At 41.5% G+C, this 112,916-nt stretch overlaps 3 protein-coding genes across 5 annotated transcripts; all 3 read left to right on the top strand.

Annotated features, from left to right (window-relative positions):
* The first annotated feature begins 6,732 nt into the window (after positions 1-6,732).
* On the top strand, positions 6,733-17,840 carry LOC104251385 (C-terminal-binding protein 2). Its single transcript, XM_059825313.1, has 9 exons — positions 6,733-6,781; positions 7,494-7,648; positions 7,741-7,885; positions 10,400-10,606; positions 11,225-11,439; positions 12,219-12,349; positions 12,538-12,665; positions 13,223-13,343; positions 14,421-17,840. The coding sequence occupies exons 1-9, from the start codon at positions 6,733-6,735 to the stop codon at positions 14,590-14,592; spliced, it is 1,323 nt and encodes a 440-aa protein (XP_059681296.1). The 3' UTR covers positions 14,593-17,840.
* Positions 17,841-20,308: 2,468 nt separating this feature from the next.
* On the top strand, positions 20,309-85,383 carry KDM3B (lysine demethylase 3B). The gene is made up of 24 exons (XM_059825304.1): positions 20,309-20,479; positions 41,202-41,369; positions 43,769-43,882; positions 44,335-44,440; positions 45,891-46,015; positions 47,423-47,491; positions 48,418-48,996; positions 51,533-52,778; positions 53,148-53,349; positions 54,693-54,907; positions 55,967-56,119; positions 58,586-58,693; positions 61,949-62,076; positions 62,730-63,009; positions 64,025-64,281; positions 67,358-67,624; positions 75,137-75,308; positions 78,460-78,550; positions 78,638-78,768; positions 80,047-80,166; positions 80,665-80,804; positions 81,135-81,311; positions 81,867-82,001; positions 84,045-85,383. The coding sequence occupies exons 1-24, from the start codon at positions 20,309-20,311 to the stop codon at positions 84,123-84,125; spliced, it is 5,235 nt and encodes a 1,744-aa protein (XP_059681287.1). The 3' UTR covers positions 84,126-85,383.
* A 7,083-nt stretch (positions 85,384-92,466) lies between these two features.
* REEP2 (receptor accessory protein 2) lies at positions 92,467-103,580 on the top strand. 3 transcript variants are annotated; one of them, XM_059825333.1, is made up of 8 exons: positions 92,467-92,498; positions 92,901-92,973; positions 98,165-98,241; positions 99,669-99,789; positions 100,359-100,472; positions 100,848-100,989; positions 101,289-101,428; positions 103,427-103,580. In XM_059825333.1, exons 1-8 carry the CDS (start codon positions 92,467-92,469, stop codon positions 103,499-103,501), a joined length of 774 nt encoding a protein of 257 aa, XP_059681316.1. In that variant the 3' UTR covers positions 103,502-103,580. The 3 variants fall into 3 exon arrangements, with proteins under 3 accessions (XP_059681316.1, XP_059681315.1, XP_059681317.1); XM_059825332.1 differs by having other exon boundaries at positions 100,842-100,989; XM_059825334.1 differs by lacking the exons at positions 100,848-100,989; positions 101,289-101,428.
* The last annotated feature ends 9,336 nt before the right edge of the window (positions 103,581-112,916 follow it).

Here is a 112,916-nt window from a genome sequence, read left to right as displayed (position 1 = left end):
TTCTTTTGTGAATGTGATGAGTGGGTGGGGTCTTTTTGTTTGTTTTTTGATCATTGTAAACTTGTTGCATCCCTAGGGAGGAGTTCCACTGTTCAACTAATTGCTGGGGGGGGCGGGCATAAGTATTTGCTTGACGCTTGTTTGGAACCTGCCAGTTCCATTTGATACTCATACTCGTTCTTCATTCACTCTTCCCAAACAATTCAAGAGTCTATAGAACTCTGTCTACCCTGCCTCACTGTCTGTTCCAAACGTAATTAATTGTCTTAATCTCACTGCTTTTTGTACAGGGCTGCTCCACAGCTTTCCTCATTCTCAGTGCCTTCTGTAGTGTTGTGAGTGTGCACATGCACTTATAGGACGTGACTGGATAGCTTCACACCTATTCTTATGCTTGCTTTCTGCACTGTTGGCAAACTGACATTTGGGGGGACAGAGATGGGGGGAAGAATGGTTCTTCTGTCATCTTTTATCTGCTACAGAGCCTTCAGAGATTGCTGGAGGTAGCAAACCTCTGCCCACTGGCTTAATGGTCTTTGAGTCAGGATCTGTACTTGTAGAGAAATAGAGCTAGAGGGAACAGGTAGAGGTCCTCTGGTCTATCCTCCTCTCCCAAGGAAGACCAGAAGTTCCCCTGTTGTCAACCTGAGATACTCTCACTATGTAGAAACAACCATACTGGGTCAAACAAAAATCTTTCTAACTGACATGCTGTTTCTGAAGACACCTGTAAAATAGTTTTCATTCTCAGCACTTCCTTTATTATTTTTGTTTGTTAAACATATGCTGTTATTTGAATTCTCCTTAGTTTATGTGCACTCCCAACATCTCTGATAGCTTATGTTTTAAGCATTGACTGTAGTTCATCCTTATGGATGATGTTCAGCAGTGGATGCCTTGGGAAGTGTAAAAGACAGGGTATGTAATGATACTACCTTAAAATGCTGTTCAGCAGCTTGCCACTGAGTAATATTAATTACAAAGACCTTTACAGTAGTTTAATACAGGTCATGACTCCCTAGCTTGAGTACAGTGTCACGTGAAGCGGCTTCAGAAGGCTCACTAGAGTCAAGACAGGTGATCTTCTCTGCTTGTCCCTTATCTTAGTAAGGGTTGTTACTTTGAAAGAGAAAATAGATTAATTCTTGACAAATTACGTTGGAGATGAGTAGTAGTCTTATTGATTTCCACAAAAAACTTACATGCACCAGATTATTATTTTTTAAATTACAGGCAAATTCATTGGTTCATAATCCTTAGCCTATCTTCTTGTCTCTTTCCACATAAGCAAGTTTTGGCCTCTTGCATGCTCCTGATATCTGACTCACCCTTCATGAATCTGTCATTATTTCAACCAGTTCATGACATATCCTGAGATATTTAAGGGTCATCAGACCCAGTGAGCCTGAAAATACTGCATTTTTCTAAGCTCTTTCTATGCTTTTGTTTTCTATATCTTTGCCAAACATTCTTACCTTGTTATTGTTTAACTGCCCTAGTCACCAGCTCACATTTCTCGTTATCACCTTGTTGCCTTTTGCTCACCAAACCCCAGTGCACAGCAGGAGAAAGACACACAGATTTGTTAAAATGTACAGTGGTATATGTGAATGGAATTTAGGAGCTATTGAAGAAAAGTGCCATGTTAAAGTAGATCAATTGTATGGCTTGAATTTGTTCTTCAATAAACTGTACAGCACTTGCTTAGTGATGTTACTTCCCCTGTGCTTGTCCTAATTTATGTAGTGGATTCTCAGGGAGAGTAACTTTTTCTCCCTTACCTGGACTGATCCTGAAGTTAACATTCTAGGATGTGGTACAGGATCTGTTTAGTTGATTAAGATTTTTCTCTATGTTGGCTGGGAAGGAGGGCAAAAATAACTCATGATTTTGAGACTTTTAGAGAGGCAAAGCTGGATCTTGTGTTGAACCTGGCTGTAGTCAGCAAATGTGTATGTTTTCTTACATTGTGGTCAGGCATAGCAAGGGATGTGTCTCTTGATCAGACTCTCCCAGAGACTCCATGGAGTTTCCGGGGGACACAGTAAACAGTTAAGAGCTGCAAGGGAGGCAGGGGCAGACACTTTATTCAGTGCGGACCTTGCTGATTCTGTGGATTTAAATGTTCTCATTTTCTGAATTTACTCTTGCTTGTGCTTACTGTGCTTTTCTGAGGAAAGGTATGTGATCTGGGGTTTGTGGAAGGTACAGTCATGACATGCAAAGATGGGTCCCTGGGCATTAGGGGATGATGTGGGAGGCGGATATAAAAAGGGCTGTATTTTGCTCTACTGTTTCTATAGTGAATTGGCTTTGCGTGGCAAGGTTTTGATGGCGGGGGAGGGGGGGGCGGGGGCGGAGCTACAAGGGTGGCTTCTGTGAGAAGCTGCTAGAAGCTTTCCCTATGCTCAATAGAGCCAATGCCAGCCAGCTCCAAGATGGACCCACCGCTGGCCAAGGCCGAGCCCATCAGCGACGGTGGTAGTGCCTCTGGGACAACATATTTAAGAAAGGGGAAAAACAACTGTGCAATGGCAGCCGGAGAAGAGCGGCGTGAGAATATGAGAGAGAAACAACTCTGCAGACACCAAGGTCAGTGAAGAAGGAGGGGGATGGGGTGCTCCAGGTGCCGGAGCAGAGATTCTCCAGCAGCCCCTGGTGAAGACCATGGTGAGGCAGGCTGTCCCCCTGCAGCCCGTGGAGGTCCACGGTGGAGCAGATATCCACCTGCAGTCCGTGGAGGACCCCACACCAGCGCAGGTGGATGCCTGAAGGAGGCTGTGACCCTGTGGGAAACACGCGCTGGAGCAGTTCGTGAAGAACTGCAGCCTGTGGGAAGGACCCACACTGGAGAAGTTCGTGGAGAACTGTCTCCCATGGGAGGGACCCCACACTGAAGCAGGGGAAGACTGAGAGGAGGAAGGAGCAGCAGAAACAATGTGTGATGAATGGACCGCAACCCCCATTCCCCGTCCCCCTGCCTCACTCAGGGGGAGGAGGTAGAGAATTCGCGAGTGAAGTTGAGTCCAGGAAGAAGGGGGGGGTGGGGGGGAAGGTGTTTTTTAAGATTTGGTTTTATTTCTCATTATCCTACCCTGATTTGATTGGTAGTAATTTAAACTAATTTCCCCAAGTTGACTCTGTTTTCCCCCTGACAGTAATTGGTGAGTGATCTCCCTGTCCTTATCTCGACCCACAAGCCTTTTGTTATATTTTTCTCTCCCCTGTCCAGCTGAGGAAGGGGAGTGATAGAGCAGCTTTGGTGGGCACCTCGCATCCAGCCAGGGTCAACCCACCACATAAAGGCAGAAGTTGGAATGGCAGTGCCCAGAATAGCCCAAAGCAGAGGAGGCAAATGAATGATGGATATATATGATATACTGGTAGTCATCCATGTTAATTTTCTTCCCCAGCTCCATCATGGAGGTCACGGAACAGGGAGAAAGCTTGCTTGTTGGACAGGAGTTGGTTCACTGACTAGAAGACTACTTGTAGGCTAGGGGCTTGCTCTCTAGTTAGAAGACTGACTTGAGCAAGTACTGAATGGAGCAGAAATCTGCTCTTCCACAGGGGTCTATGGTGACAATCAGTGTGGCATGCTTCACTGCTTAGGGTTTCTGGAGCTGGCCATCACTACTGTGTGGGTTGGTGCAAGTGTTTTGGTCCTTCCTGAGATGTGGTGACTCTGTTTCCCTCTGCAGCCTTTCCCTGATCACCCAGATGCAGCCTGTGATGGCAGTTCCTCCAACTCACCACTCTTAATTTGTCTGGATGGATTTTACCTGTTGTACCCACATCAGTCTCCTCCCAACCCCAACTCTTTTGTGGTGTTTTTGTTGTTGGCAGTGGTGGTTTTGTTTTGTTTTTTTTCCACTGGTTTAAATAGTTATCAGAGACGAGGTCAATACAAACATGGAATGGATTTGATCAGAGGTCAGTTTGCAAAGTGGGTACGTTTATGGAGGAAGAAAAAATGCTCAGACCCTTTTCTGGCTCTAGGAAGCACAAGACTGAGCCTTTCCTCTTGTTTCTTTTGTCTCATGACTGTTTCACCATATGTCTAGTCTTAAGTCTCCTTGTCCCACCATGCATGATTTTGGCTTTCCTGTAACATCAAACTTAGCCGCTGGACTATTTGCTATGTGACAGTTCTTTCAAGTTGCTCCTGTTGTTCCACAGCACAGGCATGCATGTCCTATGCTCTCATCTCTGTCACCCATATCCAGAAGTGCAGCTTGCCTGTATTTGTTCAGCTGAGGGTTTGGTGATGTTAGTAGGCAACCGAGATCATCAGCTTTTCAGCATGTTCCTGAAATAGGCTTCTTTAAGAACTGATGGTGCAGCAGCAAGGCCTTGTGAATTCCAGGAGCTGGGCAGCGACTGGCATCTGCTGCACTTCAGTTTGGTGCATTCAGGCTTGTGTATACACTCAGTAAAGTTCTTCGTGCTCAGTTTCTTTTTTGAGGAAAAAAGGGTAGTGAAGGAGGTGACCGCATCTCCTCTTTCACCTCCAAACTCTAACTGGCATATATTAATGCTCTGCTAAGGGAAAAGCCAATAAATTTTGGATATCCAGAAGGCAGGCTGGAGTGAGGGAGGCTTGTCTGGTCTGCGTCCTCATTCACTTTGTCCCACCTCCCGAGGCTTGCTCCATTTGTGTAATGTCCTTTGCTGCCCCACCTATCTCACAATGATTGCAGCCTTTACTGCTTGGTCAGAAGGAAACTGTCTCTGTTTAGGGCAATCTGGGCAAACAAGACAGATTCTGGGACCCATGTCTAGAAATAACCAGCTCCAGCAATTTGTGGGCATTGGGTAACAGTGGTAATGGAGACTGTTGTGGGGGTAGCGGGTGAGCTAGAAAATTAGCCTGCTTTGATATTGTGCAGCTCGATCGTACATGAAGCATTTGTGGTGACTAGCTATGGGAGTTGAGCTGTGATGTCAGTCAGCACACACCTGGGGTCAAACCTTCCTCCAGGAAAAGCAGTCAGCATAATGCAGTCAGTGACAAGGTAAGTGCAGAATATTACTAGATGGGACACAGAGATGCTGCAAAGGGTATTGTAGTGCTGATCCACTCACAGGACCATGGGACAAGTGTGGGAGATACGGCTGCAAAGGTGGCAAGACAGAAGCTGAGCTGTTTTGAATGGCTCCCTGTTTTGTCTCATGCAGAGAGAGCTTCCTGGGAAGACCTGAAGGCATGTCCCAGGATCCACCTTCCAGGCAACGTAGGCTTTTGTAACCACCTTCCTGGTTGACTCCTTGCAGCCAAGACACTGTTCTCCGAATGGCAAACTTGCATCTCAAACATCTGCTGAGGACTGTTTTACTTTGGAGAAGACTTTAGTTCCCTTTTGCAAGAGGTACTGCAGAGGCAGAGCAGAGCCAGTCCCAAAAAGCCTGTATTCTCAGCTTTGGCTAGGCCTCCAGTGTCTCTTTTCTGCATGCACAAGGCTGTAATGAACAGTCCCCCTTTCTTTAGCCTGGGCCTATGCTGGGAATTCCCTGTCATCAAGTTTCTGAGAATTGGAGAGATCATGGATCTTTACAGACTGCACTGCCACTTCTCATTGTTGCTTTTCATTCTTGCCCTTCCAAAAGAGTTCATGTGCCTCCATGCCAGAAATGCTGAGATACCAGTGACCTCAAGATGCACATGAGAACATGTCACAGGCCCCCACTCAACTTACACAGGATGATCCACATGAGATGGTGGTGGAGGACTAAAGGAGCAGAACAAGCAACAGGGTAGTCTAACCGCACTCTCTTCTCAGGTGAAGGACTTGGGCTTCTGCCTCTAAAAGCACAACAAAGGCAGACAAAAAGATGCCCACAACACAGAGCAGGCTAGGTGCCATGTATCCTACGCTTGCCAGTCTGGTCATTGCTGAAGCCACGTTTTGAAGGAAGGCAGAAGCCGTGTAGTTTCTCCCACTTTTGTTAAGTGTTCTGGTTGTTCGTAAGGATCTTTGGGGTTGAAGACCACTGTGATCAATTTCCCTTGCAGCTGGAGTTCGGAGAAGCATCTCTCTGCAGTGGTAGTTCTCTCCCTGCCTAGCATTCGCGCACCCCGCAGGTCCCCGGAGGACTGGCTGACAGCCCCCACCTGCCGAGCGGCCTCGGCAAGCCTGAAGGCCAGGCCGGCTCAGGCCGCGCAGCCCCTCCCGGCGGGCCTAAGCCGCGCAGGTCCCGCCCGGCGCGGAGGGGCGGGGCGGCCGCCGCGCTCGGCCCTGCTCCGCACTCCGTCGCTGCTCGCCGGCCTTTGGAGGAGGGCGGCTCCCCGGCCGGGCCCGCGGGCCGCGGCGCCGGTTCCGGCCCGCAGGCGCACACCGCTCCCGCAGGTGGAGCCGGCTATGGCCAAGGAGAACTAGGGCCCGGCGACCCGCGGGAGGACCGAGAGGCCTCAGAGCGGCGGCGGCGCCCGGCTCGCCCCTGCCCCTCCCCGCCTTGCCCTGCCGCGCCGACAGCGGCCGGCGCACCGCAAAGGGTTGTGGGGCAGGCCGCAGCGGCGGGCGCGGGCCGGAAGCGGAAGCGAGCGGTGCCCCGAGCTGCGGCGCCTCTGAGGCGGCTGGGCCGCTCGGCGCGGGGCCGCGGCCCGCTCCTTCCGCTTCCTCCCGGGAGCCGGCGGCGGGCGCGTCTGAGCGGGCGGCGGGAGCCGGCGGCGGCGAGTGACGGCGTGTCCCTCCGCAGCGCTGAGGGGCGGCGCGGCCCAGCCCGGCCCGGCCCATGGACCGGCACAAAGTGAAGCGGCAGCGGCTGGACCGGATCTGCGAAGGTGAGGCGGGGCGGGCGCCCCTCGGCAGCGGCGGTGCCGCGTGGGGCCACGCCCGGCAGCGGCCCAGCGCCCGGGCGGCGGGGACCAGCGCCAGCTGCAGCGGGGAGCCCGGCCCGGCCGCTGCTTTCCCTGTCGAGCTGAGGTGCCCATCCGGCCGGCGGCGAACAGACCTGCCTGCAGCTTGTTCGGGCCGTGCTGCCTGCAGGTGGGCTTCCACCTAGTGCTTCTGCGGCACTCTGCCTGCGGCCCTGCTGCTGGGGGGGCCTCGGTGCCTCGTCCTTCTAGAAAGGGGTGGCTGCCAATGACTGTCAGAGACCCCGTACAAGTTCTTCTGCTCACTTAAGGAGGATATACACTTAGTATCTTGGTATGCTGAGGTGGGAGAGGGGGGCAGGTTAATGGGGGGTAGGCCTGAAGTGGCTTTATAACTAGTTTCGGGAGCCTAAAGTAAGATGGCATGCTTCCAAGCAGACCACCTCTATTATCTCTTTATTGATAAAACCTATTTCATTTTTCTTTATATAGTGGTGGCAGAGGTTTTTTTTCTAGCTTCATTTCCCTGTGTTTGTTTCCTGTGTATTTATTTTGCTTAGACTAATCCCTTCCTAAATACTATAGAACTCTAACAGAACTAGTGACTTGTTGGACTGGTAAATGAGGGTTCCAGAATTATTGTCTTTCACGTAATCACTCCTGCTGACTTTCTTAATAGGCATACGGCCTCCTATTGTGAATGGCCCAATGCCAGCACGGCCACTGGTTGCACTCCTGGATGGACGAGATTGCACTGTGGAGATGCCCATCTTGAAGGATGTTGCTACAGTGGCATTTTGTGATGCTCAGTCAACTCAGGAAATCCATGAAAAGGTGGGCAAGAAAATGTGCAAGTGTTCAGACATAGAGCTCTGCCTCTTAGAGTAACCAAAGCAGAGATTGATTTGGACTGGTTTTTGTTGTAGGTGCTGAATGAGGCAGTAGGAGCTCTGATGTATCACACTATTACCCTTTCTCGTCAGGATCTGGAGAAATTCAAAGCCCTCAGGGTCATTGTGCGTATTGGCAGTGGCTATGACAATGTTGACATCAAATCAGCTGCAGAATTAGGTATGATGACACTATTGGGGCTCTGTGTGATCAGAACTGAATGTGAAGTGGAACGATGCACATTTTTGTGTTTTACAGCTGAGTGCATTTAAAACCTTTTATGTAAAAAAATTTGGAGCTGCTTAGTATCAGGTATCTTTAGGAAGCTGACCAATATCAGAGCTGGTAGGTGGCTTGAAAGAAAGATTCTCAGTTCTCAGATTGCTCTGCTATAGATGTCAGTGTCTTTGCTATTGTTTGGGATTCAGAAACCTGAATACGGTGTCTGGGTAACTTTTGGTGAGGCAGCTTTTGGTTGCCTGTGGGGAAAGTATTGAGCAAACTGATGTCTGAAAGCAAACTGATGTCTGAAAGCAATCTGCAAATGCTGATGCAGGATAAACTCACTGTAAATGCTTGATTAGTGAGTTTTCATGTTAATTTTTTATATGCAGGTAGGTTCTGATTCAACACTTTATTATTGATCCCTTTAGAACCGTATGCATGTGAAGAGTCTCTGGATCAGGTGACAAAAAGCTACTATTTATTAAACATGGCAGTGAGACCGTTGGGCCTTGTAGTCTCCTAGGTGAGGTTGATTGTCTAAGTACCCTGCCCCTTCTTTTTTAGGTTTGTGTCAGTGATGTGAAACCTTTCTTAATGTAATGCAGATCGGATTAAGCTTAAATCAAACACAAGTATTTATATATAAAATTGAAATAGGCGTTACAGTTTCTGGATCAGTAAGAACAGATGAATTGCAAATAAATGAAGAGTGCATATTTGTTTAGTGCTGGAATTAGGCCTAAGGAGTCTTCTCATCTGAATGATTCAACTGAATAGTCTCAAGAGTTCCTGGCAAGGTCTTCGGCTCTCATCGAGCCGTTACATTTTTGGGCTGAGTTTGGAACGTAATCTATTCTTAGGGTTCTCTACTTAAAGTCACCATCCATATCTTCGATTCATTCAGATTCAAAGCTTTCCCTTTCTCCCCACTCCACACTTATTAACCAAAGGAGGAATGGGTCAAAGTTCTTTCGTCGCCAGACTGCTGCTTGCCACTTTTGCTTTGGAGCGATAGTATGATGACCCGTATGCATGGTCAGATTTGCTTTTTCATGGACAATTAATAATTATTTTCATCCTTAGCCAGGCCCTTTAATTCATTCTGAGGTAAGATACTGTTCCTTACGTGTTCTGAATCTTCAAATCAGACCAAAGGGCTGTTGTGTGTCTGTGTCTGCGTGCGTGTGCATTCGTGTTTTCTTACATTTAGGCATAATATTGCATGTAAACACAAATTTGTGTCTAGCTGTGTAAGAGATGAATGCATGTGGCTTGTCTGAAGTTGAATGAGATGGTAACCAGTGAGATTAAAAGAAGTTAGGTTTCCCTATCTCCCCTCCTCATGTCCTCCAAGTTGTCTGTGTGGCATTATGGCACTATTGCAAAGGATTCAATAAAGAAAAGGAGTCAGATATCTGGGATTGTGTGTGGCTATTGCTCTCATAGTTCCCTTGGGAGAGCATGGTCTTAGTTTAGTCGAATGTCTCCCCTGTAATAGGCTTACAAAAGAGTGATACATTGCTGAATTTCATGTGCCTTCAACCATTGCCTAGATTTTATTCCTAGTGTTTAGATAGGTGGTAGACTTTTGAGGAGGAAGTTTCCTCAGTTTGGCAAGTAGCTAGGGTTACGTTTGGGAAGAGATCGTTTTTTCACCCAGCTATTTTTATTTCTTGTCTGCTTTGTTGAAGGATAGAAGCAGTAAAGCGGTATTTTGCTACACCCACACCCCCCCCCCCTTTTTTTTTTTTTCAATAGACTGCTCAGGAATGACCACATTTTGCTACAGTATTCCATCTTTGCCTTTCCTGACCTAATTTGTGCTTCTGGGACTTTAACTCTTGTTTGCATTAGTAATTTACCTGATAGTTCTAACCAGGGGTTTTATGGTCCCTTGTGGTTGTATGTTATTCTAGCGTGGGAGTGTTATGTGTTGTTATTTTTAAGTGTAACTTCAAATGGATTTAGAGAGGCTGCTGTGGCTTCTCTCTGCGTTTAATGAGTTAGTTACTTATTGTTGCTCCTGGGGAAGCTGATGCTTGCAGTGAGCATCTGGACTGTGAGGCATGAAAGAGTTCAACCATCTGTCTTAATTCTTCTACAGTCTGCCAGTTAATCTGTCAGGAGTATGTCTGGAACAAGTGCATCTCTTTGGATGCAGATCTTCTATAACAGTCAGTTTCTTGCATCACTGGTATGACCCAGTTTTCTCATTTCAGCCTGTTTTTTTTTCTGGTGTGAGTGTATCGATCAAATGGATATTTATAAGGAAGGACTGGTATTTCCTTGGAGTTAAAAGGCGGACTGGTCGCATCTCTGTTGTAGAATGAGCTTCTGAAATGAATCCTGTGTTTCTTAGCAGTAGTTCTGGAGGACTTGAATTATCTTTCAGCACTTATGCCTGAAGAGCTCTATGTTTGTTTAGTGCTGTGATGCTAAAAATCTTACGTGACCTTTATGGCTTTGTAGGCATTGCAGTTTGCAACATCCCTTCCTCCTCAGTAGAGGAGACTGCTGACTCCACCCTCTGCCACATCTTGAACCTCTATCGCCGTGTTACTTGGCTACATCAGGCTATGCGGGAAGGGAATCGAGCCTCGAGCGTAGAACAAATTCGAGAGGTGGCTGGTGGCGCTGTGCGTATCCGTGGGGAGACTTTGGGCATCATTGGACTAGGTAAGTGATGGGAATTGTTAGATTGAAAAGTGAGCTGTGAAAGTTTTTGGGAACTTAAGAGTCACAGACTGAAAAAAGTGATAATTTTACAGCTGTTCATTGTGAAACACACTGACTCATAAGGAATGCTAGTGCCCTATTCTGTGATGCTGGATATCTTCAAGAGTTGGGTGTGTGTCATGGGATTGGGGATTTTTTTTCATATTCAAATGGCTAGAAGAACTGGAACATTCAGACAGCTCTTCTTGGTCACTGTTTCCCTGTGTGCTAGGCTCTGTATCAGTAACAAAGCCACCTGAAAGCTACCAATTCCTTCTCCCAAGTTCTTGTAATCAGATTATTACTGCCTCTGACTCAGGGTCCAGATTTGGTTTAAAAAACAGGGCTCTTTCTAGGCTAAGCTCTGGCTATTGCATGGGGAAGGACTAGAATTAGCCACATGGGATCAGCACTGAATAACCTCCTCTGGAACCCTGTGGCAATCCTAGGGGTTTCCAGGGCTGCAGTACCTTGGGCCCTGGCAGTAAACTCCAGTGTAGGCTCCCAGTCTACCTCAGTATCTTGTCTTTAAAGTTTGTTTTACCTTTCCTTGATGATTGTGGGTTTTCTTTTGTGAAGGCCGAGTTGGACAGGCAGTGGCTCTGCGAGCCAAGTCCTTTGGCTTCAACGTGATTTTCTATGATCCCTATCTGCCGGATGGAGTGGAGCGATCCTTGGGTTTACAACGAGTAGGAACCCTGCAGGATCTACTAATGCACAGCGATTGCATCACATTGCACTGCAGCCTGAATGAACATAACCATCACCTCATCAATGACTTCACTATTAAACAGGTGCAGCAGGAGCTTGATTTCCCCCACAGAGCACTGTGGAAATGAATGCAAACAGAAACTGCTGCTTTCACAGAGGCTGAGAGCGTGTGAATCCTGCTGCCTCTGTCGCGTGCCTTCTGCTGCCTTTGGAGGCTGGGAGCGTGTGGATCTGGGTGCCTGCGCTTTGTGCTGTATAGAATTTTATGTTAAAAGAATGGGATTGGCTCTTTTTGCCAAGTAATTTAATTTATAAAGAATGTTTTAGGTGATTCAATAATTTCAAATTACCTTTAAAATGCAAAATTGACTGTGCTGATTAGAGCCAGATGTGATGTGGCTGGGACTGTGTAAGTTTCTTTACGCAGCTCTGCCAAAGCCTCTCTGCCCAAGCCCACTGCAAAGTCAGTCTCGGGCTCTATTCCACTAGTCTATGATTGCTTCTTAGTGCTTTCATGAGAGACATCTGGACATTGTAGTCCGGTTTTGTATAGCTGGATACTTGATTCATGTCCTCTTTCTTTTTTAATATAGTAGGATGAATATGGAGTGCAGAACTTGAGAGTTCCACTTTTGCCCTTGTTGTTTTGTGGTTTTGTTTGTTCATTTTTAAAGCAAATTTCTCAAGCATTGCTTGCAGGCATTTCCCCTGTGGTTAGCTTTGCAGTGAGAGCACTCCTAGTGCGTCCAGACCTCATCTAATCACTGCAGGCTCCTGCTCATTTCCAGTAGACTTCCCAAGATTCACTTAGCTTCCATGAAAGGTCTCATTCTCAACCCACTTAATATTTTTCTTCTTCCAGATGCGCCAGGGCTGCTTCTTAGTGAACACAGCCCGGGGAGGGCTGGTAGATGAGAAAGCCTTAGCGCAAGCCTTGAAAGAGGGGAGAATCAGAGGAACAGCACTGGATGTGCATGAGTCTGAGCCTTTCAGGTAATGTTGCACCTGCATGTCTGCTGCTATGCTGTGACTCACCTATGCTGGATGATTCTTTCTTTTTTTTTTTTTTTTGTTTTTTGAGTTACAGTAGTACCCGAGAGGACAGATGGGGTTATCACTTCTGGAGAGAAAACATGTTTGTAGGGTTGTTTTGGTTTTTTTTTTTTTTTTCTTCCCCGCAGCTTTGCTCAGGGGCCCTTAAAAGATGCACCCAATGTGATCTGCACCCCTCACACTGCCTGGTACAGTGAGCAGGCTTCCATTGAATCCAGAGAAGATGCAGCTAAAGAGATCCGCAGAGCTATTACAGGTAATGAGGAAGACTGTGTGCTCTGCAGCTGCTACTGAATTAGTATTCTTTTGTTAGTTCACTGCAAGAATTATGCTGATTTTTTCTGAGAACTTAGACTCAGTAACTGGTTTCTGGAACTGGAGCATAACTTGATAATTGTCTCTTTGCCTTCTGAGAATCTTGTAACTAATGCTGGAGTGGCACTTTTCCTCCCTGGGAAAGCCTTGTACCTAGTACATCTTCCAAATCCTTTGCAATAATTCCTTTGACAGGTATACTGTACAGCTTTTTTCTGGAGTAGTACATATTGTCTCTTGGGGAAGGTGAGGCTTGGCAATTGCAGTTTGTGGCCAGTAATTTCCACAAGATCACAGAAATGGGAAGGAAGGATCAGTTTCTTGTCTTCTCCAGAGACCAGTTGTTCAGAGGAGAGTCTCCCCTGCCCAGTGTTACACTGTGGAGGTAGATGGAAAAGATGTTGTGCATTTTCTTTCTACTTTCCTTTGTAAATGCTTCAGTAAACAAGCCCCTCCTACTTGCGTCCTGTTTTTTTGTCATTCTTGGCACTCTTGCAGGTCACATACCTGATGCTTTGAGGAACTGTGTTAATAAGGAGTACTTGCTGTTAGCAGCTCAGTGGTCCAGTATTGATCCTGCAACTGTCCACCCAGAACTCAACGGAGCTGCAGCTTACAGGTGAGATATGTAGATTGTCCAAGTTACTGCTTCCAAGCATAGCTTCCTACTGAAGTAGGCCAACATCCCTCTTTGGGTTTGAGAACTGCTTGTACCTGCAAGCTGGTATGTTTCTGTTCCTATATACTCTGTATATGAACTCTTTCCAGAAACTTAACAGCAGCACTTCTGAAGCCGTACTAAGATTTCTTTCGTCATACTTAGTTCCAGCTGCATACTAGTTAAATTTTCCAAATCCTTGCAAGACCACCCAAGACCACCATATCTTAACATAAGAAAGCCTGCTGGGTGCCTGAAAAAAGGTCTGGATCTTTAATGTTTAGAAGTTGTGCATATCATTAGGGCTGTATAAACAAAGCACAGTTCTTATATGTAGACCAAATACGGACTATTAAAGAGATGTTGTCCAGTGGATTTGGGCACTGGCCTAAATAGGGTGTATTTCAGTTTATTTGTCTGTTACAGACCTGCCACCTGACATTCTGGGCAGGTTGCTTCCCTTCTGTTTTTCTCCCATCTGCAAAGTAGGAAATACATTCTCTTCCCATCTCTGAGAGATCTACAGAGGTTTGGATATATTTATGGAGAAGGCACAGGGAGGCAGAATGGAAATAATGGAAGAACGGTACATTAGCAACTTATGAGTATCGCTCTCCTATTTTTCATCTTATGTCTAGCTGTTTTGTTAGTTCAGCTCCTTACTTTTTCTATCTTAGAGCCCAGTGAAGGATAACTGGCAGCTTGCACTTCTCCTGTTGATGGGGAGGGAATTTCCAGACCTTGAGGGTACCTTCATACAGTGCCTCATGCTGTTTTCTACTGGACATAAACTTTGTATCTGTTTTCCAAATGCTTAGTGTGTGACCTGACACTATCTTTGCCTGTCTGAGAATAGGTGTCATTTGGTATTAGGATATAACTGCTACTCTTCGGCTCTGGAGACTTCCTGTGTTCTATCTCAGAGCATTTCTGTTAGAAAGAAGGATTTGTATTCAGCAGGTGCCTGAGGGCATGGCTCCTTTCCCCTTGCATAACTGTTGGATGAGCTTGTAATTTCTATGTTTCTGTTGGTTTCAGGTTTCCTCCGGGAGTAGTGGGAGTAGCCACGCCTGGGCTACCAGAACCACCAGTAGTGGAAGGGATTGTAGCTCATGGGATCCCTTCTGTTTCTCACTCTGCACCGCGTACCCCTTCCCCAGGAGAGACGAGCAAACTGGATGCAGACAGAGAGATTCCTGCTGACCAATAGCAGCATCTTTCCTCTCCTCTGGCAGCAGAAAAAAGTAGGAGGGTATCTCCTTCTAGGACCTTCTTTAACACCCTACAGAGACTGTTTCCTGTTCATACAGGACGGGAGAATGCATTTCATTACCGGCAAACTTTAGCTCTTGCCTTTATTTTGTAACCCTTTAATCTCTCAATGGATCTTTCTCCTTCTCTGGGGCAGGGCAGCAGTGACCTTGCCTCCCCTTGGAAATGCTTGGTTTAACCAATGATTTTTCCCATGTATCTGCCTCGGTTGTCTGTGACAGGGAACTGTCCTTGTGCACTTGAAAATAGAAGTGGAGCTGCCTGATCAGGGATGGCCCTCAGTGTTCCTAACACCAGACTTCAGTGCACACTTTTCAGTTGTGACTTGTAGCTTAAATTTAATTTGGCTGAACCTCGCTTAATGTAGCCATGGGGAATATTAGAAAAATACTAGTTCATTGAAGAAGTTGTGATTATTGTCTTTATTATGCCCTTGGTAGAATGCAGCCTAGGCTCAGCTCTGTGTGTTACTTCGCTTGTTTTAATTAAGGTTTCCTGTGAGAACAGACATAGCGCAGGTATTGCTAGATCTCGACTGTAAAAAGTTTTGTCTGTGCAGTACTAGGCCTGAAGTTAAAAGTAACAGTCTCAAAGCCAGCCTTGTAAATAATTTGGAAGGGATTAAAATGTCATCAAATGTGTTCTGGTGGCCACTGTGTTTGTGAGGCTTCAGAATAGTTCACGCTGGAGTCTGTGTAACTCGGAGAAGGCAAGAGAATGCAGAAATGGGAAAAACTTGCACTGGGAGACAGCTAGTAGCAATAACTTGCAGCTGCAGTTGCTGGTTCCTCACACACACGTACCTCACAGTCTAATGGCAGTGTTTATCCACAAGGTATCTATCATGTTAGAATTCTAAGCTTTGTGCTACAGATGGTTTTTTTGGCATAATTGCATCAACCAGAAGTAACATACCAGTGTGGGTGACGCTTGTCTCTGTGCTGATGGAGAAGGCAGCTTTTAACAGTTGACCAAATTACTCTACTTCAGCTCTGCTAGCATATATTGCATCTCCAATAGTGGGCAGGGCAGGACAGTGGTTTTTTACATGAATAAGCTTTGTGATACTAAAGGAGAAAGAACACTCTTAGCTTGTCACCTGAAGCCAAGGCAAGATTGTTGCTCTCGTCTTTTCCCATTTCCCAAATGATTGAATATGAATCGGGTCTTTGAGGGGTACGGAGTCTTCAGCAAAGCAGATTCCACAGAAGGTATTCCTTAATTTTAAATCTTCCTTTAATTTCATCTTGTTACATTTTAATTATAGCCTTTCCATGCACAAGATGTAACAATTCCTGATTGATTTGTTCATGTTGTGTGGGTATATTACAGTAGGTGCTATATGGGAGGCATACCTTATGTGTGGGTTTGTCTGCCTCCCTTGATTCTTCCCTCTGTTGTGTGTGACTGGAAGCTGAAGAGCTGGGAACAGACTGGAAATACACTTTGAGGTATGGACAAAAGCCTCTGTTTAGGCTGTTCACAGTTTGGGAAGCTGAGGAAACCTTTCGGAATCAGTAAGTTTTCAGATTTCTTCCTGGCTTTAACTTTTTCTCCAATACTGCCTTCATATAATGGCTTACTACTGATACAGTGAAGTGATTAATTCCTTTCTCCTCCACCCCCTTACTCCCCCCCCAGTAATTCAAGAGAGGAAAACAGGCAAGAAGTAAACTTCAGGTGTTTTCTTACAGATTTTACATGTTAACTGTTTAGCATTAGTGAGATGATATTAGTTCTTTAGTGCCGACTGTCTTTTTTGATAAGGTATTTGTCTCTGTGAAGGTTCTTGGCTTCTGTGTTTTCATGGATGATGCCGATTCTACTTAAAATTCATATACCTCCTTGGTTGCTCAGGTTTAGCAGATCAGAGTGGGACTGGTGGTAGGCACAAGTTACAGGAGAACTTTTCTGAACAAAAGCCTACAGCTCAGACGCGCTTTGATTGCCGCTGTACCTAAAATAACCAGCAGCACTTTCCTGAGGTCTCTAATCTCTAGGAAATCTAAATTTTACAAGCTGCTAGCTCAGAAAGCTGTTCTTCTGACAGGCAGGTGGGGAAAAGTTTTCAGGGACTGAGAGCTCATCTTCTGTCTATTACAACATCAGGGAAGCAGTCTGTCAGTAACTACTCTTTCCTTATTTGCTGCTGAAGATTCCTGCCCTGCTTAGAGGTTAAGGTCTGAGATTATTTTGTGGTAAGGGGCTTCTAGCTATGAGCTTTGTGAATACAGAGGATCAGAGTACGTTGACCTAGTCTCTTCTAGAGCACAATGCAAGATAGATTTATTTTTTTAAAAGAGGCAGCAATTTTTTTTTTTCTTCTTAACTGCAAGAATCTCTATAGAAGAGTCAAATAACGGAGCAGAGGAAGAGTAGAAAGATCTCATTTGGGGGACACTTGAGTTTCTCAATTCTTATTTTTGGTGCCTAGATATACTGGTGACTAGTAAGCGTAGGAATTAAATAATTGATGTCATAAGAAATATTTCCAGTTATGGGTACTGAGGAGTTGAAGCTGACAGCATTGATAGTGGCTCTGTTCTGTGCAACACTATGTAGGCTTGTGATTGGATATGAAAGTAATTTTCCCCTTGATTAAAGCCACAGTAGAAAATGTTGAGGTAAAAATGAACAGAACCCTTATCATGACCTCAAAGAAGGACTCTCTTTGTGCTTACAGGATTAGTCTGCTTGTATGCCATTTGTACCTCTGCTTATAGACTGAACCTATTGTCACCAGATGAAGGCTGTTCTGAACAGATAGCTCAAAGAAAAATTTACCAGTACTAAAGTACCCTGTGGTCTTCTCCATCCCCTGAGTGCCAAGTTCTTTGTTAGCACTCTGTCCTGTGTGATACACTGATTTGCAGCTCCCCCTCCCAAGCTTAGTGCAGTATACAGAGGTGGAAAGATTTTAATTTTTTTTTTAAATGCCTTCCTTCAGAACTAGCGCAGAGCTTTAATCCCAAAGAACAGAAGTCTCCCAGGGTGAGGCAGGAGTGCCCTAGCTGCGCTCATCTGCTCACAGGAGGTGCTCACGCTGTCCCAAGGTACATTCTGTTTGTCAGGGTCACTGCTGCTGACCAGCTTTTTTATAGAGGACTCAGAGTTTCAGAAATATATTTTTGTAGACAATGACTAAACTGTGAAACATTGAAATAAAGCATGTAAACAAAAAACTTACAGCACTGTCCTCTTTACAGATGTTTTTCTCACTTCAGTTCTCTCCTGACTCATTAGAAAATGTTTGATTACTTCTTGGATATATTTTAATAAAGTTCTACAAAGAACATGGCTGCTGTCTATGGAAGGGGTGGCCTTAGATACAATATTGAAGGGGAGGGTTGAAAACTTGTACAGGTAAATGTCTGCAACAGTCCCGCTTTTCTCAAATTAGGTAAGTTGGATCTTCCACACAATCACTCCCTGGATCAGCCACTCTGGCAAATGACTTTCTTTGGATTCTGGAGCAGTGACCATTAATCAAGGCTGTGAAGGTGGCAGACTGGAGAAGAAGCCATCTGCAATGTTAAGGGACAGCTTTGGGTGTAGCCTGGTGTTTACTTATGTGACTTCTCACAAGTTGAAATTGTGGTAACTGGTTTTGCAGCCTTTTAAGTGTGCAATTTAAATATACATGTGTAAACAGCAGTAGCTGTCTTCAGTCTTTTACAGTAAAATAGTATTTGAAATTAATACACAAAATTAGCCCATGAAACTAATTTTTTTCACATATAATAAAAGTCAATGCAACAGAATTAGCATAGAAAAATGGTTAGGTATTTCATAAATTGAAGTTAATTCATGTTTTATAGCTCCCTGTGTCAATCATTAATGAAAATTACAAAAACCCCTCCTATTCTTGGTGGATTATATCACTATTTGTCTAGCTGGTGTAGCGTGCCTTTGCACTATCCAGCACCATGCTCAGGAGATGGGATATCGGAAATGCTGGCCTGCTGTATCATGGCAATTTCAGTCTTTGAGCTGGTGGAATGGGAAGGGGACATAGGACCACTTGGACTCTTTCACATGGTGGTACTATTTCTAATACATAGCTGATGATTTTACTGTTTCAGTAAAGAAACTTAAGACATGAAGGCAAAGCCTGGGCTTCAGAGAATGTAGTACTGATCTTGGATTTACCACGGCAATTGCTTGGACACAAGACATAATGGATCTGCTGCCCTTCATTAATGTTTCATGTAGGTATTGGCTCCTGTACTTTTTTTTAAAAAAAAGGGAGGGTGGAGTTAGTATAACTAGTAGTGTGTAGTAAATAAAAACTCACAGGTGCTGTACTGCAGAGGAGGATAGAGCAGAGTTCTAATGCCACTGATGTTGGTTCTTAAATTCTTTGTAGTTGTTCAAAATACCAAAGGTGGACCCCGTTTCCAAATAAAAATCTTTTGGACCTTCTCTTGATGCAATCACCTGTCTTAGAATCTGTTCAGTATTTTATTTGCGTGCCACATCAGGACTAAAATCGCACCATAAAGACTACAGACAATGGGATGAAATGATGAAATACACTTCTGAGGACAGGCACATTGTACAAACTGGTATTGAGCATCACCTGTCACAATCATTTTGAATAAATGAAAGTGAAAGCAAGCAACTTGCCTTTGGTGCTGCTAATTCAGTGTCAAATGTGACTCTCCCAGTGTGAGGAAAAAGTACAGGCACAAGAAAACAACTTATTTCCACAAGAATATCCTTGTTCTGGTATGGAGTATACATCTGCTCCTCATTCCAATTTCTGTAAGTGTTACTGCGTCTTTACTGTACAAGAAGAACGGGATGTAAAGTTGCATGCTATTTCTCTAACAGTGCAGGATGCCGAAGTATTTTGTGCTTGTTCAAGTATGTTGAAAAGGAACAGGTTTAGGGCATTGCACTATTCTACATGAGAACTGTTCGAATGTATCAGCTAACCATGACAGCCACATCCCATTAACATAATGATTTTGTATCTTAATCACCCCCAAAATAAATGCCTTTTCAAAATCTGCCTCACTGAAAAGCAAAGCACCTAGACCTGTGATGCACTGCTGTTATTCTGGGGCCAACAGCATTTACTCATGCCAATCTGAAACATTCAAAACCACAACTCACATCCCACATCTCAAGCTGTTATTGTGCTGGTTTTTATGTGCATTTACCTTGAAATATAGGTAAGAAATCCTTCACTTTTGTTATAATTTCAGATTTTGAACTTGGCGTTAATGAAAGGCCCTGCCGCAGGAAGGCCTTCTGCTACAGCTCCTCCCCGCCGACCGGCTCCCCTGCCCCGCCGGCGGCCCCTCAGCTGCGCGACTGCTCCAGTTCCCCTCCGCGGCCGCCGCGGGCCGGAGGCCGCAGGGGCTTGTCCCTGGGCCACGGTCCTCCGGGCCCCGTCGCTGTCGAGACCCAAGGGCAGCGCCACACTCCCCCACTCGTCACGGCCTCACAGAGCACAGTGCGAGGCGGGGCGGCGCGGGGCATTGTGGGGCGAGGGGGGGGGAAGACGGTGCGAGCGAGGTGCATGCCGGGATCGGGGCGGGCGGTGCTCGGAGGCCCAGCGCGGGGCAGTCGCTTGATCGGTGTCTCGGGGCGTCGGCGGCGACCGGTGGGCTCGGGCCGGCGGCGGCGGCGGCTTCTGCCCGTCGGGGATGGCGGACGCGGCGGCCTCCCCCGTGGGGAAGCGGCTCCTGCTGCTGCTGGCGGCGGGGCCGGGCGAGAGCGAGGCGGTGGGGCCGGAGCCGGGGCCTGCGCTGCCCTCCCGGGCCTGGCGGAGCGGCACGGTGCGGGCCATGAGCGGAGCCGTGCCCCAGGACCTGGCGGTGAGGCCCCGGCGGCGGGGGGCTGGGGCGACGGGGGGCCGTGGGTGGGGACGCCGCGGGTCGGGCCGCCCGCGTGGGCCGCGGCCTGCCGCCGCCGGCGCGGGCCGCTGCCGGGCAGGGTTGGGGTGCGGGCGAGGCGCCGGGGCCGCGGGGCGCCGCCCCCCCCGGGGCGGGTCGTGGCAGCGCCGTGCTGGCGACCTGCGCTGTCTCCGCTGGGCCTGCCGGGACGCGCTGCGGGCCGAGGAGTGGGGGGCCTGGCCTGCGGCGACTGCGGTGGCGGAACGGCCCTGCGAGCTGCCGGGGCATGGGTCTCGTTGGGGCGGAGAGGGTCCAGCAGCCTCCGGTGCGATGGTTGGAAGTAACTTACGTGTGAGACAAATACGTCTGGGACGTTTCTGCTTTCTGATGCTGATACGTCTGTATGTAACTTCTAAGTGTTGTTGGGGTTTTTTTGTTGGTGTTTTTGTTTGGTTTTTTTTTTTTTAAGAAGACGTTAAGTATTCTTGATCAGCTTAAACGATGCCCCTTGTTTGAAGGTATAATTTTGAGTGGGGATTATTGATTTTATTCTGTTTTAGGTTTTGTTTTCAGCTGTAGGAATTTGTGCTCCGTGTAATGTGTTTAAACACTGTTTAGCATTTGTCTGGTTTATTTCTAGAATATCTCAGTGAGCTTGCACGTGTCAGTTCTGCAAGTATTCGCTCTAAGCGATAGCACGCTTTGGAGAGCTGAGGGCATGCTTCTGACAACTTTGGCTGTTAAAATGACCCATGTTAGGAGCAATGAGATTCTGTGTTCGTGAGGAGTTTTGTTAGTTCTCTTTATGATTAGCTTTCTAAAAATTTGTTGTTGTTACGATAAGTTTTTTGGGCTTCTTTGCAGAGTTCCAACTTTGAGAAGTTTCCTTGACTTCCTGCAGTGGTGCTGCTTTCTTTGGCCTTGTTTTAGAACTGCAACTAGAGCTGGCAGTAGGAAGCAGTATGTTGGTTCTCGCTTTGCAAACCCAGGTGGCCTGGCACCCTCTGTCTGCGGTTGAGAGCTGTGGTGATGCACTCTAGCTCCTCCATTATTTGTTTAAGGAGGAGGGAAAAAAAACCCCATGCAGAAAGGGGGTCTTCAAAAGGAAAATGGCCCAAGTGTCTGAGACTCCATCTGAAATATGGAAATGTATTGGGGCTAACTAAGACCTGATCTGGAGACCGACTCTTGTAGCAGACTGTATTTGACATGTGTATCATCACTACTCTTGCATTATGGAATCATCCATCCCAAATATGAGTATGATGTAATGAATTTTTGGTGTGCCTGATCTTATTACTATTTTGGTGGAAGAACTGGTCGAGTGTTCCTTTTTTTTTTTTTTTTGATGGATTTCTCTCCAATAAAAGGTAGTCACTTGTTTCCTTGTTAGTCATTGCTGTCCAACCATGTGACACCTGTTAGACTACCCTAACAAAGTAAAAACGAACTTCTGTGCTTGACAGCATGGGAAGAATAGGATTTTTTTTTTTTTGAGTGTGAATTCATTACCTTTGTTCAGCACTGCAGTTCTCATCCCAGTTCCTTTCATCAATAACTTTTCTCTTAGCACAGTTTCAGTGATGTAGCTGTCTCTAAACAGTATATTCTCCAAAGCCTCTGAAAAGGTTTTGCTTTTTTTCCCCTGTATAAATTTGGTTACAGAGAGTAGCTCTTAAATATTCTTACTTTGGTAAAATGTGGAATAATCTAATAATGGTTAGTCCACAAAAAATATATATAATGGTCATTCTTAGTTGTGCCATCTTCAGAGCACCTAGAAGAAATCCCGAGGGAAAAACTGTGCTGCTATTAGAAAACAGCTTTGCCTCTTCTGACTAGAAACAGATATTACCCTTTTTCTCAAAATGTCTATTAGGACAGAATCATAAAAGACCTGTCAAGCTTTAGCTCAGTATTGTCCTGATATTGTAAAAGGACAAGCTACATGTTAATGGCAGAATAGCTCAATGTGTCGTATGCGTGACAGTACTGCTTTTGCTTATGTGGAAAACAAAAGCTCCACGTAAGTGAGATGACTGTTTTAATGCATAGACAAGCTATACAAATACCGTGGAAGTTAGGAGGCCTAGGACACAAGGTGTTTGGAGTAGGACTGTTTTGGAATAATCCACGTATGCTTCTTATGGTAGAAAAAGGGTTGGGGTTGTTTTTTTTCCCTCTTTATGCATAGTAAGTCATGTCTCTCTCAAGTTTTTTTTATGTCTGAGTTTTTATCTATTTTCTACAGTAATCTACACATACAGTTGAATGTATTCTGAAGACGTTTTCACATCTACATGATATGTAGATTACAAAGCTTAACGAAAACATGTAGTATATTCATAAGGGATTTCATTGAATAAAGTTGATATTTAGAAATTATCTGAATTGTGGAATAAGCTTAATTTACTTCACAAGTATCAGAACTGTTTGAATTAACCTTAAATATCCGAGTATTGCAACTAGTTTTTCTAACTAGATCACACTGGAAAAGAGTATCTTCCTGTCTGGAGACTGTATGTAGCAGATGAGGGGTGCTGGAACCCTACAAGACTGGATTTAGATTTATGTGCTCTCAAGCAGTTTTCGGATGCTGCTTGAAAGTCATCTTGACAGTAGAGAAGAATGTGGGAAAATGTGCATATCCTGTCTGTTTGGGTTAGAGCGTGTGGGGAGGTTCTTGCCAGCTGTGCACATGTCTGCTGTGGAATTCAGTTCTTTCTGATTGGGACTGAATGGGGAGTTTGTAGAGGCTTTCAAACTGCCATAGATATGGAAAGAGGAGTTTTCAGACAGAGAGTTGAAACTGGGATTCCATGGAAGTGGTGGGAAAGTTCACAACAAGCTGGAGTTGTGTGAGTCTGGGCTATCCAGATTGCTGTCTGTGCCACTGTACTCGTCTTCATTTCCTTCTGTCCTGCAGAGGTGATCATATTCCTGGATCATTCTTCCTGTCAGCAAGACATTTGCGTGCTTTTGCATATTGTAAAGAGTATATGAGGAGAATGGACCACAGAAAGTGGTCTAGGCTTTGTGTCACTCCATAAGTAATGTCTCCTATTGCTGCTGTTGAAGGCAGAGTACTGGGCTGGATGGCTGTTCGTAAGACCAGTAGGCATATCTTTAATGCTTCTTCTTGTAAAAGAGATGTTTAAGAACAAACAGGATGTTGAACATTTCTTCAAATAAATTTTTACTTGCTTTGCAAGTAAAATACAGTTCTTGAAGGAGAGTTGACTGCAAAAGTAGTGGATGTACATTTTCTCCACTTTGTGATAATTTATCGGTGGCCTACTTACAAAGTACTATGAATGCTTGTTATGCCACAGGTTTGTTTTTTTTCTGATAGCCTTTCTGACTTCCCATGTGTGAAAGATAGACATCCACACTGAAAGATTTGCATTCATACGGTGAGCAATGTCTTCTGTGGCTCCACTGATTACTTTTCTCAGGGCTCAATAGGGTCATGAGGGATTCTATAACCATTTATACTACTGAAATGCAAGGAGCAGGGATGATAGGAGGGGGATGGAATACCTCTGCATTTGTAGCTTATGTAAATATAAGTTTACATGATTTGTTTTTTAAAAAAAAAAAAAGTCTTGACTTCTTTGGCAGTGTAACTGCAGTAGCGGAACTCAGTGTGACTTGCAAAATTCTCAAAAGGATCTTGGCAGATCTGAAGTGGTTATCAAGTTATACATGAGGGATAGGGTGGAGACTCGAGCTCATGAGCCTTCCCAGTCTTGTGCCATCTCTGGTGTCCCTGTGTCATGCTCACCGAATAGTAAGGGGTGGGGCGGATGGTGTCTGTGGAAAGAATTGGTAGGACTGATCTCGGCAGTGATGTTATCAGGGCTGGCAGTGGGACTGGGAGATGAAGGGTTGTTCCTCCAAAATATGGGTTATGGAGAAGTAACAGTAACAAAATTTGTGTGGCAGTGTACAAGAGAGGCTTATTAGTCTGTACGCATTTGGTTAAATCCTTTGCAGACTTGTCCTTAAACAACACTGATTCCATGTCCACTGGGTACCTTCTCACCCTCCTGTCTTCCATGTTTCTGTTAACCAAGACACTCCAAGTTCCTGTCTTTTTTTTTTCTCCCCTTTGCCTTATTTGGGGATACTAGTTATAATTCTTTTACACCTAGTAGCAATTACTGTACATGTGCACGAGTTTTGGTTGAACTGCTTTATTCCTGGGGATTATGGAAATGCCCACTTCTAATGGTCACTGTGCCTACGTGGCGTTTATGCAGTGTTTCAGGTATTTTAAGAAGAGTCACACTATTGAACACATGCTATGCTGATCTGCATGTGTGCAGTAATTTCAATACATTTTAAACCTATTGGACTTGCACAAAATAAATATGTTTGGGGAAATCTAGGTAGAAATATGGAAGCTCTAGATTGAGAAGGTAAGCTTCTAAGACAGAGAAGTGCTGCCTTCAATACAGCATTCTGAGTATTTTACATTTGTGTCAATGAAAAAAGAGCTGTACTGGACAAGGTCAGAGGTCCACCTAGTTGTCCACCCTATCCTGTCCTGCACTGGTCAGATGTGGATGTCCCAACATAGCTGTGAAAGGAATCAAAATTGTTAACCTTCCACCAATAGACTGCCACATGGGAGTTTTCTGAAATGATGCTTAGCTGTAAAATCATACACAGCATGACTGCTATATATTTGCATCAGTGAAGGGCTATAAAATAAGGTTTTGCTCATTTGATAGCGGATGTTCTGTAGAGCTCACTGACTTGTAAATATTGGATTGACTTCGGAGGGTTGGTCTCTTCCTTCTTCTGGGCGGTGTTTGTTGCAGCAGAATCAAAGCTTTCAGATTCCCTAGTTCAGACTTAGTGAACCATGATTATTTGACTTTGGAAAATTGGTGCTCCAATAAGCTTACTGCTTAAAATGTATATTGAAGGAATCTCGTACTAGACTTAACCCATCTTCTTTATATCTAGTGGTAATTGCATCTACAAGTTTTATTTATACTGATATAAGCAATATGAAAAATTGTAGTGTTCTTGCATGTTAAATTCATAGGAGTATTCATATCCAGCTTTTGCAAGTGAAAGCTGGAAAGTTACTGTGTACTGGCAAAGTCTGTCTGCAGGAAGCTCCTTGTAAGTATTTGCATTTTTAAGTCAAACTGTTTGCCTTTCAAGAAGTTGAATGTTCCAGTTACAGACAGAAGAGATTTAGAGATCTCATCAAAATTATTTGTTTTGACCTTTCTGAATAATGTTTTGTAGTGTTGAAGTGTAACAACAGAAACAAGGAAAAAAGGCTAGAAAAATAAAATATACTTTAGCAAGACCTTAGATTTTTCCCCATCATTGTCAAAACATAGCATATTTTTCCTTTGGCTGTTTATTTTCTTGGGTGGACAGTGTTGACATAGTATGTACAGGGCGTGCTTTTTACCAAATAAAATGTCATAAGCTGGGAAAGTCGAAACCATATGTTTTATGGTCTGTTTGGTGAATATATAGTCATTTCATTTAGCTGAATTTTTAGTTATGGCTACAGAAAGCGGTAGACTCGGGAAGAGCTGTGCAAATAGAGTAAAAAGTAGCAGGTTGAATACTAGTACATATAACGATAATTTAGGTCCCTGTCTTGACACATTTATTGGTATGTTTTTCTGTAAGGTGGTTGTATGTGTCACACTTTAAATAAAAACAAAAGACTGAATCATGCATTTGTACTGGCAGTAGTTTAGCACTGTAACTGGTAAGGTTTTTGAACTACAGGTTGGCAGCTGGGGGTCCATTTTGTCATTCAAATGGTAACAAAGTCAGGTTTCTGTAATACCCGTACTAAGACGTTTTCTCAATTTTCAGTGGAGATACTAGAAGTTTGAAAGGTTTCGTTTGTTTGTTTGTTTATGCTTCTGGGTGTGACTGCAGTGCACTACCTGATGCAGGGATTCCTGTGGAATACTAGCAGTTGCATACTTTTTTCTGTCAGGTTTCAAGTGGAAGACTGATTATTTCATAGGAGGTGAAATCACATGGACTTGTGGATATGGAACAACTTCTACTTGAAATGCAAGTGATTGTGACAAAGTTGTTTGGGGTTTTTGTCTTGAGTTATTACTAAGTTACATCTCTCTGCTTTGATGGCAGTCCATTTCCTTAACATTTTGGATGAAAAAGGTAGGCCAGTGTTTTAACCAAGCAACTGCTTTCAAGAAATCTGTTTTGTAGTTTTAACTTCTTAAGGTACAAGGCATTCATTTCTTTTCTGTAGGAAAACAATCTTCTGCATGTAGTATGTATATACGTATTCCTCGGGCAAGTTGTGCATGCTGAGTAGCTGTTTTCTTTTGGCTGATCTTGTTCTGTGCTTCAGTGAATTCCTTGATTGTTAATGAGACTGACCATTCTTTTTTTCCTTTGAGGTCTGTCTTGTGATTGTTCACATTTCTAGGGATTTTCCATGCACATATTTTGATTTCTCTGTGTTGCCACCATGTGCTTGATGTTTTTACAGAGCTCCCACTTTTTTAACCAACTTCCAAGCTGTTGGTGACTTAAAAAATATTTCTATATAGCCATGTGATGTTCTTATAGAAACATTTGGGGAAATGCCTTTCCAAGAAGACTTAGCCGGTGTAATGAAAGTTTGTGTATCATGTTCACGTTTGGTTGTTGAACAGCTTTTTAATGTGGTCATAAAATACTTCTGCTCATAGAGTAACTTCTCTCAATAGTGTTAGAGCGCTCTCTAAGTAGTCTTAACGCTTCCAGTTTCAACTGCTGATTACGTAACCAAACCAAAACTCAGTTTTGCCTCACAGAATCACTAAGGTTGGAAAAGACCTGTAGGATCATCAAGTCCAACCATCAACCAACACCACCATGCCCATTAAACCATGTCCCACAATGCCTCGTCCACACGTTCCTTGAACACCTCCAGTGATGGTGACTCCACCGCTTCCCTGGGCAGCCTCTTTCAGTGTTTCACCACTGTCTCAGTAAAGACATTTTTCCTAATATCCAGCCTAAACCTCCCCTGGCGCAACTTGAGGCCGTTTCGTCTTGTCCTGTTGTTAGCCACTTAGGAGAAGAGACCAACACCCACCTCACCACAACCCCCTTTCAGGTAGTTGTAGAGAGCGAGAAGGTCTCCCCTCAGCCTCCTCTTCTGCAGACTAAACAACCCCAGTTCCCTCAGCTGCTCCTCATCAGACTTGTGCTCCAGACCCCTCACCAGGTTTGCTGCCCTTCTCTGGACACGCTCCAGCACCTCAGTGTCCTTGTAGCGAGGGGCCCAAACCTGAACACAATATTCAAGGTGCGCCCTCACCAGTGCTGAGTACAGGGGCACGATCCCTTCCCTACGCCTGCTGGCCACGCTGTTTCTGATACAGGCCAGGATGCTGTTGGCCTTCTTGGCCACCTGGGCACACCACTGGCTCATATTCAGCCACTGTCGACCAGCACCCCCAGGTCCTTTTCCGCTGGGCAGCTTTCCAGCCACTCGTCCCCAAGCCCGTAGCGTTGCATGGGGTTGTTGTGACCCAAGTGCAGGACTCGGCCCTTGGCCTTGTTGAACCTCATACAGTTGGCCTCGGCCCATCGATCCAGCCTGTCCAGATCCCTGTGAGGAGCCTTCCTACCCTCGAGCAGATCAACACTCCCACCCAACTTGGTGTTGTCTGCAAACTTACTGAGGGAGCACTCAATCCCCTCATCCAGATCATCGATAAATATATTAAACAAGACTGGTCCCAAATTGTCCTGAGGTGACTGTGCTTGTGACTCCAGTTACTTGCGCAATGCTTTGTGCTTTCCCTGCGAAGCCGCTGGTGTCTGCATCTAATGATTTGTGCTACCTCCTTTTGATTAGATGCTCTATTTCAAGGCATCCAACTTTTCAATCGGTGGCAGATTTATTTTCTTCTGTAGTTTCTAAGTATGTTTTATTTTGAAACTGTTCTTATTGCAAGCTTATCGGTAGTTGGAATAAAATCTTACTACTTCTGTCATGTTATCATTGATTAACTGATCATGCTCTTCTGAGGTAGTGCTGCTTAGTAGTGACTGACTTGTTGCCAGTACTCGCTGTTGGGAGTCCCTTTTTAGTATCTCACCTACCCTTGATGGTGATGCTCCATTTCCAGAACACAAAGCAAGATGGGGACATTTTCTTGTAGAGTCAAGTTTTCTTTGCAATTTTTTCATGCTTAGCAGACCTTTTGCCAGCTTTCTGAATTTCCTCCAAAAATCCATGGTTTTGTTGATGTCCACCTTGTTCATTTTGACATTAATAACTGTATTCAGAGGTGAGTTTCGTTTGTTAGAGTTGCTTAGTACGCTAAATGACATTGAGGTGGGTGATTCTGGAGAGAGGCTGACAGTTTTACACATTCTTCTAAAGAATAGCATAATTTTCTACTTAAGAATAGCAGCTTTGGTTTCTTATTTTCAGATTGTTGAGAATGTGGCACTAAGCTCTGGGTTAAAGCTTTTCTTTGATATTGGGTTTCTTCTAACTGTAGTCATGTGGTCTATCATCTAATAACCTAAAATAAATTTTTTACTTTATCCAATTTAATCTATAAAATTCAGCAAAAATGAGATGTGCTACTACTTTATCATTAATATTTTTTCAAGGAAGATGCCAAACTTGGAAAGCAAAGGAAAAAGAGTGAGGCAAACCAGAATTAGCAATTGGAATAGCAAATTTTCAGAGACTGTGATAGTAAGTAAGAACTTCCAAAAGCTCCTCAGATTGTTCTCTGGTCTGTATAAGGTACATTAGACTTGAGGCCAGGAATGTGGCTAAAGAAATTTGATACTTTTTATGCCAGCTTTATCAGTGAAATTATTAATTATGTTGCAATAATAATTCTATTGCTCCAATACTTGCCATTTTAAACCTAATAATTTTCATCCTGCTTTTACCATTCCCCTTAGAGTTTTGTAAATCCCAGCCTTCTCCATTTTCACTGCCGTGCCATTTAACGCTTTGGATACTCCAGTTCAGGTTAGGTGCAGTAAGAGAAAGTCCTTCATATTATATGTAAGGTATGTGGTTAAAAATTTCTTTCACTTTTAACTCCTTCAATTTATTGCCATTCTTTTTTTTTTTTGCAGCCCACTCCCCCAGTCCTCACCTGAATATTATTCTAATATTTGGCAAACCACTGGTTTTGTCTTAATAGACTAATAGTTATCAGGTTCTTTCTTTCTTATTTTTAAATACAGGTGCTGTATTTGCCACTTGGAATTATACAGGTACCAATTTTAAATAGTTTAAAAACTCTGGGTATCAAACCTGCAATTTAAGGTATTGCTTTTCCTTCAGAGTTCTGAACTGGAGGTCCTCATCCTTTTCTTGCTGATGCTTGGGGTGTGGAATACTTGGGATTAGGAACAGACTACTTGGATTTCTAGGTGATTTGTTTTGTGAAACAAAAGATATCATCATCTCTACAATCCAAATAGCTGCAGAAAGAAACAGTAGTCAAAAAAGATTGTCTTGCTATTATTTCACTGAAGTTGATTTTTATGATACTTTGACTGGGATGCAGGGAGATATCAAGTAAAGATGCGTTTTAGAAGAAATAGCAACAAAAAGCACAGTATTTGACAAAAATATGTACGTGTTTCCAAAACAAATTTATTCTATAAAACTCACACTTTCCAGTGGGTTAAGTATTTCAAGTTACTAACAGCAGAGAAAATTCAGAACTGTTAATTTTAGTAAAAATTAAGTAAAAAAGGTGTCACTTTTTAAGGATAGGCCTGAGGAGTGGTGAATGAGTTCTTAGTGTACAAAATGGGCTGGTGCTGCTTCAAAAGGCAGTCTGTCTCTGGCTACGCAGCAAGGAGGTCTCCGATGGCAGGAAGTTTCTGTATGAATGCAAACATTTTCTGAAATAAAGTTTCTCTTAAAGCAAAGCATAGTGATTAACATATTTGGCTCTGCCTGGTGTAAAATACACCACAATTACTGGATTCATCTCAGAGTGCAAGGGATGTTACATAACTGGCTTGAGATACAGCTTGTATAAAGTGGTACTGTGTCTAATGTGCATGGCATTGCAGTTTTTGATTCAGTTGGTTTGATAGACTGATGTTGACCATGTAGCCACAGGGCTACGAGATTACTGTTAGATCCCAAATTTGACTTGGATAGCATTTGTTATCCAAGAGAGATACCTGGTGCAATAATTTTCTTGTTTGGCGTAAACCAGAACTGTCCAAATCAGCTCATATCTGGAAGTGTTCAGCTGCTTGACAGCTGTTGTGAGTCTTACTGGATAAAGTGGAAAAAAGCAGTGCAGCATGTGGGAGAGATAATAGTCCAGTACTTTATGTTCCTGCACTTAATGTGTAAGAATAAACTTGTCGATGAAGACTTCAGTGGAAGAGTGTGGTCTGATGTTATTTTTAAGTCAATATAGTAGCTAGCTACTATAAAAAAAAAAAAAAAGTAATTGCCCTTCCTATCTCTTGTGCCTGATGCTTCATTGGACCCTTAAGCAAACAGCATGGAGGAAGATTGCAGGAAATCAACAGTTACTTGTGTGTGCTTAGTTTCTAGGCCACATGTTCCCTAAATATACGTGCCATGTTGTCGACTGGGTTGCTTGTTCAAGGGGAAACAATGGGACTGTGTAGTGACAGTGGCGAGGCAATGTCCTGGCAGTTTCAGTAAGAGCAAGCTGCTAGAGTGTGATTTGATCTTCATCTAAGCTGATCTAAGGGGTTTTTACCCATCTAAATTTCTAAAACACATATAAACTGACTACAAAGAATCACCAGCATTTTCTCAAAGTGCTGTTTTGAAAGTAACATCTTAAAGATACTTTGCATACAGAATTATAAATGCATGTATTTGTTCCTTGCTGTGTATCAGGAGAATAAATCACTATGCTACTATTGAAGACTTTTTAAATTCTGAATTTTGGACAACTACTTTGCTTTGACTAATGATTCAGTTTGCATGGGGGCTAAATCTCATGAGGAGGGGGCAGAAATACTGAGGCCACCATCAATCTGTCTTTTGCGTTTGGATTGTATTAAGTGGAGTCTTTGGAGTTCCAGGCTCAGTGTAAATCTGTTTGTACTTCACCTTGTGTAGTAAACAAAATTGTATATCAGTTTTGAGTAGTGTCTTGTTATAAGGATGAGGTAGCATGGATTGAGGCCAAACTAGATTGCTCTCACATTCATACTAGTGATAATTAAGGTTGTGGACTGTCTTTGTATCACAGAGGCACCGACAGGGCTGGTTGTACAGGGGTCTGAGTGTTGCTCGTTTTTGTTACAACAGGAGTGTGGCAGTTGCAGTGTGCTCTAAAATGACTGTGAACTGAAGTTGGTACAGAATGGGGTAGGGCCTTTCCGAAGATGAGACTTCTTCCATTGCGTTTTGTGGTTTCCAGCACTGATTCTGAGCTGTGATATGCACACTGCTTGGCATTTTCCTTCATATGCAGCATTAGGGTCAGTAGTGATGCTCAAGCTGGAAATGCTCTAATACTGAAAGAAATGGGATACTCACAGAGCGCTGAGGTTGATTCTGTTTGTTTCGGCACTTGGTCATTCTTTCTTTCCTCCCTACTTAACTCATCTAAATACATACCTTTTTGAGCCACGTAAAGAGGCACTGGAAGACCAGTATTTTCAGGAATGGTTTTCTCTACTATTTTTGCTGAAGTATGTTTTGTGATGTGTTTTGTTTTTGTTTGTGGGGTGGTTTTGGTGGTGTGTTTTTTTTCCCCCTTCTTTAAAAGAACTTATTAAACCAGGTCTTGCCTGGAACTGTCTGGAGTTTTAGGATAATTACAGAATTTAACTGTGGTGTTCTTGTTTTACAGTTGCTCCTAGTTTCCCCTATAATTCTGTTACTTATTAATCTTGAAATGTTTCTTTTTCCTCCTTTGTTAAACTAAAGTAAAAACAAAAAAAAACCCAGGGAAACTTTATTGTCATTGCAGCGTCAAGTGAACAGAGTAAGCAAACTCATATTTTTCAGATATGCTATATTTGGATACTTCAAGATCTAAATTTTACTGTATGTTTGCCATATATTACTGTGGTGTCAGACCATTGTTCAGACTTCAAATGTAATAATCATGATGCCAGACAAGAGAGATTTAAATTCTAGGAAGCTATTTTGATTCAGTAGTTGTTTGAAATGGCTATAAAACTAATTATTGCTGTATTGGCCCCAACAACTTCCTTGTATAAAGAGTTTTCCAGAAAGGTGTCCAATGTTGATTTGATTCTCCATGTCATATTCTGTTCTGTCACTTTTTACTCTTATTCGTATAAGTGATCACCTTTGAATAATAATGATGCATCCTCCCCATCTATCTTTGTTGTCATTCCATCCTGTTGCATCAAACCATCATTAATTCTACTAGTGCCATTCCTGACATGTTTCTGTAGCCTCTTTTTTTCCGTTTCCTCTATGTAGAGGTCTTTACAGTGTCCCTGCATAGTGTCTTCATTGCTTCTGTTCTTGCAATCTGTCATTCAAGAAAATTTTCTTATCCAAGTATTTCTAGTTGAATCTTAATCCCAATATTGTCTCATCTCTAGAGTGGACAGATCAAATAGGATTGTTCTCTTTTTGGCAGGCTTTTCATGAATAACGTGTTATTAATTCCCCTTCTAGTCTTCTTTTTTCTTGATAAAGCAACCTAATTTAACCACTCCAAAGTTTGCATTTGCTAGACCTTTGATCGTTCTTGTTTGCTTTCTTCTGCTGTCTCCTGTTGTTCTGACCCAAACTGGGCATAAGTATTTTAGCAGAGGACTTGGTGAGGCTGTGTAGGGAGGCAGTCACTTCAGGTGTATTGTGTGCTATACACCTGTTCATGTGTGTGTCTATGCTTTTTTGAAACAACATGAGATAGCTGAACATATACCACCTCACAATCCATTATAATCTGCTCCCTTTTTTTTTTTTTCCTATAAAACTGGTACCTGTCCTGTCACTGGTAGTTTCTTTCTTTGTTTCGCACCTTGTACTTATTTTTGTGATGACGTTGTGCTCTAACCTGAGGCAGTTTCTCAAGTTTGTCAAGATAATTCTGAATTTTGTCTTCAAATGTGCTTGCAGAGCTTTCCAGCCTGTGATCTTTCTGCTAAACTTTGCAATCCTGGTGTCAGTTACAACGTTCAATGACTGTTCTCAAACACTTCCATTTTTGGAACTAGAACAGATTCCTATGAAGACCCTCAGTCAAATGCTTCCATTTTATCAAAGAACAGTTGATTTTTGTGCTCAGCATATAGGGTATCTTTTCCTGGTGTGAAATGTTATACAAAAGTGTTCCAGAGACTAAATTAAAAGTGTGAGACCTGTATTTCTGTACTTGAAGACCTGGTAGTCTTTCTTCAAGCAGAGAATGACAGGGACTTTAAGTATCTAATCTGTATCTACCCGTGAATGTTTTAAAGTAACTTTTATAAGGGAAAGTTACTGCTCTTTTGTAGCAATGGATGAACAAAACTTTTTCATGTTTTTTTGCGAAAGCTTCAATAGTAAAGTGAGGCAAAATTGTTATTTGTGTTGTATGCAACTGAAGCTTATTAAAAAAAAAAACCAAACCTTTTTTAAATGAACAGCTTTTTTTGCAAAGAAAGTGAATCACTTGCATCTGTTGAATACTCCGGATGCATTGCTTCTCAGGATACAATGCTTTATTCTGACTATATGTCCAACATCTTATAACAAAGAAATAGGCTACTAATTTCTGACTGGCAGTGCTAAAAATTTATTTTGTGATGTCATCAGTGTACCAGAAAAAGTGAGGTAGGACTGTACTGTCATCCTTGTTGCCAGCTTTATCATTGGTAATATGTTTCCGGGTCACTGATTTTCATGCTGTCCTCTCTATTTTGGCCAGAACTGCACTGAGGCTAGTAATCAGATTAATTCCTTGTCCTTCTTTGTAACTGGCTCTTTAACTGTTGAAATTGCTGAAAGACAGGTTTTTAAAAAGGTACATTAAGGCAGGTATTTTGTTAAGGTCTTGCAAAAAAAAGTTACTGTTACCTGGAACCCATTGATTGATAAATATGTTCATCTTTATTAGAAATTGTTAAGTACTGTTGTAGATTACTGTGCACCTTAAGTGTTGACCTGCATGATACCAATGCTCATCTTCAATTGCAAAACAGAAACACTTATGATAAATATTTGTGGCCATTTATTAGCAGCTTGTTACCCCATAAGGTAATGGCTTTAGTAGAGTTATGATTTCTGTAGCTCCTGCTGTTCTAATACTATTTCTGCCCTAGATCCTGTCAAAAGCATTTTTGATTGTTTTGCTTAATTATCATGATGCATTATCAGCATAGGAAAGTGCTAAGGAAATATAAAAACTGTGTATTTTCTGATTTTAGTAATATATTTAGTGTCTTCACTAAATATATAGTGTCTTAATCAGTATCAGTCCTTAAGTGTAATTGTTGTGTCTAATAACTGTGGTTTCTTGGTTATATGATGAAATCTACTTTTTGTCTGGCTCAATACAAATTATTTCGGAGGAGGATTTTTCTCCTTATTTTTTTTTCCTAATTTTCCTGGCTTTGGGAATTGGCTGCAGTAGAACACCGTGTGTGTGTGTGTATATATTTCAGATGAGATTTTTTTGCCTTTGCTTGTAAGAAATAGTTTGAAGCATGATTACTGGGTTGGAAGCTAAAAGTTCTCTGAGCATTGCTGTGTACATCATCTTTGTCTCACATAAGGGATTCCAAAATAATACTTTGATTGCATTAGAAAACTAGTAGAAAACTACTGTAGTTTAATTTTTTAATGTCATTTAATGGTGGTACTGGCTGCATGAGATCTCAGATACGTCTCCCAAGTTGAAATCTCAGTATCTACCTTCCCTTTTTTCCTCTCCCACACGTTGACAATGTAGTTCTTTCTACATCATGAGTAAGAGGTCACGGACCAGCTTGTTACCTAGTTTTACTTGGTAGTCTGCAACAGATTCCTACCAGTGCCTCCTTTCTGGGCATAAGTACTATTATTCCAATTTACAGATGGGGAAACTCAGCCAGTGAGACTAAATGGCTTGACCAAGGTCATGCAGGAAGCCTCTGATGAAGCAGGGAGTTGAACCTGGGTCTCTGGCTACTCTCTAGCAACTGATGGACCATCCTTCCTTTCAAAACTAGGTAAAATTTAAGACCATTTTAAGGGATATTTTTGAACTTGGATTTTTTGCCATCTTCTGCCTTTTATAATATATAAAACCCTAAAATGTAAAGATTTTATGTTTTTCATGGATGGCATCTACATTAGACCATTGTGCAAATTCTAATGCGATAAGCTACAGTATTTTTTCTATTATAAATCATGTTTGGAGCCTGTGTGTCACGTAATGAAAAAGACCAATATATCTGTCTTATCTGCACCATGGTCTTCCTATTCTTGCTGCTTTTATAGTAGAACTGATGTTGGAAAACTCTAGGGGAAATTCCATTTGAACCTGACTATAGTTCTCTATAGTGTATTAAGGCCTGACTGTTAGGGTAGTAGCTAGACAAGAATGTGTCTTCTGGAAAAAATGCTTCAGGATGTCTTTGTATATCAAATAAAGCAGAGCAACAGCTCTGTTTTCTAGTGTCACTTTTTACTGGGACAAGCAAAAAAAAAAAGGGGGAGGGGGAGAATTACAGGTGTTTATGCACCCTCTGTTTTTAGTAGTGGGAAAAAAAACCTGGTTTTATAGATTAAAAAAAAAAAAAACAAACCACCAGAACATGAAAATCTTTATTGTTTGCAGTTAGATATTGCTTAGGGAAGGCATTTTTTCCTGTAGGAGAACTTGGGGAATCCTGCAGGTGCATTTTTGTTGAAGCAGCATAATTTTTTTTTGTGATACAGACGTATCTGCACTAATTGCATATCTAGTTGCCGTCATCAATACCTCTGTTCAAAAGCATTGGTATTAACAAAGCACCATTGCTGTTCAATGGCTTGTCTAAACTGATTGTGAGCAGAATTAGGAGGGTCAGCAGAAGATACTGTCGGTAGATGTGACCCTATGAATTGTAGGGCCGTTGATACATTTGAGAGGTAATTTATAGCATACAGACGTTTCCCTCTTGACTCAGAACTACACAACTTTCAAATTAATATGAGAAAAAAAACCCAGGAAATTCTCAGTTATAATGCAGCCGCTTTGCTTAAGGCTTCTGGGTTTTTCAACAAAGGTAGAATGTTTCTGTTTACCACTTTTGATATTTAAAGGAAATATGTTTATTCACTCTCAAGTCTGTCTCATCTGTCCTTACTTTCCTTGCTGTAGGCATCTCTTTCAGGATTCCCTTAGTGTTTTTCTCATAGAATCTAAGCATATTGGGCATCAGTTCATGAATATGCTGTAGTTATTTTCTGTAGTAATACAAAGTGGTATATGCACAAACACTTGGTGTGCTGTGCAAGTCAGCTTCTGCTCCTTGCACACCCAGTACACAAAGTGATTTCTATTGCTGATTCTGGAAACAGAAACTGAGAACGTAGCTGTTTATATTGAGGCTTTCATCCTTTTTGTTACTGTGTGATCTTTTGGAAACTACTGACAATACTCACAGTATCATGTGTGGTGTTGCATGGATCTGTGTGTAGGAAAATACCCTGTTGGGTATTGGCTTAGAATTAGTAACATCTTTTTTAACGGTTGTCAAAGTTTGGCAGGACTCCATTACTTATGTTGATTATACAAAGATGGAAGAACTCAATATTGAACGTAAAGCATGTAAAACAAGCTTGCCATGACTTCTCGGTTTTGCAGGGGAGAGAGATGATATAAATATGATAATGTTGTAAGTCTTTTCTCTCCTTTTGACCCAGTTTGTGGGTCTGCAGTTTTAGAAAGGAAAACTATAAGGTCTGCTTTCTTAGTTAAGTGATGGGATGGAATAGAATAGTTCAGCTGGAAGGACCTACAACAATCATCTAGTCCAACTGCCTGAACACTTCAGGGATGACCAAAAGTTAAAGCATGTTGTTAAGGGCATTGTCCAAATGCCTCTTAAACGCTGACAGGCAAGGGGCATCGACCACCTCTCTAGGAAGCCTGTTCCAGTGTTTGACCACCCTCTTGGTAAAGAAACGCTTCCTAATGTCAAGTCTGAACCTCCCCTGGCACAGCTTTGAGCCGTTCCCAGGCATCCTGTCCCTGGATCCCAGGGAGAAGAGATCAGCACCTCCCTCTCCACGTCTCCTCCTCAGGAAGCTGCAGAGAGCAATGAGGTTGCTCCTCAGCCTCCTCCTATGCAAACTAGACAAACCGAGGGTCCTCAGCCACTCCTCAGAGGACATGCCTTCCAGCCCTGTCACCAGCTTTGTTGCCCTCCTCTGGACACATTCAAGGACCTTCACATCTGCACACAGTACTCAAGGTGAGGCCACACCAACACTGAATACAGCGGGACAATCCCCTCTCTTGACTGGCTGGCCATGCTGTGTTTGATGCCCCTCAGGATGCGGTTTGCCCTCTTGGCTGCCAGGGCACGCTGCTGGCTCTTATTGAGCCTGCTGCCAACCAGCACCCCCAGATCCCTTTCTGCAGGGCTGCTCTCCAGCCACTCCTCTCCCAGTTTGTACTTGTGTCAGGTGTTATTCCGTCCCTGGTGCAGAATCTGGCATTTGTTGTTGTTACGTTTCATGCCACTGATGATTGCCCAATACTCCAACCTATCTAGATGCCTCTGCAAGGCTGCTTGTCCCTTGAGAGAGTCAGCAGCACCTGCCAGTTTGGTATCATCAGCCAACTTGGTAATGGTGCATTCAAGTCCTGCATCCAGACCATTGATTAAAAACATTGAACAGCACTGGCTCTAGGCTCCTCACTGAGCCCTGAGGAACACCCCTGTTGACTGGTTACCAGCCAGATGTATCCCCATTCACTACAACCCTTTGAGCCCTGCTGTCCAGCCAGTTCTTTACCCGCAACTGTGTCCAACTCACAGTTGGACAACTTGTCTAGAAGGATGCTGTGAGGGACACTATCTAAAGCCTTACTAAAATCCAGAAGAACTACATCCACCGCCTTCGCTTCATCCACTAGGCAGGTGGTCTTGTCATAGAAGGAGATTAGATTAGTTAAACAAGAACCTTTCTGAACCTATGTTAACTGCCTGATGATTGCATTGTCCCTTAAATGTCTTTCAATAGCACCCTGTGTGATTTTTTCATAATTTTTCCAGGTACCGAGGTTAGACTAACAGGTCTATAGTTCCCTGGGTCTTCCCTCATGCACTTCTTGTAAATTGGAATAATGTTGGCTAGCTTGAAGTCAGTGGGGACCTCCCCTGACTCCCAAGACCTTTGGTGGCAGGTTGTCCTGCTATGACATCTGCTAGGATGTTACAGATGGCATTGCTACTGGTTTGTATATAATGGGTACACAGTATTTGCCAGAATATTTAGTGAACCTCTTAAATGTGGAATGCCCATCTTGAAGTTCATCACAGGCTATTTCTTGTAGTATTTTTCTTTTTTTTTTAACCAGGGATTAACGTGTTAAATTTGCAGCTAAAAGTACAGGTGTTCCACCTCATCAATTTATAGTGATTCATAGAAATGTGAGGTGTCTCATAGGTTAAGACTGGAAGAAATTTTCTTATAGTCTTTCTTTATGTGTGTCGCAGGGTAAACTGGCTTAAGTCTTGTGTGAGGTAATAAACTTAATAGAATCACAGAATCACTAAGGTTGGAAAAAACCTGTAAGATCATCAAGTCCAATCATCAACCCAACACCACCATGCCCATTAAACCATGTCCCGCAATGCCATGTCCACATGTTTCTTGAACACCTCCGGTGATGGTGACTCCTCCACCGCCCTGGGCAACTTATTCCAGTGTTTCACCACTGTCTCAGTAAAGACATTTTTCCTAATATCCAGCCTAAACCTCCCCTGGTGCAACTTGAGGCCGTTTCCTCTTGTCCTGTTGTTAGTCACTTGGGAGAAGAGACCAACACCCAGCTCTCTGCAACCCCCTTTCAGGTAATTGTAGAGAGTGAGAAGGTCTCCCCTCAGTCTCCTCTTCTCCAGACTGAAATAGGTATCCTTATTTATTTGGGACAGAGTGCTAAGCTGCATTTTATTGCTTGTTTGAATTTGTCTGCCTTTAGTGGTCCTTGCCAACTAGTTTAAGGGGATGTGTTAGTGAGAGGACCTGTTTGTGTAGTTACTTATAAAATCTCCCCTGCTTTTCATCAAATCCTTAAATATTTTGCAAAAAGGCATATATTTCAAAGTCAGCATTATTCTAATAGTTCTTTTTGACAACCTTTTTTCATATAACCTTTATGATAAGAGAATCATAACAAGATGATGACCTCACTAATACTGTACATATAAACAAATAATTCCATTTTGTTATTCGTACATGATAGTCCTCTCTTTATGTCACATTCTACTGCCAAAGTAGCACAAATATAATATTAGGAAAGGTACAGGCCCACTGAAACCAAAAAGGTGTTCGGTCCAATTTCCACTATATTGCTGAAATTTGTTGAATTGAAGGAAGGATGTCTTGAAAGGTCCAGTCTTCTTTCTCTGCAGGGCAGCTTAAGCAGTAATGGAGTTCAAGAATTCATCAGGAGAGTTGCTGCTTATTCTCTCCCTCTCCCCTTGGAGTTTGAGTTTTTGAGTCTGGAGGGAGGAGTGGGGAAGAGGAGTGTATGAATGGTCTCTAATACCACCTTTAATAAGGATTACTGGTAAAGCAGAGAGCTGTCTGTCTCTGGCTAGTGCCCTATTGCCCCAGTGATCTTGTAAATATTACAAAACTCTGTTTTGACTGTCCAGCTTAAGGTGTTTCTTAACTGATTAGGAATTTCTTGCCGTTCATCTGACATATTTGATTATATTTGTGTAGTATGTAAGGTCTGTAGATGAAAGATTGGAAAGCGACAGTGTTTTAACATTTAATAGCCTTAGTTGTTAGGATGTGGCATGAGACTTGTAACCCATGTTCCTGTTCTTAGCATTCTTGCCATGTAATTTCATATGACTTTAACATTTGTCCTTTGTGATAGGAAAAAAGAGGATGGTATCTCAGAATAGTGATTTAGAATTTTAGTGTGGTTTATATTGTCACGCTTGTAAATAAGGTAATGTAGTGAGTAGATACTTCTGGATAATCTCATGCCATCCAAAATATTTACATTTGGTTCAGGGAGTTTAATAATGTACAAGGCAACACAAAACTTCTGGTTTAGAGTGGATTTCACAAACACAAACTTCGCTGCATGAAGGATTTAATTCTGTGAATGTCAGTTAACCATACTGATACAGGCTGTCTGTTGAAGTGCCAAGTAAGAGTGTCTAAATTCTCAAAAAAATCCCAATATGAAGGAGGCTTGCTTTGGGTCATCACCTGTATTTTGGGATGAACAATTTTCACATCTTTAATTTTGTATGGGGAAATGCAGCATTTGGAGCCAGTGGTGTGTGTTTGGGGATAAATCATTTTCCATAGGTTAGTAATTGCTGTGAATTTGATTCCCGTTTGTTTTGTAATGTTTGCTAGCTATGTAGATGTGATGTGGTCAGCGTTATCATTACAACACTTACCCTGATTTTTCTGACTAAAGCTGCTGTCTCTTTATCCGCAGGGATTGTAGGAATCTTCTTGTTTTCTATTCTGTGTCTGAAAAGAGCTGAAATGCCTTCTAAACTTTTTTTTTACCAGATCTTTGTGGAATTCGATGGCTGTAACTGGAAGCAACATGCCTGGGTGAAAGTCCATGCTGAAGAAGTTATAGTGTTGTTGCTGGAAGGATCATTGGTTTGGGCACCTCGAAACGATCCAGTTATGCTTCAGGGGACTCGAGTCTCACTGGCACAGTGGCCTGCACTGGTGAGTATTTAGCCAACAGCTCTGATATCCTCAGAGGTTTGCATCAACTCTACTGTGAAACACAAGGCTTGGGTATCGTACAGGGCATCGTTATGCAGCTAACAAAAAATGCTGGGGGATGGATTTTTTTAAATGGTAAATAGGAGAGCAGTTAGCTGGGAGTTACAGTGCCTTTAGAAAGGTATCTGAGAGGCCGTATGCTTCCAGTTCCTGCCCTAGAAACTGAAAGCTGTTACGTCACAGAAATGAGATATTGTTTACCAGTGGGTCTCTGAAGAAATGTTGTACATATCTGAAAAGATTATTTTTCCCTATTTTTAGAACTTTGAGTGTGTTAGGCTTTTCTGCATTGTGAGGATAAGCCTTTTGGTCTTACTATGGACTCTCTTTGGGGAAGAGAACAGACTGTGGGCTGTACCTGACCTATAAGCCATAAGTTGGCCACTCCTAATCTAAACTAAAAATTTTATTTCAGTGTTCTTGTCAGCATTAACTAACACTACATGCAAAATTTTATAGTGTTTCTTGAAGTGGTTATCTATATTGCTGTTTACATGGCAGTTACATGTCATGCCGCTTGAGATCAAAGCTAGTATGTTTTAGCTAGCATATCCGAGTATACCCATTCTGCAAACATCCTGGTGAGTAGCGTATAGTGAAGAGCATTTCTTAGATCCTTCTTTCTTCTCTTAAGGGCTTCTGAAGGGGAAAGATCATTATATGTGAGAATCCTACCCTCATTTTCATGCTGTCTAATTTTTATTATTTTGCCCTTCTTTTGTTTCTTTTCTCTCCTGCAGTCCTTGGACTGCTTGGGATCGTACTCTCTGCTTTTTAATACTACATTTTGTGCATGAGCACATTGAAATGTTTTTTCCCATCCAGGACCTTGTGCCTTGGTAGAATTTGAATTTAGTGTTTTAAATTGACACTTGGGCTCAAAGTAACAAGTTCAGCACTGCGTCTTTCTCTGAGAGTTTCTTTATTGCCATTGTCTTAAGGCAGAAGAGAACCAGGCCTTTACAGCAGAGATTCTGTATATAGTGTTTTTTCCATAGGTGGAGTTTTCCCTCCAACTTGTCTTCAAGAGTGTACTCCAGTTTAATTTCATCTGGGAAACTGTGTTTGTACAGGATCCATTTCTTTTAGATGATTCCCAAGTATCTTGATACCTGAGTGATTTGGGGGTGTTACATAGTCTGCACACTGATTCTGTAATGAGTTGTGTCAGAACCTGTTAGAAGACTGTTAGAAGCAAATATGGGTGCACTAAGATCCCAGAGTATTTCCCCTAGAAGTCAAGCTATACATATAGACTTGCTGAAAAAATGTTGCCATCCCCTGTACTCTGGACAGCCGTGTGAGCACTCAAGCTTTCACTAGGTACTAGAGGCCTACCCAAATAACTGCATGGGAATGCAAGCTGGAGTTAGCCAAAGCACCGGATTACATATGTGCAATGTGGACAATTCTGTGAAGCCAATTACTTAGCGTTACAAGGTGGATGGTGGGTTTTTTTCTGGGGGGGTTGTGGTGGTTTTGGGGGTTTTTGTTTGAGATATATCATATATGAATGTGTGTTCATCCTTCATTGTCACTTTCTTGTAGTCCTGTTCACTTTTAGGAAATAGTTTTACACAAACTGAGAAAACAAATTTTATATTCATACTGTTGTGTACAGGAGAATGGAGTGTGAACAAACTTGGTGAGAGCTGTTAAGGGAAAAAAGTTGTGAATACTTGTATGTTAAAATCATGTAAGTGTGAGTGCGAGACAAATAACATGTTTCAAAGACTCCAGTGGTCGGCAACTTCCTCTTCCATCAGCAAGTTACGTTATAAGGTTATTGTTCTGATTCTGCTAGGTATTTTTGGTGATTAGTCCTGCAGCTTGAATATCAATAGTACACCTGTTATGAACTTCAGTTTTGTGTAAAACACTAGCAAAAAAAGCTCCCCTTCATTAATATGCCTATAGGTTACTTACACCTGACTTCTGTACGGAAATAAAAATGCCTCTTTCAGGAGGCTATACCTGAAATATATAGCATAGTTTGAACCATTAACCAAAGCTTTTTTTTAACCTGAGCATCAGGAGGTGCTTACCTATGAAAAAACAAATACCACAAAAAGTGTTTTCAGTTCTGCTTTAAGTTCTAATAAAGAAGTGCAGCCAATTTTCTGTAATTCCTTCTTGTAATATGCCACACTTGCAAGAATTATTGGCTTAGACATAATGAGTAATAATTTGCATTAAAACTCAGGCACTGGGTGGTGCAAGTTGAGAAATTAAACTTTTTATTCTTTGTGATACTTAAATAGCATGTGAAAACAACTATTGTTGGCCTGTATGTGTGCTCGGTCATTTTTATAATCTTTGTTTTTTGTTGTTCATCACAGACCTTCACTCCTCTAGTAGATAAGCTGGGTTTAGGCTCTGTGGTCCCAGTGGAGTTTCTTCTGGACAGACATTTACGTTTCCTGTCTGATGCCAGTGGATTACGTTTGTTTCAGGTATCTGAACTGTGTTCAGTTAAAGTGCCGATTTAACTTTGTGCTGTGATTGTCAGATTAATTTTTTATTTTACTGTTCCACTTCCATATTCTTGTCTTCCTCCTTTCACTGCCCTATATTCTATTTGCATTTGTTTCCCTGCTTTTCCAGGTGCTTACACTAACCTCCATCTGCATTCAAAAAGTCCTAGTTCCTCTCTATATTGGTCAGTTGGAGACCTAGCTGTCAAGCATCGAGTAGCTGATAATTGCAATGGAAGTTTTGCAACAGCTTTTGCATACTAGTCCTTTTTTCCTCCTGGCATGTTCAGCAATGTTTTTCTTAATTCTCCCTTTTTTTTTTTGTTTGTCAGTCTCTGAGAGCAGTCCAAGAAGAGCTGTCCCTTAAAAACTAATGATTCTATTACCTTAAAAGACTATACTTTTATGTTAATACTGTTTGTTGTTGGCAGATGGGAACAGAGAGTCAAAATCAGATTCTGCAGGAACAGCCTTCACTAAGAGAATCTGTCAATGCATTGATCAGTGACCAGAAGCTTCAGGAGATATTTAGTAGAGGTGAGACTGTGTTTTTCTATCTCAGAGCTACTTTGTTGTGGAACAGTTAGATTATGCTGGGATTCGTGAAGGAGAATAGTAATAATATCTGTTACTGTTTGATTTGGAAGGTCAATTTTCTGTATTGTTTTGCAAGTTCTTTACAAAGAAGCATTATTTTGTCACAGATACAGGTAAGCAGTTGCTGAGATACAACCAGAAATGCCTACTGGGAATGATCACTGAAGATGTAGTTAAAGTAGGACAGCATAATATTGATAACATCCATGTATTTATAACTTCCCTTATTCCAAGTTTCAGTTTTGTATTTTTAAAGTTTTGATCCTGTTCTATAGTTGTTATGTCAAATTCAAATGTTGGCATTTTGATAATGAATACATGAATTTAAGTTGAAAATATGGTGTGGCCGTGGCTGCTCAGCACAGACTTAATACCTTAACCGTTTTCTGGATTGTGTATTACCGTTAAGCCTGATTGCACCTGTTGTTGTTGGATTGGGGTCTTCTAGTTCAAGTGCTAAAATGATTTTCTACCCAGAGTTTGGGTTCATGGGCCAGGTGGCCACCCTAGACATAGGCCACTGTATTACATTTGAAGGACTATGTAATTCTTAATGGGGATTTGGTGCCTTTTGGTTAAATAAAATGCTTATTGATAAAAATGCTATGAGGACAATACATCTTACATGAGCAATAGCTTAAGAATTGTCCAGTTTGGAGCCTTCTTGTGAAGCACCTAGTTCTGGTTGTATCGGATACAGGCTGTTGGATCATGTGGATTTTGATCATCTCATATTAACTAAGTTTTTTTTGTCTGGACTTAGGGTAGGAGGAAAGCTCTGCATGCTGATGTGGAGAGTGAGGGCAGGGTCGGAGGAAACCTTTCTGTAGATGATCCATTACCCGTGTCAAAGAACTAAGACTGGTTGGTTTAGAGACGTTGGATATTTGTGCAATTATATTAAATTGTCCACAGTTACAAATATATGTTTCTATTCTGAACTGCATGCAGTTTATACTGGGATTTGATGCTTCTGGACTGAGTCAGAATGCTATGACTGTCCACTGGATTGATGCTTCATAATTACTGACCTGTAGGTTAGAAAGCAAAAGAGTTTAGTTAGCAAGGAGCCCCCGTCTAGCTTGATCTTGTCAGAGGAATGAGTTTATTTTGATCTTTCACATCTTTCTTTCTTGTAAACTGTATTAATTTTGTCTTTACAATAGTTTTGAGTTACAGCAATGAGGGCTTACTGACTTTTTACAATAGAATGCTTGGCTTATGCAGGATTTGCAGCAGAAGCCCTAGCGTTTTAATTTCTTTCCACCTGAAAGATGACACTTCAAGCCCTAATTATGTGCACAGAATTTTTTTTTTTTTTAATTGTATGACTCTTAACTAATATGACATAAAGCTTGCTTGGAAAATGTACTCAGTCTTTCTTTTCCAGGTCCTTACAGCGTCCAAGGCCAAAGAGTTAAGGTTTACCAACCAGAGGATGAAAATAGCTGGCTCTGTGGTGTTGTGAGCCATCAAGACCCAATAACTCGTCTTATGGAGGTGTCTGTGACTGAGGTAAAAATACGAAGCACTGCTTTGGCATTCCTGAAATACCATTCCTTAATAGCTCGTGGAGAATGACAGCTTCACCAAAACTTGTACTTCTGGTTCTTTGTTTTTTGCTTTAAAAGATGAGTAATTATGTTACAATTTGCAGATTCTGTTATGACGATTTTTCACAATAAATGATGGTACACAGCTCACTTCTATAAAAGAAGCTATAAGAATTTCTTTGGAAATAAATGCTGTATGAAAAAATATTGGAAGTGGCCTTCTGGATGGGAGAGCATGCTGATGTACAGAAAGCTACCTTCTGGGTCTGTTATGCTCTGGTCTTCCTATGCCTTCTCTCAGCTTCTATCTGACAGGCTGTACAAGTGGTTTGAAACAAGTGTAGCATAAAAGACAAAGTCTTAGTCTAAACAAAATTGATTGATGTATTTTAGCTTAGACTGTTTACTTTTGCCCTATTCCTATCAGTAAACCTAGTAAGTGTTGTAAACAGCACAGAATATCTGTGCACTGCTAGAGTTATCTGGTTTGTATTCTGTGCTTCTGTGCGGTCTGACAGGTAGTTCAGTCGTACCAGCAGCCTGCTCCTAATGGCTCCCTTTTTCAGGAGCAACTGGGAGCAGGTCTGTGGTGCTGTGTGTAAACTACTGTAGCAGCAGCAGCACTCTTCCCACCCTGTGCCCCATGCCCCCATAGCCTTTTCCATGTGCAGTAAAATACATGTGCAGAATGAATGCGCTGAACGTGCCCGGTAAGTCCTGTGTGCACATGCGGTAATCCTGCGCTCTGGCTACTAGATTTATTGCTGGTGCACAGGAAAGAAGTATACTATGTATGATAATTAAGTATAGTACTTCGAAGAGGCATTGAAATTGTGGAGTATATGCTTTCAGCAGATACATGCCAGGAAGCACCCAACTTACTGCCTATCTACTGTGAAATAAAAAGGTAACCTCCAAGCACAGTCATAGAGATTGGGTATTCATTGCTCCTTCTGGGGAGACGCTGATGAGGATAGTTAGCATAAATCGATGTGCTTCCTTCCAGTAGTCTTTTCTACATCTAGCAGAGTGAATGTGCTAGAACAATATTAAATTAAATGAAAGAGCAGCTGTGTTTAATGCAATGAATGCCTCTGGAGATACTCAGTAGAACAAATATACAAGGAAACAGTGATAGGAATCAAATCTGAAAGTTTTTGAACTGGAGAAGGACGAAAAGGATAGGTGAACTGGAAGGCTGTAGTATTACTAAGAAAGTGGGACAGAAAGAAAAGGCAAATGGGAGAGGGGCTGCAGAGTAACCCTGTGTTTAAGGTCTCTTATGTTGATACTATATACTCGGAATTAAAACCTAACCTCTTCTTTTGTTCCTCCTACCTCCTCAATATCAATCTGCATAAAAATTAAGAGTGGTGAAATAAAGTCAGTGGATCCTCGACTGATTCATGTGGTGATGGATAACACTTCTCCAAGCGAGGTACTACAACGGTTCAGGTCTTGTATGTACAGTGTGAAACTTTATAAAGATTTAGATATAAAACATCTAAAACGTGGAAACAACTGAAAACTGATGCTATGTTCACTGTGGGGTTTTGGTAATGTAATTGGAAGGGGAAAATTTTCTTTACCAGTTTGAGAAATGGTCACAGCTTTCTTTAAACAATCTATTTTCTTTTCGTTCAGGCCTGTTTTACTAAGTTTAGCATGGATCTTGGGGGCGGTTTCAATAAACATGGCGGTTGTGCTCCATTTTAAAGGGTAGCATCTGATAAAGAGTGTCTCTGTGCTCACTGCCTTTTTGTGACAGGATGACTCTGTGCTTCTTCACAGACCTTTTTAGGCATTTCTAAAAATTACCATCTGGCTTCTCTGAAGCAGGCTTGTATGCTTGTGACATTTCATTGCTTCAGCTGAGAGGTTCCATAATAACATTTGAACCTGTGTTTTTACCGTAGGCTAAAGGGCAAGCTATGTAGTTAAATATTGTAGGCTTTGGGTAGTGGACAGAAAGTGTGCCCTTCAAAAGAACTGTGGGGATTAGACTTGTAGCAAAAATTAGTGTGCAAATAGTTTTCATACATTAGCAGGAACTATGTTGGGGTATGGCCATGTTGCATGTTTCTCAAAATCTGTGCCATGATGTGGTGTGTGCTACAGCAAAGTAGCTCAGCTAAAAATCTTACTTTGAAGACCCTATCCCAGTACAAAACAACAGGATTGCACTTACACTTGTGTTCTGTGTTCGCATAGTATCTTTCCTTAAATGTCTCTATTTGTGATTAAAAGAAGTCTTCCTGAACTTAAGAGCAGTGTAATGTATTCTTCGTTCTAACAGAAAAATGTTCTTTGAACAGGTATTCCTGATTGTTCTGTTTAGTGATTGCATGGTTTTCCCTATTATAGGGAGGGAGTGTAAAAGCAGCTAAATCATCTAAAGGGAAAAAGAAGAAGGAAAGTCTGGAGGGAAAGGATGGACGGAGGAGGAAAAACGCTTCAGATTCTGGGTGTGATCCTGCAACAAAGAAGCTAAAGGAGAGGGGTGAGGTGGATAGCAATGGTAGTGATGGAGGTGAAGCAAGCAGAGGTCCTTGGAAGGGAGGCTCCAATAGCGAAACAGGACCGGATCCAAGGGCCAAACAGTTGCCTTCATTCATTCCTCAGATTAATCGCAATATTCGCTTTGCCACTTATACCAAAGAGAATGGCCGAACACTAGTAGTCCAGGATGAGCCAGTCAGTGGTGACACACCATTGCCCTTCACTCCATTTTCCTCTGTGGCTGGACAAGCGTTACTAATTGGATCTGGATGTAAAGAGGCAGGAAAATCACTGGAACAGGTTGGCCAAGGTACGGTGACTTCTGCAACTGCAGTTACTACAACTGCTTTGACACCAACAACTGTGAGAATCTCTGATACCAGTTTGCCAGCTGTTACTGGACAGGAGAAACTGAAAACGGGCCGATCACAAGCCCAGGGGGAGGTGAGTAGCTCATGATCCAGCATACTCAAGACAGACATATATATTTGCAACAGATATTCTGCAACATATTCCTGTTACAAAGTGTGTTCATGAATTGAGAAAACTACTTTTTCTCTGATGAATCCCTCCCAAAGAAAACCGTTCTATTATCTGATCTAAGGAAGAACTCAAAAGAAAATTAAGATCTTTGGTAGAGGAGTTGTAAGAGACAACTTCTTAGCACTCTTATCTTTATTAAGCCTTAATCTGAGAAATGCAGCTTTAAAGTCACTTTAAGCACTGCAGTTAATATAATTAATTTTGTTGTGTCATATGGAATACAACTTACTTTATCTCTTGCCTTTATATAAACAAATATGCATGAGAATGTGCACTGAGTTCAACATTTAAGTTACTTTAAAAAAAAAAAAAGCCTCAAAACCAGAAAAACAATGAGGCTACATTTAGAGGACCTTTCCTAGATGCCCAGCTTGTCTGTTACAGTTATGATATCTCCGTAGTAGAAAAATGAGCCAGTTGCATCATATATGCTCTAGGGCTGAAAACAAAGAAATAATTAAAACATTTGAGATGGGTACCTTTAGAATAAATTTTAATAAAGAAGTTAGTCTGGAAGCAGCTTGAAGGCCTTTTAGTTGTGTCTTTGTTTTCAAGGGGAAAAGTAGAAGGGAAACCTTGTTAAAAACAAAATAGAAGACTTTTTAAGTAGGCTTGTAAAAACAAAACAGAAACAAAATCCCACCTCAGTAAGTACAGCAAAAAGTAAGAAACTTGTAGTCTACTGTATAAAAATGTGAAGAAAATGGAACATACATTGGAGAGTCCAAGCTGATTGCCAGGAAGTTAAATGGATTACTTTCATCCCTGTCTTTTGTATTAGCTAATGGAACGGGGGGAAAGGCAAGGTGCTTACCTGGGGATAAAGATTCCTAGAAGGTAAGGTGTAAAGGAGAAGTAGAACTGTAGAAGACAGGAGTGTTACATAATTAAATTGTTACATAACAATATAACCTGCTCTCTCTTCCACACCACCCATGCCCCCACCAAAAAAAAAAAAGTTCAGAGTTGGGCGCAACTACAAATTGTGTAGGTGAATGGTCAAAATTGTATCTATCATCAGTGGTATTAAGAAGAACTTTAATTGTACTGAGAAATTTTGGTACCATCTCTCCTTCCCTCCCTCTCCCCAACCCCAAATCACTTGTTTTAAATCATTATTAATAGTCTGTCTTCAGAATTTGCAGGTAGAGCACTAGTCCATTTCAAACTGTATTTTCCTTGGGGGAGGGAATCTGACATAAATCAGTAAGAGTGTTGTAGATAGTTCACATGTGTTATTGCTTCAGACTGTCCACTTTATCATGGTGTGATTTGGTCCTTGAGATTACTTAATAAGCTTGGTTTGCATTCATATCCATATGCTTTTTAAAACTGTTAGAACTCAGTTTGTGAAAATTGTTTGGCTCTAAAAAGAAATATCTGAAATTCTAGTATCTGGAAAAAACTGTCATGGGGGACATTAATATGTTATTGAAGTTATTACAACTGGAGGTTGATAATGAGGAACAAACTAAACATTAGTTTGCAGTGCGGTAGGTGTGCAGTGGCACTAATGACCAGTAAGATGTGTTGTGCAGAGGCTGTGTTTGTATTTAACATGGCCTTGAAATAAAAGTTTATTAATAAGGAATATTCCTCATGAGAATATTTTTAAGTGGAAACTCAAAGAAAAGGAATAGAACTGATGAGTTAGTCGCAGAATATAATCAGTTACCGTAGGACTGTGGGAATTGGAAAATCTGAGTAAGTATAAATTGAGAAGAGAATAAGTGAATATTCCATATCACAGTTATGAGTCTAGTAGAAATCTGCAAGTCAGAAAGCTTTTCAGTATTTGAAGATCATAAAAATTAAGCCCTTTGTGTTTAACCTCTATTGAGTAATCCCCTGGAAGGCACCACGTCACAGGCATCTGTCTACCTGTCAGCAGATGTGGCTTGCTGTGCCCAGGAACAGTTTGTTCACTAAGTGCTGGAGGGTATTCTTTGTTTAACTAACTTTGCAAACTAAGTTAATTATTTTAAGTGTGCTGGTTAAGTAGGAGAAGCTTGTCAGGATGATCTTGGGGGAGGGTGAAAGACAGGAGATTACTGAAAAGCAGTTTCAATTAATGTTCCCTTCTTGCTTGAATTAAAACAGTCAGTAGTTTAAATAACTTGCTTTTCTGTGAGTTAGTTCATGTTGTCTTGTGTCTCACTTTTGTTCTAAGGCGTGGTAAGACATTAAGTGTTCATTTTCTCCATGTGTCTTTGGTATGTAACAGACACTGTTAGCTCATTAGTTTCAATAGCTTGTAGGTAAGAAAAATTAGTCTAGCAGAATCTGTAAAGAAGTTTCTTCATTGCAAATAATTCTGCTGGAAGTTTCTATTACAGGTGGATAAGTAGAATGCTAGTTGTACAATTAGATGAACCAAAGTATTGCTGAATCAAACAAGAGTCCTTTAATAGGCTAATGCTCTTCAATTTTGTTTCAGAATTCCCGAAATTCACTTTTGGCAGCTTCTGGATTTGGAGTCTCTCTCCCAAGTGCTTCCCAGTCCTTGGTATTTGGGGGTGGAAGGAGCCAATCAAATGGAGTGGTGACTCCAGAAAGCAAGCCTTCTGGATTTCCTTTTGGCTGTAGTACTGGACAAGAGGCTCAGAAAGATTCTGATCTGTCCAAGAACTTGTTTTTTCAATGCATGTCCCAAAATCTACCTTCCAGTAACTACTTCACAGTCATTTCAGAGAGCTTGACTGAAGATGCTTCTAGTCGGGACTCATTCAAGCAGTGTACAGAGAGTGTGGGTGCTGGGATCTGTAAAGGTAAAATTCTTTCAGTGGACACTAAACCAGGAGCCCAGTCTGGCAGTTCTGTGGAGCGGAAGCTGCCTGTGGAATCTATGCCTACCCTTACTCCAGCCTTTTCACGAAGTCTGTTGAATACTCGCCCCCCAGATAGTCATGAAAACCTATTTTTACAGCCCCCAAAGCTATCAAGAGAGGAACCCTCAAACCCTTTCCTGGCGTTTGCTGAGAAAGCAGAACTTAGTCCTTTCAGTGGCTTTGCATCTTCATCTCAGACAGGGGTTTCTACTCCCTCTGCACCTGTGGGTCATAAGGCCACTTCTGGCTGGCCGGAATCACTCACCTCTACAGACTCTTCTCTTGCTAAGAAGAAAACCTTGTTTATAACAACTGACTCTTCAAAGATGATCTCCGGTAATCCTGGTTCAACAGTTGCTGCTGGTGTTCAAAGCCCTTCCACTGTAGGGAACGGCCGTTCCAGCTCACCGACCAGCAACCTGACACAGCCTATTGAGATGCCCACACTTTCCTCCAGCCCAACAGAAGAAAAACCAGCTGTTGGGCCTGGGCAGCAGGACAATCCTCTTCTGAAAACTTTTTCTAATGTGTTTGGCAGACATCCACCTGGCTTTTTCTCTTCACAGGCAGAGTTTCCCCAGGAGAACAAAGCCCCTTTTGAAGCTGTGAAAAGGTTCTCTCTAGATGAGCGGAGCTTGACATCCAAACAGGACTCGGACTCCAGTACCAATAGTGACCTATCAGATTTGAGTGACTCTGAAGACCAGTTGCAGGCCAAGGCTTGTATGAAGGGAATCCCAGACCACTTGATGGCAAAGCTAGGCCCCAATGCAGAGCGCAATGCTGAATTGCTGCTGGGGAAAGGAAAAGGGAAGCAAGCCCCCAAGGGCCGGCCTCGCACAGCTCCGCTAAAAGGTGATGACTTGAATGCAGGGTGTCTTGGAAGACGCAAGGAGGTGGGATACTGGGATATCTCCTGTGTGATGAACTATGTGAACTAATCACAAATGTAAACCTTGTTTATGCTCAGTAGGCAACACACAGGATATTTACAAGGCTAAAGCTTAATGCTTCTTGTATGTGTATTAATATGTTCACTTTGAGAAATGATTACGCCTACATTGGTCAGGACAAAAGTGTGGTATGCTGCAGACTTGAAGAGTTTTATTGGTTTTGCATGGGTATGAGCATACAGATCTCTCTAAAAATATGTTTATCGGGGCTCGTATCCTTTTGCTGTTGCAGTTAACTAATGGATTTTTAATTCTACTTTGCCTCACCCAGTTGGCCAATCTGTGCTGAAAGATATGAGTAAGGTGAGGAAGCTGAAGCAGTCAGGTGAGCCTTTTCTCCAGGATGGCTCTTGCATCAATGTAGCTCCACATCTGCACAAGTGCCGGGAGTGCCGTCTGGAGCGGTACCGCAAATTTAAGGAGCAAGAGCAGGATGACTCAACTGTGGCATGTCGCTTCTTCCATTTCCGGAGGTGCTCAAATTCTTCCTTCCTTCACATGTAGTCTATGTGCAGAGCTTGGACCATGTCCAAGCACAAAGTAATTACGTTTTACTTCTTTAATGTGCTTGGGTACAATAACGAAGATTTTGAGTGTCTTGCATTTCCCTGCATCACCTGACTGGAATTCCCTCACTGGGGTGGGAAGAGCTGCTGTCGGACGATACAGCTATATAGTACTAAGTGAGCCTCCAGGTCCAGCCTCAGGAGATTGAATTTGCTTTATTGGGTAGAATTTTATTGTTGGGTAGCAGTTTGTATGTAGTATCTGTTCTCTCCCTCTTTCATAAGGAGTTCAGAACAGAGATAAAATTTTATTTTGGTCAACAAGTAACTAAACATTGCCAGCATGAAGCTAATGTTTGACTAGGTTTTGTTGAGTACAGAACTGATTTTTAGGAGTAGAACACTGCCTGTGTTTTCTCTGTGTTGTGTACGCATCTTACAGTTCTTTGACCTGTCATGCTTTTCTTCGTTTTCCTTAATTGCCTATTCTAGCAAGTGCTATGTATCTTTCTCCAAAAAGATGCTTGTTCACTTTCTGGCATATAAAGGATGAAGTGAACTTTTAGTATGTGCCACCCGTCCAGATTATAGCTGCTTCTCTTCCTGAACTTGTTAAAAATTAATCTAGCATTGAGATTAAAGACAAGATTGGTTTTGCTTGAAAATGAAATTACCTTTAATACTGGCAGGAGACGTTCAGGGTTCTGTAACTTATGTTGTTGCATCTTTTACCACACAAAGATTAGTAGGGTCAACAGCTACTGATAAAACAGTAGTGACTTGTTTCTGTGGAGACCAGTGGTAGGAGTAGTAGGTACGATAAGGATTTTTGTCTGTCTTGTAATGTGAACTGTTAAAACAGTTGCCAATTGCTAGTGGCCCTAGCTAGCTGAACTGAACTACTGGTTTCCCAAAAGTTGGGAAATAACTTTCTCCTGAGTTAAAATAGTTGTAAAATTTTACAAGCGGCATCATGCAGCAGCCCAAATAAATTGGATTTTATTATCTCTTTTTATTAGTAGTATAGAGAAATGTGACTTACCAAGCTGTAGCAATTTCCTGTATGTGGAATTTCCCACCAACACTTATTGAGACTTGGGGATTCATTCTAGTGGGTTTTGCAGCCATTGCCTTCTTGTGCCTTATTCTCTGTGTTATTTGGATTTGCATAATAATTGTACTGACTGTAGAGTATAGCACTCTAGCTCAAGCCTTTTTTTCCCATTCTGGCTTTATGTTCTGACATAGATGGCATTATAAGTTAAAGGCGGTTGAGCAGCTGCTCAATTACTCCATCCTGTTTTCTGCAGGCTGGTATTTACCCGGAAAGGTATTCTACGAGTAGAAGGTTTCTTGAACCCACAACAGAGTGACCCTGATGCCATGAGCCTATGGATTCCTTCCTCCTCCCCTGCAGAGGGGATCGATCTGGAAACTTCCAAATATATCCTGGCCAATGTTGGGGACCAGTTCTGCCAGCTTGTTATGTCAGAGAAGGAGGCAATGATGATGGTGGAGCCACATCGTAAGCTGGGCTTTTGATGTGTTTTTTGTCCGTCTTCTCTGTGTAATGTGTGTACAATGCAATGGAATAGAGTTTGAAAGTGTAATATAATTTCTTGTTAAAATGCTTCTCCTTTTCTTCCAAAGAGAAGGCTATAGTCACTTCTTTGGGGGTGTGTAATTGTGGGACCAGCATTAGGGATTTGTCTTTTGGACCAGTGCAACATTACTACCAAGGAAGCTAACGGTAACTTTCCCAGACATCGTTAAATTAATTTTCAATAAATAAATGCAGAAATTGGTTGACCCGTGCTCCTAAGAAAATAGAAATAAGTCCAGAACACTTACCACCCTGACCAGCTATGCTTTAATGAGCAGCTTTTCTTACATATTCCTATCCTGTTATGCCCCAGGGACATCACATAAAAGCAGAGGGTTTTCTAGGGAGGGAGCAGCACCTGCGATCAGCCTGCAAGGACTCAGCTGACAGTGTTACCACTACAAGGGCAGTGGTTTTAGACAAAATTTTCAAAAGGTATCCAGTTCAGCCTATCACATGGATAGCTCTGACTATCTGATTTTTCCCTTTAGCTTCTGGAATGTTCAAGGGCAGCCATTTGGAGAAGACTTCCCCTTCCTCAGTGAATGCGTTGGTTTAGAATCCAAAGAGCTGACAGGCATCCAATTAGTAAAAATAAATAGACATTTTTTGTAGTTCTGTAAGATCACATTATTTGATCATAAAACTAGCAGAAGTTTTATAATTTTGCTGTAAGTTCCATAAGTGCTCCTTGAAATTCAGTTACTACAGAACTCTGTAAGGTGCTCCGTTTCCTTGCGGTGTGTGCATTTTGGGGCTTGACCTTACCTGCTCTTAGAAATGGGGATTTTAATAGTGTCACAAGACTAGCAACTCAAAGAATGTGCCTCTGGATGCAAAAAGTATGTGTTTCTATACTCTGCCCTCAAGTACTGTTTCTGTGAATTGTTTCTTTATCAATGTTACTGTGATATTCTCAAATTAGGTGGGAGAAATGCAAAATGTCACAGCAATAATTCCTAATGTTCCGTCTCTTTATAGAGAAAGTGGCATGGAAGCGAGCAGTACGTGGCGTGAGGGAAATGTGTGATGTATGTGAGACCACACTCTTCAATATTCATTGGGTTTGTCGCAAGTGTGGTTTTGGGGTCTGTCTGGACTGTTACCGGCTGAGGAAAAATCGTCCACGTAGCGGTGAGTACTGGATTTTTTTCCCCCACTGTAATCTTTGAACTGGCTGGCTTTCAGTGGGGCTAGTTTCTGGGAAGTTGCTGAAGGTTTTGTGGGAGAGTTAGTGAGTATCAGCTTGGGAGGCTGGAGGTTTGGAATTTTGGCACTGCTGTCTTATATACTGCTGTTCCATTCTTTGTTTCCTTAGATGCCTGTGTTTTATCTGTTTGGTTAGAATTAGGCTCTCTACTGAGACAGACTACTGTATAGTTCCATCTTTTCCTCAGAGCGTATAAAAGAAAAATTAAGTAGTATCTTAACAGTTCGGAACCACCACAAGATGAACTAGTTAAGCAGACATTGCAGAGAATTCCTTTCTGTAACAAGGAGTTAGATTGGAAAGTTTTCTTCTTTTTTTGATTCCTTGCCACGCTAGGGTTTGTAATTCAGGAAAAAGTTCAGTAAGTTCAATTTCTAACAAATAGAGGCACACTGTGTTCACAAAAGTGAATACCTGATTGCTTTTTTGTGTATGTTACTGTATCGAGACTGCTTTGGTAGCATGGGTGCTGACAATGGACAGTCTTAATAAGCTTAAGGCTATTAGTGACAGTTAGATTATTATATGGAGCAGATGTACAAAATACTGGATGTTAATAAGTGTGAGTGCTGCTGTCTATTCATTATGATAAAGGTGCCAGAGAACACTGAGTTATAAAAACAATGTTTTTTTTAAAATAGAAAGTCACCTATTTTTATGTCGTTGTTGTGGGTTAACCCCAGTAGGCAGCTAAGCACCACGCAGCCACTTGCTCCCTCCCCCATGGCACTGGGACTGAGGAAAAAGTAAAGGAAGAATAAAAGCAAGAAAATGCGTGGGTCAAGATGAAAGTTGTTTAATAAGCAAAGGAGAAATAGAAAAAGAGAAAAAGAAAACAAAGCAAGTGATGCAAAGGCAATCACTCACCACTTCCCACGGGTAGACCATCGCCCAGCAGTTTCCCGAGTAAAAGATGGTTAGCCCCCTTAAACTCCCTTCTCTCTGTTTTTATTGCCGAATATGACATTGTATGGCATAGAACATCCCTTTGCTTAGTTTGGGTCATCTGCCCAGTGGTGTTTGTCCCAGGCTCTTGGGCACCCTCAATCTAGAGAAACAGAGAGGACCTGGACACTGTGCATACACTGTTGAGCAATAGCTAAAACATCAGTGTGTTATCAGCATTGTTTTGGTCACAAGTCTAAAACACAGCACTACACGAGCTGCAATGAATAAAATTAACTCCATCCCAGCCAGACCCAGTATAATAATGAAGCCTATGAAATTACTGTCAGAATACCCCAGAACAATCTTTAAGATATTGTTCACCAGGATACAGTGGAAATAGTTGAAAGTAAGAAGAATAGGGTTTCTTGTATCTGGCACTGTAAATATTTGGAAAAAGGATTTGGGACTGAATATATCACTGAAAGAACGTGATATAAAGATGTCTGTGATTCGAGGGCAATAGTATCTCTTAACCCCTTTTCTTCTCACATCAAGGACATAAATATGATAACCTTACCCGTGCCAGATAAAATGAAGAGATGTCCTGGGCATATGAGAAGCTTTTACTCACTGGTGTACAGAGGAGGGTCAGCATTGAAAAGATTGATATTTTACAGTGTCAAATGATAGTGTGTGTGTGTATATATTGTTTATCAATGATGTCTTCCTGAAAACAGTATTGTAATTATGGATTATTAATCAAGTCTGAAATTTTGGAATGGGCCAAAATGTAGAACCAAGGCATTTCTTAAATACAATTACTTGCCTCAAGAGGCTTCTGAACTTTGTGCTGTGGAAACAACCTTTGCAGATACCAGATCTAAAGGACCCCAAAATGAAGTTTTATGTGATCCTTCTCATATTCTATCCCACTCACCCTTCCCCCGCTGCTTCCTTTTTAAAGGAAGAGAATGGCATGCAGCTCCATATTTGTAGGCCCAACTTCGTTTAAATTCTGAAGAATTAGACATTTGTCAGGCTACTTTTCAAACTATTAATTTGCTACTTGTTAGCTTTGTAAGTAGATATGCCGACAGGAGAGCTTAGTTTCCTCTTCCTGGAACTGATCTGCAGATACTTTATGTTGGGAGATGACAAGAAAAGATAGAATTACTCTATAACCTAGGAAAGCATAATGAGAACAAGAATACGATATTAAAAAACTGAGGTTAGAAGCCAAGATTTTTAGGTGATTGAAAATAACAAGCTACTAGACATGAAGGGAAAATAACTGTGGTAGTTTTATAATCCAAAGAGGCAAAGAAGTTGCTGTAGATCCTGTTCTAATGGTCTGTATTTATAGTTTATTTCTGAGATCACCAGGTTAATCTCCTACGCTGTAAAGAATCTAAAGAAACTATATTGATGCAGAAACATTCTGTATTGTAAAATTTTAGTGACTTTTGTACAAAAATTTTACTTTCTTTGTGTCTTTATTCCAGAGACAGAGGAGATTGGTGATGAGGAAGTCTTCTCATGGCTGAAGTGTGCAAAGGGTCAGTCTCATGAACCAGAGAATCTTATGCCGACACAGATCATTCCTGGTACAGGTAATGCTTGAAACCTGAGAGGAAAAATTCCAAATTTTTTCTCAATTCTGAGCAAGCAAGTGGAAAAAATACTAAGATTGTTGGTGTTCCAGCTGTTACCTTTTTCTAGCATGGATTTAGAGGAGATTTCCACTTGCTGCAGCAGAAGGGTTGAAGGGTAAGGAAACCCAAGTAAGATCAAGCTCTGTGTTTGAAGTGAACACTCTTCTGATACTAGCTGTGACTTCTGGTGCTCAGCTGTTTTTAGTTGTATCAGTAAATTTGGTTAACTTGCAAGAAAGTTCTTTTTCTTTTCTGTTAGGGGGGAGGGAAAGTAAATGGTCAGTGCTGACCATTTACTTGACTGTTTACATAACTAGTCCTGAAAATTATAGAATCATAGAATGGTTTGGGTTGAAGGGGACCTTTGAAGTTCATCTAGCCCAACTTCCCTGCCATGGGCAGAGACATCTTTCACTAGGTCAGGTTGCTCAAAGCTCCATCCCAGCTGACCTTGAACACTCCCAGGGTTAGGGCATCCACAGCTTCTCTGGGCAACTTGTTCCAGTGTCTCACCACCCTCATTGTGAAAAATGTCTTCCTTACGTCCAATCTAAACCTATCCTCTTTCATTCTAAAACTGTTGCCCCTTGTCCTGTCACTATAGGCCCTGGTAAAAAGCCTCTTTGTCTTTCTTATGAGCCCCTTTATATATAAGGCCACAAGAAGGTCTCCCCAGAGCCTTCTTTTCTCCAGATTGAACCACACCAACTATCTCAGCTTTTCTTCACAGGGGAGGTGTTCAAGCACTCTCATAATTTTCATGGCCCTCCTCTGGACCCGCTCGAACAGGTCTACGTCTGTCTTGTACTGGGCAGCCCAGAGCTTGATGCAGGACTCCAAGTAGGGTAGAGGGGAAGAATCACCTCTCTTGACCTGCTGGTCATGCTTCTTTTTATGCGGCCCAGGATACAATATGGCTTTCTGGGCTGCAAGCACACGTTACTGGTTCATCTCCAATTTTTCATCCACCGGTATCCCCAAGTCCTTTTCTGCAGGACTGCTCTCAATCCATTCATCCCCCAGTCTGTATTGATATTAGGGATTGTCCCAACCCAGGTGCAGGACCTTGCACTTGGCCTTGTTGAACTTCATGAGGTTCACGTGGGCCCGCTCCTTAGGCCTGTCAAGGTCCCTCTGGATGGCATCCCTTCCCTCTAGTGAATCAGCTGCACCACTCAGCTTGGCGTCGTCCGCAAGCTTGCTGAGGGTGCACTCAGTCCCACTGTCTATGTCATTGATGAAGATATTAAATAATATTGGTCCCAGTAAAGACCCTTGAGGGACACGTCCTGTTACTGATTTCTACTTGAATATAGAGCCGTTGACTGTAACTCTTTTGGATGTGGCCATCCAGCCATTTCCTTATCCATTGCAGAGTCCATCTGTTAAACCCATATCTCTCCAATTTAGCATCAAGAATGTTGTGGGGGACCGTATTGAAGGCCTTACAAGAAGTCTAGGTAGATGACATCTGTTACTCTTCCCTTGTCCAATGATGCAATCACTCCATTGAAGAAAGCGACTAGATTAGTCAGGCATGATCTGTGCTTGGTGAAGCCATGTTGGCTGTCTCTAATCACCTCCCTGTCTTCCATATGTTTTGACATGTCTTCCAGGAGAACCTGCTCAATGATCTTACTGGGCACTGTGGTGAGGCTGACTGGTCGGTAGTTCCCAAGGTCCTCCTTTTTACCCTTTTTAAAAATGGGCATGATGTTTTCCTTTTTCCAGTCACTGGGGACTTTGCCCGACTGCCAGGACTTTTCAAATATGATGGAGAGTGACTTGGCAACTACATCAGCCAATTCCCTCAGGACACTGGGATGCGTTTCATCAGGTCCCATGGGCTTGTGTATTTTCAGGTTCCTCAGGTGGTCTCGAACCTGACATGGGTGCAGCCCACCTCGAGTACTGTGTGCAGTTTTGGGTGCCTCAATACAAGGTCATCAGAGTGTGTCCAGAGGAGAGCAACCAAGATAGCGAAGGGTCTTGAGGACAAGACTTATGAGGAGCAGCTGAGGTTGCTTGGTTTGTTCAGCTTGGAGAAGAGAAGGCTGAGGGGTGACCTCATCGCAGTCTACAACTTAAGGGGGGCAGCGGAAAGGGAGGTGCTGATCTCCTCTTTGCAGTGACCAGCAACAGGACACAAGGAAATGGAATTAAGCTGCACCAGGGGAAGTTCAGACTGGACATTAGGAAGACGTTCTTCACTGAGAGGGTGGTTGGTCACTGGAACAGGCTCCCCAGGGAAGTGGTCATGGCGCCAAGCCTGTCAGAGTTCGATGAGCATCTGGACGATGCTTTTAGTCATATGGTTTACTGTTGGGTAGTCCTGTGAGGAGCAGGGAGTTCAGCTTGATGATCCTTATGGGTCAGTTCCAGCTTGAGATACTTTATGATTTTATGATTCTCCTATGATGGGAGGAACTTTGTTTCCCCCAGTCCCTGCCTTGAGGTTCAGGGGTTTGCGAGAGGTGGGAAGAGAGAATACCAGTGAGAACTGAGAAAAAAATATTGTTGAGTACCTCAGCTTTCTCCATGTCAGCTGTCACCAGATCTCCTGTCTTTTTTTAGTGGGGATGGAGGTGATGTGTACATTTTCTTTTATCTTCCTTTTCTGGCCAACATACCTGTCGAAGCCCTTATTATTCTTTGCATGCCTTGCCAAATTCAGCTCCAGCTGTGCCTTAGCTTTCCTGATCCCATTCCTACACATCCAGACAGCGTTGCTATATTCTTCCCAGGATACATGTCCCTGGTTCCACTGCCTATGCATTTCCTTCTCACATTTTAGTTTGACCAGGAGGTCCTTACTGACCCGTGCCATTCTCCTGCCTTCTGTGCTTGATTTTTTTACACATGGAAATTCAGAGCTCCTTCCTCTTACTGGGACGATGGAGGAGAACACCACCTGTGCTCCAGATCCTTTTAACATTGCTCCAAGGGATATATAGTCTCTTTTGATGGTTCTAAGTTGCCTCATTGCAGTGTCATTGGACCCCACATGGAATAGTAGGAGCAGATGATAATCTGTAGGATTTGCCAGGCTTGGCAGCCTCTCAGTGGCATTGCAAAGCTAGAGTTAGCACAATTCTCCACACTATTCAGACAAGTGTCCTGTTACGGCATGTACAGCATGAATATATATTATAGTTAAGGCCTTGTTTTTAGATTTCTTTACATATGATATTAAAGATTTTAATTCATTTACAGCGCTTTACAATATTGGAGACATGGTTCATGCAGCACGAGGCAAATGGGGTATTAAAGCCAACTGTCCATGTATTAACCGGCAGAACAAATCAGTGTTGAGACCGGCTGTCACTAATGGAATATCACAGGTATGTAACTTGAGGCTGAAATTACCTTGTTTGACATTATATTTTTAAGATCCACTAAAACGTTAGATCCCTTAAACTAATCTAATGCGAAATACAAACTTTATTTTCTCCATATGTATTCTGAGTGCTTAAGCTTAGCAGAAGTCTTCTGGGACGTTTTTCGGGGATGTGTGCTGCAACTGTTATTTAGTAAGCGGATATTTGGGCTAATACTCTTATGTAGAAGTTGGGTTAGGAAGCTATTCATATTGGCGCTGTATCTTAAAACAAACCACTATGAGTAGCTTGCAACATGTGCATTTATTTTGTTATGGTTCCTGAATGTTACGCTGAATCTAGAGCAGTTCTGTTATTGTTCACACAAAATGTCCTCCTGTAAAAAAAGTAGTTGAAAAGCCTGGGCTTGGGTTAAAAGACGACTAAAAGATGACGTGGTAAGAATTCACACCACAATGCAAGGTCTAATGTACACAGAGAAGAAGGTGCTGTACTCTGCTGCTGTATGAGCATAAAGGAACTCTACTGTGTGCTTAAAGCAAATGAACAAACAAAAACAACAAACAAAACCCAATGTATTGGATATCTAAAATGTCTCCCAAGTTCAAGTCTTCTCTTTATTCAACATTTAGCAGTTGTTTATATTTTTGTTTTAGCTTCCGACTGTAAGTCCTAGTGCATCAGCCTCTGGAAACGAGAGCACCTTTTCCACTGGAGCAGGGACAGCAGGAGTGGGGCAACTAGAAATGGACACTGTTCCAAAATCTGAAGCAACTGATAGTAGGATAGAAGAACCTGCAAAAACAGAGACATTACCAACCAATAACACTGGTGAAATAAAGACTAACAGACCACTTTGTCCAGAAACAGCTCCATCGTCAGCCTTACACTGGCTTGCAGATTTAGCAACACAAAAAGCAAAAGAAGAAACAAAAGGTGAGCAGAAGACGTGCCCTCTGGGGTTGGAATTAAAAGATAAATGATAATGTACTGCTTGGTTGCTATTCTTTGTGAGAGTGCCTAGCCCTAAATAGAAAAGAACATGGTAGTTTTCCTTCCTTTCCCTCTTAGAAGCAGTTTTCTTTTACAGGCTTAGGAATACGCAAAGCTGGAAAGATGATGATACAGCTGAGGGTAAAAATACTGTCTTGTCACTCCCAGTTTATTTCAGTGCCAGTTCTTGTATTTATTTTCTAAGTAAGAAGCAGCTGGTATCCTGATGTAAAATGATAGTAACTAATTTCAGATACACCTTTGTCACTTTATAACTATTGAAGTAAATAAAGCTGTTTTGTGTGCTATGTGAAGAGTGCATTTCCAAAGAATTGAGAGAGTAGAGTCTGCTTGGAGGGTCAGATGAAAGCTTAGAACTTCTTTAATACTCAATAGTTTGAGTGTGATTCTTAATATGAAATAACTGTTCACAGAATACAGCTCCTAGTTGTCAGAGGTAGCATGACTAACACCGGATTTATTCCTGTCCATATGTCTAGCAGGAACTACTTTATATGTAAATGTTAAATGTTCATGACCCTCTCACTACTTTTGCAGGGCTTAGCCACACTAATATTTTGACTACAGTTAAAATTTGAATGTTTCATATTGCAACATTAATTCAGAAAGCCAAGAAAATGTTCTTTAATCGAGTCTGTTACAAAGTTGTGGTTTCTTGTGTATCAAATGCTTTCAGATCAGATCTACTGTGCTATTCAAAACCTTAACTAACAGCATACTAAGGGTAAAATCTATCTGAATACACGATGTCTTTGATTCTCTTTGAGGTGCCTCATTCACTGTTGCAGTGATAATTTACCTTTACCACAAGATTCTGTTAATATCCTATTTAATCCAAGAGCAAATAATTTCAGAGAAGTTTATGATCATTTGAACTTTGCATTTTTCTTTTATTTTCCTCTTTTTTTTTTCTTCAATGTTGATATTTATCTTGCAGAATCAGGATCACTGAGGTCAGTGCTTAATAAAGAATCCCATTCACCCTTTGGATTGGATTCCTTCAACTCCAGTACAAAGGTTTCCCCACTAACCCCAAAGCTGTTTAATAGCCTCTTGTTGGGCCCAGTGACATCTAGCAACAAAGCTGAAGGTTCCAGCCTCAGAGATCTGCTACACACAGGGCCAGGAAAGCTTCCACAGGTCCCATTAGACACAGGAATCCCCTTTCCTCCGGTCTTTTCTGCAGCTTCTACGGTAAATAATTTTGTATTCTTTCAATGATATCTGTTCTAGGGAAGAATTTCATGATCTAACGGTTTTCATCTGAGCATTTTTATAGTATCTTAAAAGTTGAAACAAATGCAGTATATCACCAAAACTCACCACCCCACAAAGTCGTAGAGAATTTTGATGCTAATTGTTAGTTGGTGGTTTGGTTTACTGCTGCTGTGGAGAAGCTATTCCTTGCAAGAGACCAAGAAAGTGAGTTAAATATAACCTTTAAATTGTTTAATTGATAATCGGCATCCCTATAAAAGTTCACTTTAAATTCCACATCTTTAAAAATATTGCAAGAGCGTACCACAGAAAAAGCCAAAAATCTATGTGCAAATTAATTCCTTAAAAAAACCTTAGTATACTTGAAAGGCATTTAACATAGAATATGAATTTAACAATTTAAGGTGTAGTTGCTATTTTTGGATGCTTATTCTGGAATAAACATACTTTTTCTCTTTAATCTGTTTAGGAAGAAATAACCTTAAAAAAAACCTGAACAAATCAATGATATTTGAAATGGTTAAAAGCATTTAAGAGAAGGATAGATTCTGTGGAATTTATCAAGGCTTAGCTCTTCTTGGAGAATACTTTCTCCAAAAGTTTAGGCAGATAGAATGAGAAAGATGATGAAATGGCTTGTCTCATAGCAGAATTTTTTTTTCCTCCATGTCAGGCTGGAAGGATGGAACCTTAAGAATAGTTCATATTGTTTGTTTTTGGTAGAGGGAACGGTATAGCTGTATGGGAAAATACGTCGCTGCTACAGGAAAGTGAATCCAATAATAGTTCCCGCCCCCTCTCACCACTGGGTACAGGCGAACAAATTGTGTTCACTTGTTTTAAAGCAAGTTACTCCTTCAAGGCTTGAGAGGACCTGTCTCAGCTTGTATCCCTGTCCCTGCAACTCTATGCATTCTTTCACCATATTGAATCAGATCTACTGTGTAATGTCTTTTTTCACTTTCTTGACTTCTGGTCTTCGCAGAGTGGTTTAGATTTGAAAGAACTTGTGGGGGACTCTGGTCCAACCCCCCACTTGAATACCTGGATGCTTAATATAGAACATATATGAACAAAACATACCTGAGAAACAGTTGTATTGGTGAAATTGAGAGGAAGAATAGATTGCTGCTCATGAAGAGAATCATCTTGCTGTTTCTGGAGCATTGACATTCTGTTGTGAAGAGTAGTTAGCATTGACTCTGATAGTTAAACTGCATATTATCTATTTCATGGCCTCTAGAGATTTAGCGTAAAGGTACATTTTTAAGACCATCATAAGCGGATGATGTTATGATCTAGTCTTATTGGCATAAGACAGGCTGTAGAAAGCTAATATAATCCCAAGCAGCAGTACAGGCTGGGGTCTGATGAGTAGGAGTGTAACCCTTCTTGAAGGAGCCCAGGGTCCTGGAGGACAGCAAGCTGAACATGAGTCAGCATTGTGCCCTTGCAGCTGTGAAGGTAAACTGTCTTGGGCTGCATCAGGAAGCACACAGCTGGAGCACATCCAGGAATGTGATTATTCCACTCAGCACTTGTTAGGCCACACCTGGAACACTTTTCAGTTTTGGTCTCCCCAGTTAAAGAATGACGCTGAAAAATTGGAGGGGGTCCAGTGGAGGGCCATGAAGAGTGATTAAAATGTTGGAGAGCTTAACACATGAAGAAAGGTTGAAGAAACTGGTTCTCTTCATCCTAGAGAAGAGAATGCTTTGGGGATCTGGTTGATCTTATCATATCTAAAAAGTAGTTGTAGAGAATATGGAGGTATTCCTTTCACAAGGATGCATGGTAACAGGGCAAGAGGCAATGGACATAAGTTGCTTCAGGGGAAATTCTGTCTGGATATAAGAAAAAATTCTTACTTTACATTCAAGCAGTGGAATAGGCTGCCCAGAGAAGTGATGTAATCTCCTTCTCTGAGAAGTTAAGGTTTGGCTTGACCCAGCCCAGGGTAACTTAACTTGATTTCAACAGAAAGTTATACCAAATGATCTCTAGGTCTTCCTTCTGACCTAGACTCTTCTATAATTCCATGAATATTTTCTGCTGAGTGGTGGTAAATTTTCTGTCTATTGAACTTTAGTTTTAAAGAAGATGGCAAAATTGTTCCAGTAATAGTTTTTTTCATTGTTACTGTTCACTCAGGTTCCAGTCCCTGTTTTTTTTTTTTGTGGGTTGGTTTGGTTTTTTTTTTGGCGGGGGGGAGGGGGGGGGGGGGCGGGGGGCAGTGGGGGAAGGGGAGGGAGGGAGTGTTTTTTGGTTGGTTTTTTTTGGCTAGAATGAGAAGCTCTTTGCTAGCAGAAATCTATCACACCCCAGCCCCCTGTCATAGATGTCTTGTGAATAATGATACAGTTAGTGTTTATCTTCTGTTGAATATATGAAGTACATTTAGTGTCTTAGGCCTTGCCTATAGCAAGATCTTATAGGCAGGCTTTTTTTTTTTAAAGTTAGGAACACAACTTAAGATTGTTGTGTTGTTAATCTCTTCCAAATTTTAAACGTCCCTTGAGGAGTTTTAAATGTCCCTTAAGGAGTATGGATGCCACAGCCAGAGAGGCTGTCTACAAATGGTTCTGCTAACATTATACATACAGGGAGCACTTTCTCCTCTATCTGCCAATGTTTACTTTATGTTCCCGTATTCATCAGCTTACCTGTGGCAGCATTGAATTCACTTTCTTAGTAATGGAATGACGAAAATTGGGAAATACAGTTGAGATATTAATGACGTTAAGAAAAATGTAAACCATTTTTACTATTAAAGTAGCAGAGTTTAGATCACGAATCTAAATTCCATGATTGTTTGCTGTAATATCTTTCTAGATAGCCTGTAGCAGGTTATTTTAAGTTTTACTATTAGAAAACAGGCACATAGCTGTTTCTGTTCTTACTGAATATGTGCCTGTCTCTGAGCTGGTTTGTTTACGGTTGTATGTTTTTCTGATAGCAAGATGTCCTTGACTAAAATCTGAATGAGAGCAGATATGCATTAATATGTATGCTGTTCCAAGACTAAACTTACCTCTGGATTTACATCTTCTAGGGAGCCAAAGGTAAAGCCAGCCTGCCTAACTTCTTAGACCATATAATTGCTTCTGTGGTGGAAAATAAGAAGACATCTGATGCTGCAAAACGAGCTAGTAATTTAGCTGACACACAGAGAGAGGTGAAGGAAATGGTAATGGGCTTAAATGTGCTGGATCCACACACTTCCCACTCTTGGTTGTGTGATGGTAGACTCCTTTGCCTTCATGATCCTAGCAACAAAAACAACTGGAAGATCTTCAGGGAGTGCTGGAAACAAGGCCAGGTGGGTGATGACAAATAGCCAACCCTTGCTGAAATTTTAACCTGTACCTTGATTATTGACAAGTCCATTCAAACTTTGGCCAGTTGCTCCTGAGTGAATATGATGAATGAAGATTTCCGCTGTAGCACTACAAACAGGGGACACAGCAGCCCTGTTCACTCCATTCTGTACTGACTCAAGCCCATGTGCCCTTGCACATTGAGCTTTTCTCAGCTTACCAGTATGAGGGTGTTTGCTGTGACAGCCTTTTTGGTTGTGGTGTGGTTTGTGCTGAACCTGCTCTACAACAGCCCAGCAGTGTTTTCTATGATTTCTTGCATGTATCCTAGCATCTACCCCATACTTGATGCTTTATAGCCTCAGGGAAAGGTCCATTCCTTCTAGCTGCAGCATGTACAAGAATGAAAGTGCTGCATGCAGTAATTCCTGCTGAATTTCTGCTGAAATTTTTGGGTGTACTTGATGCAGTGTCTCATCCTGAGCCTACAGCCTGTGTGAACCCAAGTATTGTTTTGAACTCAGCATCTCATGTATTAAGCACTCTCCTGGATTGTCTGAGTGGTCATCAGCTGGTTAGGCCTTCGGTCAAGAGACTGGACCTTAGACCTGCTGCCAGCATAGCCACTTTTTCAGATCTCAATCCATAGTGCTACAGCTTAGAATTCTCCAGAGAGTCATAAAGATTGGCCTGGTCAGACAAGCTGAATCTTAAAAAATCGGAGAGTAGCTGCTCTGACCAGTTCCTGTTTCTGACTCCCCTAGCCAGCTCCTAATAGGTGGAAGAGGCTACTGTGCAGCACACCCACACTTGTCTGACTAGAAACTTAGCTTGCTGCTGATACTGCCAGCTTTCCCCCTAATTGCAGTTATCTTCTTGTCCTGATTTTTTTTTTTTTGGAGTGCGCAGGGATCTCTCTCTTTTTTTTTTTTTTTAACCTGTTGCATCTTTTTGATTTATGAAGGTTTTCAGATCATTCTTTTGCAGTGCTGTGGTGTCAGTCATCTTGCCTGACTTGGCAAAGAGCTCCTTAGTTTCTGGTCAATATACTCTGACAATTCTCCCAACCCTCTCTGTCAGCAAACAATACTGTCTCTCTGAGGAGGATCCTAAATACTTTGGGAGCTACTTACAAACGATGTGCTTGTCAGTTTGTCTGCAAATGAGACTGGTTAATCACCAGGTGCAAGGTGCTGCACTGGGCTCTGGGATTCTTGACTGTTAACGAATCCTGAGACACTCCTTATGGAGTCCAGAGATGTGATTACCAATCTTCTGTCAGATGTGTAGCTTGCAGTGTGGATTGCTTTCCAAGCTGGTGCACACTCTGAGGCTCCGGCCACAACTGTCATGCTCTTGTACTATTTGTGACCCTCTATTTTAGGCTTTGCCCCAAGATGTGCTATTGATGCATTTGGATGACTTTATCATTCAGAGGACCCCTTGTATAGCAACAGACTAGGCAAGTCCCTTGCTCATTCAGGGATTCTCCAGTGGTGTTGCACTCACTTGAGTTTCCTGCTGAAATGTGGAAAGCAATCTAACCGAACCTGTCTCATTCCTGCACAAGAGAGAGCAGGTGACCCAGGCAGGTGTCACTGTCTTGCAATTCTGTTTAGAATAGCTTTGTCTTACTCTCTCAACAAACTCTGCTCTGTCACAGTTCCCTCTGGGCTGACATCCTCCTGTACATCCCAGCTGCACCTTTAATAGTGAAGTCAAAGAACATTAATTCCACCAACATCCCCCCAAATGTTCCCCTTCACATTTTGTGGGCTGGAAAAGGTTAGTTTAGCCAACCTCTTAGCTATCCTCCCCAGCATGGTAAATGCACACTGGACACTAGATCTGAGCCATATGAAGATCTTAGCCATGGTAGCATCCCAAATTGTTAAAAGAGAAAATTCTTTTCCCTTTAACTAGTGGATAATGAACAGCATTCTTTCAGTGTCATGCAGAAAGAGCAACGTTTTTCAGCTCCTTTGTCTTAGAAATTGTCAGAAATAAGTCAAACTCTGTCTTGTCCTAGAGTTTACTGGGAGACCATACGGTTATTTCTTTCTGGAGCTGTTCTTCAAGAGCATTTTGCTCTCCTGAACATGGTTGTTGCTCATCTGGGGATACTGTCAGGATTCTCATCCTATAGCAACCTGTTCTTTTCTGAGTTTTCATACTAGGCTTTCTCTTTTTAGAGATACTGAAGATTTGGAGTGGTGTCAGAGGCTTTTATTTGGTTTCTCCCTGTAGTCTGAGATCAGACCTGGTAGGAAATGTCTACCAACCAAGTCTGCTATCCTTTTGTCTTGCAACCCTAGCTTCGTTCTTCACTAGAGAGAGCATTTTCTTTCTTCCGTGAGAAATTATCTGCGTAATAGCTGGAAGGGTTCTACTAGGTTAAGCAGATTTTTTTTTTCTTTTTTTTTAATTGTTATGTTCAAGTGGTCAAGTGAATACAGCAGGGATCAAAATTTGTCATTATTTTCCTGGACTGAAGAAGACTAGTTTATCCATCTGCTTAAAGTCTACCTGGCAGCAGCTTCCGCCCATCCTGTGAAAGGTACTGTCATTTAACTCCTCGTCTGTGATCCTTAGGTTTTTGTAGAATATAATTAAAACCTTTCCATTGCCTTAATGTTACAATTCCTGCTGGGATCAGGGAATACATTTAAACTTGGGATCAGTGTTTGCGCATTGTCATCTTAGGGAGGTCTGCTGCTTGTCAGGACCTCACATTTGGGACATAGGAAAGACTGCTAAAGCTTGTCTGTCCCTCAGACATTTACTCTCTGCTGCTCTTCCATATTGGTATGAACGATACTACCAGGGAGACCTGGACAGTATCAAGAGTGACTATGTGGGTCTGGGAGTAGTGGTCAAGGCCATGGAGCCCAGGTGGTTTTCTTAATCCTACCGGTGAGGAGTAGAGGGGTGGACCAATTCTGCATGTCAACCATTGTTTTTGTAGCTGGTCTCGACAACAGGATTTTGGGTTTTATGATCACGGGAACCTCTTTGAGAATTGAGGACTGCTTGGAAGAGATGGGATCCATCTAAGTGGGGCAAAAGCATCTTTGCCAACAGGCTGGCCAACCTGATTAGGAGAGCTGCAAGCCAGGAACAACAAGGGAGGGAGAGTATGACCAGTGATCAAGAAAGGAATTAGTTGATTGGGTTGGCAAGCAAGCAATGTGGGGTGATGTGAACAGGAGAAATCTCATACTCAAGAAAACAGGGATGAAAGATGTCCACCTCAAGCATGTGCACATAAGTAAGGAACTGTGTACATCACAGCATTGTGAGGAAAACTCTCGTACTGTTTCTGGGAAATCAGCATGACTAAGTGCCTTTCTGAAGTGCCTGTATACTAATGCATACAACATGAGGAACAAACAGGAGGAATTAGTGTGCAGTTGCACACCACAATCTCATTGGTGTGATGGAGAAGAGGTGGGATAGCTCGTGCAACTGTAGTATGGCAAGGGACAGGTATAGGCTGTTCAGGAAGGACAGTTCAGGAATGACAGGCCAGGAAGGTGAGGAGAGAGCACTGCTGTTTATGTGAGGGAGCAGCTGGAATACATGAAACCGCATAGGAAGAGATGATGAGCCATTTGAGAGCTTACGGATTAGCAAGCAGACTAATGTGGGCAACGTTGTGGCAAGTATCTGCTACAGACCACCTGATCGAGAAGAAGTGATAAGGCCTGCTTCAGACAACTGGAGGAAGCTCTATGTTCGTATTTCCTGGCCCTCATGGGGCCACCCTGATATCTGCTGGAGGAACAACACAACAGGTCACAAGCACTCCTGAAAGTTTTCTAGAGTGCATTGATGACAATGTCCTGACACAGCTGATCAAGGAGCCAACTAGGGAATGACGCTCTGCTGGACCTCATGCTTACACACAAGGAAGAACTGGTTGTTGATGTGAAGGTAAGGGGCAGCTTTGGCTGCAGTGACTGTCAGATGGTGGGGTTCAGTTCAAGATCCTAAGAGGAGGGAGCAAAGCAAAAAAGCAAGATCACAAGCCTGGGCTTCAGAAGAGCAGACTTTCACCTTTTCAGATGCCTGCTTGGAAGTATCCTAGGGGATATGGTCCTAAAGAGAAGAGGGGCTCAGGAATGCTTGTTTGAGTCATGCTTAACCTGCCTCATAGCCTTCTGTGATGAGATGACTGGCTTGGTGGATGAGGGGAGAGCACTGGATGTTTTTTATCTTAACTTTTAATAAGACTTTTGACACTGTCCTAATGTCATCAGACAAAATGGTGAAGCATGGACTAGATAAGTGGATAGTGTGGTGGACTTAAAACTGACTGAAATGCCATGCTCAGAGGCTTGTGATCACTAGCACGAAGTCCAACTGGAGGCCAGTCACTAGTGGTGTACCCTAGGGGGTCAGTATTGGTTGAGAACTATTTAACATCCTTATTAATGACCTACATGGGACAGAGTTCATACAGCCTCAGCAAGTTTACAGACAATACAAAACTGGGAGGAATGGCTGATACATCAGATGGTTGTGCTGCTATTCAGAGGGATCTGGACAGACTGGAGAATTAGACCGAGAGGAAACTCATGTTCAGCAAGGGAAAATGTGAAGTTGTGCACCTCAGGAGAAATAACACCCTGCAGCAGTACATGCTGGGGGGCGGCCGGCTGGAAGGTAGCTTTGCCTGGAAGGACCTCGGGGTACCGGTGAATAAGGAGGTGACCGTAAACCACGAATGCATCCTCACCACAAAGAAGGACAGCGGCATCCTGGGCTGCATTAGGAGGAGCGTTGTCAGCAGGTCAAGGGAAGCGATCCTTCCCGTCTACTTGGCACGGGTAGAGGCCACACCTGGAGTACTGTGTCCAGTTCTGGGCTCCCCAGTACAAGAAAGATGTGGACTTACTGGAGCAAGTCCAGCAAAGGGCCACAAAGATGATTAAGGGACTGGAGCATCTTTCATATGAAGAGAGGCTGAGAGAGCTGGGACTGTTCAGCCCAGAGAAGAGACAGCTCGGGGGAGTGTGGGGAGGAAATATTATCAATGTGTATAAATACCAGATGAGAGGGAATGAGGAAGAGGGAGCCAGACTCTTCTCAGCAGTGCTCACTGACAGGACAAGAGGCAATGGGCACAAAATAAAACCCAGGAAGTTCAACCTGAACACAAGAAAACACCTTTTTTTTTTTTTTTTTGGTGTGAGGGTGGCCCCTTCCAACCTAAATGTTTCTGTGGTGGTTTTTTTGCTCTTTTTTTTTTTTCCTGAAGTTGACAGGAGTAAAGTAATAAACCCCTTTTTGTTTTCTTAAACCCCTCACTCTTCTGGAGTTGAGGTTTCATTGCTACCTTCTAGAACTTAAGGGCTATGTTGTGTTATATTTGAAAACCAAGGCCGTTTCTGTTATCCCCAAAGTTTGGTTTTTTTTCCTCCATTTCTGAATGAATAGTTGTCCTCACTTAGGGACTAAAATGGATACTCGTCCTGTCAGAGGCCATCAGGCAATCCAGGTCAAGCAATGGTTAGTTACTGGAGTGTTTTTAAGCAACATAAGTTTGGAGTTGCTTGTCTATAGCTCTGTAGGTATCTTTGCCTAATGCACTGATACTACTAGAACATCTGTGGGCATCTGTGATCCTCAGGGTTGTACTGACCTCTTCGTGTGAATAAACCCAAGATCCACCTTCAGATCATTGTTAATGTGTAGGACACAGCTGGGAATTGATTCAAACATGTGAACATGTCATTTGACACATGACGTGAACTGTCATTTGAACACAGCTAGCAAGCAGTTACTAAGCGTAGAGTTCTTCAGGTGGGATAGTCCATGTGCAAATTCATTTCATACCCTCTTTTCCTTTTCTCTCAAGTCTTGTAACTCTGTCTAGAGATAGCAGGGTGAGAGGAACTGACAAGGTCTTGGCCAGTGTTGGGAGGATTGTCTAGTATACCTTTTCGTACTATTGTTAGTTTAGCAAACGCCTTGAGTATTTATGGGGAGAGGCCACTCAAATCTTAGTGTGTAATGTATATACATGGTTAGCCTAAACATCTTAAAACCCCTTTTACAAGTGAACAGCCACTTCTCTGCTACTTGGTTTTGTACTAGGGAATTAACGATGATCCATGATTATACATAAATAATGAGTGAAATAGTTAAAAAATTCTCATATGAAATCTTCATATTCTGATATGAAGGCGTTACTACAAATGCTGTTTCTAGTGGTAGTTGCATTTGTGCTTAAAAAAAGGAGAGGTTGTGGGACTCAACAGCCACTGTACTGCTACAGGTGGATTGACCTTGGTTGGCTGCCAGACCCCTACCCAGCCACTCTCTCACTCCCCCTTCTCAACAGGACAGGAGAAAATAAGGTGGAAAAGTTTGTGGGTCACGATAAAGACAGGAAGATCACTTAGCGATTGCTGTCATGGGCAAGAGAGATTCAACTTGTGAAAAAGTAATTTAATTTATTGCCAATTAAAAATAGAGTAGGATGTTGGGGAACAAAGACAAAGCTAAGAACACCTTACCCCCACCCACCACTCCTTCTTCCTAAAGGCTCAACTTTACTTCTTCATCCCTGACTCTTCTACCCCCTCAACCCCCGGAGCAGCACAGCGAGGATGGAGAATAATGGGGGTTGCAGTCAGTTCGTAACACTTTGTCTCTGCTGCTCCTTCCTCCTCACAATTTTCCCCTGCTCCAGTGTGGAGTCCCTCCCACAGGATACCATCCTTCATGAACTGCTCCAGCATGGGCCCTCTCCATGGACTGCAGTCCTTCAGGAACAGACTGGTCCAGCGTGGGTCCCCAACGGGCCGCAGTTTCTCTCCAAGGGCCACAGCTCCTACCAGGAGCCTGCTCCAGCATGGGCTCTCCAAAGGCTGCACCTTCCTTCAGGGCATCTCCCTCTGCTCCACTGCGGTCCTCCACAGGCTGCAGGGGGGCAATCTGCTTTCACCATGGTGTCTTCCACGGGCTGCAAGGGAATCTCTGGAGCACCTCCTCCCCTTCCTTCTTCACTGACCTTGGTGTCTGCAAAGTTATTTCTCTCACTTCCTTCTCCCCTCCTCTCCTCCCGCCCCTCCCTAGCAGCTGCGGAGCATTTTTTACCCTTTCTTATTATCACAGAGGTGCCACCAGTGTCAATTATGGGCTCAGCTTTGGCCAGCAATGTGTCTGTTGGAGCCAGGTTGAACCATCTGTGTCCAGCACGGGGCAGGTCCCAGCCTCATCTCACAGAGCCCGCCCCTGCTGTTAACACCTTGCTGTGTAGACCTAATACACTTGCCTTAGTAAGTCTAATACAATACCACTTCTAAGGCAACTGCACATGGCCTGGAACTGAAGTTTGCTTTGACTCTGGTTATTTGTTTCATGCACAAAAACCAGACATGGATGAAAATAAATTTGTGGTGTCTTTTGTATGATGGTAGCCAGGAGTCTCAGCTCTTAAGAAAGTTTGGCTGCATGTGTAAGAAATTTGGTTATGGTGGAGTAAGCATTCATCTTTGTATTCTCAGCCCGTGCTGGTATCTGGTGTCCATAAGAAGTTGAAGTCAGAGCTTTGGAAACCAGAAGCTTTCAGCCTGGAATTTGGAGATCAAGATGTAGATTTGGTGAACTGCAGGAACTGTGCCATAATTTCAGACGTGAAAGTGCGTGACTTCTGGGATGGCTTTGAGATAATATCTAGTAAGTAATATCTATGGCTGACTAGTTTAACTGAGCAGTCTGTCTTGCTACCTTCAAATACTCCTTTTCCACCTATTTTCTCAAAAAATAAAAAATAATAATAAAAAAAAAAAATCAGAATAGCTTTCAGTCTCATCCAAAGAAGCCATTGCTCCTCAGATGTAGCGCACCCTAGAAAATACTTCATTGGTGAAGATTAGGGCAGGGCTGCCCAAGAAAACTTCTTCTGTACTACAGTATGTTGGTGTGTGTTACTTTCATGTGTCAAAAGATGATCCATTTAATGGGAAACCCACTTTTTTTGAACTTTCCTCAGTGAAATTAATCATCAGTTATGTTACTAAAACAGTAAGTGATTTGACTGTCCTTACTCTCCTTCCAACCTCAACATTTATTATAATACTAAAGGGAACCTGCAGAGCTAAAACAGACTTGAGTCTTTTGATGCTAAAACTCAGACTTGGTGGAATACATCAACTAAGTAAACTTGACGTTGCAAATTATTTTTATGGTAGATCATCTGCAAGTGCAAATACATGTTTATATCTATTTTGAATAGCAATGCTGTATGCATACCTCATGTGATAGATAACACATTACGTAATGCTTGAGCTCGTCTTTGAGAAAATGTTCTGTCAAGTGTGGATGTGGAAGCTAACCAGTTAAAGTGCTTGGGGATGTAACTGGTCATATTAAAGAGCTTCTGAAAAGCGGAGTGCTCTATTTTAGACTGTATATACCTAGATCAGAGTGGTCTTATATCTACACATATTAGAGTTGTAACAGTTCATTGCAATATTGCTGATCTTAGTGTTGTGTATAAAACATTTACTGTATTTATTGCTATGTGCACATAGCAGGAATGGTGAACTATTGGCATGACTTACTGGAATGTTTGTTCAACAGCGAACAAAATGATAGATTTGTAGACCAAGAATATTCCCTTCCCTAGTAATTTTCCAATCAAAGAGCTCCCAACTTTTGACTTGTTTTTATACAGTTCCAAGTACAGAGTCTTGTATCTTGTACTGTTAAATTTCGTACTATTTCTGTTACTACTCAGAAATAAATGTCCTAGAAGGATATAATGGTGTGGTCTTTCTGTGTATTAACGGTAATTGGGAAACTTCACAAACTCTTCACTTTTGAGCTATGGTAGTTAATGAAAATAGTAAATTTGTATGGGTCAAGTTACCTGTGAGAAATGTTATTTGTAGTTTGTCTCCAGACAGATATTTCCTTTCAGCAAAATCAGCTGCTGCCTTTCTTTTAGACAATGCGTTTACCACACTTTATATGAGAAATGTTAGTGATCTAGGTTGGAAAACCTGATCACTTTTGCTAGTTTCTTTTAAATACATGTTATTTAGTGTTTTTCAGCCATATGCAATCCCCAATTTAGAAGAGTATTATTTGCTACCAGTCCAGAGATTTCACACACAAACTCATACAAAAACTGGTTGCAAATTACATAATTGCTCTGACTTCTCTGCATTACATGAATTTTAGATTTCTCAAATATGTGGCTGGTTTCCAACCCCCACTTGCATTAAGTTATTGAAGAGATGTAGAACAGCCACTGAATTTGGAGGTGATATTGAGATAATACCTTAACTATTCTGTATGATACTTCTAGTTAATTTTAATCTTGTGCTGTTTACTTTTAAAATCTTTGAGTTCTGAGTGGACTTTTGGCAGGTCTACCTTTTTGGTTTGGTCCTTCTTAGACCTGCTTTTCTTTTCTGATCAGACGTATTCTGGATTTTCTCCAGTTTCATGTAATTTGTCAGATGCATATGTTTTCCTCCAGGTAGCTCTTCATTCTGTCCTTTTGGAATAGCCTTCCTACAAGTTTCTTGTCCTTGTTTGGAACAAAGATCCTTGATGAGTTCTAAATCTTGAATATGGGAAGTTCTGAAACATCTTTCAATTCGAGTCCTTGAGCTTTTCAGTTCACTTGCCTCTCTACAATCTGTAGCTCATCAAAATTCGTTTTCTTTAAATCAGTCACTTTGGTTTACATATCTGCAGTTCTTAATTCCTTTGAATGTCAATAAAATAATTTTTTATATTGCAAACTAAGGCTGTCTTCTGTAGCCTGTTGATGTATAATGCAGATGTGATTCACAGGTCTCCAAGTCCTAGTTTCTTAGATATGCTTTCTCTTTTGGTGCTGTCAGCAGCTCTGCTAGGTCTGGGTAAGATCAGTTGCTTTTTTGTTTTGCTGACAATCCTTGGTAAGGTAGGAAGTGGTGAAGGATGTTACTTTCTGGGGAAAAGGGGATGTGAAGGTGTCAGGCTGCAGTACATCCTGTTTTCCAGCTGATGGCTTCATGTAGAGTTGTGAAGAATCTGGTAGAAGAATGAACTTTGTTTCTCTCTAAATGTTATGCTGAGTCTTCTAAGCTGCTGCTGCACGTACCACTTGCAGGTATACTCTCTTAGCCATTGTAACAGTTGAGGCAAAACAGCAGTTGATGTGGTCAGTGCTGTCATATTTTACATCCACTGTTGCATACGTAATGTCATCTGTCTGTGCTACGAGTTTTCTCTGATACCTGTCAGAACTTATGTACAACTCTTGAACTGAAGAACAAATGTTTGAATTCGGCATCCTGCTAATCTGATTGCCTCCAGCAAAGAAGAATTAAAAAAAACTAAAGGCTGTCTTCCTCAGTAACCACCTGCCATTTAGCTTTTTTGAGTGTGGTGTACCATGGTTTCTTGCTTTATATTGAAGTTAGGGTTGATTTCAGAGCATGAACCAATAGCTTCAGTTTTATAGAAGCACCACTCCTCTTGAAAGGTAAAACTCCTTTAGACCGGTAAAAATAGTAAGGCAGAATCCTTTGGAAAGGCTTGTTTTCAAAGTTGAATAAAAACTACTCTAAAACTTAGCAGCTGTGCAAGATCTGTCAAACTCTCCTGCTGTGGGTAATGATTGATATATATTTTTTATATGTATAAAAATAAAATTGTTAAACCGTTGTTTGGTCATACTATGATAATGCTTGGAAGCCCAAAGAAAAATCAGGATCCATTTTGCTGTGCAATGTCAGAGGTCTTCGTGCAAAAGACTTACAGTTTAAACAAGGTAATGGGCTATGGTAAAAAAATATTACATGAAGAAATCTTAATTTGTTTCTTGCAGAACGGCTCAGGTCAGATGATGGTCAGCCAATGGTACTAAAGTTAAAGGATTGGCCTCCAGGGGAGGACTTTAGAGATATGATGCCTACAAGGTAAGTAAACCTTAGTATCAATGCCCACAGAATGGCTGTAGGCACTACAGGAGGAAAATATGCCTTTGTTCTCTTTTTGCACTCTAGGTTTGAGGACTTGATGGAAAATCTTCCTCTTCCTGAATATACCAAGAGGGATGGCAGATTGAATTTGGCTTCTAGGCTGCCAAGCTACTTTGTCCGTCCTGATTTGGGTCCCAAAATGTACAATGCCTATGGTATGTGAGAGTAGTTCTGCAGATGTTGATTTTTTTGTGACTCTTTATTATACTTTTTATTATACTTAAGGCATATGCAAGGCTGTGGCATAAATCAAAACTCAGTGCTTATCCTAGAGCACAATGTCACTTTTTTAATTGGTCCTGCAGCCTATTCCTGCACTAGTCCTCTGTCTGTCAGATGTGCCCTTTTTTGCCTTGTGGTTTCCAAGAGATGTGCATGTGATAAGTTAGCAAACAGTTATTATTTAATACATATAATTAGCATAATACCGATACAGGGTTCAAGGCAAAGTTAATATCTTTTTGAGATTGATACATTTGAGAGGAAAATTAGCCAGCTTCTGGGCACTTTGGTCTGTGTGTTCATGTTTCCGACCAGGGTTGTAATATTCTTCATCCATGTCTCACAATCCAGACCACAGACAACATGCAAGACAAAACTGTCACCATGTTCAGCTACCTGAATTGGATAGTTTTGTCCTCTTAAGACTATACAGTAGGTAAATAGCATACAAATGGAGGAAACCTTTGTCTGAACACATACCCTGCATGGGGCTGTGAAGCATTAAATTTTCAAATGATTGTCAGTATAGCAGAGTGTGGAAGACATGAATAATTAATGCATGTCATATCATCTTGAAGTATTTCAGTTCCCGAATGTGCTGACTTTGAGGTTATGGCCAAAAGCAGGTTTTGGAGACTTCTATTTTAAAACAAATTATTGTTAAATTTGCAGGATACTTTTAAATAAGCGATTGATTTGGAAGTACTTTCTTTTGCAACCTTAGAGTAAGATAAATACAGTAGTTGCTCTTTGTATATCCTGAAAAATGTCAAGTGACACTGATAACCAACAAGTTACAGCCACTTTGCAAAGCAAGTACATGGAAGCAAAGTTACCCTAATGTAAATTCTGTAGTTCTCTTCGAATATTTATGAGATGGGTGCAGGGTTTTTTAAGGTTTTGCATTCCAATTATTGATACACCTACAGTAACAAGTACAAGTTCAGGCTTTGTTTTTAAAATGCTTGTTTTCTCATGACTTGGGTGAACTATATTTGCTACTTCTTTTTCCCGTAAAATAAAAATACTACTTATCAGTAAACATTTTACTTATGCCACACATGACATGAAAATAACTACTTCAGCTGCCCTTTGACATTGGTTCTTGCTCTCATTGCTGTATAAAGTTAGCATTCTAGAAAGATCTTTCAGGCAGGTTATTTCTATAAGAGCTTAAATAGAATTTGATTTTATTTTACACTTTATTATAGGCTTAATTACTGCAGAAGACAGACGAGTTGGTACCACAAACCTGCACTTGGATGTGTCTGATGCTGTTAATGTCATGGTGTACGTTGGGATTCCCATTGGTGAAGGGACCCATGATGATGGTAATGTTTGAGGAAAGCTGTTTTCTGTCCATTAAAAATTAATTGTGCATGTGAGAAAGACGACCAACTTTTATTGTTTAAGCGTGTCATATCTGAGATATAACCCAAATATACAAGGCAGTTTGCTATGTCTGCACCACATACTTAAAAGTGCAGTAATGCTTCATTGGTTCCCAACTGTGGAAGCAGCAGAGTTTTAGGTATCTCCCTGAAGAAGGGAGAAGAAAGGGTGATAAGTTGCTCTTTATTCTTCTTATATTTGAATAATTGTAGTTCAGTTTGAATTCATGACTGAGCTTTGTGATGAGCTGTCAATTGACACATTTCCTGAATTTTGTTAAGACGAAGCTTGATGTGCTTAGGAAGGGCACTGTATGATACAGCAGTTGCAGTAGCAGTGTGACTGGATTTAGCAGCTCAAAATGCTCCTTCCTCTTCTATATGTCAAAAATCAGAAGCTTTGTAATCATATCGCTTTTATGTGGATTCCCCTTTCAGAGGTTCTGAAAACAATTGATGAGGGAGATGCTGATGATGTAACAAAGCAGCGAATCCATGAAGGAAGAGAGAAACCCGGAGCATTGTGGCACATCTATGCTGCCAAGGATGCTGAAAAGATAAGGGAACTTCTCCGGAAGGTATGTTGGTTACAAAGGAGGCTTGAGCCTACAGGATTCCTTGACTAGCTTACTTACAGCAGCTGAATGATACAAATTGCTATCAACATCCAGTGCATAGGTATTCTAATGCTGTCTTTGAGGACATTAATAGTTAGGTTCCCAGGTTTTCAGCCTGGTCTAGAATCTTTGTACTAATGCACATGTCACTAGTTAAGGCCTAAATGAGCTTAATGAAACAAATGTCCTACCTTGAAATAGCTTATGTTTTTTGGTACAGAGCTTTTTGTGAGCCAGCAATAGCAAGGTGCTGTGTCATGGTTTCATCCCGACCCCGTATCTTGGCCCTAGGTTGGAGAAGAACAAGGCCAAGAAAATCCCCCAGATCATGACCCCATTCATGACCAAAGTTGGTACTTGGACCAGACCTTACGTAAGCGACTCTATGATGAGTATGGTGTACAAGGCTGGGCAATAGTGCAGTTCCTTGGAGATGCTGTGTTCATTCCTGCAGGTGCTCCCCATCAGGTAAGTATGCCAACTCTAGGCCATATTGACAAATAAAATTGAACTTGAGGCACAACAGAACTGCAACTTCAAAATAACAGTTAGTATTGCTGACTTATGCTCCTTTTTCTACGTATGCAGTTCTTACAGGAACTGTTTGAATCGGAACTTAGTCATTATATTAGTAAAAATCACATAAATACCTGAATGATGTGTACAGTACTGTGATAGAATTAAGAAAAAAAAAAAAAAATTAGGGTGAATGGTGGGAAAACACTTCTGTGTAGTGAAACTTCAGCCAATGGGAAGGAATTCCAAAAACGTGTGGAGAACAGTAGAGAACTTGCTTTAGGGAACACTAGTTTATGTGGGAAAATAGGGAACATGTGAGATGTCATGTATTTTGTTTTGTTTTTACCATTAGACACAATTCAAATAGGCTTCAGTTTCTGTTTCTGATAAGTAAATGTGGAAGAACGTATCATACATGGTGGTGGGGGTTTTTTTCAGGTTTTTTGGCTTTTGTATGGTTCGCTCAATCTTGATGTATCTATCATTTGATACGGTGTTTTTTAGGTCCATAATTTGTACAGCTGCATTAAAGTCGCAGAAGATTTTGTATCTCCAGAACATGTGAAGCACTGCTTCCGTCTGACCCAGGAGTTCAGGCACCTCTCTAATACTCATACAAACCATGAGGATAAACTGCAGGTAACCATTTTATGACAGTAGTCACTAAATAGATCCTGTGTTTTGCCAGTTTTGTTCAGTGCTAGAAACGTGTGGCTGATGGTTTAAGAAAAAAAATAACAACTTTCCACAACTTTTGAGATATCATTTGATTAGTATTTAAAAAAAATAATTACTGCATCTGTCTACAGTATTATGTAAACAAAAATTAGTAATAAACTTTTGGATTTCCAGAGAACTTTCCCACTATTGGACTAGTGCATGTGTCGGTATTAATAAGTTTTTAAATGGCTGAATCCTGAATGACAGTGAAGCATAGCAGGAAAAAAAAAACCTGTTAAAAAGTCAAAGCAGTGCTTTGTTTTGAAAAGATATTAGTTGACCAAGGGCACTTGTATTTATTTCTTTATTGCCTAAAGGAAAATTGCTCTGGAAGTGAAGGCTTGCTTATTTAAATCAGGGATATGGTTTAGTGGTGGACTTGGCAGTGTTAGGTTTATGGTTGGACTCGATGATCTTTTCCAACCTAAATGATTCTATGACTCTAAATTAGTCCCAAACAAGAAAATTAAATGTGTTTTGGGTTGAAGAAACGTGACTGCTTAAACTAGTAATTATGCACAGAACATATTATGCACTGAAGTAGTACATTGTCTGTAAGACAGTAAGTTCTATAGAGAGAAGAATCTAGGACTCCTTTTTTGATTTCACCTACGTATGCTTCTGAAGAGTTAGTATCTAGTTTGCAAATTTTGTTCTCAGCATTTTTTGTCTATTGGTAATCTCATGCATGTAAAATGAAGGAGGGTGGAGATCTGCAGAATGGCTGTTTTTGCAAAAGTGAGTACTCAATATATAGCCATTCTCCAGTATGTCACCAAGAATGTCAGAGCTTACCATGTTAATTCTCTCAAATAATTCAGTGAAAAATTGCTATAAGTTTCTATATGGATTTGCACAGGATTTTAAAGGAAAGCGAAAGTAGGATCAACTCTCGTTGTGGGGATCCAGCTTCTAACACTGTACCTCTTCAGCTGTAGTGATACAGATGTGGAAGTGTTTCTGTAAATGAATAGGTTGCAAATGAATAATGCTTATTATGAAAAAAAAAAAGGGAAAAAAGTAACTGCTGGCAAAGTGGAACTCCATACTCCTGTGAAAAGGAATACTGGTTGTATTTGTGCCTCACAGCCAAACTTTACCGTTTTTCTTTGTAATTTTTCATGTATATTTTTATAGTATTTTTATATAAATGTGTCTGTATTTTTTATATATATATTAAAAAAATACACAGAGACAATAACTGTCACATAAATGATACAAAAGACTGAGATCATATGTACGTTAGGAAAAAATGATGGTGCTTGGCAGTTACTTGAGCAAGTGCAATTAAGCTACTCACTTAAAGGTGAAACTGTTCCGTTCAATATCTAGAAACTGAATTCAAATAAACTTGGATCAGAAAAAACAGAAACAAGATAGAGCTTTGATTGTTAAATAGCTAAGCGTGCAACATACTGCTGTGAGTACTAGTGGATTTTTTTATCTCTGATCTTGCTTGCCTTTCTGGAAGACTAGAAGAATTATAAATTAGAATTTCTAGCCTCCATACAAAGACAACAGGGTGATTTGTTGCATCGTCTTAATTTACACAGGGTTAAACCAGATGATTTTCTTGCTCCTTTTGGGTTTGATTCATGTGAATCTGTAAGTGACTTGGATCACAAGGACTTTTTCAAAATAAATTCATATGCTTGATTTCATAGTGTACTTCCTCCTAGTTCTCACGAAACAGAGAGACTTTATCTTAAAATAATGGAAGTAAATATATGTTGCTGGGTGACCAGAAAATGAGTTAATAAATCGGTGCAAGTGTCTAAAATATTTGTCGTCTAACCATGACAGTTAAAATTTGTGCTGTTGATATCCTGAAGCAGTGATAGTATATACTTTGTGTATACTTACCAACTATTACAAATTCACCTGTCAAAGTTGATTGCATAGGTATGTAAGACTCTCCTTTGTTAGACTGTAGAAGTTGATTTTTTTTTTTTCCTGTTACAGGTGAAGAACATTATCTACCATGCAGTGAAAGATGCAGTTGGCACACTGAAAGCTCATGAATCCAAGCTAGCTAGATCATAGGAATTGCTAATTCCAAATGCCCTGTGAAGTAAGCCTTTTGCTCACAGTATATACAGGGACTGCACATGACTGCCTCTGCAGGAGCAGAGGCTTCTCAGTAAGAGCTGGTGTGGTCAGTATTACACACACTCTTCAGCCACTGTTTTCTGCGCTGCCTCAACACTGAAGGTCTAATGGAAGGTCGCACTGTTACATGCAGAATTCCAGATTCTAACGAAAGGTGCCATGTCCCTTTCCTGTGGCCTTTTGCAAATTGGAAGAACATGGAAACCACTTGGTGTTCCTGCATATTATGATTAGAAATGGTATAAAGAGTGTGGATGTTTTTTTTTTTCCTCATGCCTAGTCAGTCTCCATGAAGTTAGAAGGAATGTGCTGGAGGTGGGTTGTCCTACTGCAGACTTAGTTGATAGCTGCTGAGGAGTGTGACCAACAGTAGCCCAACTGCAGGAATTTAAGCAAACTTCCCATGTGAGATACAGGCCAAGGAAAAGAATAAAGCTATTCTCTGCACTCCCCTTCTTGTAGCCGTTTCTCTATACACTGTAGAGTTGCAGAAATAAAGGGAGAACCCACTTTTTTTCCCCAGGAGACTCCAGAAATAGGAGAATTGTGTATTTAGTGAAAAACTAGGTTTGTAGTGAAACAGTTAATATTTCATGAAAGTAGATATTTTTAGTATTTTTGAAGTACCACAACTGTTCCTGGATTTTCAAGGAAAGGCGCATTACATTTAGTCTTCCTTTCAATAAAATCAAGAAGTGATTTTTAGAAAGCAGTCCAAAATAGCACAAAAGCAGCCAAAGGAGAGTGAATAGAAATTGACACCCCACCTCCCTTGCCCATATTCCTCACCCATCTTTCCTCCCTCTCCCTACACCACCCTGCTTCCTCAGAATGAGAAGTAAAAAGGAGTATAAACTCTGTTCTCATGTAGAGATGTTGTACATCTCTCCCTGCACTGGTGACTGCAGGCACTAGTTCACCCAATACCAGTGCTAGCTGAAAACATCTATCCTTTCCAAAGTGAAGGAAAAGTTAACTTTCAGTGTCAACTTTGTCCAGAACTATTTTAAGTAAAATGTTCCTGCTTGATAGAACTGTATTCAGAATTTACTAATGTCAGCATTGATGCAATGGATTTCATTGTCCGGGTACATGGGGAAATGTATCTACCTTATATCCAGCTGTACTGTAGTGCCACCTGCAGGCCTGTTAATATGTTCACGGTTATTTCATTTTTTAAAAAATAAAAGTCATTTACTGTAACAGCCTGGGCAGTTTCTTTCAGACTTGTACACTGATCTTCCTGCTTTGAGTTTGCCTCTGGTAGTGTAACCTGTTAATTTCTTGCCCTGTGTCTGCCCAGAAGGCTTGAGTGTTTTACGCCTGGCATCCCAAGTACTCGCTGGGAGCATACTAAGCAACCTACAGATTCTTGATTCTCAGAGATAGTTTAGGTAGAGGATCTGTCTTGTCATAAACAGCATCTCTTGTGCTGTGCTCCCCACCTCTCACTATCTTCCTAACAGGTTGGGGTTCAGAGCTGCCCTCTCCACTGGAGGTATGTATGGGGTGGTAAAGATTCCCTGGTTTCTGACCTTGGAGGTTGTGATGGCAGCAGCAGTTCAGTTCAGTGGCATGCTGGCAGCTTCTCAGGTTGATTACTGGGTGCTAGTAGTTCACTCCTGGGCTTTTGCTGCCTTTATACCCTTGCACCTATCCTGTGAATATGGGCTAATTCAGTCCACTACAGATGAAAAGGATTATCCCAGACCCATGAACCATTCAATTTCACCATATTCCTGTTGTGCAGAATTTGTCGTGCGCTTCTGTTGTACTCTGTGCATACAACCCATTCTGAATGGTTAATTATAGCTGATATGTTTCCCTCATTTGTGTGTGTGTATCAGCAATTAGATAAAGATCAAAAAGACAAAGACTCAGCTATGTGTAATGCAATAGCTTCGGTCATTTCCAATGCAGTGATCTACACTAAGAGTTCTGCATCTCATGCTGAACCTTTGTTTGGTTTGAGTCTATCAAACATTGTTTGTCTCTTGAATTTCCTCTTTCATTAATCATAGAGTACAATCAACCTAAAGCAATATTCAGCCAAAATCAGAGGAATGATTTGCACAAAAATTACAGATTAAGAAATATGTAGCAATCCAGATTTTAGACCAGATGAGGACAGGAAGAATTTGTAAATTGATCTGGCAAATCAGGTCCATAACTTACATTTTTAAACTTTTACCCTCTATATGGGTTGTATGCATCAGGAGATGGACACTACCACTTCTTTTGGCAAGTTTTTCCAAGTAGGTAGATTTTTTTTATATGGAGCACAAATTTGCATTTATGTAGATTCAGAATCCACTTGCCAATTCTTGCTTGTTTTCCACCAAGAGAAGGTCTTCAGTTGATTAAAAGGTGTAATTGTCAGCTCTTAGAATTCTGTTCAACTAAATTAAAATTTAGCTGTTAGCTTACAGCAAATGTGTATCTGCAGACACATAGGTTTTTATTTATTAATACTAATCAGATATATGATTTATATATTTATAATATATGAACATTCATATATTTATGTATACATTATACATTACATCTATTAAATATTACATTTTACATATTTGTAAAACCCAGACAAGTGCAGGGGTTTGTTTTGGTTTGGTTTTCTTTCAAACATGCTTAGCTTCTGCTCTCTGCTGTAGCCTTACGCGGTCAGGGATATTTTATGGTACTTGTAATTAGACTGTGAAGCTTACTGCAAGTCTATCAAGTTGATGACGGAAGTAATTGTATTTAGAGCTTCTACTACATCTTTGTAAAAGTTGCAAGATTTAATTACGATTTGTTTGAAAGTATGTAGCATTGTTAGCTTAGTAATTCAACCAGGCTCCAGAGTCTTTTTTCCCAGGAAGTGTTTGTCCTCTGTTTACCCCTTTGACCATTTTCATAGCTTCATAGTTCTTTTATGTGCCATTTCACTCCCCTGATGCAGCTGTCTTTCAAGGTGAACAGTTTTACACTGTAGAATCTTTGCATAGAACTTGCTCTGTGCCTCTGATTGTTCTTGTTGACTTTCTTGTGCCTCCTTTTTGTTCAGCTACCCCATTTTTGAGGAAAGATGATTCAAGCTATGTGCAGGGTTTTAAAGTCTGTTCACCATGCATTTCTGTGGTGAGATAATGGTGTTGATTATTAATTTCTGAAACATTCCCGTTGCTGCATTTCTTACTAATGCTAAGCATTGAGATTTCCAGTAGTGATGACTGTACTCTCTCTCCTGAGTAGTGACAGCTAATCTGGGGCCTGTCACATATACATTTATACGTGTATGGTTAGGGTGCTCTCAAGGGCATTTGTTAGGATTCTCTCTAACCAGGGTTTGTGTGAAGGGTCAGTGTAAGCATTCACCCTCCAGTACCCACCACTAGTTCTTACATACTTCATATAGAGCTTATAATCACTTCGGCTGGCTACTTTTGCTATAAAATTGTTTTAAGATGTTGTATCGGGTCTGGCTGAGATGCAGTTTATTTTCCCCATAGCAGCCCTCAGAGTGCTGTGCTTTGTATTGGTAGCTAGAAGGGTGTTGATAACACACCAGCATTTTGGGTACCGCTGAGCAGCGCTCACACAGCACCAAGGCTGTCTCTCCAACATTCCCCCCACACCAGCAGGCTGGGTGTGGGCAAGATTTCAGGAGGGGACACAGCCAGGACAGCTGACCCAAACTGACAAAAGGGATATTCCATACCATATGGCGACTGCTCAGCAATGAAAGCTATGAGAAAGAAGGAAGAAGGGGGGGCATTCATTATTTACGACGTTTGTCTTCCGGAGAAACTGCTATGTGTGCTGAAGCCCTGCTTCCTGGGAAGTGGCTGGACATCGCCTGCTGATGGGAAGTAGAGAATAAATCTTTTGTTTTCCTTTGCTTCTGCGCCTTTGCTTTTGCTGTATTAAACTGCCTTTATCTTGACCCATGAGGTTTTTTTCATCTTACTTTCTCTCCCCGTGTCCTGCTGAGGAGGGGACTGATAGAGCGGCTTGGTGGCACCTGGCATCCACCCAAGGTCAACCCACCACAGATGTACAATCAGTAGATTTTATGACAGTATTTTCTGGTTACAAATTTTAAGGGGCAGCTGATGTGTTACCTTGAATGTAAACATATTAAAGGAGACGTTATTAATCAGAAATTTTTGAGCAGAAGGCAAATAAAAACTTCAGTTGCATGTCTTAAAATGTAGTTCATTGCAGTCATGACATTTGTTCTACTGAATGCGGTCTTGCCATTACTAAAGGGAGCTGCACAAGATAGTGGGCAGGCACCATTTTTGAATATTGGCTTTAAGCTCTGGCTGTCTTTTAGCCAATGTCCTGTGGAACTACAGACAAGCGGAAGCAGGAATTCAGGATTATATGGCTGTTGGCCTGCCCAAGTGAATTTGGATTACATTCACAATACTGAAGCTCGGTGTTTGCTCAACCATGCAAGGGCATACTCAGCACTGTCATTCAACAGTTTCACAGAGCCTTCAAAATGTTACACAGAACACATTCATCTTTTTCTCTTAGTCTCAGATGAAGAGGAAGAAATAATGTCTCTGGTCTGGATTTCACTTCTTTTCAAGCCAACAACTTCCTTTTCTTGATATTGATTAAATATGTAACAGTCTGCAAGGGTTAATTTTACAACACTTTTCTCTGTTTATAAACTGTACTCTGAGACCACAACCAGGCAACATAAATATGGGAAAAATTAAGTACTTAATCAAAGGTTGTGATCCACTTGTTGTTCCTCTGAAAGATTCTGAGACAGCCTCTTGTAGAACCTGAGGATGTGGAATTAGAATTGAAGCAGAGGAGTTAGAAGTCAAGCAGTAACTTGAATTTACCTGCAATACAAATAAGATGAAAGATGTTACCAGGCATGGATGTTCTTCAAAATTATTGCTCCTGTGTCCATATGACTTCCCTCTCCTTCCTCACTTCTGATAGCCCTTTGATAGCTCTCTGAGCTTCTACAGTTAAGAGGTATTGGTTGAGCTGTATGACACATGCTAGTCACTGATTCATGCTCCAAGCCTATCTTGTAAGTATTGCTTTGGTGGAAAAGGAGTGTGAAACTACACAGCATGTGAGTGAAGCATAGCATGGAAGCACCTGTGGACAATGCATCTTAAAGGCTCTGGTTACTGGTAAGTAAGCTTATCTTCTGATTGTCAACTTCAGTGTTTTCCCAAACTTTTCCCCTGTCTATCCAGGATGCATAGGCCTGCTTGTGGTCACCCTCTCCCACTGCGTCTCAGAATCTGAAATTAGCCCACAGCTTCCTTTCCTCTTAATTGGCAGTGTCTTTAAGATCCCTATTCTCAACCTTTGAAAAAGAGCTGCACGCTTACACCAGGCATTTGAAAAATAACGAGGCACAACTCATCTTACTTTTCTCTCTTATCTCATTCATCCCCCTGCCTTACAAGAGCTTTTTATTTTATCTTTCTGCCTTTATATAGGCTAATAAGAAAATGGTGAAATGAGTTTCAAGAGCTAGATATGACAAAATACAGCTGCTTCCCCTAGGAAGGTCTCTTCTAATTAAACAGCTTTCAATCACAAAGCAAAAGACACAGTCAGCTGTCAATCACAAAGGTAAAGAAGGGAAATGTTCTCAAAATAATTTCCAGTTCCAGGGCCTTAACTCCCACCATATCAGTTTATACTGTCAGCTTACACTTCCTCTGTGTTTTCCTTATCCCTTTCAGCATTTGATACTCTTCCATTACAATATGCACCTTTAAACTTCAGAGAGAGGGTTCCCATTGTGGTCTTCCACTTCACCTTTCTTCCTAAGACCCTTATTTATTCTGCTAAACTTTTCCAGAGGCACTCTTACATTCTTGAGCCCTGACTAATTGCTGTTCCTCTTCATCACAGCAGCTTCTGCCTGAACCTCAGCTTCAGCGGGATCTCTGTATCTGACCTGGCACTGTTCTAAATGTATCTTTGCTTAAGCCGCTCTGCTCAAGGAGTGGTTAGTTTGATTCCCATGCCTTATTGTTTAGGCCATAATAGATTGATAGATATTTGGTCACCTATTCCAACCATTTGTAGAACACAAATTTGTCATGAGTTATTTCAGCAGTAGCGTATCTGCTAGAAAAATACACAGCCTTAATTTGAAAACAATTGATGAATTGCTTTCTTGGGTAGGTCTTAAGATCTTAATTACACAGTGCTATACAATATTGCTAATAACTTAATAAAAAGAATACTACTAATAAATCATTCTATTTTAATTTGACCTGCAACTGGCTTTTGTTCCCAAAATAGCCCTTCAGTACCAGTAGTTTATCCTTGTGGGAAGGTAAGTTAATGAATTAATTTCTCATTCTTCTTTATGATATGGAAAGAAATTGAGCTACTTATTGCTAACTGTAAATTGCTAGCTTAAAATACCTTTCCTGAAGCTGCTCTAAAGCTCAACTTGCTGCTTAACAATGAGCTGCCACTTAAGACATTCACGAGACCACCTGCTCCACTAATGTTGATGTTCATATTCTGTTGTTCTTGCCATCATTTATTTCTAATGCACTGTAAATCTTCATACTGCTCCTTGGCATATTAAACAGTTTAAAACACTAAGGCACATTTTATTTAGGTGCCACTTACCCATCCTGCAGCTGTTTAGCCCTCTCACACTCTTCGTACATTGCACTTGCCAGGTCTCTGAATTTTTTCTCTTCTGTTTGCATCTTCCACTCACCTGAGTATGAACATATTATTCAAGCACCAGAGCTGTTGCCTTGCTGGTCCCTGATATGAAACTGTTGTGGTTAGAAATATAATTATTTTGGTGAAGGTTGTGCATGTTTGCGTTACTTGGATGTGTGAGAGCAGATTCCTTTTATCCTATTTGTAGGTCAGTTATGCCATCTATGGTGTCAACTGTGCAGTCCCTTAGGCAGTAATTTTGTGGCCATTCATATCTAAAAGCAGACTATAACAAAATGTTCTCTGTAGAGACATTTGTGTTTTCAACTCTTACATGTAATGGAAAGTTGCTAGTGTTTTGTATTTTTCATCATTGCTCATTACACTAAAGTTCATGCATTCATGAGAAAATTCTTCCCTAGCAGCTCTTTGTTTTTGCTCTGACTCTTTCTTTGGTCTCTTTCCTTTTCATAAAGGCTATTTGGCAAGTAATGAGACTTTGCCATAGTGCCTTCCCTCAGGGTTTTTTTTTTTGGTTAGCTGAAGAACCACAATAGTTTTCTAGCAATTTTTTTTTTTAATTAAAAACTGGCTTATGTAATGGTCATCTTAGTGTGATTCAGAGATCTGTGTACTAGGCCTGGTCAGTCCTTGACTGTCACAGGTACATACAGGCTATCTGGGGGGCAAAAGGGGCCCACTAATTAACTTTGGCATTGACTGAGGAGGAGGATTCTCTTAACAGTATTCCTCGGTGAATTGTTAAAATATGACAATTTCTGTTACGCTGGTATGCTTAAGCATACACGTTCCCACCCTACAACAAGGATATTTCCCTTTTATTTTCCTCCCACTGTTCAGCCTTGTCTGTATAGTTAAGTAATCCTTGGACTCTCAGCTGAAGTTTCTAAGAACAAGAGCACTAGGCAACACTGAATTATCCTGGAAACTGCAAATAACAGCCTTCATCCCTTTGGCTTGATAACCCTGACCTCTCTATCAGTGAGTTAGTTTTGTTTTACATCCGGTTTTGGGTGCAACTGGGAGACGTGGGACTTTGAAATGCTTTTAAACTTAACTAATCTGTTTGTTTGCAGCATTTAATCGCTGTTAATGGCTTCTTCTGTGGCCTCTCTTACCCTGTCTCCCGAAGTATCAGTCATCTTAATTCAGTACTTTCTCTTCTGTAATTTTCTTGCATTGCGCATGTTACTCTCCTGCCATCTTTCCAGCAGGTCCCCCTTCCTGCTGCACTGCTGTCACCCTCCTGTCCCCCGGGGCGTACCGCTCTCCCCAGGCTCTGGCGGCAGCCCCACCTCGGTGCGGCCGAGCGCGGGAGCCGCCCCGGCGGCGCTGCGGCCGAGCGCGGGAGCCGCCCCGGCGGCGCTGCCGCCGGGCGCTTCTCCCCTGCAGGCGGCCCGCGCCGCCGGGGCCTCCGCAGCGGCGCAGGGCGGGATGCTCGGGGCGCGCTGCGGCCCGTTCCCACCGACGCGTCGGCTCCTCCCCTTCAAGTACCCGGGGCGGGGCTGCGCCTGCTGCAGGAACCTGCCCTTTAAGAGCCGCCTCCTGCCGCCGCTGAGCCCTGAGCCGCCGCCCGAGCCCGCCCGGCGCCGCCATGGTCTCCTGGATCATCTCTCGCCTCGTGGTGTGAGTCTGGGCGGCCGGGGCGAAAGGATGTGCAGGCCGCCGCGCGGGGCCCTTCCCCGACAGGGACGCCCCGGGGGACGGGGCTGACGCCCGGAGCGGGGCTGCGGCGATGCCGCCAGTGCTGCCCCGCGGGACCCCGCGCCTCGGGGGGGCGGCTGTGGGGCGGGTGCCGTGTCGCAGGCGGCTGCCGTGTCGCAGGCGGCTGCGGCCGCGTACCGGCGGGTCCGCGCAGGCTGCGGCGGCCCAAGGGCGGTGCCGCGGTGGGGGCGGCCGAGCCCCGCCTGGAGCGGTCGCTGGGGACCGGCGTCCCGCTGGGAGCCGCCGGGGAGCTCCCCGCGGCGGGCAGAGGCAGCTGGCAGTGTGGGACGCCGCGACGCGCTGAGGGGTCTGTTCTTCTCGCAGGCTGATCTTCGGCACCCTCTACCCCGCGTACTCCTCCTACAAGGCCGTGAAGACCAAAAACGTGAAGGAATATGTGAGTACGGGTTGGCCGTGCCGGCGCAGCGCCCGCCCTGTCCCTTGTGGTTGCCCAGCAAGTCCCTGGCCGGGCCCCGGGGCGAGGGCTCTGCCGCCTCGCAGGGGCGTCGGGGCAGCCAGGCCGTCTGAGCAGCAGCCCCGACAGCCTCTGGAGAAGTTGCCGAGGAAGGGCGCTTACTAAAATGGGAGGTTTCAAATCTTAAAACGTGGGCTGTTTTTTCTCAGGAGATGCTGAGCGAGGAAGGGGAAGTGGGGGAAACACTGCAGTCTGGAAGCATCTGAAAGTCCAGGACAAGTTCTTTCCTCTAACTTTATCCTTTCTCTGTGTCCTTTTACTGCTTTTTCAGCACTACTTTTGTTTTCTTCCAAAAGGCTGAGCAATTTTGCTTGGTTTGTGTCTTCCTGTCAACCTTGCTTGTGATCAGTGTTTTCTGTTGGTCAAGACTTCATCCTCCTTCCTTTCTAGAATCGTTTCCCCTTCTCTGTCACCATTGTTACAATTACCAGTGGAGACTATTTGGCTTATGGGTGGGATGAGTTTTTGTTTATCTAGAGCAAGGAATAACCTGATGGAGAAGAGCTAACATGGGTGAATAGGATGTAATTTGTCAATATTGCTTTGTGGGGCAGTCTGAGACTCTTCATCCAACTGGCTCTGTTTGCTCCTTACAAAATGACACATCAACAATAAATATTGCAGGATATAGTCTTTTTTTGTCTCATGCTGCCTCAGTCCTCTAGAATTGCCTAGACGTTTCCTATGTGTTGGCTTAAAATTCAGCCCACTGGTTTTTGAAGGAGATGCCAGCTGAGGTGAGAGCCTCGCTCATAGTGGACAGCTTTACAAACCACAACATGTGGCTGAGGTGTTTTGGGGGTTTTTTTTTGTTTTGTTTTTAATACTGGTCTCTGTAGAGAAGTCGAAATGTGAATGTTCAGGAGGCATTGATAACTGATACAGTGTTTGAGTGAGTATTAGGGCTATAGTCAGAAATACGATGAGCCTTACTAAACTTTGAAGTTTATTAGTAATAACACTAGAAACTGAAAAGAAAGCATGAAAGAAACTATCTGAATAATCTCATGATCCTGTGACTTCGTAGTTATCTTTGAAGTTATGTATAAAGTAGTATCGTATTACTATTTTCTTCTCTGGCCTTCCTCTCCTCTTTCCTTCCAGTTGCTTATGACCTTCATTTGTTGCATGAAATGCATGGTTTTTACCCCGAATTTTATTCTGGCTCATGAGTGTCACGGAATGATTGTGTTCCAGTTACAGAATCTGTGTTAACTTTAAGATAGACTCAGATTTCAGAGTTTTAAATTGTTTTGTTGAGAACTTGGGGGGCGGGGGGGGGGACGACACCCATCCCCTCATTTTCTAAAACAGCCTATAGCATGCTTGTTCTGGAGCTCAAAGACCCGGTAAATATGGAGCCTTTGAATTTGTAGGCATTCTTTACAGTAAAAACCTGCTTATTTTCTGTGGGTAGGTTAGCCATTGAGATACATAAATGTTGTGTTTCCTTGCAGAATGTAAACATTGTATTGATCTGATTTTCTTTTGGTAGATGTTACCTCATTGCTGTAAGACTTCCCTAATCTGATGGTGAAAAAGAAATGCGATACAGTACTTGAGTATCATAAAGTTGTCTTAATGATAATATCAACTAATCACCTGGTTGTAAGCCACACTGGGGCTGATGTGTAAAAGTATAGCATATATTTTGGGGTTTTGTTTAATGCTTTGTTGATGTAGTTTTCTTGAAGTGGATCGTTCTAGATTGCTGCAGCAGAAAATTTTCTCTTGTTTTTATTTTCAGTGAAAATACTGGAGTTGGTTCAAGAAAATGTATGTAAACTGCTAAAACTGATCTTATATATAAATTATTTCTCCTTGAGAGGACTACATCAGAAATAAGCATTTAGATGTTGGACTGCTATCTGCCTAATTCATTTATCTTTGGAGGGCTTCTTCCTTCTCAACATAAGTGGAAAGATGGGGAAAAAACAATTTTGTTAAACACAGGAAAAGGAGCCAATATCTGTTCAAACTGTTCTTCATGTGAAAAGTCAGTGGAAGACTGAAATGCGGTGCTGCACGTTTTCAAAGCCAGCTGTGTCTGTGTACTACTAATTGCTCATAGTGCTTAAGAACCAACATTGGTGGGTGAGAAAGATCTTACAGGACTATCTGTGGTAGACAGTGTGGTGTATTGAAGATTGAGTTGACGCAGACCAAGCTACCACAAGCAGTCCATCAGTGGCATCAGAGTACAGTGCAAAATTACGCTTCTCCCCCACCATGTTATAAAGTTATGATAAGTCCTTGAGCAGCTGTGACCAACTGCTTCTAGTAGCCCAGACTGTTTTATAAGTAATTTCTTTCTTTTTACGTGTGATCTTCAGCTTTGGCCAAATCTACATTCCAATTACACTTTTGCATTTACTGATTTAGGTTTTTGGTGCAAGTTGGGGAAACTATGTATGTACAGTTAGCTGAAGTTGGTTTGAGCAGCAAAGACCTGACTCCTTTTTGATGGATTAAAAAAAAAATATAGCCTGGTTTGACCCTCAGTTTTTGAAGGTGTTTGTGATCTATGGATAAATATCATAAGAAAAAAAAATTAGTGATTCTTCCCCACTGCTTTCTGCTCTTCTAGTTTCTGGTCATCTGCACTTCAGGGACTTCTAGAGCTAGAAATTGGATCGTTCTAGTTTATTTCAGAGCTGTATTTCTTTTCGTCTTTGGCTGTAGAGCGTAGGGTGGAGGAGTGAGAGGGTGAGACACCTGGGTCCAGTATCAAAGATGTGAACACACAAGTTTATTTAAAAAATAACAAAGCAATGTTTTCTGTTCTTCTCAGTTCCTCTTCTAATACTCCTGAGCATTCTGTTAGCAGAAGGAAAAAGTCCTAATGAGCATTGACCTCATGGTTTCATCAGGCTGTCTACAGTGACCACTCCTGAGTGGCATGAGCTAATTTATGTAACCACAATAGTTTTCACTAAGAAAAAGCAGATACTCTAAGTTCATTGCTTTGTATTCAGTGACATTTAGCAACAAAATGTCAATGGGAGATCAATCAATATAGATCCCTTTCTGAATTCTGTAATCAACTCATACCTAATCTCCTGGATAGAAAAGTATCTTCTGCACATTTTGTCATCTTATTATTCGCAACCTTCTCCAGATCTTTCATGAAGATGAGCAGCACAGATCTCAACACAGTCCTGTGGGATTCCACTGCTACCTTCCCTCATTGTGAAAAATAGCCATTTATTTTTATCCGTTGTTTTCTCTCTTTTAACCAGTTATTAATCCTCAAGAGTCCTTTCCTTTTTATTCTTGACAATTTCGTTTCTTTGAGTGTTTATTTAGGAAACTGTTGAAAACTTTGTAGAAACTCAATACACTCTGCCTGTAAGGGGGACACTATAGCAAGAGCTTATGGAAACCTAAGAATTCTGCTACATCTGTGAGATTAATTTTATTCTGCAAAAAACATATTCCTTATTATGTTATATATATCTATGTATCTGCTAATTGCTTTTATTAATATTGCCTTTATTTTGCCTAATACTGAAGTAAGATTTACTGGTATGTAGCTTCTCTGAAATCTCTCGCCTATTGGGATCCCTGTTTGCCACCTTTGGTTTGTCATTATTCACACACTTTTTCATACAAGAGCTGATTTATGTTGCTGCATTGAAGAGTTAACCATTTGTTTCATAGAGTTGCTTTAGAAGTCAAGTGAATGACTCCTGGTCCTGTCCAAATTGATAATACAAAGAAAAATGAAAAAAAAAAAGGCAGGAGAGAGCCATAAAATATAAGTTTTGATACTTTCTGTTGTGAAAAATTTGCACAATAAAGTGGAAATAATTTGGGCTACTAACCACTATCTTCAAAACCATCCACTGTGTTAGAGGCAGCATAATTTTATTGGGTTTTTTTAGAAAGTTTTGGAGGGTCTTTCAAGAAGAGATGACCAAATTTTCCAACATGTGCAAGTTTGAGGAAGTGTCTGCTTTTATAACTTCATTTGCTGTAACAAAGACTGTCACTAAACTGTTAATATAATTTTAATATATGGATTAATGCATGGATTTAATATGTGGAATTTCCTTGATTCAGTTTAGTTCTCCTTTCCCATTCTTGATGGCGCAAAGAGCGTTAAGTTGCTTTTAGCAAAGATGACCTCTTCTTTCCATTTATCTGTTTCTTTCCATTTATCTGCTACTTACGTTGATTTTTACTTCTAAACAGCATAGAAAACTGGCAGTTTCCCTTGTAAGATATCGACTCTTCTGCTGTTGGAAATTTTTGGGTAGCAGTTTTTATAATTCAGCTGATTACTCTTTAGGAATAATTGGCCGGTAGCTGAGAGACTTGTTACTAGAACAGCAGAGTGTGAGTATGTGTGTGTTAGGGGGGAATTATTTTATGTTTGCTTTGAAAGCAATACCTACTGCTGCAGAGAAAGGTGTGAGGAAGTAGGGAGATAGATGATAGGCATACAGATGTGCCATGATAGCACAAAGGACACTTTGTAAACTATACTTAAGACCCTAAACAAGAAGATAAGGTTGATGCGGCGTGTTCTTTACTTTCTTACGTCTCTTACTGAGCCTTTATTTAGAAAGAAAAGAGAAATGCTCATGTAATTTCTGCGAGTAATGATTAAGGCAAATAATGTTTATTAATAAGTTAGAGCAAAATACTATATCCATTGGTTTGGGGTTTTTTTTTCCTTCCCAAGAAAAAACTTTAAATCATGAAAATATAGGGTCACAGTTGAAACTAAACTTTTGCACGTGTGTGTATATATAGTTATTACAATAATCATGATATATGAAAGAGTGTAACTTCTCAAAGTAAACTGCTTGCTCTTTTTAGATAGCTTATTTGGGACTTTTAACACTGTTGCATCATGGTATTGCTACAGGGCGTGCATTCATCAGTGTACCTGTAAGCATTTCTCTAGTTAGATCACATTAATCCTACATGTCTTCCCAAACTATAATGTACTATTTGGTATGTGATCCTCTCCATGACTGATGATATATGTCATCTTGTTGTTGAATTCATCTTAATGTGTGGAGATGATGAGTCATTTTTACTGAGAAGACATTTTGCTTTTTTCTGGGTTCTCATGGATGTCTATTGAGTGATTGTTCTTTTGCAGGTGAAGTGGATGATGTACTGGATTGTGTTTGCCTTTTTCACCACTGCAGAAACACTCACAGACATTGTTCTTTCTTGGTGAGTTCCTTGGTGACATTTTTGTTGTTGTTTGTTTGTTTGTTTGTTTGTTTTTTAAAGAAGAGAGGAGTAGTGTTAGGATAGTAAGAATAAAATGTCCTTTAGGAGTTTTCAATGCCTATGAAGAGTCTGCAAGTTTGTAGATATTGTGGGTAGCAAGCTGCTTTCTTAGCTGTTTCATCTCCTATACTCCGTATTTATCCTAACTGTTTGCAAGTATCTGTAAGAGGATCTTCATCCATTCATAGCATAAAATATTTTTGAGAAGGTGTTAATGTGAACTGGTGAAGTTTGAGAAATGGTGGTCTAAAAGACATTAAAAAAAAAAGATGGTAGAAGGAAGGGACCTGTTTTGCTTTGCGAGCCTGTTGTGTGGAGGAGCAGATCAGATGCCTATCTGTGCTCTGAGTGGCATTTGCATGATGAAATTCTCTTGTACTAGTGGGAATGGGGTGGAATGGAGTTGGGGGAAGCAGGTTGTTAATCCTTCCAGTGCCGTGTGCAATACGGAGGCCTCCAAAAACGACAAATCATCATTACATGTCTTCAGCTGAACCTTTGGAACAGGGTATCTTCAGTTTCTTCATTGCTTTAGTGTTTGAGCTTTGCATACATCTCTGAAAGAACACTAGTCAAGAGTTGCATCTGTTAAAGAAACAGAAAATGGCTACACATGCCTTACAAAAGTGCTTAGTAGTTTTGCCGCTTCCTGCATGAACTTTGAAAAGAAGACAAAGATCTAAATAGTACAAGAGCTTTGGCTGGTTCGCATACTTAAAATGGACTACTGAAAACAGAAGTCTCTTACTACTAATATAGACAGTAGAAAGTTTGCATTCACTTGTTTCATTCTCTGCTACTGTATCTTCCCAGAGACTTCACTGGGTAAGGGTTAGAGATGAAAAACTTACATGCTGCCTGCTCTTTTTCATTTACACTGATCTTCCTTTTGTGTCTTATCTGAGGAGTACCTACTGGAAGTTTCAGAAACTGAGCCATCAGCCTTAGCAGGAACTTGAGATTTATTGAGATACATAGTTGAAAATTTTGGAAAATGAGGGAAACTAATGTAATATTAACATCCAGTGGATACTCTCTGAACAAACCTCAGAATGATGAGAGTAGCTATCAGATTGTAATTTGGTGTGTTTGCAGGGCTGAGAGATGCCCTGTTTATGGAGTTTTCATGGCTATGGATGAAAGACTAAATGAGACTCGAAGAAGGTACGTCCTAGGATTCCAAAGAGGGTTCTGCTATTCTGACCTGATATATTGATTCTTTTGTTTCTGAGCCTTTATCTTGCCTTTGCTCTTTCTGCCTATGCTGCTCTCTACCAGTAATCTCCATCTGTCTCTGTGCTGGTCTTGATTCCAGTTCTCCATCTTTCTCTCTCTCTCTCTTTTTTTTTCTTCCCTCTTTCTCTCAGGTTTCCCTTTTATTTCGAGCTGAAAATTGCATTTGTGATTTGGCTGCTCTCCCCTTACACCAAGGGCTCCAGTGTGCTCTACAGGAAGTTTGTGCACCCAACGCTCTCCAATAAGGAGAAGGTACTCACTTGTTGTTAGAAGATACTGACCTGTCTGGGAGCTGACTGACTTCTGATTCAGTTATGCCACAATAAAAACTGAAATGTGTGAATCATGCTTGTGCTGACATTAGTGGATGTAGAATGATTCTGTCTCTGACAACGATGTTATACTGCAGTTTACTGAAGATTGTAACGTAGCCAGTAGTTTGCCTAATGCTTAGAAAAGCATGTTTGGCTAACCCAATGTCATGAGCCCTTGTAGCCACTGTCAGTAGTTAAGCTCGTTGAATCACGATAGGAGCAGCATGTTCTGTAGCGATGCTTTTTTTTTTTTTTCCACATTGTCATTATAAGCAACTGCTTTGTTTCAGTTGTTACAATTTGGATATAGCATACTTTAAGTAAAAGTTGCATTTGCAAGCTTTCTGTAAGTAGCAGAGAAACTGCAGTTATGTGATCAATGACAGCTGATGATAGGCTGGCAAAAAGTGTCCAGATGAGCTTTGGGTTTTTAAGGGTGATGGTGGGGAGACTTTGATCATGTTTGTAATGAGGAGCTAAATGCCATGTTCCACATTGCCTTCCTAGGAAATTGATGAATACATTACTCAGGCTCGTGACAAGAGCTATGAAACCATGATGCGAGTTGGCAAGAGAGGGTTAAACCTTGCTGCCAATGCAGCAGTTACTGCAGCTGCAAAGGTAATGCAATACCTTCTGTAACATTCAGGAATTCCCCAGCAGTTTAGTTTTGTGTGCCAGCAATTAGTGCTATGGGTCTGTTAGGATGCTGGTACTTGTTGGCACCAATTTACTTTTCCTTTCCTCCAGTTTGCCTTGCAGTTAATCCCATCCTTTGACTTATGAAAAGTGGAGGGAGAGTGGAATGGATTTTGCTTTAACCTCTTCCCTGTTGGTCTTGGGAGCATACTTCAATTTTTCCCTTCTCTGTTTTTTTCAGAGTACCCTAGCAGGGAATAGGGCACCTTTCCTCTTCTTCTGAATGATCCCGTGTGAGATGGTCTCGGTGAAGTTGAAGTGCCCTTGACCCTAATTTTTATGTCCTCTTAGGGCCAGGGAGTTTTGTCTGAGAAGTTGCGAAGTTTCAGCATGCAGGATCTCACTCTGATCCGAGATGAAGACACTGTGCATATGCGAAGCCATGAGCCACAGCGGCACCCCTCTAGTGGCAGTCTTCTTGAAACCATTGAGGATTCAGGTACAGAACATCCCTGCTGGGCCACTGTATGAGGCTTTATATGGTGAGCCAGGAGGGGAGGAGGGGCTCCCTGGACTTTTCACGCATTGGGTCTCAGAGGGACTGTAAGATTCCGAATTACCTGGGAGAAGTTGCATTGTCTTCCCTAGTCCCTTCCCATCTACTAACACATCTCTGTACTTTTTGGATTATCCTTTCATGTGGTTCTTCATGATGGGCCATTTTAGACTTCATGTGATTTTTCAAAAGTTTTTACTAAAACTTTCTTTCTTCTTCACTAGCTTCCTGTTACTCCTCAGGAGAGGAGAGCAGTGTGGCACAGAGGTCTAATGGAACCCCATTGGAGACTAGAACAGACCCATCAGATGAAGATGCAGGAGATAAACTTCCTAAACGTACCCAGAGTCTCAAAATGCCTAAGAAGATGATGAAAGCTGAGGTGAGCTGGTGTGTGAATTATTTCCAGCACAGACATTGATTTGTGAGCTTCGTTGGAAGGCTCTGGCTTCATAGTCTTGGTGCATTTAAAAGCTGTTTATATAAACTTTGTTGGACTAAGTCTTTGCTAGTTGAGTCCTACATCAGAGGACTTGCCATCTACTTGTTAGACTAGCCTCTAGCTTTTGTATTTTTATCATGCCTGTAAGCCCCCGTCATAAGCCAGAACCCAGCTTTGCTTTCATTCAGGTTTTGTGTTGAAGGGTGGTGCATTAGATATTTTTAAAGTGTTTTGTTGACTGTATCCTCTCTCCTGTCTGTTACAGTCTGAATACATAATACTACTGTGACATTTATCCCTGGGACAGCCACTTTGTCCTCATCCAAAATGCAATGGTGCTGTACCCTCTTGGGCCTTCCTGGACTTATGCATATTAGATATGGGGAAACTGTAATTTTCCCCTCCACACCACTCCCTATCCCTCCTGCTTCTCCCCCCCCAGGTTTTGTCTTGAAGTTTGGGTGACTAGTCATTGTTGAGCTGTCCCCTCCATATGACCATGTGATGATCCAAGATATTTACAGCCATTCAGATGGGACATGAGTTGCCTGTATTGTTATTATTAAAACAAACCATACATGAAAATAAATGCAGTTGTGTCCAAGAGCCATTTTGGCTTAACAATCTTTTTTTCAGCTGTTGGTGTGTTTTGTAGAATATGTTGAGGTGCTGCTTTCCAGGTTTTGACTCTTACCTGAATGTTTCTTGTGGCTTGATTTATACGTGGTAAAATGCTGCTCCCTTTTTGTGAAGTTGGAGTCCTATTTGCTTGATTCAACTTGGACTCCTAATTTTATTTTTTATTTTTGTTTAAGATAAAGAGTGCTCTATGAATGGCTCCCATTGTCAAGCTTTTCAGGCTAAATATTAAATAATTTGGAGGAAAGTAATTGCTTAGAGCATCATTTTAAGTCGTACCATTAACCTGATTTTACAGTGTACAGGACAGCTTTGCATGTGATTAAGTACTCTTTGTAACAGAATCACAGAATAGTTGAGGTTGGAGGGGACCTCTGGAGATCATCTGGTCCAACCCCACTGGTCAAGCAATGCCATCTAGAGCCGGTTTCTCAGGACCATGTCCAGATGGCTTTTAAGTATCTCTGAGGATGGATATGTATGTCTAAAGATGCATTTAAAATCAGCCTGGATCTTTTTTAAATTCCCAAGGCTTACTTCGAGTTGATCCCTCTGCTTTCTTCCCTAGCATATTAGACAGGAGCAGGGAAACGTGGAACAAAATTTGATTCCAAGCTTCCTAGTGAGGAATTTTTAAAGTGAAATCGTGAAAAGACGGTACTCTTCTATGCTGTTTATTGTGAATACAGAAATTCCGATAAAGCCCTTTGCAGGCATATTGGTTTTTATGCTCTGCCTGTTTGGATCTTTGGTTCAGATGTAGGAAATGTTGGAGGTCTTTGACTGAGATCTCTGAGATTGCCAGGAAGGGCTGAATGCATCGTAGATCATAAATACACTCTTCTTGCCTATATCTAGAATGAAAGAAACTGGAGTAAAGTGTGCAAACTAGTTCAAGACGTTTCTACATCTTTCAGAGAACAGCATTTGGGATGGCAGTCAAGAAGCAGAAAAGTTGTAGCAGTGAAGTGTTATGTGAATGTTACCAGTTGGAAGTATTGCTATGTCTAATCTTTTGTTGAGACAGCTGACTTTGATTTTATTATCACACTTGTCCTGTTTTAGAATGTCTTGCTCTCCTGGTTGCTATTTGATGAATATGTTCAGAGTGATTTGTTTACTAATGAAAAACAAATGGAATGGATAAATAGCCTTTTTGAAATAACAGATGACATTAATAGGGTCATCCTGTTGTAGTTGTTTTGTCCTATTTTTCACTTTGCATTCTTGTATCTTTCTGTTAGACATTTAGGTGTTAAAGTAAACTAACCTAAGATGCATCTTTTTCTTTCTCTTCAGCTTCCAGTAAGAAGTGTGAAAGCCCGCCCTAAGAAGAAAGCTGCAGGCTCTGTTGCTTCTGGCGAGTCATCCTAAGGAGACCTCCCCCTCCCCAGCACCTGTCTCTGTCCCGGGATTTGCCTGTCACTTTTGAGGAGAAACTCCCCAAAGGAAGGGAGCTGAGATTCATGTACATAACAGATACTGCTTTGTAGAGCTCATTCCAAGGCAAGGGGGAGGCTGGGATTCAGAAAATGGAGTAGAGGATACAAATCCTCAGGAATGTTCTCCTTTTCGTCTCTCTGGAGGGAATGCTGATATGTCTGTACATAGCCTGTTGCTTTGGAATTCCCACTGTGTAACCCTAGCTGGGGAGAATCTTTGCTGGAAGAACTGACTAGGGTTAGAGACATCCATTGCACAGAAGCTGCAAAAATATTAGACACTGGAGTTCCACAGGGGTGGGTGGCTCCCTAAAATGTTCTATCTTGCTCTGGGTGTTCTTCTGCAGCTGTGTGTTGTTAAGAAGTGCCCACTGTGATTCATCCTCCTTAAGAATGGACCATACCTGTCACGTCCATCCCCTTTGAGAAGGTGACCGAAATGATGTATGCTGAGTGCTTTTGAACATAAAGGACTAGCTCATGGGAGGAGTATGCTACATTCCTGTTACTAGTACTGGAAGATGAAGGGATTGGTTTTCATTTTCTTTTTTCTGGAAGGTGAAGGGAGATAATTGAAAAACTGAGTAATGAAGAAAATGTGCTGTTATATGCACATGTGATGGAGTAGATGCAGGTATCTGAAAGAGTTAACTATTGAGAAGGAAGTTGGGTGTCTGTAAGATTTGGGCTCTTTTTGAAGCTGCTTGAATTTTATTTCAGGTTCTGTTGTTCACTTTGATTCCTGTGAAGCATCAGAGTGAGGTGAGTCCCGTATAGTGGGAAAAGTTGGCAGGGAGGCTGTTGCTTTGCCATTTAGTGGTTGAACTCCATGTCATCCTGATGCTTGTTACTACAGACAAATTCTTTCATTCTAGCAGATGGCTGGGGAAAATCTGGCTCAATATAGTCTGCAGGCATACCTGAGAATTTCAGAAGCCCTTATCTCTCAGCTTTAGGAGATCCAATCCCCAGGGCACGAGAACTGATAAATAGCTGATATATGAATTTCACTAATTCCAGGATCCCATTTATGGAGGATAAAAAGCAGGGAATAGGGCACAATACTGTGATTAATCAGTCCTCTTGCTTTATCCTACTGCAGCCCTTGCACAAATTTTCTGTCTGACTATGTGCCATGTTTATCAATGTCCCGAGACTTGAGCAATATGTAACACTTGGGACAGAACAACACTGAATGTAGAATATGTATTGTGGGAGTGAAATTGCAGTGCTGCAGAAAAAATTTGCATCATGCCAAGCCGTACTGGATTCTAATCTGTTGAACGTTGTTAAGGGGAGATCCCCCATACACATGGCAACAGAGTCAGTGGGGATTTATGAGATGAGCAGGGTTCCTGTTGTTGAGATCTATAATGGGGGGAGCACCATTGTAGAGGTGGTTGAATGAATACTTGATGATCTTAATCTTCACTGAAACTAGTTATCAAAGGAACCTGGTTCCTTCTTCCCTGCTGAAGACCGTTCTTAGGTCTAGGTGCAAGCATTTGTGTTTGCCCAAGTCTTGTGCTGTCACATTTCTGAAATTACAGTGGATTCTTCACAGAGTCTGGTATTTTGCTGTTGACAATATGGAAGCACTTCTGCAACTAACATTCCACAAGTATTTCTGTCCTAAAGAATAGCCCTTCAAAAGTTCATAAAGTTGAAGATTAGGGCTGATTTTTTTCTTGTTTCCCATTGTCTTGTTGGCAAATTGTAATGAATTGACTAGTTATTTTAGGAAACCAATTAAGTTGGTTCTACTTTTATTTGTAGCTTTTAAAAATTGAAGTCTTGACAGACCGTGTCAGAAACTTGCATCTTGTTGGAAATACTTGTCCTAAATTAACCACAAGGCCTTATCCAGAAGCCAGCAGAAAATCCTTAATTTGGCTTTGAGTTTTACAGGAAAACCACAACTATTTTGTTCTTTTTCATTTGTTAGCAAACATTTTATACGTGTCTCACTAGTACATGCAAAGGCATGTCCTGAAGCAGGATTTTTTTCTGTTTCCAAAGGAAATTCCTCTCCCCATACAAGGGATAAAAATCTTTACAGCTTACATGGAAGATTCAGTTGTGAGTAATTGCTGTCCTAGATTTTACTGTACTAAACAAGATAGAACCATTATTCTCTGGTTACCAAGTATCTCTATGACAGCATTTCTTGAATGTTTTTTTAACTAAAAATTTCCATAGCAAATTATTTATGTAAATCATTGTGAGGGACTTGATTTGGAAGCCAAGGATTGGTTAGTCTCCCCTTATGCTGATCTTCATGCCCTTTCCTTGTGCATGCGTTGTGATAGTCTCGGATTACTCGGTTTTCATACAGTGGCTTTCCAGAATGTTTTCTAGGATCAGTTAATTTTGTAGTAACTCTTCCCGCTTTGAAGCACAGGAAGAATTTCTGAAGTCTCAGTTTTGACATTTGGATTTACCTTTGTCTTCCTGAGCTAGGTCCTGTGCCAAGTATCTTTTACTTAGCATTGATGGTTGATGTCATTAGCCTGTGGGTAAGTATGGGTCAGTCTTACTCTGACTTTTGTTGTACAGGGGAATAAAATGACTTCTGGTTGTAAGAGAGAATCTGGAGTAGAGTCAGGGGCTATTATCTAGTGTGTGATATGAAGCTGATGATGTCAAGCAGCAGAACTTACCCAGAGCAAGAACAATGTCTTAGCATGGATGCTATTTTCTTCTTCCAGTACAAATGTGACTGCTAGATTGTGCTCTGCTTGATCAAAGCCTCTGCAGATCTGCCACCACCCACGTGACCTCTTAGTGAGTTTCTAGATATAGTTCTGCATTGGATGGCATGGTCTTGCATAGAAATTCTCTTGCTAATGAGAAAGCTGAATGTGCTGTTTTGACAAAATGCTGTTGTTCAGTGTTTTCAGCGGGAAATGCTGGAATGTAGTTTCTCTTCAGTATCTTCTGTGGGCTTCATTGTGCAATTAAGCAAATGGTTAAATCTTCACTTAGCAGTAGAACCCATCACGTTCAGTAAGTGTTTATACCCCTTATCTAATATGCCTGGGCACAGAGAGAAACACAGTAAAAGAAAATGATACCTGAAGGTGGGGTTGGGTGGTACATGTGTGTCAAACTTTGTGTGCCTAAAAATTATCCTAAAATACCTGTACCATGACATACAAAGTGAAGCCATGACTGCCTTTTGGAAAGAAATGTTGTACCTCCATGCTTTATAATACTATGAGTCTGTGTTCTGCTGTTGGAAAAGAAGAAAGTGAAATGTGGTTTCCCTTCTGAGGAACTTAATGATTTGCTATATGAAAAGGAAAAATGTTTTCTTGCTTGGCAGTATCCTCCATGGTGGGTAAGAAATAGGAAAATATAGGGAGGACTACTGTGACTACTGTCAGGTTTTAAACCCTATACTTCAACTAAACATCTTAACTTCTTACTGCTCTTTATCGAGTTTCTGATTCTCCAGCCTTACATTTCCAAGTCTGGGGGATGGGTTTCTTTTAGACTAGATTAACTTCCTTGGTAGGTAGAGGGTGTATTAGAGAGAGGGATGCTGGTGTTCTTAAAATTGCAAAGCTTGTTCTGGGGAAGCTACACCTTCCCCCATTTTAGTGAACTGAGTTCCATTTTGCAGTGCTGGGCTTTCTTTTTCCCATGTCCCTCTTGGAAGTATGTCTCCCTCACAATATATGGCCAAGTCATTTCTGCCTCAAAAAGCAAGATTTCTAGAGAACCCTGACTTTCCAGAGATTGTTATTTATTCTTTGCTATCTTAATCAGCAGGAAATATAGTGCCTTAGGAGGAAAGTGGGATAACTATGGAATACTCTGCTGGTTCTCTGATCTGTATGTAGCATTGTATCAAGGAGGCTTGCATGCTAACTGTGAAGTGTCATTGTATGCTTGAAAGCAGCTGCTGCATTGAGCTGAGTTTTCTTATCTGTCTTCCAAACTTGCATATAATGCTGGAAAGTGTGGCTTATTGCCTAAGAGAGAAATGGAGGGGAAAAAAATTCTTATCCTTCTTTCTGATGGGGACACTGTATTGTCACATTACTTTGCTACTTGCTGGGGAGATGCTGAATCACATTTCTCTATGTAACTAGTCAGTACTACAGCTTTTCTTGCTTTACCCACTAAGAATTTGTAATGTGCCACCTGGCTGAAGCATCCTGTGGTGCTGCTTTCTGAGTTGCCCTGTAAAGTCAGGTATGTGGAAAACCAGCAAAGTATTCTGAAGCTGTACGAGCTCATAGAATCATAGAGTCGTTGGAGGGCCTCTGGAGGTCATCTGGTTCAACCTCCCTGCTCAAGCAGGGCCACTTAGACCCAGTTGCCCAGGAGTTCCTGTGTGCTGTTTGTGGTCTGGAGCCTATTGAATTTAATGTTTAAGAACTGGTATGTGCAGGAATGCATATGCTGTATGGGGATGTGCTTTAGTGTTACTGAGGAGAAAGGATTCCTGGTCACCTTTCATCTGGAATTTGGCACTATTACAAGACACTATAAATGTAACTCAGTCTTATGTTATTTTGTAGGTATTGTTAAGAAGCCTAGAGGCTTCAGAAGAGATCTTAAGAGATGTGCAGAGTAACTTGTGAGAACAATTAGTTTGAAGAGTAAATAAAGACAATAAACCTGCATAGCAGCTAAGAACCTGTCTTGTGAGATAGGATTAGAGTGGAAAATGGGCTGTGTACAGTGCAGAGTTGTCCAGGAAATACTGCTGACTTTCTGATCTTCCAGCAGTACTTAAAACTCTGCGTTCTACAGATTAGAGCCTGGTTTCTCTCCTGCAGCACCTCTCTCCCTGTGTCTTAACTTTCTGAGCTGGGCTTGAGCTACATGCATTGAGATTCTTGAACCTTTCATCACTTCAGAACAATAAAGTTTGAATTTTACCTCAGCAGGCAGCTGATCTGCAGGGAGGACCAGATGAATATCAAGTATTTCTTTTCACTTCTGTAGTAGATGTGTTATGTTGGGGAAGCACCAGCAGGGAGCTCCAGAGGATGCATTCATCGGGGAAATTAGGACACTCTACATACATACACACACACCCCCAAAGCCTACATCTCTGGATGAACCAAATGCTGGACTTTGCTATGGTCATATACACAGCTATCTGTAGAATCCCAAAATTCAATGTCAGGCTTGCCAGTGCTCTATTTCTGATGACAACTGTAATCAAAATAATATGAAGTGAAAAGAAACAGTGGCAAGTTGCCATTTTTCTTCTGCAGTTTTGCAGGTAAATTTCGATCCTTGCTGCTTCTTTGCCTAAAACCTTTCCGTAAACTCCATGCAAGCAAACCATTACTTCCTTGCTCTGTTTATTAGCTCCTATCCTTTCATGGCCCAGTTATGTTTCTTATGTTTTCTCTTATTAAGCAAGCGACTACTTCTTTTTTGCTGACTGTGGAGACATGAAAAATACTGTCTTTTAGAGCCTTTTTCCATTATTTAATCCTATGACCTAGAATCATACAGTGACTTGTACAATGAGGCCTAAGGCTGGATTCCCAGGTGGAATCTGAGCATCTATTACCAATAGCATAGTTCGATGTATTTGCTTTTTCTTGCAGTGGATTCTGGCTGAAATATGCTTACTGCAGACCCTTTGGACAAGAGCATTCTGTCTGCATTTAGCCAAATAATGTTAGAAGTAGCATTTGTGGGAAGGCTGCAAAAGTGAGTGAACTCTAAAGGAGCAAGAGTTCAACTCTTCTGTAAGGTATAACTATCTGAGACTATCTAAAAGATTTGTGACAGCAGTAGAAATGCATTGCTATACTAGGTTATCAAAGATGGGGAATTCAGTCATGTTCTTTGCAGCAGGTCAGGGAGGAGTGTCAGGCTGGATGGCAAGGATAGAAAATTTTTACATTCAAGGGAACTAAGTTTTTATCATAAGTAATGCTTAGTACCTTACCAAAAAGAAAGCAAGTTGAAAATTTTTGGTGACTTCATAAAATTAGGAGGTAAATTATCCTCATTGTCAAACCAAGTATTAATACAAACCTTTTGTATTCATGCTGCTGCCTTTTTGGGAAAGCACTGAGTTGATGAACTCCTCACGTTTGACTCCTCTATTAGATTATTTCTGAAATGTTGTGAATATCACATAGAGATAAATGACGTTTTTATTTTGACATGTGACCATGAATTCATGTCTAAATTCAGGCATGCTGAGCTACGTATAAGGCAGTGTTGGTTGAATGAAAGCCCAATAAAAAAATGGAGAAGCTGAGACAGATCTAGCCAGGTAAAGATGACTGAAGGGACCTTCCTTGAAGTGCAGAAATTAGAGACTACGTAGCAATGCTTGGTTTTGATTCAACATTTTCATGACAAAGTTCCTGTTAGCACAGTGCTGATCTAAAGGCAGTAAGGCACAGAGAGGGTTGTGAGTTGCTTTTTGTCCACCAGAGGGTATAACATACAGACACTGAAAATGAGAGATTGGAGACTTGACTAATAACAGGTGAATTATGACTGGTTGAACATCAGTATTTCCTATGTGTGAGAGTGAAGGTCCTGCTCAGAAAGGGGGTGTGTGAGAGGGAACAAACTGGGGCTGTAATGGAGAAATATGAAGTAAAATTGCAGTTAACCCCTGACTAAAAAGGCTATTTAAGCTTGCTGGGCTTTCTAATTGAACCACTTTCCAGTGAGGCTTGCTGAAACAATAGTGTTAGAAAATAACTGTCCTCAAATCTTTTTGTTGTCCATTCAGACCATTTTCTAGCTGCAGGAAGCAGCTCTGTAAATGGCAATGTTTGATTTATCCACCCCTTTGCAATTAAGCAGTTTCTGCATGTTTGTGTACTTCAGTAGTGTTGCCCTAATTTATACGCTAAATTTTGTAGTATTTCCTGGTAAGAATGAGTAGTTTCTTTCAATTGGATCTCTATTCTATGACAATAGAAGCCATTTAAATCTAAAAATACAGATGTATCTAATGGTTACTATGGTAATTTGTGACCATGGCAACAGAGAGTTAGCATTCTGAAGAACAGACAGGTTCGTTCTTTATTTTTTCCTTTTTTTTTTTTTTTTTCAGTCAACAACCTAATTAACGGTGCAAGCATTTCAGGAAAAAACACTGACTTTTTTTATTTCTTAACCATACAAGATCACATGGGTGCAAGGGTTTTTGACATTATCTCACATAAGTTTTTTTATAGAAAAGCTGATTAAGTCTGCATGAGCAGACAGTGACGTGGATAAAAAACTGGCCAAACGGCCAGGCCCAGAGGGTGGTGATCAGTCCCAGGAAGTCTAATTGGAGGCCAGCAGCTAGCAGCATACTCCAGGGCTCAATACTGGGTGTAGTCCTGTTTAACATCTTCATTAATGATCTGGATGATGGGGCAGAGTGTACCCTCAGCAAGTTTGCTGATAACACAAAACTGGGAGGAGTGGCTGATATGCCAGAAGGTTGTGCAGGAAGCAGCAAGAGGTATATAGAGTATCTGAGCTTGCATCTCAAAATATATGGAAAACCTAATAGGAACATAATGTTGATGGTTGGATTTGATGATCTGACAGGTCTTTTCCAACCTTAATGATTCTGTGATTCTGTGAGACAGACTGAGATTCTTTCTGATGTTGAGAAAGAGGAGGTCTTTTATCTACTACATCATAGGTGGAGACTTACAGACTGAAGAGAGGTCCAGGACATACAAGGAAGTTACTATAGGAAAGAGAAATAGAATTTAGAATAGGGCTGGGGATTCTTTATTGTCAGACTTTGTTAAAAAAAAAAAAAATTTTTTTATAAGTTTCTGTTCTATTTTTCCATCATATGATCAGAGTTAAATAAACAACATAGTGCTTTCAGGCAGGTCCTAAATTTCGACTACAAATTGTGGATTGCCCTGACATAGTTGAGACCCCAAGACCATGTATTGCATTATAGGAAACAGTAATGATTTAAAGAGCTATATTTATAAGAAATCAATATATTATTGAGGGAGCTAGGAATGGGCTCTCATGACCAAGCCTTGTATTCAGTGAATGGCTATCTCTGCCAGCGTAGAGCTAATGGAAAGGCTCTCTACTAGCAACACTCAGTGTCAGTTTTATAAGGAAATGTGCTGGGTATAAGTTTAGCCAAAGCCAAATCACAGAATTTTCCAAGCTTTCTCTTTTTCCTAGGTCCTATTGGGGAGTCTAGCAACTGAATGGAAATTTCAGCATTGCTGCTATCACTTGCTAATTTGGGGCAATGAATATCTTGAATTAAATAGAATTTTAACTGCATTTAAAGGCCAATTTTTTGTAAAAGCCACCTGTTGTGACCATTCTGTATTTGCCACAGGAATACAGTAACCGATCAGTGGAGCCTCTGTGGTGCTCAAAGGCTATTGCCTCAGAAAAGGGAAAATAGAGAAAAGGCCAGCCCAAACTGAATTGGTTCAGCTAGTCCAGTCTCCTGTCTCTGATACTGCTCAGTCTATTTGATGACCAGTGGGCAGTCTGGAATTAACACACACATTGGAAAACCCTCTTCCTGACACTGTCACCTTTTTACCCGTGCTCTGAAGCATGGTGATGTTAAATGACTGGATTACTGGGGTTTTTTTGGGAGAGGGAGTTGTCTGAATTCTTTCACTAGTTTTTCGTAGAGTCATTAAAAGTTTGGTCACTTGCTGCAGTTACAATGACTTAAATGTAGAAATGCTAAGGCATCCTAATCTCATGTTGTGCTTGCTTTGTTACCCAGACTCTTTCTAGGTATCTTTTTACATTCTCTTTTGTGAAGACCATTAAAGAAAATTGTGTGTTATCTCTCAGATATCTTGCTCTTCTGCTCTCATTTATTTTCTTCTATTTCAAAGGACCTGTTGTTTTTCTTCCATTTCTTCCCAGAGTGTAATACAAAAGGTTTTATTCATGCAGATGTGCTTTCATTCCACAGGGTGGCAGCTAATCCTTGCTTCCTTTCTCAGTTATTTTGACATTTCTGCTAGAAGCAGCTTTCCTGGCCAAATTCCCCTCCAAGGCATAAGGGCCATGAACCTGTAAATACAGCCCTTCTGTTGGAGTTGAAGAGTATTTGGAAAAGCATATTCTATTGTGTCTGTTCAGGCTGTATCAACTTGCTGAAGATTGTAGTGGTTGACAAGACAAAAAAAGCATCATACAAGGACTAAATTTTGAATATTACGTATTGCTACTGTTTTATTTGGGTCTGTCTTGTAAGTGGTGCTCCAAGCATAACTGAACACAAGTATATGGTGGCACGTCTAGACAAAAGTTGCTTTGACAGAGGCTTAGTTATTGATGTGGGTGGGGGAGAGAGGTTCTGGAAGTTAGTTATTCACTTTTTACTTCCAGTTTATTTTGACAGA

This window comes from Gavia stellata, chromosome 16 (assembly GCF_030936135.1).
Source record: "Gavia stellata isolate bGavSte3 chromosome 16, bGavSte3.hap2, whole genome shotgun sequence".
In the NCBI taxonomy this organism is placed as follows: Eukaryota; Metazoa; Chordata; class Aves; order Gaviiformes; family Gaviidae; genus Gavia; species Gavia stellata.
Note: the sequence above shows the minus strand (reverse complement) of the source record. Positions and strands in the feature narration are given on the sequence as shown.

Bases quoted from the DNA above. Each gene is read 5' to 3' on its own strand.
- LOC104251385 (XM_059825313.1), top strand. From the start codon at position 6,733: ATGGACCGGCACAAAGTGAAGCGGCAGCGGCTGGACCGGATCTGCGAA. The intron at 7,886-10,399 runs GTATGATGACAC...ATGGCTTTGTAG, and splicing joins CAAATCAGCTGCAGAATTAG to GCATTGCAGTTTGCAACATC. The intron at 13,344-14,420 runs GTGAGATATGTA...TGTTGGTTTCAG, and splicing joins AACGGAGCTGCAGCTTACAG to GTTTCCTCCGGGAGTAGTGG.
- KDM3B (XM_059825304.1), top strand. From the start codon at position 20,309: ATGGCGGACGCGGCGGCCTCCCCCGTGGGGAAGCGGCTCCTGCTGCTG. The intron at 47,492-48,417 runs GTACTACAACGG...TCCCTATTATAG, and splicing joins ATAACACTTCTCCAAGCGAG to GGAGGGAGTGTAAAAGCAGC. The intron at 64,282-67,357 runs GTAAATAATTTT...TACATCTTCTAG, and splicing joins TCTTTTCTGCAGCTTCTACG to GGAGCCAAAGGTAAAGCCAG.
- REEP2 (XM_059825332.1), top strand. From the start codon at position 92,467: ATGGTCTCCTGGATCATCTCTCGCCTCGTGGT. The intron at 99,790-100,358 runs GTACTCACTTGT...TTGCCTTCCTAG, and splicing joins CGCTCTCCAATAAGGAGAAG to GAAATTGATGAATACATTAC. The intron at 100,990-101,288 runs GTACAGAACATC...GTTACTCCTCAG, and splicing joins TGAAACCATTGAGGATTCAG to GAGAGGAGAGCAGTGTGGCA.